Raw genomic sequence first — 144,179 nt, forward strand, 5'->3', positions numbered from 1 at the left:
TGGAATACACGTGTATGAGAAAATGCCATGTGTTCATTAAAAAAAAAAATCACAGGTTTTAGAGTTAAACATCTAACTGGTGTAAGAGAAGATACAGAATTGCCATGATTTCTTATCCCATGCTTAGAACAGCCTTTATGCAACTATCCAAACAGAGGATAAGGCTGACTTTTGCCATGTATTTGATTTAAAAATGAGGGGAAGTTCATTTTAGCAAAATAAAAAGGATGAAGTTTAGGTTTTAATGTTGTTTCTCTAAGAACTAAAAATGACCTAGTATCAGTCAAATGCAGCTGGAAGTTCACCGTCCTCCTCTTTGTGGAGACAGCGTGCCTATCCTCCCCTAGAGACCGCAGCAGGGAGGTCCACACAGAAACGTCAAGCAGGCCGGGCGCGGTGGCTCAAGCCTGTAATCCCAGCACTTTGGGAGGCCGAGACTGGCGGATCACGAGGTCACGAGATCGAGACCATCCGGGCTAACACGGTGAAACCCCGTCTCTACTAAAAAATATAAAAAACTAGCCGGGTGAGGTGGCGGCGCCTGTGGTCCCAGCTACTCGGGAGGCTGAGGCAGGAGAATGGCGGGAACCCGGGAGGCGGAGCTTGCAGTGAGCTGAGATCCGGCCACTGCACTCCAGCCTGGGCGACAGAGCGAGACTCCGTCTCAAAAAAAAAAAAGAAACGTCAAGCAGTACGTGGACCTGACATGCTCAGGGCAAATTTGTCTTTTTCTTTCTCACTTCAAAGTTTTTCTAACATTTACATTATTCAAAATCCAAAACAGAAGAAGCTGGACAGAGGGCGGGAGACGGAAGGAAAAGACGAGAGGTTGTGTTCAATCCTCACTTTCAAGGACAGTGAAAATCTGCTTCGGCGGCAGGCAGGATGCGTCTAACTGTGCTCAGCTTTTCTCATGGGGCATGTTGTCCCGGAGAAAACACACTGAAACGTGCTTCTCCAGATGTACCCTTCATCCGCAGAGACGTGACACTCTGAGAATGCCTCTGGCGGCCTGTGCATCTCTCTACTATGACTGTCCAATCAAGTCACTAGAATAAAGAACCGGCTTCATGATCTCCTCTGCCCTGCAGGTTTCTGAAATCAGGATGCATTCTTTCTACTAAGGAAATAATTCTTATCGTAATTGCCACGGGATAATTATGATCTAAAATTACTATTGTTGGTGACTGTCAATGATGCATAAAGAAGAATACAGCTTGATTTTCAAAGCCTAACCCTGAAGAAGCAAGACAATTAAAAGCTTGTTTTGACTAGTTAAAATGAACAAACTTGACACAAAAGTCACAAAGGAAAAATTCTAGAGGGAAAATATCATCAACTGGCCTGACTTGGCATTTCTCTAAAACAAGTTACAAGCTCCAAGTGCAGGGGAAAGACCTTTCAAGAACCAGAAGGTCAGGCCAAAATTCATGACTGCAGAGGAACTGTGGGAAGCAGGTGTGGTCTCCCAGACCATTCAAGGCCAGAAAGGAAGAAAGAGGTCATGACTCCCACTGTCTTCAGGGAACATGATGCAGCACGTTCTGCAATCTCATGTAATAGTAACTTCATACCACGTTAACATACAAATGATCCAAAAGAGAACAACGTTAACATCTGCAAAATGAACAGGTAAAATTCCCCACCTCTGGTTCTGTAGATTTCTGCCTTAGGTGGTTGAATTCCAAGGCAGGCAGCGAAGAGGCTCCCACTTCCCAGAGTGCACATGTGCCCCTCAGGCATCTGGGCCAGTATGATCCGACGCACTGTGTGACCTTCATGCTCATAAGGACAATTGAGTAGAGCTTTCAGTACCAAGAAATATAAACGACTTGCAAAAAAGATATTTAAACAGGCGCAAACAACTTGGATAACATTTAATTTATTTTATTTTAGGCCTTACAGAGACTCAATTTTGAAAATCAAAAATAAATGAAGGCCCTCATTTCAAAAAATGAACTTTGACCAACAGAAAAAATATGTTCACATTACCTAACAATCTGTATTTTCAGAAGGAACCCTTTAATTCAGAAATGCGTATCTCACAGAAACGTCTTCTCAACATATCATTTCAGAAAAAGCAGGAAAGATGACTTTTTTTGCCTCATTGGCTAAAAATCATCTTCTGTCCAATCCATTACAACTATCTTTTACAGTAGCCTGATTTACGTCTGAATTAGTTAAGAAATCCTGAATGACCCAAACCCAACACTAAGAACACAGAAAGAAGCTCCATGTGTCAAACATACAATTTCCTTCGTTTCTTCAAACACCTGTTCTGCTCATACCATTAAGATCTTTAAAATTCCTGGAATTATCTTCTAAGATCATTGAAACAAGAGAGCCACTATCTCCATTTCATCCTGAGCATAAAGCACTTGTAAATGAGTGTAGATTCTGTGACAAATAAACACGATTATATTTCAAAGGATAATTTATTATTTTCACTACTGGAGGTAGGTAATCTCAATGTAAGCATTCTTTTTCTCCTTTCTTGAAATCTGTAAACAGCACCCTGTGGTATGCACAAAAGGCTGTCTCAGTAAAATACATTTTTTCATGTGGTTGGTTTTGCTCTTATTCCTGAATAAACTAAGTCTCTCACTTAATCCATCTTTCACTTCAAATACCAATTTGCTTAGCAAACCCTTTTTGTGCATTTCACAGAGGCGAATCTCAGTCCTAGCTCCCTCCCCACCCGGTCAACATACCTTGCATAAACGCAGACATGCATTTAGCCAGCCATGGTGGTGTGCACCTGTAATCCTAGCTACTCAGCATGCTGAGGTGGCAGGATCACTTGAGCCAGGAGTTCAAGACTGCAAGTGAGCTATGATCATGCCACTGCACTGTAGCCTGGGTGACAGACTGAGACTCTGTCTCAAAAAAATAAATATAAATGTAGACATTCAACGAGACACGGGCCTGCTTCTGCTGAGCACTCGCAGTTCACAGAGGTTATAGGTGAATTAATCCCAACTGTAAGATGTACTGTAAATGAAATGAAATGAGGTCTATTATATATAGTGAACTATAATTTATTGTATATATTCTCAATTATTTAACGTGGCATATTGGTACTATATTCTGCTAGCCTGCTATTAATACTCCCAACTCAACATACTACAGGGGTCCCTGAAGCTTAAAGACTAGGTTAGCAATATGCTGGCAACAGCATCTTTGTAACATTCCTGGTGCCAAGTAATACAACAGAACTTCTCACATCTCCAGAGAATTTTTTACTAGAGAATTTCATATCACTCAAGCAGTACCTCATTGTCTATTAGATAAACACAACATGATTATGAAACTGGATGGCAACAAAACTCAAATGGACTGAACAAAAGATGACTATGCAGGAAAAGCAAATTTCAGTTTCAGGATTATTAGTAATAAGAACCTCCAATTTATCCCCACTGGAAAATATGCAACACGAAAAGCAAAAGGAAATTGTTTTAGAAGAATTTCATATAACACAAGATTTTAACATAGGCAGTCTCCAGTGGTTAAAAAGAAAAAAACTAGGAATGTGTTTAATATCTAAAAAATAGCATTTAAATATGCAAAAGTGTGAATTATTTGATAAATACTTAAAACATGTCAATCGTGTTTAGATTTGAAAACGTGGCGTCAGTGTGAAGCAGTGCATTCAGCCCTCTGTGTCAGGAGACAACAGAGCTGCCCGCCAAGACTGCAGACGGTCCCCGCACTCCCCCCGGCCCCCAGGAAGAAAGATTCCAATCACAGCGCATTCATTTAAAAAGCATTCTAATATAATAATCAGACTCATCAAATGCAAACTTTTTTTCCCCTTTAAACTACTCTTTAAATTTGGCCAAACTAAGTACTTGATACAAAAATGCTGGCAAAGAGCAGGGGTCCCTGCAAACTGTGTGGCAAACCCTGACATCCTCTTGCCTTAGCAGGTAAGTTAAAAAAAGGACAATCTAAAAGGAGGCCATTCCCTAATCCAATTAGCAATGGAAGGGTTAGAACTGAAATAATCACTGTTAGAGCATAGGAAACAGACACACACATACTCAAACACACCCTACCACCCCAGCAACGCTCACAGCTGACAATGGCTGAATTTCATTACAAGCAAATGATTTAATTATAGCTTTGTTATTTAAAAAAAAAAAAAAATCAGCTGGGCGCAGTGGCTCATGCCTGTAATCCCAGCACTTGGAGAGGCTGAGGTGGGCGAATCACGAGGTCAGGAGATCAAGACTATCCTGGCTAAGACGGTGAAACCTCGTCTCTACTAAAAATACAAAAAATGAGCCGGGCACAGTGGCGGGTGCCTGTGGTCCCAGCTACTTGGGAGGCTGAGGTCAGGAGTTGGAGACTAGCTTGGTCAATATGGTGAAACCACACCTCCACTAAAAATACAAAAATTAGCTGAGTGTGGTGGCACATGCTTGTACGCCCAGATACTTGGAAGGCTGAGGTGGGAGGATCACTTGAACCTGGGAGGCAGAGGATGCAGTGAGCCAAGATCACACCACTGCACTCCAGTCTGGGAGAGAGAGGGAGGCTCCGTCTCAAAAAAAATTAAAAAATAAAAAATAAAAAATCAAGTAGAATGCTCAAACAAGGATAATTTCCCTTCAATGCAAGATAAAAAGCAGCAGCCACAATTTAAAACTTTACTCCATAATGAAATCAGCATGAATTCTGAAACGAAGACACTGGGAAATTGCACTGGTTTGCAGAGGCAAGGCCTGTGCCTACCCCAAGGAGTTAGCAGTCTCCATGACAACCTGACTCCATTTTTAGTCTCCCAACCTTTGTCTGCTTGAGAACCATGAGCTTGAGTTACTGCTGAAAAACATTTGATTTTAACAATAAATTTAAGGTTTAATGATTGTTCACCTTTCCTCTGAAAGATTAGCTGAAAAGGACACAAATAATTCATGAGAGGTTTATGTTTGAGGCGATCACCACCAATACACACTTCGAAAAATACCATCACCATATATATATTTGCTTAAAAAAATTATGACAAGCTTCAGGTAAAAATAATTTTTAAAGGGTCCATTTTTCATTTACGTACAATCAATACATCGTATTTACATATATATGACTGAATCTTTATTCTATTTTCTTCATATAAGATATTTTAACTGGTAGGTAACTGCTCTATTCTGTTTTTATAGAAAGACTAAATACCTTCTTATTCACAGGCAGTTTTGATGATGCTAGTTTGTCTCCAAATTACGTACTGAATATAGTTAAAACCTTAATGAATAACATAAAAATTAAGATCCAGTATTAGCTTATTTTATGGGTCGCACTGGTTATTCCAGGAGTCAACTGCCTCTAGTGTGCATCAATTACAGCTGCAACAAAACAGAAATCAAGTGTGGTTCTGAAGACCTGGAAAAAGAAGTATGACTTCTACGACGTTCACCACTGCTTAATACTGCTACCGATGGGAAATTCTTACACTGGGTTCGTTTCTTTCCTTGTGATAACACTGATTTTTCTAGTGATATTTAATTTTAAAAAGGTATTTTACTTCTTTAACCCTCAGAGAACTTGTATATTTAGACAACTAACCAAAAAAATAATCAGACACATGTATCTTTGCCCACAGTTTCCAAAGGGTTAAAGTGCAGGAATTTTCCATACTGCTATACTTCTATACTGCTGTAAGGCACCTTATTCCACTTTTTTCTTAAAGGAAACTTTTTCTTTGGTTTCTTGTAACTTTTCAGTGAGTCTGTCTTTTGTTTCTTCCATCTTCTCTGTGATAAGCTCCTTTGTCTCCTCCATCCTGTCCTGTAGATACTCCTTGACGGGGGGTGGCGTGGACATGTAGCCATGACTGCGCAGATACTTCACAGTGAAGGACGTTCCTCCCAAAGTCACGGTATACCGAGCAGGTGTTGCAATCTTAAGCAAAAAGCAAAAAGAGACAAATCAAAACCTGGTTATTACCATCATCTTAAGCAAAAACAAGTTAAAATTAAAATTCTTGGTAGTAACCAATCAGAATAAATTGCCTCATTGTTTCACAAAGCTAATGTAGTAATATCCTATATGGTTTTCCCTCCTAACAAGAGACACTTCTTCTGTGAACTCATTTTATGAACGTTTGTCCTCCACACAATCCTGACCCAGATAACAGAATCATAGCACTGACATCCCTAATCGCATGCTAGTAAACTTGGGGAACAGCTCAACCTGGAAATCAGAAACAGGACTCAGTACCACTAAAAATAACAAAGGAACACATGTTTCTATTCCTTAAAACTCCTGCCATCCTGCCAAATGCTTTCTATCTGGAGCTAAACTAGAACTGAATGTCTTCAAATGGTGAGAGGCAGAGCATGAATCCACTCTCTGTTGGATTTAGGTTAGCTTCACTTCCAAATCCCTTTCCTTCTACCTTCTCATTACAATCTACCCTGAGTCTCAAATCCTAGCCAGTAATTTACATGAGGCCAAAAGTAGTAAAATGGCACACCTGCTGCAGATATGCACAGGTTTAACGTTAATCGTAACTTTTAGGACCAATGGTAAATAGCAGATGACTGGTCAAAGAGAAACATAAAAGTAAAAAGGCTGCATCATATATCTAAGTCAAAAATCAGGCCGGGTGCAGTGGCTCATGACTGTAATCCCAGCACTTTGGGAGGCTGAGGTGGGTGGATCACCTGAGTTCAGGAGTTCAAGACCAGCCTGGTCAAGATGGTGAAACCCAGTCTCTAATAAAAGTACAAAAATTAGCCGGGCATGGTGTCAGGCACCTGTAATCCCAGATATTCGAGAGGCTGAGGCAGGAGAATCGCTTGAACCCGGAGGCGGAGATTGCAGCGAACCGAGATCGCACCATTGCGCTCCAGCCTGGGCAACAAGAGTGAAGCTACCTCTCAAAAAAAAAAAAAAAATTCATAGGTGTTGGCAGGTACAATGGCTCACGCCTAAAATTCCAGCACTTTGGGAGGCTAAGACAGGAGGAGTGCTTGAGTTCAGAAGTTCAAAACTAGTCTAGGCAACATAATGAGACCGTGCCGTCTCTTAAAACAAAAAGAAAAAGAAAAAAGAAAAAGAAAAGAAAAATAATTAGCCGGGAGTAAGTGGCATGCACCTGTAGTTCCAGCTACTTGGGAGGCTGATGCAGGAGGACTGCTCAAGTTTAGGAGTTTGAGGCTGCAGGGAGCTGTGACTGCACCACTACACTCCAGTCTGGAAAACAGGGCAAGACCCTGTCTGAAACAAAACAAAACAAAACGCATAGGTGTGCCGTATAACAAAACTCTGAAAGAGCTGTCTGCTCTATCTCTAATTTCTCTTCTAAACACGTTAAAGCAAGCTTTCACCCATACCTCTTCACCAAAACTGCTTTCAAAGTCACAGTGACCTCTACAAAACTAAATCCAGTTGTCAATTTGGAACCAGCCCCTGAACCACTGGAACCATCCAAGACAGCTTTCACTTCTCTTCACTTGGCTCCAGGCCCTCAACTTGCTGGGCTTCCTTCTGGTTCATGGCGGCTTCTCATTTTTGCCAGTTCCTCCCTTTTCACCCACCTCTGAACATGGTGTGACAACAATCGATCCCTGGACCTCTTATTTTCTCTACCTATCTCACTGTCTGGTCTTTAGTGCCGTCTATACATGGATGATTGTTAACTTTAATCTCCAGACTGAACTTGTCCCCTGAATTCCAGTATGTACAACCACCTCCGGAGATTTGCATGTCTAATAAGATCTCAGACTTAATGCAGGTGAGTCACTTAATAGGGACACGTTCTGAGAAACGTGTCATTAGGTGATTTTGTTGTTGTGTGAAACATCACAGAGTGTACTTACACAAACCTAGATGGTACAGCCCTCTGCACATCAGGCCACAAGGTACAGCCTATTGCTCTCAGGCTGCAAACCTGGACAGCACAGCACTGCGCCGAATACAGCAGGCAATCTAAGAGCACAGTGAGTATCTGTATACCGAAACTATCTGAACATAGAAAAGGCAGAGTAAAAACATGACGTTCATAAAAACATGGGACCTGTGGGACCATCACTGCCTGCAGTCCACGGTTAACCGAAATGTTACTGGGTGGCACATGACTGCATGTTCAAAACTGACCTTCAGATCTTCAACTGTCCTACTTCACACCTGCTCCTCTCAAAGTCTTCCTCGTCTCAGAAAATGGCAATTCTATGCTTCCAGCTGCCCAGGCCAAAAACTTACAAGAAAGCTTCAACCCCTCTTTCTCTTCCGTAATTTATATCCAAATCATCAGAAAACCCCAGCAACCACGTCTTTAAAATACACTGAGAATCCAACTACTTCCTGCTACCACCTGGCTTCTGGCCACTTTTGCCTCTCGACTCAAGTACTGTAATCACCTCACCTCACACCAGGTCCCTTGGCTTTTCCCTTGGTCCTGCCATGGTCTGTTTAGAGGAGCCAAAGTGATTTTGATGGAACAGAGGCAAGATGCTTAAAATTGTCCAGAGGCTTTCCCTGTCCTCAGGGTAAAAAGCAAAGTCCCTGTAAGAGCCGACAAGGCTTTCCTGATCTGATGACGCGCCATTCTCTGCCCTGTTCACCAATTCCAGTCACACTGGCTTCCCTGCATCCCTTAAATACTCCCAGGATCCCGCAGCCTCAGAACTTGCCTTTCGAGTTTTCTCCGTTCGGAACGCTTCTCCCTCTTGGAGGAGCAACTATCTCACCTTCTCAGCAAGGTGTGCCGTCTCCCACTGAAAAACAAACTATCTCACCTTCTCAGCAAGGTGTGCCGTCTCCCACTGAAAAACAAACTATCTCACCTTCTCAGCAAGGTGTGCCGTCTCCCACTGAAAAACAAACACCACAAACACACCCCCATCCCTGGTTTCCTTTCTTAGCACTTACCGTCACCTATGTGCACATACTGTGTGCGTGCAGCACTTCTAACTTTATCTTGTCTCCCCAACCCACCATCACTCACTACACTATCTGCTCCACAAGGCAGGTATTTTGCACTGTCTTCTTTGATGCATTTACTCCCAGTACCTAGAACGGTATCTGGCACACAGAGGAGGCTAAAACTCTGGGTGTATTTCAAAGCAGTCAGTGAATACGTCCTGCAGCCAACGGCCGCCAGACCACACAAGCCACACTGCACTTGGGGGCTTTGTCTTGATGAAGCAAAAAATCTGTGTCTGTTGTTCTGTCTGAGAAACTACAGACAACACGCAGGAGAATTCCCTCCACACCTCCTGCCTCACAGAGGAAGAGCGAGGGAAGAACCACCACCGGCACTCATCTTCCTACCATGACGCCTACAGCTTCGTTTTCAGTCCCAACTCCACAAACACACGCTGAGCATTTTATTCACCTACAGAACACAATACCGGGGCAGTGAAAAAACAACAAGAAAGAAGACATGATTCTGAATTCCCGGGAGCTCCTAATCAAATAAAGAAAACAAACACTTAACACCTAGCACAGACTGTGCTATCAACTGTCATGCTATGGGAGTGGGATAAGGAGCAATTAAATTAGGGAAGGTTTACATCAGCATGATAGTTTGACTTACTCGGGTTAAAGTTATACCCACCATAACTAGAAACTTGGTAATTTTTAAATTTAATACACTTTAATGTAGAAAAACTCAACAATTAAATGTTAGCCCTCTCATCAAAATTGTAATAAAAGAGGAAATCTACCAAGATTTCAGAGGATGCTAATGAGGATGACAGAATGAAACAATGCTACTTTTCAGTAATGCTATAAAACCGTAATTCTTAGATATTCTTATACAACAGAAGTAAAATAAAACATCTAGCTTCTCAGTGTTTTCCACCTTCTTAGGTAGAAGTTTCACAGACTCTCAAAAATATTTGTCAATTTAGAAAATGAGATTAATATGGCTAAACTCCACAATTTACAGTGAGTCTTCCCTTCCAAAATAAAGACCCATAGGCATAGAAGCGATCAAGATGACGTTGTCAGGCCAGGTGCAGTGGCTCATGTCTGTAATCCTAGCACTTTGCGAGGCCAAGGGCCGGCAAATCACCTGAGGTCAGAAGTTCGAGAGCAGCCTGACCATCAGGTAGAAACCCCGTCTCTACTAAAAAAATTCGAAATTAGCCAGGCATGGTGGCACACGCCTGTAATCCCAGCTACTCGGGAGGCTAAAGCAAGAGAACTGCTTGAACCCGGGAGGCAGAGGTTGTGGTGAGCTGAGATCGCGCCATTGTACTCCAGCCTGGGCAACAGGAGCGAAACTCTGCCTCAAAAAAAAAAAGATGGGCCGGGTGCGGTGGCTCAAGCCTGTAATCCCAGCACTTTGGGAGGCCGAGACGGGCGGATCACGAGGTCAGGAGATCGAGACCATCCTGGCTAACACGGTGAAACCCCGTCTCTACTAAAAAATACAAAACACTAGCCGGGCGAGGTGGCGGGTGCCTGTAGTCCGAGCTACTCGGGAGGCTGAGGCAGGAGAATGGCATAAACCCGGGAGGCGGAGCTTGCAGTGAGCTGAGATCCGGCCACTGCACTCCAGCCTGGGCGACAGAGCGAGACTCCATCTAAAAAAAAAAAAAAAAAAAAAAAAACAACAACAACAAAAAAAGATGATGTCTGAATCCAGAGAATAGTTATAAAGATTATCAACTTTTAAAATGAAACATATGTTAGGTTAAAATCTAACAAAAAAGGGTTTATAAGACAATTTGGATTAAACCTATTTTACTTGCTAAGAAAAGATCAACTATTAAAAACAGTAAAATAGGGGACCTCCTCTTTCGGCTTTGGAGGCCCCTCCTTCTGTCTCTGTACAGGGGAGCTTCTTCCTTCTCCCTTCCTTCTTGCCCCTTCTTGCCTATTAAACTCTCTGCTCCCTAAAACCACACACAGAAAACAAAACAAAAAACAGTAAAATAAATGCTAAATTTTGCTAACAAGTCAGGTGGCATGCAGATCACTGAATAAGAAAAATAAATATAATTAATATCTTAAAATAACTGTCTCCATTTATCAACAGGAGCAAAAATGTCAAACAGACGGCTAGTGCCGTGGAAAATCACACAAGTCTAACAACTATCTGATCAAAGCAAGTTATGGATCATCTACCAATTTTTAAGGCATTTCTTCCTAAAACCACATTTTTACTTCTGCTTTATTTTGTTATCTTGTACTCCCAGCCACTCGGGAGGCGGAGGCAGAAGAATCACTTGAACCCGGGAGGCGGAGGTTGCAGTGAGCTGAGATGGCGTCACTGCACTCCAGCCTGGGCAACAAGAGTGAAACTCCATCTCCAAACAAAAAAAAACTGTTATCTTACATTATTCACCAGACATATCAGAGACGAAATACAGTGTTTCAAGTTACAAAATACAATCGGAAGCTAACACGGAGTCTCATGGGGAGATGAGCAGGCCCCTGGTGAGGTCTGAGGAGCAAGGGTTTGTCACGGTACCCACCTTAAACAAGGCATACGCCGTGAGCGCGTTTCCACTCTGCGAGTTCTTCAGGATGCTCACCACACCGTCAGGTAACCCAATGAGCTCCAGAAAAGGAACGACATTCACTCCTCTACAAAAAAAAAAAAAAAAAGGTAACTTTCATATGTACAAACTTTTAAGGATATTTTCAAAAATTATCTGAAAATACCAAAACCACACTATAATTTTACTAAATTTTGCTTAAAAGTTGATTCTACATTATCAAGCACTTTACCTTTACTCTAAGAGAACATCTTACTTGATGTACAAAATGCAACATACACACAAACATCACATCACGTGGTATCTTACCGCCTACAACTCCTATTTGCTTCATGTGGGCATCCTAATATGTTTAGAAAAAGAGGCAGTTATTAGAATAAAATTAACAGCTTTAAGTAAAGTATGAGAAAAGGATTAGAATCATTTGCCTGGTCTTAGTTTCCTCAACCAAACACCACTTCCTTGGAATGCTCCAACTCACATTTTAAGACCTAAAATTTTTACCTTTAAAATTACATGGGTTTTTTTGTTGGTTTTTTTTTTTAGACCGAGTCTTGCTCTGTCGCCAGGCTGGAGCGCAGTGGTGCAATCACAGCTCACTGCAACCTCTGACTCCCAGGTTCAAGCGATTCTCCTGCCTCAGCCTCCTGAGTAGCTGGGATTACAGGCGCGTACCAGCACACCCAGCTAATTTTTGTATTTTTAGTAGAGATGGGGTTTCATCACATAGGCCAGGATGGTCTCCACCTCCTGACCTCATGATCCGCCCGCCGCAGCCTCCCAAAGTGCTGGGATTATAGGCGTGAGCCACAGTGCCCAGCCAATTACATGTAATTTTATGTGTAACACTGCATCGTAAAAGCAAGAGACATTTTAACATCACGTTAGTGTGTTATCATGCAAAGAATAAATGATACTATGGGTTTGATGAAAACTTCACTTACTCTAAAAGGATGCTTCTTTTAACATTCTTAAGGCAGGTGAAGAAGCAATTAACATATATCACAACAAATTTCTGGAGGCAGGAGAGAAGGCAGAGAAAGTCTTCAACCTGAGCCGTGACTTCATTTCCAGTTTCCTGATTATTAACATTTCTGAGCCGTGACCCCTTCATTTCCAGTTTCCTGATTATTAACAGTCCTGAGCCCTGGCTGCTTCATTTCCAGTTTCCTGATTATTAACAGTCCTGAGCCCGACTTCTTCATTTCCAGTTTCCTGGTTATTAATATTCCTGAGCCTTGGCTTCTTTATTCTAGTTTCATGATTATTAACATTTTGCCACAATGGCTCTTGCTCTTGCTCTCCCTGGACACTGTGATCCTTCACCCCTAAATTAGAACGAAGACATTCACCTACACAAACATCACATTTATAACAGACACGACAGTCTACAGTTAATATATAATCTAGATGACAGTTTCCTAAATTGTCCCAGTATATCCCTTATGGCTATTTTTCCTGTCTCTCTAGTCTGCTTTTCTCTAGAAGTGCTTCTCAGCATTATACGGTGGAGGAGGGCAGGATGTCTCTCTTGACACTGAGATTTCTGAAGCATGCAGGCTGGCCGCTCTTCGAAGGACACCTCTCACCTTGGGTTTGTCCGATTGTTTCCTCAAGATGAGATTCACGTTAAGTACTTTCCACAGGAAAACAACAGAGTGGACACTGTCCACCTCAGCACATCACAACAAGGGACACACAAGTCAGTCTGTCCATCCTTAGTGTAGCAAGACGAGCCGCAGACAAAACTCCTCAGACACCGAGTTAAAGGAGGAAGGGCTTTATTCAGCCGGGAGCATCGGCAAGACTCACGTCTCAAGAGCCGAGCTCCGAGTGAGCAGTTCCTGTCCCTCTTAAGGGCTCACAACTCTAAGGGGGTCCGCGTGAGAGGGTCGTGATCGACTGAGCAAGCAGGGGGTACATGACTGGGGGCTGCATGTATCGGTAATTAGAACAGAACAGAAAAGGGCAGGGATTTTCACGGTGCTTTTCTAAACAATGTCTGTAATCTGTAGATCACATAACCGATTAGGTCAGGGGTCGATCTTTAACTACCAGGCCCAGGGTGTGACACCACGCTGTCTGCCTGTGGATTTCATTTCTGCCTTTTAGTTTTTACTTCTTTCTTTGAAGGCAGAAATTGGGCATAAGACAATATGAGGGGTGGTCTCCTTCCTTATTCCTCCCCTTTGAGAACTTCACTCAATAGTGGGAGTTCTCACTTTCGTTCTCACTACCCATGTCTTCTTGCAAGACAGATCGATAGTGATTCACATAGTGCACTTGTGCTGAAGCATTCTGGTGAACTAAGGTAGTGATGAAGCTTTTTATCATTTGAAGAAGTACAGGAGCAAACAAGGGAGCAGTAAGCAGGTTCCTATTACTATTACGACTCCTATTGTAAGAGTTTTAAATCCTCCTAGCGCTGGCAACCATTTTCTAAACACAGCCCCAGGATCAAATCCATGCCACACGTGCACGGGCACATGTGCCAGTTTTGTCATATCTCTAACTATGTCTTCAACTACTTGCCCTTGATCAACTATGTGTAGACCAGCAATTAGTAAGGTTAAATTTCCTACAGACCCCTCCTTTAGCTGCTAGCAAGTAGTCGAGAACCAATCTATTTGGATAGATAGCATTTCTCATCTGAGTTTCTTGCTGGGCCAGAAGAGTCAAGACTCTGCCAGTCTTATTAGTGATTATATCTAAGACAGCTTCTAACCATACGATTCAGCTGACCATGTAAATGGGGGTCTGGTATCCCCACGAGCCATCTTGTGCCCAAGTACCAGGCCCATAATATTGTGTGATTCTCTCAGGGGGCCATTCATCATCTTTCCAATCTCCTATAGCTATGCTTCTCTTCACAGGAAGCATAGACAGGGAAGCCCAGGAGTTCGCCTGCCTTTATGGGCAGTAGGAAGAAAGCTGGTTTAATGGTGCCAATACCACAACTACCTGCCCACTGGTCGGTAATTTGGTGTAAGCTCCATGCCCACACACCCAGTATGAGCCAGTGGGGGCTGTCCAGTCCCGGTGGGACTCCGGGTGGGTCCACACGGTTTGCAACTTTGGGCATTTACTAAATGGATTTTTCTTAGTGTGGTTTGAACTCCACCAGGGGGTTGTTTTTGTAGCACTATCACACAGTTTTTGCCTAAGGCAGCTGAGTCTTCCCACAGGAAGAGTGAAGTCCTTCCCCACTCTTGCTATACAGTATTGTCTAATGATTGAGGCTGTTAGGACCCAGAAGTTATCAGGCTGATTCTTTTGAGCTGAGAATTCATCAGGAACTGGGTCTATAGGTACTAATTCTTGGGCTTCCCACGGCCACTGATCTCCCATTACAGTTCCTCCACATACATAACATGAAGTGACAATAAGAGACTGGACTACATGCTCAGTTAATTGCAAAAACAAATTTCTTGTTTTTCCTGGAATTTCTGGTACTGGCACATTCAGTTCATCATAGAAGGTTTGAAATACTGGCTCAGGAGAGCGTTTGTAAACTTCTCCTCAAACCATGAGGATCCAGTCCAGCCCCATCCATTCCTAGGGTTACACGCTCCCCTTTTTTCCAGCGAGGATCAAGGGAGTTGGTTATTACTAGTTCTAAGGGGTTACACTGACCACTGGTACAGGAAGGGCCACTTTTCCCTTTCTGAAGGTGGACAGGATCCTCTTCATTTTTTATCCAAGTAGCCTAAATGACACAAGACCAGTATCCACATTCATTTCCACACAGTCCTAATTCTGACAAACGTACTTATTTTCTGCCATATGGCCTCTTTCCTAATTAAGAGAACCACATCCTATTCCTACCTTGTTACTATTAATATGACAGCACAGGCATCAAACTTCAAGATGACTTATTTGGACACCCCTTTTTCTTTTGTTTTGGCTAACACTTTACTCGTATCATTTATGAGGCCCCACCAGTCCTCAGCCCTTAATCTTATTTCAAAAACTGTGGTCATGGGAGGCTCAGATGGGTCATAACACACATCAGGTTGGTCATTTCCTGGGCTACACACCTTATATAGAATAGCATTATACAAACAAGTTCTTTCTAGAGTCCCAGTACACTTATAATAACCATAAAATAGGACTGTAGCAACTTTTTGTGCTACCTCAGTGACTTGATGAATACACTGGGAATAGTCCTCAGTCTGAGGAAGGTCATTTGAAGTCCTTACTGGACAAGCCCAAATTTTAAGGAAAATGAATCCTGCGATGAGTTTTCTCACGCTTCGGCCGTGTGTGGACCAGTCAGCTTCCGGGTGTGACTGGAGCAGGGCTTGTCATTTTCTTCAGAGTCCCTGTGCAGGGGCTGGCGAGGCTGCTCCCGCCCACATGCAGCTCCCAGTCTACTGATGTTCAAGGACGGTCTCCAAGGTTGGGCCCTCTACAATAAACTGAGTCTAACACCTTTACACAGTTATGTTCAACTGGGCTCTGTGATCCCGGGAGCAAGGTGGCAGAGTTTAGGGTGCTGCAACCTTCAATGGTTATGTGGGGATTTTCACAGAGCAAGCTTTGGTACTTGGTTAATCTAGCATTTGCCAGCCAATGACGGTCTTCGGTATTCATCAAAGTTACCACAGCATGGCGGACCTTTACATTCAGGTTTTGCCCAAGGGTTAGTTTACCTGCTTCTTGTGCTAACAGGGCCCTTGCTGCCAGGGCCCTCAGACACGGGGGCCAACCTTTAGAAACCCCGTCCAGTTGTTTTGAGAGAGAGGCCACTAGCCTTGGCCAGGGCTCCACAGTCTGGGTTAAAACTCTAACTGCCATTTTTTCTCTTTCTGACACATACAGTGTAAAGGGTTTTGTCCGGTCAGGTGGCCCCAGGGCTGGGGCCGACATGAGTTTTTCTTTTAATTCATGAAAAGCTCGTTGCTGTTGGTTGTCATAGATGCAGTTTATCCAATTTACATTTTTATTAACTGTCACCCACCAAAATATTGACTCAAATCCTACAGCTATTTGATTTCAAGCTTTAATTTCATCTGGTATTCCCCGTGGGACTCCAATTGTGTCTAAATAGACGTGAGAGTCAAAAGACCCATTAGGGGCTTCTCTCACTTTACAAGGTCTTATTTTTCCTCACTCTGGTTGATGAAATACCAGGGTGAAAGGGATTGCCAATTGGACTAAAGTACAAGTGCCACTCCAGTTATTCAGCAGAGTGCCCAGTAAAGGTCCACCACAACGCCACCACACATCCGCTGGGGGATGAACAAGGGCTGACTGATTGATAAGCCCTTCAAAATTCTGAACCTCACTGCATCCCTTCAGGTCTCCAAGGAACGCTAAGTTTCCTCCCTGTCATGAGAGAACCGAAGTGAACTTAGTGTTGGGAGACGGAGGCTGCATGGCCCTCGGGGGCTGACCCACAGGGTGCTGGACTTTGGGATATAGCAGAGAGAGCTTGGCATGACTTACCACTTCAGGCTGTAGAATCCTGGAAAAGAGCTACCATGCAGCCCATGCCTGGTCAACTGGAGGGCCACCTTAGTGGAAGGGGGACAATCTGGGCCTCTGGCCTACCATGTGCACATGCATAACAACTGCTTTTGTTTCACGTGCGGATGGAATATTTGATCCATTCCAATCAGGCATTTCCATCTTGGTGTCCTGTCTTAATTGCCAACATTTGTTTTAAGTCTTTAACTTCTATGATCCTCTAGTAAAATGAATGTATGATTTCAGGAAATTACAAAACCCAGTTGGGGCGGTCCATCCTTGCTCTTTAGTGGTCCACAGAATGTTGGACCAACTACGGCATAAAAGCTCTACACTGGGGAGCGAGACTCCCGGTTAACACTGGAGTCTTTATCGAAACTTCCCCGGATTAAATGGTCCTAATTTACTAATGCCCAGTCTGAGGACAGTCAGGAGGGACAGAGGTACTTTTCTGAAGCAGAGAGCTGTCTTTGACTTGGCCAGTTCCCACAGGGTATAACAAGGCAAGCATTAAATGCAATACTTTGAGGCGAAATTGATTTGGTTATGTTAATAACTAGATGGTCAGCAATAGAGCGAGGAAAGAAGAAAGAGTAATAGAATAGACGAAAGAGTTAAATTTTTCTTAGCTTTAGTTTGGTAGGGTTTTCCCCTGGGACTGTGGCCCATGATTCTGGAGGGGGTGGTACTTTCTTGACTCAGTTGTGATCAGTCCGTCCTTTTTTCACTGTATGAACAGCAGTCTTGGTGGGTAGCAGCACAAGGTAGGGTCCTTCCTAGGCTGGCTTGAGTTTCCTTTCTTTTCACCCTTTGATGAGAACGTGATCTTCAGGCTGGTGCTGGTTTACCGGAAACTCTAGGGGTGGTACCTGTGCTAACAGACTTTTACTTTGGAGAGAAGGGAAAGTGGAAGATAAACCAAGTATGTAATTTCTAAGAAATTGATCTTTTGTTTTAAATGTGGGGACATCAGCAGTGGACTTTATAGTCCTTGGTGCCTTTCTACGGAGAAATTTCCTTTAGCACCTGTTTTTATTAGTTTTTGGACCAAAGAAGCCAAACACCATTTTATATTTGACAATGCTTCCTGTATTATTTTTATACCAGATAAGCTAAATTTCACCTTTATATTAGTGTGTTATTAATGTTAAACTTAGTTTTAATAAACCTTTCTATACATATTTAGTCAATTGTTTAATGTCAGACCATAAGGTAAGATTTTTATAGACTCTTTTTAACCTTTTATAATTTTTGTTAAAGAGCAGGTTAGTGCTTTAAGAAAAACTCGTTGTGTTTTTACTTTAATGTCCAGTTCACAGAAAAACTGATAACACCCCTTTAACTTTAGCTAGTATGTTTACACACAGAATTTTCTTTACAATTAAAGTTTTAAAACTTGCTTAAACCTTAAAAACAATAATTTTTTAACCTTTTAATGTAGGTAAAAATATACATTTTTATACTTCCTTATAATCCTTTTATCAAAAGTATATTTTACTTTCCTTATACACCTTGCACATCAACTGGTTTGTTTTTTTTTCAATAGTTGTATATTAAGGAGGCCTAGTTACTTTTAAATTATACAACATTTCTTGCATAAATTCCTTTTTTAACATTTTTCTCTTTCACGACTTTCGCAGACAATTCTTTGAAATGCCTCAACTTTCTGACTTAATACAAACATTTTTTTGTTTAAACAACCAGTTAATTCATTTCAGGACAAGAATTTACTATATAATACTCTTTTTACATAAACTCTGCCCCCCTGCTTTTTTTTTTTTTGAAGATGATAACCATTCTTTTCCAAAGTGAACTCTTTATGTCGGTGGACTAGACTGTCTAAGGCCACAAGATCAAAAGTTACTATAATATATGCCACACTGTTAACTTTTAGCAAACTTCACTTTTGTTGAAAACCTTGTAAGTTAGGGATTTTAATTATCCTTTGCTATTAATAAGACCTTATTTTGTCCAAATTAACTCAGTAGTGATGGCTTTTTTTTTTTTTCTTCCTTCAATTACCCGGGAGGAACCATCGATCATCCTGTCCTGAAAGGAGTTCCTCCTAGGTCTGGTCGGACCTTTGCATGGTAATTAAGATTTAGATGCCCTGTTAGGAAAACTTCTGGGTTAAGGGAATTTTCAGTGGTTAATGTTAAATCATCCCTTTTTTATTTTTTTAACTACTTGTATATTTCTCTTTCTTTCTTTGACTTTCTGTCTTTTTTTTTTCTTTTCTTTTTTTTTTTTTTGGAGACAGAGTCTCGCTCTGTTGCCCAGGCTGGAGTGCAGTGGCCGGATCTCAGCTCACTGCAACCTCTGCCTCCTGGGTTCACGCCATTCTCCTGCCTCAGCCTCCCGAGTAGCTGGGACTACAGGCGCCCGCCACCTCGCCCGGCTAGTTTTTTGTTTTTTTTTTTTAGTAGAGACGGGGTTTCACCGTGTTAGCCAGGATGGTCTCGATCTCCTGACCTTGTGATCCGCCCGTCTCGGCCTCCCAAAGTGCTGGGATTACAAGCTTGAGCCACCGCGCCCGGCCCTTTCTCTCTCTTTTTGACTTTCCTTTTGCCTCTGTCTCTTCCTCTTTTTCTCCTTGACTCCCTCTTTGTCTGTCTCTTTCTCTCTCTCTCTTTGCCTCTTTTCCTCTCTGTCTCCTTCCTCTCTCTCTCTCTCTCTCTCTCTGCTGGTCTTTCCTTGCCTCTGCCAGCCACTTATGCTGCTGTTCTCTCAACCACTGTGGAGAGGGGGGGTGGGGGGCATCTAAAACCAGCTCTAACCAAGTGTCTATGTATGGGAACTGGTCTGGGTGCTCTGGCTTACAGGTTGCCTTGTGTCATACCTTTGAAACAAGGGACCTGTCCAGGCTTCCATCTGACGGCCAACCTACCTCTAATGCTGGCCAGTCTATTTCACACAAAGTTATAAGTTTTCCTGGTGTCACAGTAACACCATAATCTCCCTTAAATCCTTTCTTGAAATTTTTCAACATAGTTCCTAGCAGAGTGGGCTTACTTTGTGCCTGACCCATGCTTTCTCGAGACAACACACACACACCACAAAACAAAGAATGGGCAAAAAGGGTACACACACACTTCTATGGTTTACACCAAACCAGAATCAAAACCAAAATCAGAGTATCAAGAAATCCAAGCCAGCTCAAAACCAAAATCAAAGTATCGAGCAATCCAAGTCAAGTCAAAAACAAAAACCAAAGTGCCGGTACAGGCAAGCCGTGGGTGATCAGGCCACGCTTCCACTCAAATGGAGTGGGCAAGTTTCAAAGACCAGTCTTACCAACTTTCAGATGTCCAGACTCCAAGTGCCAGTTCCTTCCCGGTGTTCAGCCACTGCGTTGATCCTCCGCAGGGGCCTGCCATGTGCTGCTCTGGCGAGGCGGTCCACTGGGGCAACTGCCTTCCAGGGAGCACTCTCAGGATCTGCGGCGCTCAAGCTGGCCAGAGTTCCCCGCAGGGATGCTCCACAGGGCAGGCCTGAGCCGCCTAAGGGGGTTGCCTCAACCCTCCGTTAATCACCTCGCTTCCTGGTCAGGGAACCAAGAAATGTAGCAGGACGAGCCACAGACAAAATCCCTCAGACACCGAGTTAAAGAAGGAAGGGCTTTATTCAGCCACGGGCATCGGCAAGCCTCCTGTCTCAAAAACCAAGCTCCCCGAGTGAGCGATTCCTGTGCCTCTTAAGAGCTTAAAACTCTAAGGGGGTCCACAGGCACTGGTAATCACAACGGAACAGAAAAGGACAGGGATTTTCCCAGTGCTTTTCCATACAGTGTCTGTAATCTATAGATAACATAACCGATTAGGTCAGGAGTCGATCTTTAACTACGAGGCCCAGGGTGTGGGGCCGGGCTGTCTGCCTGTGGATTTCATTTCTGTCTTTTAGTCTTTACTTCTTTCTTTGGAGGCAGAAATTGGGCATAAGACAATATGAGGGGTGGTCTCCTCCCTTATTAGCATTACTGAGTTTGCCTCTTGGTGAAGGCAGGGCCCGTAGACCTCCACTGTAAAAGCAGCTTTCCCTGTGACATTAAGAAAGAGCATTGCCTAGATCTATTGTGATTACGGTAATGGTAAATTCTGAATATTTTTAATATTAACTAGGGAAAAGATGCCCCACTCTGTGACTTCATCATAATACTAAGCAGTTCAGGGAGCACCCTCAGCAGATACGGCTGATCATCCTCAAGAAAGGACTATTAAAATTACTTATCATCAGAAGTCAGAGGAAAACAGAACAATGTAAGGAAACTTTAAACAGATAAATTAAAAAATAAACTATGAGTCCAATCTCATTTCTTCTACCTTCATTCTTTCTTCTATCTTCAGTTTCAATTCTTTTTCAAACCTCTTTCTAGATAACAACTAAATCTCATTAACATAAGGTTTAGGGCAGGCGGTGTCAACACTGTCAACACTTGTCTCTATAAAAAAATTAAAAAATAAAAGATCATACAACAATGGACTGAGACTCCAGGAACAAGCTGCATCGTCACTGGCTTGTGTCCTCTGTCAGAAAAAGCAAGCATCAAGGTCCACTTTTTTTTTTTTTTTTTTTAAGATGGAGTTTTGCTCTGGGCTGGCCTGCAATAGCATGATCTCGGCTCACGGCAACCTCCACCTCCTGGGTTCAAGTGATTCTCCTGCCTCAGCCTCCTGAGTAGCTAAGATTACAGGCTCTGTAATCCTGTAGTGTAATGCACCACCATGCCCGGCTAATTTTTGTATTTTTAGTAGAGATGGGGTTTCTCCATGTTGGTCAGGCTGGTCTCGAACTCCCGACCTCAGGTGATCCACCCACCTCAGCCTCCCAAAGTGTTGGGATTACAGGCGAGAGCCACTGCGCCCGGCCCCACTTATTTCTGTTGATTTGACTTTTCTTAAAAATAACTTTCATTTCTCCTGGAAGTACTGAATGTGAAGTATTAATGAGGGTCTGATTCAAACAGAAACATCTATTGTTTGTCACTTTCTACTCTGAACTGCCCACAGCCAGCCAGGAATCTGTGCTTCACAAACTGCCAGCTTTACAACTGTTTCCACAGAGGAAGAAACACACAAGGACAAAAGCACATTCGCCGTCTGGATACAGTGCAGTAGAAGTAATCAGGGTTTTGCCTCAGAGTAGGTCTGTAACTTTAGGAACCTGAGGTCTCAAACACAAGGCATCTAAATGCAGGAACCACACCACCACTGCTGAGCCACATTTGACCAAACTAAAGCACTTCTGAACAGAAGACATCAGATCTCTGCAAGGCTTTGCCAGAGAGGAGTGGCAACAAAGCTCACTTTAAAATAAAATCTATTAGCATGCACAATTTAGAACTCCCTGAAATAAAGAATTTCAAAAGCCTGAGAACTTCATCACTCTGTTAACTAAATATAGAATGACATTTTGCTCTACAGTCCTAGAAAGGCAGTAACGCGACCTGTCAGAGTAACTAAGACAAACACTGGTCAGTAATGAGGCATGATGTCAAATGCCCGTCTTTCCAGCTACAAACTATTTTTCTCCCTTTCTTTTAATAGTAATAGGCAACAAGCAAATAACACAGAACTTTTTTCAGCTAAAACAAACAAACGAACAACACTAAAATATAACTAGCCTCTTGTCAGGTGAACTGACAATCTGTATTTAGTATAATCAACTTCAATTTTTACAATACAATCATCCCACAGTGAAAATATTCTAATTCCTTTTTCTTTCATCCATTAGTCTGATTTTTTTAAGCATTACTTGTGATTAAGATCTTCATTTAGAACAAATCGACTTTCACATTTTAAAGGAGCTAATAAAAACCTCAGGGACCTGTCCATTTTAAATTCTCTCCGTGATGCTATGACAGAATTGACACAGTGGTCGTGGCAGGCAGTAGTGGTGGTCTGGCAACCAGATTCCTATGCTAACAGCCCCAAAGCAAGGCGTAATGGGGAAGGGTATTATTTTAAAGTTGACAGTTGTACCACCATGTTTACGTATAAGCATTTTGCAAAAAAAGAGGGGGGAAAATAAAACTAACAAAGTTGCATTTTACAGGGGATGGCAGAGCATCACCCACAACTGCTTTAGGTGCCACACAACACTGAAGAAATCTTAAGCATTATTAAGATCACTAGATCATTCTGGGTCTACTTTTTCAGTTACAGAACTTTTGCCAAAAAGAATAAGGAAAAGTAAAAGGAACAAAAATATTATTCTTAACAACCTAAACGAGAATCTCATATTCAATTAATTAAATGCTTGAATTTCTCCCTCTCAGGCCACCCTGGAGGCTGAACGCCTTGCCTTACAAGTCAACCTGACGAGGGCAAAGAAAGAAGCACTTTTCATGTCATCGTTCACAGACTGAATCACAAAATCCTCCATGACTCAAAAAAGAAAAGTTAATACGTAGAAATCCATTCATTACACAACAGGGCTGAATGCCTACAATAACTTTTGATCAAAATGGTAACTTTATGTTCTGTGAAAAAACCAAGGGCAGTTTTGAAGACTTCTATAAATATAAACATGTCCAAAAATGTCATTAATAAACCAAGAAACACTTCCATACAATATACACCTAAAGAATCTTCTGCAAGTAAAGATACAATTCTTAAAGAAAATGATACGCAACAAAGAAGGATATAATTAAATAACAGGAACATAATGTAAAGATACAAAGTGAAACAGAACAGCATCAATTACACAAGGTGAAAAAAAATCCTTTTAGAAATTTTGTCAAGAAACTTATGTGATCCTGTGTTCCCAATAATAAGTAGTTTCTATTCCATCACCCTGGAAGAGCTACTTACAGCTTAGTCTGCAATAGGCTGCTTCTAAGGAGTGAGCTTTATGTACAACACTAACCATAATTTGTTAATGTCTTGATATCAAGCCGTTAAATATAATCAAGCACTGAAAACCACTCAACTCTGGAAAGTATAAAGTAATTCTCAACCCATTAGGAGAGTTTACTGAAGTGTCAAAGTCCTTCCTGCACACCAGGCCCAGACACAGAGGAACGGGCACTCGGTCGACTAGTGGCAGAAATGGGGAATCACTGGTCCTCCTGCACCTAAAGCAGTGGGAAGCAAATAACTTACTTACCTTATTAAGTAAGGGGAAGGCACAGTATTAACAAGACAGATGCACTTAAAATTGTATGTTTCAAAACACTGGGAGGTTAGACCTACCAGATTCACTTCTGATGAGAACGTAAGACCTTTCCTTGACACTTACTGGACTTGAGTAATGTCAATGCAAACAGATTAGCCGGGCTTTGGGAAAATCTTGCAAATTTCCCACCAAAACCACACATATGGCAAAACAGATATCTTTTCATATTTATGAACATTGTAAGAAATATATAATTACGGAGTCATGGTGCTGCCAAATTTCTGAAATTTTATTTTATGTCTGTGCTCTCCTGAATGCCAGGATGAGATCTGCATATAGGAGAGTGTATGCTTTGAGATCAGACACACCTAATTGGGTCTTTAGTCCAGGCACCACTTCTTAGCAGCTGAGTTATTTTGGGAAAAGCTGAACTATTTTTACTCTCCTTGCCTAATAATCTGTTTTTTCATTCATAAAATGGGTGTAATTGTGTAACTTGCTTTATATGGTTGCTGGGACGATTAAATAAGATGAAACAGTTAAAAATTACACCAGATGCTTGCTCCAAACAGGAAGCAAATATTAGCTATTATTATTAAAATGTGAAAAAAGCTATGAAAAACAGTTATCCTCTATGGATGAAACACATTAAAGCATTTAAAAATCTAAAGCTATCATTAGTACAATTAAAAAGATTCATATTCTAGTAAGACAGGGAAAGACATTTGACTAAGCAAAAACTTACTTCAAGGCCGCATAATAAAATGTTCCAAACCAAACAGCAGAAGTTATTAGATGCACTGGAATCAGAACTTTTCCATACTGTCTAAACGTCTTCTTGAATCGTTGATAAAGACTAATAGATTTGTCCTGCAAAGGATCAGGCTCTTCCTTTTTTTCTGGAGTTCCCTGAGCTGTGGCACTGGATGAAAAAACCCTCTTGAATGAAACACGTTGCTTCCCTTGCTTATGGCGAAGGACTCCTGGTTGGGGTGAATGAGCATCCAATGGCCTCCTTTCCTTTGCAACATACTGGGCAGCAGATAAATTCAACCATTGTTTTTGAGGGCCTTGTACCAAAACCACTTTGGATTCAGCATTGTACAAAAGTAAAGGTCCCTTTACATTTTGACAGCGTCCAAAAAGACCAGCGTTATGTGGCTCCAAGCATGTCCTGCGTGCCAGCCGAGATACAGTCCGTGGTACACTCCACTGCATTTTGAAGAGTGTTGATAGGTTTCAGTTTCTATAAAGACAATTGTTTTAAAAAATTAGGTAATACTGAGGCTTCCATTTTAAATCAATTCATTTGAAAATCAATCATTAACCATCAGGAAGTAAAAAGAGACACTGCTACATACTCCACAAAAACTGATGTTAGGGTATACAGTTTAAGCACAGTGTAATTTTTAAATCTCATAAAGGCCAGGTGCGGTTGCTCACGCCTGTAACCACAGCACTTTGGGAGGCCAAGGTGGGTGGATCACCTTAGATCATGAGTTCCGAGACCAGCCTGGCCAACAAGGCAAAATCCCATCTCCACTAAAAGTACAAAAATTAGCCAGGTGTGGTGGTGGGCACCTGTAATCCCAGCTACTCAGGAGGCCAAGGCAGAAGAATCACTTGAACCCAGGAAGCAGAGGGTGCAGTGATCTGAGATCGCACCACTGCCCTCCAACCTGGATGATAGAGCAAGACTCCATCTCAGAAAAATAAAATAAAATAAAATAAAATAAGCCAGGTGCGGTGGCTCACGCCTGTAATCCCAGCACTTTGGGAATCCGAGGCAGGCGGATTGCTTGAGGTCAGGAGTTCGAGATCAGCCTGGCCAACACGGCAAAACCCCGTCTCTACTAAAAATACAAAAATTAGCCGGGTACAGTGGCACGCGCCTGTAATCCCAGCTACTCAGGAGGCTGAGGCAGGAGAATTGCTTGAACCCAGGAGGTGGAGACTGCAGTGAGCTGAGATCATGACACTGTACTCCAGCCTGGGCAACAGAGTAAGACTCCGTTTCAAAAATAAAATAAAATAAAAATCTCATAAAACACATCATTTAAATATGATACGGTAAACTAGTCCAGCTGACACCATGGGGAATAATGTTTTGAGGCCTCTTATTCTATAGAAACAGTGTAGTACAGTGTGGGAAAAAATAAGATCTGGGTTCTGATGCTTTGGGGATACAATTCCACATAATTCCCTTTCAGACTCCAAGCCCAGGTCCACTACTAAAATGAAGATTACTTACAGGATTGTTACCAGGAACTACACAAAATTTCTGATGTAAAGACACTTTTGTAAACTAATGAGCATCATAAGTGTTATTTATGATTACAAATGTTGAGATCTGATGAACAGTTGATATAGCATTATTTACACTATAATGCCTTCAGACTGTTATCAAGTTATAAATCACTTATGCTATTGAATGGCAAGAAGAGACAGCCTGGTATTTATTTTCTTCCCCACCCCATATCAATGGGGGAAGAGAAAAAAGTGTACGGTGACGTCTCACTATTTGATCCAGCATCGGCACAGAACAAAGATTTACAAGACAAACAGACACAGTGGCTTGGGCTTGTGGTTCCAGCTACTCGGGAGGCTGAGATGGGAGGACACGTGAGTCCAGGTATTTGAGGCTATAGTGCATTGGTATTTGAGGCTATAGTGCATTTGCGAACAGCTACTTCACTCCAGCCTGGACAATACAGCAACACTGCAAGTCTTTTTAAAAAAAAAAAAAAGAATCATAGAGACTTCCAGATAATTACTTAGCCTCTTTAGACAAAGGTTTTCCCAGTGGCAAATGTAACTACAGTAGCCACTGCCATATAGTCAATCAGTCCCCTTCCTTCAACATCAGGTGGTGCCACACAAGCCTTCCCACTCCCAACGCCAGCTCTACCTTACTACTTCTAACATGTTCAGAACAGACAATTTAACTATATCCTAAATAACAGAGATCTGAATTAGCACCCCAATAAATTAGCACTCCAATAAATACAAATACTCCATCTTACATGAATATTCTTTATCTGGTGTACAAAGTTGACTGGCAAAATAAAAACTGTCATCGTATAAAAACATTCGTTAGTAATTATCCACCAATAAAAATTAATCCCCTGACTCATCCCTCCCTAATGAAAAATTAACATCAGCGCCTAACAGACTCTCACAGATAATCCGACAACAGTACAATTGAGTTGATAAGGGAAACTACAAGTCTTGCAAAATAAATAGGCCCCCAAGAAGTCTTTTAAAAAGCGATACTGGGCCAGGAGTGGTGGCTCATCCCTGTAATTTCAGTACTTTTTGGAATGCCGAGGTGGGCACATCACCTGGTGAGGAGTTCGAGACCAGTCTGGCCAATATGGTGAAAAATACAAAAAAAATTAGTCGGGCATGGCGGTGCATGCCTGTAATCCCAGCTACTTGGGAGGCTGAGGCAGGAGAATCACTTGAACCCCGGAGACAGAGGCTGCAGTGAGCCAAGATCGCACCACTGCACTCCGGCCTGGAGACAGAACTCCGGCATGGGCAACAGAGTAAGACTCGTCTCAAAAAAAAAGAAAAAAAAAAGTGATACTGGGGACTAATTTCAGACAAAGCAGACCGCAAACATTCTTTGATTATCAGAGTTAAAGAGGAGCACTGTATAATAACAATAATGAAAAGAAGACATAACAATCCTAAACATGCATATACCTAACAAGAGAGGACCAAAATAAATGAGGTGAAAACTGACAGAACAGAAAGGAAGAAAGAAATCCACTTAGAGACATCAATACTCCGGTCAACAACCTTGATAAACCCAGCAGGCAGAATGTCTGTAAGGATAGAGTTAAACTAAACAACAATGTTAATCAATTTTATCTAATTGACATTTACATAATACTACATTTAACAACAGCAGAATATACATTCCCCTCAAGTTCACATGGAACATTCAATAAGCAGACCCCATGCTGGGCCGTCAAATATACTGTAACAAATTCTAAAAAATGAAAATCATGCAAAGTTATGTTCTCAAACTGCAACAGAAGTATACTAGAAACCATTAACATAAAGATAGCTGGGAACTCGCCCCAACCCCAATTATGTGGAAAATTAAACAACATACTTCTAAAAAAAAATCTTCAAACTTCTAAAAAGAAATTTTAAAATACTTTGAAGTAATTGAAAACAAAAATACAACTTAACAAAATCTGTGGGATACAGCAAAGCAGAGCTTTGAAGACTAAACTTTGACCTTTTTCCTCTTGCCCAAATTCCTGTCTAACAGGTCTGGGGAGTCACACCCTGCAAACCATGAAATTTCATCAGAGGGGTTTTATTTAACCCTATATAAATGGCTGCTTTCCAACTGGACTCTGGCATAACTTCACATGACAGATAAAGAAGGAAATCAAAATATTTTACCCCAAAACATGCTTCTTTGCCCTATTTTGAAATGATCCTGCAAAGCCTTTTTTAAACTGTATTTGTAAAGACTCTATTAACATAATCAGAACCCCGCTTCCAGGTCTTCTCAATCCTGAAGTGGTTAACGGAGAGTCTAGCACCTTTTAAAGGTCTGAACCAGAAACATCTGCCATCTATTGTCTCTAAGGGCAGCCACCTTTGAGACTTCATCTAAGCATTAAGAACCTTGGTATCTACAACCCCTTATCTTAATTCAGACACTCTTTTCTATTGATTCCAGGTCTTTAGATAATAACTCTTCCAACCAATTGCCAATCAGAAACTCTTTTAATCCAGTTATGACCCATATGTCCCCACTCTGAACTATCCTGCTTTTCCACATGGAACCAATGTATATGTATACCCGACCTATACTGATTGATGTCTTATGCCTCCCTAAAACGTTTAAAGCCAAGTTGTAACCCAGTCACCTACGGCACGTGTTCTCAGAACTTCCTGAGACTGTCTCAGACCTTGTCACTCATAGTTGGTTCAAAATAAACCTCCTTAAACATTTCACAGAGTTTGACTCTTTCATCAACAGCTTACAGGAAGAATGCACATATTAGAAAAGAAGATCTACACTCAATAAGCTAAGTTACCTCCTTAAGAAACTAGAAAAGAGGAGCAAGCAGAAAGAAATAATAAAAATCAGAGCAGAAAGGCCGGGCGCGGTGGCTCAAGCCTGTAATCCCAGCACTTTGGGAGGCCGAGGCGGGTGGATCACGAGGTCAGGAGATCGAGACCATCCTGGCGAACACGGTGAAACCCCGTCTCTACTAAAAAAAATACAAAAAACTAGCCGGGCGAGTTGGCGGGCGCCTGTAATCCCAGTTAGTCGGGAGGCTGAGGCAGGAGAATGGCGTAAACCCGGGAGGCGGAGCTTGCAGTGAGCTGAGATCCGGCCACTGCACTCCAGCCTGGGCAACAGCGCGAGACTCCGTCTCAAAAAAAAAAAAAAAAAAAAAAAAAATCAGAGCAGAAAGCAACGAACATGAGGAAAAGAAAACAAAAAAATAATCAACAAAACCAAAACCTAGTTCTTTGGGGAAAAAATGAATAAAACTGATAAATCTCTAGCCAAGATAACTAAGAGAGAAAACAAATGACCAATATTAGAAATGAAAGGAGTCATAACTGATCCCACAGATACTGACAAAGTAATACAGGAATACTATGAATAACTTTAACTCGATGACTGTGAGAAAAGATCTTATCTGAGGAATGCAAGTATTTTTAACTACCAGGCCCAAAGAGACATTAAAATGAGACCGAAATCACGCCATACCTCCCCTCACCAACCCACCTCCTCTGAGTTGTGTATTCACCTCTTGAAACTGCTTGTTATTGCCGTAAGTAGCTACGAATTAACCTAATAATGCTATAATTCACAATCTATAGCTTCACAACATATAGCCAATAACTCAATGCTACCTCTGGAAACCAGTGAGAACTCCTGACAAGCAACTCTTTATTAGTTCATTCCTTGTCCCCCACAATTTGGCCTTTAAAAATCCACTTACTTATAACTGCTGCTAGGAAGTGTGTGTATTCAGGGCAACTTGAGTCTATGCTCCTGGGTTGCAATCCTCAGGCTCTGCCCAAATAAACTCTCTACTTAAAATAATTTTGCTTCAGCTTATTTCAGGTTGACACCCACAAATTTGATAACTTAGATGAAATAGACCAAGTCCTCAAAAAGACAAATTGCCAAAACCCACACAAGGAGAAACAAAAGACTTTAATAATCTTATATTCATTATTCATTAAAGAAATGGAATCAAAAATTAATAACCTTTCCAAAAGAAAAAAAAAACCCAGGCTCAGATTATTTGACTAGTGAATTCTACCAAACATTTAAGGAAAACATCATACAATTCAGAAAACACAGGCAGAGAAGACTAACTCATTCCATGAGGCCAAAAGTGCCCTAATACCAAAACCAGCTACATATAATCCAAGAAAGGAAAACTACAGACTAATACCTCTTATAAACATAGAAAGTAAAAATCCTCAACAAAGTATTAGCAAGTCAAATCCATCAATGTCTAAAAACAATCACACACCTTGATTTAATCCAGATATGCAAAGGTAGTTCAACATTTAAGAATCAACTGAGAATAATGGACCTCCTCTTGGCCAAGGGGACCCTGGCGAAACCTTGGAAGCTGAGTTCAGGTCACACACCTGTTACAGGTAGTTAGACAGGTATGTGGGGGCAGGAGAGAGCTCTCCCACCCACTAGAGATGTCTGGTGATGGTTCAGCAATTATCACACTACCTTTCTAAACGTGATCAATTGGCAGCAGGGGCCAGAGGGAGGACATTTCCTGATGGTCCACACCTGTTACACTCAAGCGTTAATTGAATGCAGGCACCAGGGAGAAGCAAAAATGGCTTCCAATAAAATCTCAGGTGTTGGATGAGTGAGCCGGGCACGCATTAAGAGACAAAATGACTGTGTATGACCTTCCAGGGGCACCCCACAGGAAAAGGGAAGAAAGCCTCAGATGGACGTGCAGACAACTTCCTAAACACACCGCTCGTGCTCACTTCCCAAGTGTAAGGAGGGCACTGTACATGCAGGTAGCCCACCCTAAGGAGAATCATGGGAAAAGTGTGCAAGACACTGGAAGTGGGTCAGCCTGTGAAGTCCTAGGATCACAGTTAAACACTGCATTTACCCTTCACATGCCCGCTTGGGTCTTTCCCAAGCATACTTTCTTTCCTGTTCTAAAGCCTTTTTGAAAAAACTTTCACTACTTCTCTGAAACTTGCCTCAGTCTCTTTTTCTTCCTTATGCCCATCAGTCAAATGCCTTCTTCTCAGGAGGCAAGAAACGAGATTGCTGCAGACCCGTACAAATTCGCCACTGCTAACCTTTGGATACCTTCCACCAGTAACACACCCTTCAATATACCCCTATCTCACTAACCTCCATTAGGCTTTCTTCCCCAGGAGATAAACAGAAACAGGCTCTCCAAAAGACTCCACACTGATAATGCCGATTACTAGCTTATCTTCCCAGGTACAGAATAAAGACAAGATGAGAGTAATTATTCTGATACAATGACAGGGGCAGGAGGCAGAGAAATTCTAGGCAGACAGGAGCAGGTCCCTGGCAAAACCCCACGTTCAAGCAGAAAAACCTGAAACGCACAGCCCAAAGTGAGAACTTCCAAACCTGTGTGCCCGCTCTCTCCTAACTGGTTCTTTCTGAACGTCTTGTTACCTACCAACGTCTTGTTGTCTTTTCCAAAACTACCTACAGCCCGGCCCCATCCTGTGCCTATGAAGACCCCAGACTCAGCTGACAGAGCGGAGAAGTGGCTGGGCGTCAGTGAAATCAGCTGGACTCGAGAGGCACCTTGACTTAGAGACGATGGCTGGATGAGGCAGAGGCAACTTAATTTCAGGGGAGAGCAACCCGCCCTTTTCAGCCCCTTCCCAGCTTCTCGCCCCGCTCAAAGAGGCTTTCATCACTCAATAAAATTCTCCATATTCACCATCCTTCAACCGTCGGCATGACCTCATCCCTCTTGAGCACTGGACACGAATTCAGGAGGTGCTAGTACGGGTCCCCACAAAGGCTGTCACTCTGGCTCTTTACCGTCACTGGCGGAGGGCAGCCACCCCACGCGACTAGCCAAAGGGTCCACTGAGCGGGTAACGCTGCTGTCTGCAGATGGCGGAGCTAAGGCAGCACTGCATCACGGCCTCTGGGGCCTTGGGGTCGCAGGCACCCCCGCCTGGATGCCGCCACAGGGCCTGCACGGAGTTTGCTCCAGCTCGCGTGAAAGCAGCCGGTTCCTGCACTCACTCGCGTGCGCGCTTTCTCCCATGATGGGTGGAGCACAGCGGACAGACTTTGCTCCTGCTGGCGGCAGCAAAGTGGCTGGCCGGTTCCCACGCTCATTTGCTCACATGCTCCCTCCCGTGAGGGGTTGAGTGGGGCAGGCCGAGTAAACAGGGAATCCCTGTCACAAGTCCTGTGAAGGGGTCAAGAAAATATCCTGCATCAGTTCCTTCATCCCTCCCTGAGGTATCTGCTTCCTCTGCTCCCTTTTCCTTCAAAGGTTCATCTTATCTTGTGTAAAATGTACATTTACCAGGCACTAAAACCTCACAAGTATACAAGTATTCCTGTCACTAAACCTCCTGAGAACCAAAAAACCAGCCACAGATGTGTCTGTAACTTGTGTTTTTTCTGGGCACGCCCTCAAGCTGGCCCAATAAGCCGCCACTGACTGGGACATCTGCCTCAGTCACTCACTTTGGTTATCACAATCAATGTAACCCACCATATCAACAGGCTAAAGAAATAATATGATCATATGAATTGATGGAGCAAAAGGCTGACAAAATCTAACACCTATTCCCAACACCTACTCATGATTAAAAACAAGCTTCTCAGCAAACTTGGAGGGGAACTTATTCAACCTGATAAAGAACATCTACAACAAACCTATTGCTAAACTCATGCGTACTTAATGGTGGGAGGCTGGACACTCGCCCATGGCTGGGAACAAGGCAAAGATGACAGACAACCTCTACCACCACCCTGATCCAACATCACACTGCAAGTCCTGGCTAGTGCAACAAGGCAAGAACAAAAATTTTAAAAGTACACCGATTGGAAAGGAAGATGAAAAACTTTTTATTGCATGTAGTAAGACTGTCTACGTAGAACATCCAAAAGAATCTATTAAAAGACTCCTAGAACTAATACGCAAGTACAGTGATTTTACAAGATCAAATATATAAGTTAACTGTCTATAGATACTAGCAATGATACATAAGAATTTGAAGTTAAAAAATACCATTTATATAATAATATACTCTCCAAAAATACTTAGGTAGTATAAACAAAATATGTATGAGACCTATATAAGGAATTCTGTTTTCTTTCAAACTCTGACAGAAATCAAAGGTCTAAATAAATGGAGAGACAGTCTACATTCACAGATAGAAAGACTCACTACTGTTAAGATACCAGTTTTTGTCAATATGATCTACAGATTCAACAATAATATCCGAATCAAAATCCTAGAAAACTGTTTCTTATATCAACAACCTGATTCCAAAGTTTATATGGAAAGCTAAAATACTCAGAACAGCCAACAAAATACTGGAGAAGAACAAGGACTGACATTTGTTAGTAGACTCACATTATTAGACTTCACCAAAAAGCAGCATCTGTGAAAGAAAAAATTGGTAAGGTGGACTTCACTAAACATAAAAAACATCTACTCTGCAACAGATACTGCTAGGAGAATGAAAAGACAAGTCACTAAGCAGAAAATATTTGTAAAACATGTATATGACAAAGGACTTGTATCCAATACAGTCACATATCGCATAGCTTCAGTTTCAGCCAGCAATGGACAGCATAAAAGATGGTGCCGTAAGATAACAGAGCGGAAAAACTCCAATTGCTTAGTGACATCGTATTCATGTGTTTGTGGTGATGACAGTGGAGGCAGAAGACAGTGATACTGATGATCCTGCCCCGGGTAGGCCCAGGTTAATGTGTGTTGTGCCTTCATTTTTAACAAAAACTTTAAAAAATAAAATAAAAGTAAAAATGTTAATAGGCAAAAGCTTATAAGGATAAAAATAAAGGTAAGCTAAGGTTTGTTAGTAAAGAAATTTTTAAAAATAAACTTAGTGTAGCCTAAGTGTACGGGGTTTATGAAGTCCACAGTAGCACACGGTGACGTCCTAGGCCTTCACACTCACTCACTCACTCACCCAGAGCAACGTCCAGTACTGCAAGCTCCAATTCACGGTGAGTGCCCTGGTGCAGGTGAACCATCTTTTATGCGGTACTTTTACTGTACCTTTCCCCATTTAGGTATGTTTAGACACAAAAATATTTACACTGTGTTACAACTGCTTCCAGTATGCAGTACTGTGCTGTACAGGCTTGTGGTCTAGGAGCAACAGGCTGCACCATCTCGGTTTGTGTAAGTACACCCTGTGATGTTCTCACGACGACAAAACTGCCCAACTATGCATTTCTCAGACCACATCTCTGTGAAGCAGCGTGTGACTGTATACAAAGAACTCTTAAAACTCAACAATAAGAAAACAACCCATTTACAAAATGGGAAAAAGATCTGAACAGAGACCTCATTAAGATCTACGGACGGCAAAAAACACAGAAAAAGATGTTCAATGCCACATCATTAGAAAATTGCAAATTAAAAACAGTAAGACACTACTACAAACTCATTACAATGCCTAAAATCCAAAAACATCAACACCACCAAATGCTGGTGAGAGTGTGAAGCAACAGGAACTCTCACTTATTGTTGGTGGGAATGCAAAACGGTGCAGCCACTTTGGAAGAGAGTTTAATAGGTTCTTAAAAAGATAAACATACTCTTACCATACAATCCAACAATTGGCCAGGCATGCTGGCACACACCTGTAATCCCAGTTACTGAGGAGGCTGAGGCACAAGAATCGCTTGAACCTGGGAGGTGGATGATGCAGCCTGGGAGACAGAGAGAGACTCTGTCTCAAAAAAAAAAAAAAAAAATCCAACAGTCAAGTTCTATTTACCCACGTGAACTGAAAACTTACGCACCAAAAATACCTGCACGTAAATGTTTAAAGCAGCTTTATTCATAATTGCCAAAACTTAGACGCAACCAAGATGTCCTTCAATAGGCGAATGGATAAACAAATTGTGGCACCTTCATACAAACAGAACATTATTCAGTAATAAAAAATGCACTATTAAGCCATGAAAAGACATAGAGGAACTTTAAATGCATATTGCTACGTCAAAGAAGCCAGCTTAAAAAGGTTATTCTGGGCCGGGCGCGGTGGCTCATGCCTGTAATCCCAGCACTTTGGGAGGCTGAGACGGGCGGATCACGAGGTCAGAAGATCGAGACCATCCTGGCTAACACGGTGAAACCCCATCTCTACTAAAAATACAAAAAACTAGCCGGGCGAGGTGGCGGGCACCTGTAGTCCCAGCTACTCGGGAGACTGAGGCAGGAGAATGGCGGGAACCCGGGAGGCGGAGCTTGCAGTGAGCTGAGATCCGGCCACTGTACTCCAGCCTGGGCGACAGAGCAAGACTCCGTCTCAAAAAAAAAAAAAAAAAAAAAAGGTTATTCTGGGAAATCACACTTTCCATACTCTCACACAAACACCAAAACAGTTTTTGGCCAGGTACAGTGGCCCACATCTGTAATTCCAGCTTAAGAATTAAGAACTGGCCGGGCGCAGTGGCTCACGCCTGTAATCCCAGCACTTTGGGAGGCCGAGGCGGGTGTATCATGAGGTCAGGAGTTCGAGACCAGCCTGACCAACATGGTGAAACCCCGTCTCTACTAAAAATACAAAAATTAGCTGGGTGTAGTGGCGGGCGCCACAATCCCAGCTACTCAGGAGGCTAAGGCGGAAGAATTGCTTGAACCCAGGGGGCGGAGGTTGCACTGAGCTGAGATCACGCCACTGCACTCCAACCTGGGCGACAGAGTGATATTCCGTCTCAAAAGAAGAAGGAAAAAAAAATTAAGAATTAACTCAGATTAAGAATATCTGAATATTCTAGGATCCTAAGAATATCTGAGGATCCTAAGATCCTAAGATTAAGATCCTAAAATCAGGATCTTAATCTTATTAATTCAGATTAATAATATCCAAATATCCTAGGATTCATTCCTTTCCACTTCTTACTTTTTATTTATTGCAGAGACAGGTGAGTCCAAACTGCTTTTGCAAGCCCCCCGCCATTTTGCAGACCTTGGTCAAAGTGAAACATCCCCAGGGGCTCAGACCATGAGAACACCCTGCCCAGCCACTTGACCACAAGGCACAGGAACATTTTTACCATACGCCGCCAGGCAGGGGCCCAGCTGAAGGAACATCCCTATCATATCTTGCTGGGCAAAGGGCCCAAGGAACACACTTGGCCAAACGGCCAGATGATAGAAACATCTTACCAATATCCTCCCGGGCAGCAAGCCGTACCGCCCAGACCCCCCGCCCCCCATACCTGTAAGCACTCCAGCCTACAAGCGGCAGTGGCTACTGGCATTAAACTGGTCCCCCACCTCTCAGGTTTATGCTGGACATAAATGCCCGCAGTTGCTGTAGAGCCACCCTCTTTCTGTGTGTGTCTTTCTTTAACCTTCGTCTTCCCTTCAAAACCTAACAACAGGGACTCGCTATGTTGCCCAGGCTGGTCTCAAACTCTGACCTCACGCTATCCCACTTTAGCCTCCCCAAGTGCTGGGATTACAGGCGTGAGCCACCATGCCTGGCCTCGATCTCTTTCTTAATCACACTTTGGCTGCTGTTTTACATCATATTCAGTTTGCTGCTTAGAGGAAGGAAAACGGTGTGCAAGTTTGTTGATAGTACTTTCTGGGTTCTTATTTTCCTACTCCCTAATGCACTGATGGCTCCAATTTAATTTCTACTATATAATCCATCTCCTTCAGCCTAATCTGCTTTGGGGGCTTTCTAACACCACATAAACACGCTGAATGAAGGATGGAGCCGCGGCTAAATTCTTAATTCTCAGAAAAGATTAAATTCTGCCCCCCTAGTGAATTCCTATGGAAGCTCATTAATAATTCACTCATTTCCAGAGCAGTCTTAAATGCCAAGTGTCCCACTTTAAAAAAAATCAATGATTTTCCAAAATCACTAGATAAATCTATTCATTTATAAAAAATATTTATATCGTTGTATCTTTTTAGAGGATCTGAGTCATAGTTACTATCTGTAATGGTGACATAAACGCAGAATCCAGTTCCCTTGCATCCTCTCCTTTTCACTTCTGACAGCCTGCAATAAAGAACGGAGGCTTTGCCATCAGAAAGACCTGAGCGCTAACATTTTCTTAGCCTTCTCCTTATCAGTAAAACTAAGTTATCCTCTTATCGCGTGGTATTTATGATGAGATAAATGAGATGGTTAAGTGTCTAGCACTTACTACGCTATACCAATAATTATTAGTTCTAGCTCCCTTCATCATCTTCTCATCTATGACCTGGTCAAACCAAGTTCATATTCTTCCTTCATCTAAACTTTTGCCATTATTTAATTTGGGTGACCATGCAAAATCCTACGCTAAGGGAAAAAAAACTCTTTTTCTTTCTCTACTGTCACACTCAATGTAGAATACTTCTACAACTGAATGTGAAGGCGTTTTCTCCACACATCGAGCAATTCTCCGGGGGACGCCAACTGGGTATCCTACAATTCAATTTAATTCTGATACTGTCGTATTTGAGTTAAGAGCCAGAATCTACAGATCAAGGGCTCAGTCCTACAAGACTACTCCTACTCCCCACTTCAGACGCACACACAAGCAGTAAGCTGTTACCCACGCCTCTCAACAGGCTACACATTCAGGTTCCCACACAGTAAGTTGTTACCCGCGCCTCTCAACAGGCTGTACGTTCAGCTTCACAAGCAGTAAGTTGTTACCCACGCCTCTCAACAGGCTGTACGTTCAGGTTCCCACGCAGTAAGTTGTTACCCACGCCTCTCAACAGGCTGTACGTTCAGGTTCCCACGCAGTAAGTTGTTACCCACGCCTCTCAACAGGCTGTACGTTCAGGTTCCCACGCAGTAAGTTGTTACCCACGCCTCTCAACAGGCTGTACGTTCAGGTTCCCACGCAGTAAGTTGTTACCCACGCCTCTCAACAGGCTGTACGTTCAGGTTCCCACGCAGTAAGTTGTTACCCACGCCTCTCAACAGGCTGTACGTTCAGGTTCCCACGCAGTAAGTTGTTACCCATGCCTCTCAACAGGCTGTACGTTCAGGTTCCCACGCAGTAAGTTGTTACCCACGCCTCTCAACAGGCTGTACGTTCAGGTTCCCACGCAGTAAGCTGTTACCCGCGCCTCTCAACAGGCTACACGTTCAGGTTCCCACACAGTAAGTTGTTACCCGCGCCTCTCAACAGGCTGTACGTTCAGCTTCACAAGCAGTAAGTTGTTACCCGCGCCTCTCAACAGGCTGTACGTTCAGGTTCCCACGCAGTAAGTTGTTACCCACGCCTCTCAACAGGCTGTACGTTCAGGTTCCCAAGCAGTAAGTTGTTACCCGCGCCTCTCAACAGGCTGTACGTTCAGGTTCCCACGCAGTAAGTTGTTACCCGCGCCTCTCAACAGGCTGTACGTTCAGGTTCCCACGCAGTAAGTTGTTACCCACGCCTCTCAACAGGCTGTACGTTCAGGTTCCCACGCAGTAAGTTGTTACCCGCGCCTCTCAACAGGCTGTACGTTCAGGTTCCCACGCAGTAAGTTGTTACCCGCGCCTCTCAACAGGCTGTACGTTCAGGTTCACAAGCAGTAAGTTGTTACCCACGCCTCTCAACAGGCTGTACGTTCAGGTTCCCACGCAGTAAGCTGTTACCCACGCCTCTCAACAGGCTGTACGTTCAGGTTCCCACGCAGTAAGCTGTTACCCACGCCTCTCAACAGGCTGTACGTTCAGGTTCCCACGCAGTAAGCTGTTACCCACGCCTCTCAACAGGCTGTACGTTCAGGTTCCCACGCAGTAAGCTGTTACCCACGCCTCTCAACAGGCTGTACGTTCAGGTTCCCACGCAGTAAGCTGTTACCCACGCCTCTCAACAGGCTGTACGTTCAGGTTCCCACGCAGTAAGCTGTTACCCACGCCTCTCAACAGGCTGTACGTTCAGGTTCCCACGCAGTAAGCTGTTACCCACGCCTCTCAACAGGCTGTACGTTCAGGTTCCCACGCAGTAAGCTGTTACCCACGCCTCTCAACAGGCTGTACGTTCAGGTTCCCACGCAGTAAGCTGTTACCCACGCCTCTCAACAGGCTGTACGTTCAGGTTCCCACGCAGTAAGCTGTTACCCACGCCTCTCAACAGGCTGTACGTTCAGGTTCCCACGCAGTAAGCTGTTACCCACGCCTCTCAACAGGCTGTACGTTCAGGTTCCCACGCAGTAAGCTGTTACCCACGCCTCTCAACAGGCTGTACGTTCAGGTTCCCACGCAGTAAGCTGTTACCCACGCCTCTCAACAGGCTGTACGTTCAGGTTCCCACGCAGTAAGCTGTTACCCACGCCTCTCAACAGGCTGTACGTTCAGGTTCCCACGCAGTAAGCTGTTACCCACGCCTCTCAACAGGCTGTACGTTCAGGTTCCCACGCAGTAAGCTGTTACCCACGCCTCTCAACAGGCTGTACGTTCAGGTTCCCACGCAGTAAGCTGTTACCCACGCCTCTCAACAGGCTGTACGTTCAGGTTCCCACGCAGTAAGCTGTTACCCACGCCTCTCAACAGGCTGTACGTTCAGGTTCCCACGCAGTAAGCTGTTACCCACGCCTCTCAACAGGCTGTACGTTCAGGTTCCCACGCAGTAAGCTGTTACCCACGCCTCTCAACAGGCTGTACGTTCAGGTTCCCACGCAGTAAGCTGTTACCCACGCCTCTCAACAGGCTGTACGTTCAGGTTCCCACGCAGTAAGTTGTTACCCACGCCTCTCAACAGGCTGTACGTTCAGGTTCCCACGCAGTAAGTTGTTACCCACGCCTCTCAACAGGCTGTACGTTCAGGTTCCCACGCAGTAAGTTGTTACCCACGCCTCTCAACAGGCTATACGTTCAGGTTCACAAGCAGTAAGTTGTTACCCACACTTCTCAACAGGCTATACATTCAGGTTCACAAGCAGTAAGTTGTTACCCACGCCTCTCAACAGGCTATACGTTCAGGTTCCACGCAGTAAGTTGTTACCCACGCCTCTCAACAGGCTATACGTTCAGGTTCCCACGCAGTAAGTTGTTACCCACGCCTCTCAACAGGCTGTACGTTCAGGTTCCCACGCAGTAAGTTGTTACCCACGCCTCTCAACAGGCTGTACGTTCAGGTTCCCACGCAGTAAGTTGTTACCCACGCCTCTCAACAGGCTATACTTTCAGGTTCACAAGCAGTAAGTTGTTACCCACGCCTCTCAACAGGCTATACATTCAGGTTCCACGCAGTAAGTTGTTACCCACGCCTCTCAACAGGCTATACGTTCAGGTTCCCACGCAGTAAGTTGTTACCCACGCCTCTCAACAGGCTATACGTTCAGGTTCCCACGCAGTAAGTTGTTACCCACGCCTCTCAACAGGCTACACGTTCAGGTTCCCACGCAGTAAGTTGTTACCCACGCCTCTCAACAGGCTATACGTTCAGGTTCCCACGCAGTAAGTTGTTACCCACGCTTCTCAACAGGCTATACGTTCAGGTTCCCACCTTGGGTTCAATTAATTTGATGAACTTTCCGTTGGAGAAACTAGCAAGACTTACAAGCCAGGTTTTAGGCAGAATTACAGTTAGGCCCTGGCCAGGATGCATGCGCTGGTGCACTCTGGCCCACTTCCCTGTAGCTGCTGAGAGTCACACAGCGTGCTGAACCACCTGCTCCCCACTGTTCCTATAAACGGAATCTCTGACGCTGGATCTTTTAACCTAAGAATTGGTTAAAATGTTTTCCAGATCCGATCCTGAATTCCAGCAAAACAGCTCACACCAAACTGTCTGAAGACTCCAAACTGTCTGAAGACTCCCACCAAGGAACGAACTCAGCAAAGGAATGTGGTTTCTTCATCTCCCTGTCACCAGACTTCACCTCTCACTTCTCGATTAATCAGCAATCCCCACACTTTAGCCCATCACTTGTCCAGAATCCTTAAAATCTCCATCTCCAAACCTCTCGAGGAGGCAGATTTGAAGTTCTTAAAGCAAACTAAATATGGCTTAAGAATGACTCCATACTTCTACGTTTGAGTCCTTGTGGACGAACTATAACCTAGCTTAATAGGCAGACAAGATTGAAAACCCAACTTAAGAGTATGCACCTGTACAACAGCCGAGTCTTGACCAATTCCAGCGGCCAGCCATACTTCAACCACTCACAGACTGCTAAGTGTTCACATAAGGCAAATGCCAACCTGTAGCCCATCCAGCTGTTTCTATACCTTGCTTCTGATTTCCGTATATCACTTCCCGTTTTTTGTCTATAAATCTTCCACCACGTGGCTGCATGGGAGTCTCTCTGAATCTGCTTTGAGTCTGGGGGCTGCCTGATTTGCAAATCGTTCACTGCTCAATTAAACTCCTTTAAATGTCATCCAGCCTAGGTTTTTAACAGATTGTGTCAGAAGTGGGATCCGAAGTAGAGCTTCTAATGACCCCCAGGAGCGCTGAATGAACAAGCAGCGTACCTGCTGGACCCACTTGTGTCCTTCTATCTCTCAAATGACCCCCAGGAGCGCTGAATGAACAAGCAGCGTACCTGCTGGACCCACTTGTGTCCTTCTATCTCTCAGAGCAGCTGGGGATCGTGGTAAGTTCTCTCTCAGATTTCGGAGTTCTACACATTTGCGTTTTGAGCTCTCGAGTTTCTCTGAGCAAATTTCTGATCCAACTGGGTTTAGAAATCACAACAGAAATTGAACTGGGTTCAGGATCAGATTGGACCCGGTAATTAACTGGTTTGGATCCAGTTAGGGGCCTCTTACATCTGACTGGGTCAGAAAGAAACTGGTGGTAAATGGTAATATTGCAGGGGGTGTAAAATTTGGTTTTTAAAAATTTGGAACGATTTTTGTGTTCTACCCCCCTTTGTTTCATTTTTCTTGTGTGTTTAGGTAGGAAAAAAAAAATCATTGGCTAAGTTAATCAAGGGAACCTGAGGGTAAAGCCAACATTTTAGGCAAAAATAGGATCCTTAATTTCTGGAAATCAAGGTTCCTTCCAGCTTATACATCAGGCCCAGAGAGCAGCAAACTCTTACAGAATGGCCAAATATTACTAAAGCTAACCTACAGTGGAACGGTGGGAATAAACAAAATTCACTGAAGTGCATTTAAAAATGAAGGCTCTCAGAAATTAAATCTACTAACCTTTTAGCTTAGTTATTATCCAGATCCAAAGGAAATAGACTGCAGTATCAATTGGCTGACTTTGGCTAAGTACATTTTACCTGAGTAAAGGATGGAACTGGGTTAGAGGCCCTCCCCTCAGTAAAGTCTCTCTTGGACAAAAAATGGGTTACAGGTGACAGGGCCCAATCAGGAGAAAATTGGAACCTTGCCGGTTAGATATTCGGCGCCCCCACGCAGCCGGTTGGGCAGCAACTTGCAAAATCAAGAGACTTTTACCTGTGGTTCCACAAAACAGAAAAAGATGATTTTGCTTTGTGTTGCGGCTTGGCCCCCAGGGCTGTGGTGCCGCCAGCCAGGTCACAGGGCTGCTCAGAGGAAGGGACTCAGAAGCCTGGCATGTCAGCCAAAGGGTAAGAATTTCTTGCCAGTCAGCCTTCTACCTCTTTCCCTGTGCAAACTGGCTGAATCAATGGTAAAAATCAGTTTATCTCCTGTAAAGTTTTGAGCAATGGGAAAAAGAATTTATGAGGCCAGTCTTAAAGCTGTAGCCAATCTGGTATGCTTGCTTTATGTGTCTTCCTGTATCATTCTGTCATAAAGACAGCCAACTTAAAACAGAGCACGGGCTTGAAACCCCGTAAGCCCACTGCTCAAGACGTCCCAGCAAGCGGGTCAGTAACAGACTTTGCTGTGGGTCCCTCACGCACACAAAAAACCTGTATGAGGTCTCCATTTTGTTTTACGTCCTTGGGAGCCTGATGTTGTGACCACGTGGCTACACTTTCTCTTGCTCTCTGCCTTCCAGGGAACAGGAATTTTAAGGTTCATGTCATAGGTAGCTCTAAAAATCATCCTGAGTAGTTAAAAGCCTTTGCAAGCTCAAAATTAATTACTCTAGACTCCTCCTGGAAAGCGCAGTGGAGGCTGCCCAGTGCTGCAGCTCAGCAGCTAAGGTTGTCTCCTTTCATGGTGGTGATCTGAGTCCAATTCCTGGCTTAGGGAATGAGTTCGTTCTTGTTTGATATCTGCATAACCGTTACCATTTGCTGATTCTCTTCCCCTCCAGGAACCGTCTAATTCTCCTTTCTCAGAGCACCTGTGAGGCTGCTTTTAATAAAGTTTAAATGCCAACAATATCAGCCATTTAGCCTGGCTAAAAATGGGTAACAGGAAATTTAAAAGGACTTTAAAAAAAAAAGAGGGCTGTGGTTAAAAGTCAGCTTAATTACATGCCGATATTCAAGCTCTAACAGCATGGGACCCCTTGGGAAAAACAGGAGGCACCAGAGACCCCATTTTGGGAAAAACTTCTATTTTCCTCATGAAACCTCAGGAATTGGAAGTGGATAGATTCCTTTCAAAATCTAAGGCTCTGTACTGTTTTGCATTGTAGTATCTAACATTTTTTACTTTTGGGGATATCAGCAATTGCTTCACATTATGAAAGAGGTTTGGTATGTAATAATTAGGTAGGAAATATACTTTTAGGGATGTCTGGTGCCAGCTATGGGGAAATACTGAGCTCTGCACGTTTGGATCAGAGAAGCATGCTCTTGGCAACCTAGGAAGTATGGAGATGTCCCCAACCCCACTGAAAAATAAGACTCCTGTAGGGGATGGGCTAACTACAAATAGGCTTATTGGTTTTGGGTTGCCCTACAATTAAATGCACAGTAAAAGCATTGCACTGTCTTTTCCAATAGGATCTCCCTCTTTTGGGGGACCCATAAAAATGGGACCCTTAATTTTGGTGATCTCTTTTTGCCTTCCAGCTGTGCCTGCTTATTAGGCACTAGAAACTGCATGTTTCCCTAGCCAGTTCTTCCAAAGACTCCACCCTAAAGCCAGTAATCCAATTAAGAAACTTAGAAACTAGGAAATAAAAAAACCTTACAACTACTTAATTTTCTTCCATCTGTGTAGTTATATATGTGTTGTGTATATAGTGTTTATGTAAAAAAGCTCTAATTAATTGCCTTAAAGAAAAACAAGCACTTCAACATTTTGAAAGAAAAATAAAAACTGTAGTATCTTTTAGTTCACATAACTTTAGTGATCTTTGGGAAATAAAAACAGCTTGGAAGGTTATTTGTAAAATAAAAACATTTGGTCTAAATTGTGCAGGTCAGATATTAGGTTTGCTAAATGCTTTAAGGTCATAAACTACTTGCCTTTTAAAAAAAAGAGATTTTATGTAAGAAACAATTTTGGACGGCAAATTCTTTTCCCAAAGTAAAATAACTAGTTGTTTAAAAAGAGGGATGTTTAGGACAAGTCAAAGTCCAAGCATGCCATAGATGGTCTAAGTCATGAAAGAAATTTATGCACCAAAAATAAAAGATGCTAAGAGTTACCATAATAACGTGTAATTAAAACTCCTAAAAAAAAAAGTTTTACATGCAAGGCATGTGAGTAAAGTGAATTGTGTTTTTGATAAAAGATTGTAAGGCATGGGAGTATAACTTTTTGCCTAGAGGGTGAAGAGGTTTTTTAATTAGATAACACAAAATTAAAGGTTTAAGTTGTGTAAGGTTTATAAAAACTAATCTTGTAAAAAGAAATTGTTTGTGAACATATTGACTAAACTTAAAGGGGTGTGATTCAGCATTCCATAAATTAAACCTTGAAATAAAAGCACAATAGGGTTTTCTTAAAGCGCTGATCTACTCTTTCACAAAAATTGCAAAGGGTTATATAAGGTTTACAAAAATCTCACCTCATGGTCAAACTGGTTAAGTATAATACAAAGTGTTTTAACCTTTAACGTATTTGATAGGCTTCTGAAAATCAACTTTCAGCTTCAGAAATTGTCTTTTCTAACTTTGGGATACTACATAGGGCCCCTGAAGCATCCGAGAGAGGTAAGCACAGGATTATTTGGCATGTTAAGTTACATGTGAAGAATTGTCAAATAAAAAATTATGTTTAACCTTCTTCAAGTTATATTTTAGTGAATGTTAATATATGTTCCAAAATTGTGTAAGATTTCTAAAATTAACATGTCTGTGTATATGCTATCCATAATTACAGTTATTATGTTGTTTTAGACCATGGAAATAACCACATTTCCTTGTCAACTGTGTCTTCATAACTATTTAAAGTCATTTCCACAGTTAATTGCTTAATGCTAATGCAGTTTCTAAAAACTTCATAAGCACATAAAAGCCTAGAATATGGTATCTTTTAAAAGACTCATGAAAGGATGGAAACGACCTAAAAAGCACTCTTGAATACAGGTTTTCTAGTAACCTTAGAATCATATCATTTAAACCGGGTAAGAATTCCTGGAACTTTAATAAAAAGACTGACTAAAAGACTGACTGGTTCATAAAACTGCTAACCCAAGTAGACAGAAATTAATTGAATACCAAGAAAATCCTTTGCCAGATTTTCACGTTAAATCAGCTGGTACTGAAATTGTTTAAAAACACAATTTAAATGAACTCCATAGTCTAAGTCAAACTGCCTATGATAACCCATCAGTTATCAGTGCTATGCACCTAATTTGGAAAAACAACTGGCATTCAAGAGGACTTAAGTCTAAAGTTAATCAAGCACGGACACATGGAGAACCAGGATGGCCACCTTGTCCTTCCTGAGTCCTTACAGCTTTTGTTACTAAAAGTTATGCTTCCCATGACTCATCATGGAAAAGATAAAATATAATTTGAATATATTGGTGTGGTAACTTATACATTACTAATTTTTTTTTTCTTTTTAAGACAGAGTCTCACTCTGTCGCCCAGGCTGGAGTGCAGTAGCACGATCTTGGCTCACTGCAACCTCTGCCTTCTGGGATCAAGCGATTCTCCTGCCTCAGCCTCCCGAGTGGCTGGGACCACAGGTGTGTGCCAGCACACCTGGCTAATTTTTGTATTTTTAGTAGAGACAGGGTTTCACCATGTTAGCCAGGATGGTCTTGAACTCCTGACCTCAGGTGATCCTCCCACCTCAGCTTCTCAAAGTGCTGGGATTACAGGCGTGAGCCACTGTGCCCGGCCTGCTAAAATAGTTTCATAACCAATGTTTAGTTTGTCAAACCCACATGCCTGAGAAGACAATCAAAGCTTCAGGTATATTTGGCTACCTGATGGGTCATTTAAACATTTGTAGAGGGATTTCATTCAATTGTCATTTTCAATGCATGTTTTCTGGTTGTACAAAAGTTTTCCCATGCAAGAGGACTGACGTTATAACACTAAGTTATTATGCCACACTGTAATTTTATGGTTCACTGAAGAAAATCAATCCCTTCATGATCTAGAACCCGAAGACTGAATATTCTGAGAACATCACAGAAAGATTGTCCTTGCTATCCACACTGCAGCAAAACTTCAGGACTTGTATTTTGGCTTCATCATCTCACAATAGAGAAGGGTCCCTCCACGATGTTGTTGGAAACCTCAAGGTAAAGCTAACCAGGGAAATTTCTCCCCAGAAAAAGATGGCATCCTTGATGTAAACAGCTTTTCCCAAGATCACAGAGCAAGAGTTCTACTACCATGAGACTTTTACCTTTAAATACCTTTCCCCTCCTTATGCCTCTATGAACAACAGACGTGAAAACACGGGGGTCTGTTGCGTGCACTTATGGGGTATACTTTTATTTGAAAATGATTTTGCAGCCAGCAAAATGGATAACCTTATGCCTTCACAGATAAAACATGAAGGCCCAATGGAGGTAAGAAACTTTAATGGTACATATGTTGCCTCATAATCAGTCAGAAACAGAACATTGATTCACTCCTCTTAACCCACACAGGTTAAAGAGAACATTGCCAGGAGGCCTTCACTCTTCTAGAAGGGCATTGTGTGTTAGGTCCTTTTTCCACAGTTTGGAATAAAAGAGGGAATGATTTAAAATGTATCCCTCATGATAGGCTTTATAGCAGTTTCTACTGTAAAGGCTACCGTTGCACAACAGACTTTAAATTATCTTGTGAAAGTTATGTGTTGGCTAAACAGGAAAGTATCTGTGCAGCTGCTGGCACTTGTGGCCTATGAAGAAATACATCAAATGTAGATTATAAAAATTCAGTTGTAGGCGATTAACGGAAAAAACCACTTAGTTAAGTGAGTAGTCTCTTCATTTAGCTTATTCTTTGATCTATTTGATTTTAGGTGGCTTGGTTTACTGGGACCCTGGGTAAGAAGCATACTCCCAACTCTTGGTGTTATCCTCCCAATAGTCATGAAAACAGTCTCCCTGGTGTGCTGTATTCTCTCAAAGGTTTTAAATGTTTGCATGCAGCCATCTCTAAAATGTCACATGGTCTCTCTTCAACTGGGATGACAAAGCTGAAAGAAATGTGCAGCCATGAGGACACCATAACCTATAAATGACATGCTGAAACTGAAAACCCAAAACAATGGGAACTGAGAGTGGCACTAAGGCCCTCAGTTTTGGTCACACTCTCACCTAAGTGAGAACCAGAACAGAAGGGGGAATTTTTTAAATTATGGGAGGCCATTGTTTTGGACTAAGATCATGCACTAGGCCCCAACAGACTAAATCAAACCAAAGTGGGGCCGCTCCTGTTAACAACTTACAGCTACTTAATTTTCATAGTTGATGTAAGAAAATTAAGTAGTTTAGTTTGACATAATCAAACTAAAACTTTAAGGAAACACCTAGATCCTAGACCAGAACAGAGCAGGTTTTGTTTTTCTCTTATACACGGGACATTCTAGTATAAGGAGGTGCCTCTGCTCAGTCCTTATTCCTGCCTTTGCAAAACTCACTGTTCTACTGTTTCCCAGTCGTTTTCAAAACCAAATACGTATACTTATGATGGTAATAGTGACATCAAGGACTAACGTTTTGGTCAATCTCTCAAAATTGAAAAAATGACCAACAGAGGGGAACTGTTAAAGCAAAGTAAACATGGCCTGAGAAAGAGTCTGTACTTCCACATCTGAGTCCTTGCAGACAAACTGGAACCTAGTTTAAAAGGCAGACAAGACTGAAAACCTAACACAGGAGTATACAGCTGAGTCTTGGCCAATCCCAGTGGCCACACTTCAACCACTCATAGACTGCTAAGTGCTCAAACTGTGTTCAAATAAGGCAAACGCCAACCTGTAACCAATCCAGCTGTTTCTATGTCTCACTTCCGATTTCTGTACATCATTTCCCCTTTTTTTTGGTCTATAAATCTTGTTCCACCACGTGGCTGCACAGGAGTCTCTCTGAATCTGCTGGGATTCTGGGGGCTGCCCAATTTGCAAATAGTTCATTGCTCAAACTCCTTTACATTTAATTCAGCTGAAATTTTTCTTTTTTTTTTTTTTTTTTTTGAGCGGAGTCTCGCTCTGTCACCCGGGCTGGAGTGCAGTGGCCGGATCTCAGCTCACTGCAAGCTCCGCCTCCCGGGTTCACGCCATTCTCCTGCCTCAGCCTCCCGAGTAGCTGGGACTACAGGCGCCCGCCACCTCGCCCGGCTAGCTTTTTGTATTTTTTAGTAGAGACGGGGTTTCACCGTGTTAGCCAGGATGGTCTCGATCTCCTGACCTTGTGATCCGCCCGTCTCAGCCTCCCAAAGTGCTGGGATTACAGGCTTGAGCCACCGTGCCCGGCTGAAGTTTTTCTTTTAACAAGGTTTTCTTTTATCTTCTCATTTGGCTGCCCTACAATTATTAAGTCTTTCTCTGCTGCTGTTCCCACTGTTTCTGAATATTGGTTGTTGCCTTGCAATGGGCAATAGAACCTGGTGGTCCTTTAACACTGGGTTTGATTAATTTGCTAAGAAGGATTTACTGGATTATAAAAAATATTGCTGTAGGATACAGATGAACAGCCAGATGCAGATGCAGAGGGTAAGGTATTAGGGAGGTGTCTGGATGTCCACGCCCTCTCTGGGTGTGCCACCCTTTCGGCAACTCCATGTGCTTAGCAACATAGAAGTTTATCAAGTCTGTTGTTCAAGAGTTTTTGTAGAGATTAATCTCCAGCCCTAGCCTTTCCTGGAGGATGGTGGGTGAGTCTCAAAGTTCCACCACTCTAATCCTCTGTATTTCTAGGGAGTCGCCCCATTCTGAAGCTACAGAGGCCCTACTCTAAGTTAGCTCATTAGCATAGCCTAAAGGGATCATTATTAATACAAGGTACTCCTATCAGGAAATTTCCAAGGGTTTTAGGAGCTCTGAGGCAAGTATGGGGGAAAAAGACCAAATATATTTCATATTATACTATACCTAGCTTCTTCAGCAATTCATTTCACTGGTCATGCCCTTGGCCTTGAAATCATCTGATACTGCTCCACAACTGAAATTCTGAACACTACACTATCTCACGCTCAGCTTCCAGCCTCCATTCCCTTTTCTCCAGAGCCTAGTATCAGCGCCTTGCCCAACCCTGTCCTTTCCCTAGCTCAAATCTAACAGCTTCTCCTGGTTTCATGCTGAAATCTTTAATCAGCCTGGATTCTACAGCACATTACTTGAATTACTACCTTGCCCTTCAACAAAATCCAACCTTCAGCCAGTCCTATTATCTGTGTCTTCCACAATCACATCTCACTAATCACTGCTAACAAAAACAACAGAGTAAAATAATGCCAGCATACATTGATAGTACATCATCATATCTCAGACAGGCTCTATCTGCTCTGTGACAGTCCATGACAATTTCTGATCAGATTCCTCTCACATTCCTCTCAGAAACTATTCCATACCTTTCCAGATCTCTTCAAGCCTCGAATGTAAGCTGACCATATATACGGCATCTAAGTCAGATCATGACTCTCCTCTTTTTAAAAGTTTCCCATTTTTCTTTGATTAAGAGCCAAAGTCCTTAAACTGTCAGACCAGGTCCTAAGTAATCCGTACCCTCTCCACACGCCCCTATCCATGATCGCATCGCTCTCAGTGTTCTTGCTCGTTCTGCTCCAGCCACCCTGGGCTTGCAGCTCTGCCCACAGGCTGAAAAGTGCTGCTTTAAGACGTTTTGCAGTTCCCTGTCCTTGGAACAAGTCGTTCTCCAGATACCTACATGGCCAACTCCTTCACCTCCTACAAGTCTTTGTTCAATTGCCACCTGCTCTGTAAAGCCTACCTTGACCATCTTATTTAAAACTATAGCACCACTCCTTTCTGGCCCCAGTATCCCAATCTTCCTTACCTTGCTCTCTTGGTTTCATTTTTCCTACACCACTTATCTTCTAACTTCTTATGTCATTTACTTATTTATTATGTTTGTTACTTATGGTCACCCAAGAGTAGAGTTTTTTCCCTGCATCCCAGGTGCCTAAAACTAAGGCTTGCTGGCACACAGGAGGCACTCAATAAATGTTTGTTGAGGGAATAATTAGATGAAACTATTCCCTCCTCCCCTTGAAAGTGAACCCAAGTTATTGACCCCATTTTCCTTGTATTTTTCTACTGCTATTCTCTTTCCTGTCCCTTCAACTGCTCACTCCATCAGAAGTGCCTGTGCAAAGATTCTGTCAGTGAGAAATCTAGCATGGCTGACTCCATCGTGCTGCCAGCCTCACTTGCTGGCTGTCTTCGCTTGTTCCTGGGTACAGAGCAAGCTAACCAGGGGAGGAATTTAGTTGACAGTTTAACTTTGAAGCCAAGATAATATCCCTCCCTAAAACCGATGCCCTCCTCGTTTGGGGACTGAAATTGCCTTTGTAAAACTAATGAAACGCCACAAGATTAGGATTATGGGAGGGGCCTAAATTCTGATTAAATGTAGGCATAGTTTCCTTTTTCCTTTTTTTTTTGAGACAAGGTCTCACTCTGTTGCCCAGGCTGGCGCACAATGGTGCGATCTTAGCTCACTGCAACCTCCACCTCCCAGGTTCAAGCAACTCTCCTGCCTCCGCCTCTCGAGTAGCTGGGACTACAGGTGTGCGCCACCGTGCCCAGTTAATTTTTGTATTTTTTGTAGAGACAGGGTTTCACCATGTTGCCCAGGCTGGTCTTGAACTCCTGAGCTCAGATGATCTACTCACCTCAGCCTCCCAGAGTGCTGGGATCACAGGCGTGAGCCACCACGCCCGGCATAAATGTGGGCATAATTTCCATAATCCCTTATTGTTCAGGAGTCATGGGGCCAAAGGTCACCAGATGTGTGACTTCCCTAATGGTTTCTGTGGATAGCATCACTATTGTAAAACTTAAGATTGGTCTTCTTAAATATTTTTTTATACTCACCCCACCTGGACTTGTGACTCATGACTCAACCAGTCCTACTGCCCCCATCCAGAGACACGCTGGGCACCCAAAGACCGTTCTCCACATCCTACGATTTCATCCTCAACGCAATCAGCAGCATCCATCCCCTAGTCCTCTGCCCACCAAACAATCCTTGAAAAACCCTAACCTCTGAGCCTTCAGGGAGACTGATTTGAGTAATAACTGTCTCCTGTATGGCCAGCTTCACATTAATAAAATTCTTTGTGTACTCCAATAGCAAAGTCTCAGGGAACTGGTTTTGTCTGTGCAGCGGGCAGAAAGAACTCATTGGACAATTACACCACTGGCCTCTTTCCTTCACTGCTGTATAGACACGCCATCAAGAAAGCAGGTCTGTATGTGATGTGTGCCCAATTTCTCTTCTTCCTGTTACCAGCAAAGTGTCTTAAAACAACAGCCTTGGCCTGGCATGGAGGCTCACACCTGCAATCCCAACACTTTGGGAGGCCAAGGTGGGCAGATCACCTGAGGCCAGGAGTTCGAGACCAGTCTGCCAACATGGTGAAACCCTGTCTCTAGTAAAAATACAAAAATTAGCCAGGCATGGTGGTGGGTGCCTGTAACCCCAGCTTCTTGGGAGGCTGAGGCAGGAGAATCCCTTGAACCCAGGAGGTGGAGGTTGCAGTGAGCCAGGATTGTGCCACTGCACTCCAGCCTAGACAACAGAGAGGCTCTGTCTCAAAACAAACAAACAAAACAAAAACAAAAACCACCACAAAACCCAAAAACCAAAGAAAAAAACAAAACAAAAAAACCAGCCTCCTTTTTTCACTACCTCCCATACCAAAATGCTATTAAAACCAGCAATGAGCCTCTATTGATACCTTTCAGGCCTTTCGTTCTGTTACACATAATTAACCCTCACTACGTGCGTCCTACCTGTTCAAAGTTTTTCAGACTTCCCTTTCTATAGCTCCAGCTCCTTTCTTCTGGTTTTCTTATCATGGAGCTGCCTTCCTGGTCGTGGGAATAGGCTCCTTTTTCTCTTAACTCTGAAAGCAGGCTCTATACATTTTATCTGGGCAATAACTTTTATATCCATTAGGTGATGAACCCCCAATTTATGCTTCCTGTCCAGATCTTTTTCTGACTCTCAGCATCCACCTTAAAACTGGAATAGGACTTAGCCACCTGGATTGCTCAATATCTTTTGTATCTGGGTAACAAAAGATCCTACTGGTACTCAATGACTACCTCTTCCTCCCACTCCCCAAATATGTGCCTCCTTTGGAGCCCAAGTTGTCCAAGACAAAAAGCTATATCAAAGTCAGCCGAGGATCTTCCTATTCCCTTGTACTCAGCAATTTATCAAGTCTCCTAAAATCGGTACTGTGGAGAATACTGAGCAAACTAGAGAAGCAGTGTAAGAATACAGAGAAATGGCCAAGAAGATGAAAATGACAAAGAAAAGTCCACAGATACACAGATTCAAAAGAGATCTTAGGTTCCTAAAACTGTTATTAGAAAAATAATGGTGAAAAGACCCGAGACTGCAAAATCAACAGGTTCAACATGTTTAAGGCAAATTAAATTCCTTACATGAACTTAAATTATAAGAAAAAACATATTATTAGGACACAGGAAAAACACCTTGTCTTCACAGACCTATCATGCTGGCCTTGGACTTTTCAACTTTATTACGAACCAGAAAACAGCAGAGCAATTAATTGCAGAATTTAAAGAGACAAGCTTGTAACCTAAAAATTGTAAGAAATTTTAATTTAGCAGTCATGTTAAAGACATTTTCAAATATTTAAAAGCTGCCAAATCCTACACACACTATATGATCTGAATATTTGTGTCCCTCCACATTGGAAGTCCTAACCTCCAAGTTTTATGGCATTGGGAGGTAGGGCTTTCGGGGCAGGTAATTAGGTCATGAGGGCAGAGCGCTCCTGAATGAGAATAGCGGCCTTATAAAAGAGACTCAAGAGAGCTCATGGACCCTCCATCACCTCCAGGTTACGGTGAAAAGAGGGCTGTCTGTGAGCCAGCAAGTGGGCCCGCACCAAACCCCTTTATCTGCCAGTACCTTGCTCTTAGACTTTCCTGCCTCCAAAACCATGAAAAATAAATTTCCACTGTTTTTGAGCCACTCAGTTTACAGTATTTTGCTACAGCAGCCTGAACGGACTCAGACACCACATATCCTTCCAGAGAAAATTATTTCCATCGATAGAAGGACTCAAAACTAAGTACTTCAAAACACGGAAGCTGCTATATACAAAGGCTGATAGCGGTGCGCGAACCTGAGAAAGGACTGATAGTGCTTGTGGACCTGGAACAGGCACGTCACCTACTGGGGTAGCTCATTTGCCGCCCGGCTTTCCTCCAGCCCAGCTCTATCTTCCGTTGCTACAAACCCCAGAGATGTTAACAGCTAAGATGCTCAGCTCCTGAAGGGATGACTTCGTGATACTCTTGTCTTTACTTACAAGTTTGAACCATATACCTGTAAGAAAGCCTCTTTCCTTACAGCACAACTTTTTTTTACCAATAAAAATTTAACTTTTTTGATGTTAAAACCATTACCTTGTCCCTAAAGCATAAATTAACTTTTGCTGTTCTTGCCTGATATGAGTCTAGAATGTATGTTTGTATGTTGATACATAAATTCAACATAACTTAACATAACTTACAAAGTCCATACCTGAGATGTTATGTTCTGCCACTATCATCCTTTATGGCCTTTTGTCCAAGTTAGCATGATGTATTCCTTCCATTCTTAGTCCCCGTCTTCCTTACTACTGACTGAAACCCTCTCAACCTCCGGAGTACTTCTTAAACTAGTAAAACTCACAACAACACTTAAATCGCCCCATGTGTACATACATACAAGTAATCCTCAATAAATGTAAACATGTTAATTAACAAAAATCTATTTGCCGTTTCTGAAGGTAACGCCTGGTGAGTGAGCACAGACCATTAAACCATGTCTGAGGACAGAGGATGCAGTTCCACCTCTTTCCTGTCATCACAGGGAAATGACAAGGATTTCTCCTCCTGCCTCTGCCTCTCAGGTAGCATACCCCAGCACTGGGCCTGAAATATTTACTAAGCATCTCCCAGTTGTTCAACATTACTCCAGGAAATTTAACTCTTAGTTTTCTCAACTAAATTATAACTCCTCTAGGGGTACAAACCAGGGGATTTTCTTCTATATCTTCAGAGTACCTAAAATCTACCAACATAAAACAGTTACAAAAGAACTTAACGGTGCAGCTCTTCACTGACCCCTACCAAAGGGTGGACAATACACAGAACTGTAACCCTTTAAGCACCTAGAACAAATTAGTATAATATATGTTTTCACTGTCTTTAAGTAGTTTACAATCTAGTTGGAAAACGGTAATTAAATATTCCAAGATAGGAGACATGTCAGACATGAGTTACAAGTTTATAAAACATTCTATGTATTAGGGGGAAAAAGAAAAGGCTAACTGAACTGCAGTGGTCAGCTGAAGGCTGCAGGATACCTTTGAAAGCCCAACTTCAGAGCATTGGAAAAGAAGATGGAAAGTCACTCTAGGTAAAGTGGAAATGGTACTCGGAAAGGCACGTAGTGTCAATATGTAAACACGGGCCTTTTCAGGGTAATGAGAAATGAGGCTGGAATTCTAGAGGATTTTTTAATTCCTAAGGAGTAACTGATGTTTTGAGCAAGAGAGTGATATGATAAAAGCAGGTTAATATACAGCAAGAAGGATAAAGTGAACTCAGTTGCTTCTGAAACTATATTTTACTTTGTAGAGAAATCTGCTCAAAACAATTATCTGGCTGTTCAGTCTTCTTTGACCTTGGATTTTGTTCACAGGAGCCAGCTGAGAACTAAACTGCATGAACTTATTTTAGATCCTAGATTACTGCTTTCTGTATTACATGTAATTTTGCATTCTTTACCATTACCTTATGCATACACCATTACAGAGTCACCAAAAATATGAGTCTGAACAGCTGGATAAGAAATAATTCATTATCTTGGGGGATATAACATCCCATTATTGATTTGGTCATTCTCTTACTCTTAGAAGCTTTGATTGTCCCCAGTTTTAATGCACTATAAATAGGATCCTCATACATAACATTTTTGTCCATATTTTAAGTTCTTCAAGAAATTCCTATGAGTAGTATTACTAGGTTACTGAAGATATAATATATTGGTTACTGGAGATAGATAGATATATACATACACACACACACACACGTACACATCTCCAATAACCTAGTCATATAATGTATAGATATAATCTCATATATAAATATTTATTTACTGTTTTAGAGACAGGGTCTTGCTACTTTGCCCAAGCTGGAGTACAGTGGCTATTCACAGGGATCCCCACTACTGATGAGATGAAAGTTTTGACCTGCTCAGTTTCTAGACTGGGCTAGTTCACCTCTCTTTAGGCACTCTGCTGGTCCTCTGCTCCAGGGAGGTCACCGTATTGATACCGAACTTCGTGCAGACACCTGCTATCAGCACTGCACACTACAGCCCAGAACTCCTGGGCTCAAGTGATCCTCCCGCGTCCCCACTAGCTGAGACTACAGGGGGACATAACTATTTTTGAGGTACTTAATATAACAATTCTTTAGCCCTGATTCTAGTTTGATAGATACAGCCTCAGAATAGTGGAGACAGGATTATATCAAACGTATCTGTGATTGCACTAATACATATTCAACTATATTCCCTGGAAAGTTTAGCATACTCTACTAGAATGACAAACTGAGCAGTCACTTTCACTCTACTGTGAGAATCATTATCATGGGTATGTGACCACCACGTAAAGTTGTTCACATTACAACATTTTCCATATTCTGAACTTCGAGGTATCATCAAAGTTGCACAGAGTTATTACATAACAAAAAATAATTTGTACTTTCTTAATGGAAAAAAGAATATTTTTAAAAACTTAAAAAAAGATATTTTTAAGTCCTAAGTAGTATCAAACGTTATATTCAATCACCTCAATATGAATGAATTCCTATTTCCCATTTTGGCTAAATTTTAGATCCTATAATCCCCAACATAAGATGAAAACCTAGTAAAGTAGGCACTATCCTTGTTTCCACTGCGGTTCAACGCTTACACAAAAACTTTACCTGAAACAATTTAGAGCAGCTCTGTTCAACAGATCTTTCTGAAATGATGAAAATGTTCTGTATCTGTGCTGTTCAGTAAGGTAGCCACCACACACAGGTGCCTACCCAACACCTGAAATATAACTAGAGTCACTTAAGTACTAATTTTTCTATTTTAATTACTTTAAGGTACAATAGTAACAAGTGGCTGACGGCTACTGTATTAGAAAACATGGCTTCATAGTATACAGAAAGACTTCCACTTTAAGATGTTCTATAGTTACAAAAAAGAACAATAGATAAAACAGTGTTAACTAAATTACTGGTTAGATGAGATAATGGAAAGTGTTGGCTGCCTACTAAGCATCTACTCCCCTCTTCCCTCTTCAGAGGCCCTGTTCTGCTCAGGTGGCTGTCTACCTGCGCCCCCAGCTCCAATGATGGATCCCGATCAAAAGGATAGGGCTCAGAGCGTTGTGTGGCTGGCTGACTCTTACTGGTCCAGGGGTGGGCATGTGACTTAGGAGAATCTAAGGATTTTGAGAACTTATATTCCATGGTTTGGGGACCTAATTCTCTCTCCCAAACTGACGGACAAAGAAACATATGGATTCTGGGGGTTCTGGCAGCCACTCTGTAACCTTAAAGAAACTGACATGGTTTGGCTCTGTGTCCCCACTCAAATCTCATCTCAAATTGTAATCCCCACGTGCTGAGCGACAGACCCGGTGGCAGTGATTGGATCGGGGGCGCGATTTCCCCCTTGCTGATCTCAGGATAGGGAGTTCTGAGATCTGATGGTTTTAAAAATGGTACTCTCCCCGGTGCCCTCTCCCTGCCTCCTGCTGCCTTGTAAAGAAGGTTCCTGCTTCCCCTTTGCCTTCCACCATGATTGTAAGTTTCCTGAGGCCTCTCCAGCCATGCCCAGCTGTGAGTCAATTACACCTCTTTTGTTTATAAATTACCCAGCCTCAGGTAGTATTTTTATGGCAGTGTGAGAATGGACTAACACAGGGAGTCAGCCTAAGGACAAAGCGGACATGGACAAAGCAGAGCCGAAGCTCTGAACTAAGGCACTGGAGTGCTCTGCTTGTGGACTTCCTGTTACTACGTCCCTCTTTATTGTGAACGCCAGTTTCTGTTACTTGAGGCGGGGGTGGACAGACAGCATCCAACACTCTAAGGCTCTCCAGAACGCAGGAAATACCATCTGCCCTTTCTCACATTATGTTAATCCCCCCAAGCAATGCTTACGGCATGGAGTCTTTCAGACTTGAACTGATAAAGGATCCTTTTGAAGTAGAGATTAGTGCCACCTGTTACCTACATTCAGGTCTAAGTTTTGTTTGTTTGTTTTTTAGAGACAGAGTGTCACTCTGTTGCCCAGGCTAGTCTCAAACTCCTGGGCTCAAGTGATCCTCCCACCCCAGCCTCCCAAAGTGCTGGGATTACAGGTGTGACCCACTGCACCCAGCCCAAGTCTAAGTTTTGAACCTCACCACTGCACTGCTAACTGTAAAGCAGGGTTTGTAGATTTATTTGAATTCTAAAGCACTTTGGACTTATGTTGGTCAGCTGCGTGACACTGTGAAAAGAAAGGAAAAACTGAATGTTTAGAAATCTACTATCAAAAGTCTGCCAAAAAAATAAAGCACAGAGAGGTGAAGAAGAAGAAGATACATTTTGAATTATGGATTGGAGAGCAAAAAGCATACTCCAGTGAGTCCTTTGGTAACATGAAAGTTACTAATCAGCATGAAAACTGCAAGGGCCCAATGCACCGGAATGTCAGGTTTAAAAAGTTGTCTCATAGGCTCAAGAAAAGACTTGTGGTACAGCAGACCACATGGTAGAAAAGACGGAAAGGACCCCATCTTCGCAGACTGGAGAGACAGTCTTCTGCTGGCCTCAAGGAAACAAAGTGCCATATGCTGAACTGGCTATGGACAGGGTCGCATACAGGGAACAGCCCTAGTCCCTGAGGGAGGACACCAGTCAACAGGAAGAAGATAGCACCCTCACTCATGCAGGGAGAAGACAGCACCCTCACTCATGCAGGGAGAAGACAGCACCCTCACTCATGCAGGCACAAATGATGAACTGTGCATACAACCTGAATGAGTTTGCAAACAGGTTCTTCCACAGTTGAACCTCCAGATGAGAATGCAGCCTGCTTGACACTTTGAGATGCTCAGCAGCAAACCAGCTAAGATGTGCCCATACTCCTGACCCAGAGAAACTGCGAGACAATAAACCTGTGTTGTTTTAAGCTGCCAAATTTGGGGGTAATTTGTTACACAGCAATAGAAAACACAAGCCTTCTCTCCTAAACCTTCCCAACCATTGCATGAGTAAGGATTATTTTCATCTTCTCAAAGTCTTCGTTAGGGGGACTACAAAAATGGCAGGCCATACAGACCCTGAGTACAACTGTATAAAAGCAGCAACCTTAGGTTTAGTCACAGTTGTCTACATTAGAACTACAGGAAGACTTGGAAGGAAACTAAGAGGCCCCCTAGTACCATTCTTTATGTTTACAGATAAGGAATGCAAGGACATGTAATAGTTCATAACTTGTTCCAGATCACATAGCTGATTAAAGGCAAAAAAAAAAAAAAAAAGAAAAAGAAAATAGAACTGCTAATCTAGTGAATTTCCCACATCTTCACAAATTGCTCATATGTATAAATTGTGTCTTTTCCCTGAAAATAAAGGATTGAGAGCCAAACTATAAATTTCATTTCTATCTCCTACATGAAAATCAATTGTAACACAAATTTATTGTTACTAATTAACTAAAACATGCTTAGCAATAGGAATTCACTTGATAAATAAGCTCTATGCTTGCTAAACCAAAAAAAGACATATGAGAAATTATACATATATTTTACACGAAGTAAGCTGCAATAAAACCTGTTTCAGCTTGGCTTTGGTGAAAAATACCAGCATCCTTCTCTGTGGGGTTAACTAGTTTTGTCAGTGTTTACTGTATCAAGCATATTTCAGAAAATGTGATTTGATCATCAGAGTACCAGAAGCCATGTTGCAATAAAGAGCTCTTGTATTCTGGGTCCAACTTTAAAATATGTGTTTTTAAAAACCTGCATTTACAGTGATGAAGATGGCAAGAAAAGTGAAGTAAAAACTTGCATTTAGAACTTGACATAAGTCTGCTTTATTTTGTAACGTGTGCCACACAAATAAAATTTTTCTGAACATTATATACAACATTCATTTGGCAAACACTACATTGCAGGCCCATCACTGTTTATCTAATTCCTCTAATTTTAAGAAATGACTCAAATTACAATGCAGCTTACTAAGCAGCCCAAACTGTAACAGGAATTGCAGTATTTCAAATAGCACGGAAGAGTTACTCTAATCCATGCTTACGTTAAAAATCAAGGACTCCAAATAAAACACCATGTTTAATTCAATTTATCAAGTCCAAGAAGTCACCAAGGCAATGTAAAAGAAGTAACAATGGGGAAGCCCTAATTTTTAAGTCTGCCTTGAAAACAAATCAGTGAGACTTTCTAATAGAACTCATCTTGCCATCGGCATCCACAAAATCTGAACCACCTACCTCCCACTTCTCCACGAGGATCCCTTCCTAAGGTCTGATGCCTCTTCCCTCACCTCCATTCTTTGCCCACTGCTGCACATGCTTAAAGCCCAGCTACCCTTTCACCCACAGAAGTTGGAGACCACTGCTACCCTGGTTAATTCTCAGAAGTAATAAACTCAGAACCTGAAAGCACATAATGCCTACATAATTCACTATTTCAAACTTCTGCTCTGCTTTACATGAATCCAAAAAAAAAAAAAAAATCACTCTATGTTTTTCTGCTGTACCAAGGCAAAGAAATTCTACAATCACATTTAAAGACATGGACTAATGACTTCAAGACATCGCAGTAGCAGTTTCAGCTGTGTTAAGAGAAGCTAAAAATTAACAGGTTCTGTGCTAAGCACAATGTATCATCTCATTTCTTCTGTAAAATCGCTCCATGAGGACATTAAAACACAATGTTTGGTCACTTACTCAAGGACGACATACTTAGCAAATATAACACAACCAGGATTTGAACACATGCCATCTGCTTGTGCTCTTAACTGCTGAAACATTCTAGTCATTTTTCTAGCCAGGTTGCATAACTTGGTGGCCCATGGTTAAGCGTGAAGTTTCTACGAAGCCCAGTAACAAGCCCAAAAGCTGTTTCTTAAAAGAGCGGTTACCTGCAAAGGATGGAAAGGCTTTGCTCCAAAATCCCAGGATCTACACTGTAATTATCTCCTACAGGGCCTGCCAAAGGTTCCAAACAGCATTTCAGTCTGCCACTGACATTTCAAGCACCGTAAGATCTGCTGGGTCATATGGCCTGAGAGGCAGAGCAGTTTGCACAGCAGCCTGTAGCTGTGGCAGAGGCGCCTTTTGTTCCGGGATCCACTCAAAACTAGCAGCATTTTGGGTCACTCAGTGAACAACCTGAAGTAGCACACCCAAATGAGGAATATGTCACCTCCAAAATCCAAAGAGGCCCACCAGACCTTGCTTCTCTCTTTTTGTTATAGGTGGGAACACGCCCTACACCACACCAGTGGACCCCTAGAAATTTCACTCAAGGCCGGGCGCGGTGGCTCAAGCCTGTAATCTCAGCACTTTGGGAGGCCGAGGCGGGCGGATCACGAGGTCAGGAGATCGAGACCATCTTGGCTAACACGGTGAAACCCCATCTCTACTAAAAATAGAAAATTAGCCGGGTGTGCTGGCGGGCGCCTGTAGTCCCAGCTACTCGGGAGGCTGAGGCAGGAGAATGGCGTGAACCTGGGGGGCGGAGCTTGCAGTGAGCCGAGATCGCACCACTGCACTCCAGCCTGGGGCACAGAGGAAGACTCCGTCTCAAAAAAAAAAAAAAAAAATTTCACTCAAGTAGAAGGACCCTGAACGTTTGTTGGATTTATTTCCCGCCCTCTGACATGCAAATGTCTTACCAGTAAGTCAACAGTAGTTGTTCCTTCTTGCCCACCAGGTCCAATCAGCACAACACCATCAATGTGATGGGCCAGGATGATGTCTTGTGGAAAGGAAGGGCAATCAGGGTCTCTGTCTGTTTGCTACAGCTGCTGTAATAGAGAACCACAAACTGAGGAGCTTACACAACAGAAATGTATGTCTCCGTCTATGGGGTTAGAAGTCCAAGATTAAGGTGTCAAAAGCATTGGTTCCTTCAAAGGGAGTGAGGAAGCATCTGCTTCATGCCTCCCCCCTTGCTCCTGATGGTTTGCTGAAAATGTGTGACATTTCTTGGTGTTCCTCTACTTCAGTTTCACATGGCACTCTCCCCGTGTGAATGTCTGTGTTCAAATTCCTCCTGTTTACAAGGACACCAGTTGTGTTGGATTAGGGGCCCAGCCTACTTCAGTATGACCTCATCTTATCTAATCACATTTTTAACTACCCTATTCCCAAATAAGGTCATACCCTGAAGTAATGAGGGCTAGGAATCCAATATACAAATTTTTAGAAGACACAATTCAACTCGTAACAAGATCTCTGTGGTCTAAGTTATGATACAGTGTTGGAAAGTTGATATTTCCGAGGGAGGACAGTGAAGGTGTATTTCTGGCTTTGTCAGTTGAAAGAAAACTGCTTTTAGTGATCTTTACTAACAGACAGTAAGACAAAGCATGCAGCAGATCAGTAACTGCATGCCAGCTACTGGGGGACAGGTTCTCAAGTAAAGAAATGAAACATGGAACAGCGGCTGCAATTAGTCACCACTCAGTTAAGTTCATGATAATCCACTGTCATTTTCCAAGATCAATCTGTTTTCTGCACAGGCCAAATAGGAGGGCTGAATGCGAATATGTCAGGAATCATCACCTGTATCCTTAAGTGCCCCAATCTCTGCAGTTCCTCCGGGAATGAGGTATTGCTTTCGGCTTCCTACCCCTCCAGGAAGAGGCAGCTCTAGTGGCTTTTATTTGGCCTTTCTTACCACAATAGCCCTCATTCCACAGGTCTGGGAACCAGTGTGGGGATTCTGCCAGTTGCTGAGTATTTCTATACCAGTTACGCATCCTGAAACGAATATGCGGACTCACTGTGAGGAGGACCTGGATTAAACCTCTACTGACCACCTAACCTCAACAAGCCCCTAGTCTGAACGGTGGGCCAAAACGACACTTTGAGAGTCCTGGAATTAGTGTCAGTTCAGAGTTAAGTGTTCACTAATCCATGAGAAGTCTATTTCCTCTTCTCCAATGCACACTTACCCTGATAAGCCATAGGCCCCTTCGGGAAACGCTGAGAAAAAAATTAATGGTATAAATTCTTGGCAGCACAATGGGGTCCGTCCTCAAAAGGATCCAGCCTCCCCTCATTCAAGGGGTTCTTGGTCTGTAAAATGACTCAAATCTGGGAACTGATTGAGGGACCATGACTCTTTCTTTGGTAATTAAAGTAAGGCTTCCATTCACTTGACCTAGAACTCTTCTGCTTACCCAGATTAAGTCAGAATTCAGTAGACTGCCCATCGAGTTCTCTTCTAGGGACACCATGACCACCTACCCAACGCCACAGGACTCCCAAGTCAGGCTGTTCAGATTGCTGCTTTGACTCCGCTGTCCCCCATGATGGCAACACACCCACTTAGTCTTTGGTGATCACATGGCCCCACCACCCGGGATCCAACCATCCCTGCTGCCGTTAAGGACCTGCAGTCAGTGGCAGCAGCTTTCACTGCAATCTCTGACCGGCAGAGAAGAGCAACCCCAGAGCTCTTCACAGGTGCCTCAGGAGAACCAGCAACGTCTTACAAGGTAACTACCTCAAGGGACATCATTACAGGTTCTTCAGGCAAAGCAGAGTTAATATCCTCAAACAGAGGTGGAAGAATTGCTTCTATTGGCAAAAAAGAGTAAAATTTAGAAGTTTAACATCCCCAACTTCATCAGGATTTTCCCATATGGCCCTATTCCAAGTGTGAGGATCCCATTCCTTCCCAATCGATGCCTCATTTTAACAGCAGACCAAGGTGAAGAGGGGACTCAGTCAGACACTCACACGGGGAGACGCCGTGTGAACTGAATAAGAGCAGACCAAGGTGAAGAGGGGACTCAGTCAGACACTCACACGGGGAGACGCCGTGTGAACTGAATAAGAGCAGACCAAGGTGAAGAGGGGACTCAGTCAGACACTCACACGGGGAGACGCCGTGTGAACTGAATAACAGCAGACCAAGGTGAAGAGGGGACTCAGTCAGACACTCACACGGGGAGATGCCGTGTGAACTGAATTCAGCAGACCAAGGTGAAGAGGGGACTCAGTCAGACACTCACACGGGGAGACGCCGTGTGAACTGAGTTCAGCCACCTACAGGGTGAGCCTCGGACTTGGTCTCCACCAACCGCAGCTCTGCAGCTACAGGAGACACGGGTTCTTCAGGGCAGACCCAGAAGCTTTTCGGGTCACTCATGTGGAGCTTCAATCGGGAATTTGAAGCCTTCAGCTTTTGCCCTTTTTTTTTCTTTTTCTTTTTCTTTTTTTTTAAGACAGTCTCACTCTGTTACTCAGGTTGGAGTGCAGTGGTGTGATCTCGGCTCACTGCAACCTCCGCCTCCTGGGTTCAAGCGATTCTCCTGCCTCAGCCTCCCCAGTAGCTGGGATAGTCCTTTTCTTTTCTCACTTTACCCAGCAAAGTTAAAAGCAACCAGCCTATCTTATTATACTCATTAATTTGATTAAAATGTTCTAAGGTATCAAACACCTGATCATTCTGAATCTTGTCTATAAGCACGAGTGGGAGCATTCAAGCGTGATCTTGTGCGTATCTCTTGCCACATCACACCATGGACTACCAGCACCGTCTTTTCCACTGGGAACACTCATTATTGCCTTTAAATCTGATCAGTCAAGAAGACCAGTTCCGGAAACACTATCATCAATTCAGAAAACTCATCCTTAAGATTCTGCTCACTAGAAGCACTCTCAGCACCCAAATTTGAATCAGTCAGGGCTCTCCAGAGATACAGAACTGATAGGAAAAAATACATAGATGTAGATAAAAACATAAATATCTTCATCTATATATAGACAAATATAGAGATACTGGTATTTTAAGGAACTGGCTCACACAATTGTAGGGGCTAGAAACTTCAAAATGTGTAGGGTCATCTACAGACAGGAAACTCAGGCAGGAATTGATGCTGTAGTCTTGAGGAAAATACTGTCCTCTTCAGGACACCTGTTTTGGCTTTTTTGGCCTTCAGTTGATTGCATGAGGTCCACCCACATTATTTAAGGTAATATCCTTTAGTTTAGGTCAGCTGATTATAGATGTTAACCACGTCTTCAGAATACCATCATAGCATGAACCAAGTTAGTATCTGATTAAATAACTAGGTATTATAGCCTAGCTAAGCTGACATAATAAAACTAATCACACACAGTATTACTCAACAAAATCTTATTTCCAACTGAAGGAAAAACCTTTTAAACAATAATATTTTATTTGCTCCAGAAAGGCCACGAAATTTTAGTAAGAACACTTTTCTGAGTGGACAGAGGAAAAGTCCTTCATTCAAAACCATTTGGAGGAACAAAGCTGCCATGAACCACCTCTCTTCACAGAACACTATCTTAGGAAACTGTAACATTGTATCTACATTTTTAAAACAATCTCTATGTTTCAAAAATATGATCTCCAACTCTACAACAGAAATCACACTTTAAAATTATACCTCTGACAGAAGTGCTCTCACTTTCTTACAAATGGGTTGAAATAAATCCTACACGTCCTTTCCTTGTCTTGGTGGAGCTCACATTCCAGCAAGATAACATCCTTATCTAACTATGTTCTCTCTGGACATAATAACCCAGGCATTAAGAAGTATCAAAACACTTTCTGAAAATCTATTTGCTAGGCAACTTCCAGTTCTGAGTATGACCTTCTAGCCAGCACTGTTTCATTATTAGCAGAATCTGGTCAATCAGCCAGACTGCCTGGGTCCAAATCGTGATCCCACTACTTACAAGCTGCATGATCTTGGCCAAGTTACTTAACCCTCATCTGTAAAACACTCATAATTATACCACTGGGTTCAGTTAGAATTAAACGAGGGCAAATGAATAAAGCACTAAGCTCAAGTATTAGCTATTATTATTTTAATGTCTGGAAAACCAGAGATTACTCAGGTACTCAAGTATTCGCTGTTATTATTTTTTTATTACTAAAAAAATTTACTAAATTTTTTTACAATTTAAAATTTTAAAAGGTACTCAAGTATTAGCTATTATTATTTTAATGTCCAGAAAACCAGCGATTACTCAGGTAATAAGAGAAAAATGACACTAATGGTAATTTTAAAATCATTTTTATCTGGCTCATTTACTTCTTACATTAACTGCTTTCAAGAATCCTTCCTCTCTCTTCTCAAATGAATTTACATAACTTCTAGTTTTATAAAAACTACAAAATGTAATCTCTATATATCCCACTATCGTGGAGTTTTCATAAACACATAGTTAAGGGGCTTTTGATCAAATAAAATTTTTTTGTTTTGATTTTTGAGACAGACAGTCTCGCTCTGTCGCCCAGGCTGGAGTGCAATGGTGCAATCTCAGCTCACTGCAACCTTCGCCTCCCAGGTTTAAGTGATTCTCCTGCCTCAGCCTCCTGAGTAGCTGAGATTACAGGCACGTGCCATCGCGCCCCGCTAATTTTTGTATTTTTAGTAGAGACGGGGTTTCACCATGTTGGCCAGGCTGGTCTTGAACGTGATCCGCCCACCTCGGTCTCCCAAAGAGATGGGATTACAGGAGTAAACCGCCGTGCCTGGTGTTTAAAAACATTAAAACATGCTTTTAAAAGTCTAAATTACATTCATTTTCTGTAAAATTACAACAGCAATTATCTCAAGAAACTTAAGCATCAGGACCAGGGAATGTAATTGCCTGGTTCTAATGCTTGGATACTGTCAGGCCTCTGAGCCCAAGCCAAGCCATCGCATCCCCTGTGACTTGCACGTATATATAGGCCCAGATGGCCTCAAGTAACTGAAGAATCACAAAAGAAGTGCAAATGCCCTGCCTCGCCTTAACCGATGACATTCCACCACAAAAGAAGTGAAAACGGCCGGTCCTTGCCTTAAGTGATGATATTAACTTGTGAAATTCCTTTTCCTGGCTCATCCTGGCTCAAAAAGCTCCCCCACTGAGCGCCTTGTGACCCCCACTCCCGCCCGCCAGAGAACAACCCCCCTTTGACTGTAATTTTCCTTTACTTACCCAAATCCTATAAAACGGCCCCACCCTTATCTCCCTTCGCTTTTCGGACTCAGCCGGCCTGCCTGCACCCAGGTGATTAAAAAGCTTTATTGCTCACACAAAGCCTGTCTGGTGGTCTCTTCACACGGACGCGCACGACAGATATGCCTATAATGTATTCGATCTTTAAGACCTTCACCTTTGCAATTGTCAATATTCATGAAATGAAATTCTCAACTTAGCTCATTTCATATAATAATACAAGCAGTCATCTGAAATTGATGGTTCATCCCTATTTGTGAAAAACAGGCCTCATTCTCGGTTCAAAGTTTGTAAGGGGTCAACAACCTCAGATGCCCACAATTTACAAGTGATTAGATTGGAAACTACAACGCTGCAAATGCTGCCTTCCCCAAAGCCAGGTCCATTCATTAATATATCTGTGCCTACTGACAAGAAGGCAGGCTGGTAAAGCACATTTTCAAAGCTGTTTTAAAGGGATCAATTTTGGTAAAGAGTAATTCAAGACGGATTGTAAAGCTGCTCACCCTTGGAAGGTGGGGACTTGACGCACGATGTTAACATGTACACGCATCAATAATCCACAGGTAGTTTTGACCCTGATCTCAGGTTGAAAGTCCTCAACTATGGAGCTTTCGAGTTTCAGCACAGTAGGCGCTTTCACTCCCCAGTAGAAATCTGGGGTGATGGCCAAAAAAAGTGTGTTGTCTCCCCCAAACCACACCATGCCAAGTTCAGCCAACGCAGAGTAATGCACCCTTACGTATTCGTCAAGAAGAGGTACAGTCGGTCCCTTTTCTCAAAACCTAACAGGTGAGAATGGCCTCTTGTGGCTTCCCAAATACGGCGGGAAGGACCAATCTGCCAGCTCCTAACAAGAAATTGCTAATTTTTAAAACCACTCTGACCGCGGGCGCTTCCAGACCCCTCCTCAACCGGCTTCCGAGGAAGAGAAGAGAAGACGGTGAAGGGTTACAGCAGAGCAGGCAGAAAAACAGTCCCAAAGCAAGATTTGCCAGGACACTGGCTCAACCCGGAAGGGCGGGGGAGCCTCTCTGGGCCGGGGGCGGTGGGGTCTGCGGCTGTGGACGACCCCAGTCTGGCGGTCATACACTGCCGCAGTCCGAAGAGCGGCGCCCGCAGAGCAGTTGCCGGGTTCGCGCCGCGAGTCAGCTCCCGGACACACGCCCAGGGTTGAAGGTGCCCTCTAGACCCCTCCCGCTGCCCCCAGAGGCCTGGGGCCCAGGCTACCTCTTAGGACGCTCGGGCCGCCGCTTCCCGCCGCGCGGGCTGGACCACAGCTCCTCGAACGCCACGGCAGAGTTACTCAGCAGAGGACCCCGACCGAGTGCGGGTCCGGGTGCCAGAACCCGCGGGACTCAGCCGGACGCCAGCCCCCTACCGCCTCCGGCCCGCCAGCCGCGCCCACTAGCAACGTGCTCGCGACCGCCCGTGCCCTCTCAGCGAAGCCTCCGCATGCCGCGCGCGGCACGTCGGGACTCGTAGTTCCGGCGCGGAGGACTTGCGTCGCGGCACGCTCGCCTGAGCGGCGCCACGTGACCCCGCACCTCCGGAAGTGACGTGACCAGACACGCGTGGCGCGGGCCGCCGTTTCCGCAAACAGAATCGCGTTTGGGTGTGCTGGTGAGTGTGACGGCTGGAACTCCGGCCCTTCGTTTCTTTGTGTTTATTCCCCGGCTGCCGTGGAGCGGTGGAAATGGCGCTCCCGCTCCTGACATGGGCTCACTTCGATTAGCCCTGTGCTTCACTGGCCGCGGCGTGCGTCTGTCGCCTTGTGTCCGCAGTCCCAAGCAAAATGGGAACTGCTTGGGGTGGGCGGGCGCTGTTGCTCCTCCAGACTGAGCGAGCCCGGGTGGGAGAAGAAGCCCGAGAGCTGTTCCAGCTCGCGCCCCAGGGCCCTGCTGGGGAGGGGCGCGGGGTCCTCAGGTCTGTCTTGAGCGGCGCCTCGGAAACCTGAACCGGAGCTTGAGTAACAGGCCGCGCCAATGACGGAGGGGAGAACTTGGCTGGAAGAGTCCGTCTCGCCTCGCTGCGTCCTCTCGGGCCCGTAGTAGAGGGTCAGGCGGCTGGCTTGGGGCTTAAGAGCTTATCCCGCGTGGGCTTTATCCCCGCGGCCCTGGCGGCCCGTTCGGTCCTACCCCGAGGAACTGAAGTGACGCAGAGACTTAGCCTGCTCCGGAGGTGTGGCTGGAAAGCCAGGTCGAAACGTCCGGGTGGTTATTTATCGCGTATCCATCTCGATGTCAGTCGACCACCTCTGGAAGGTTTCTCCCGAGGATTCTGAGGGACAGCTCTCTTTCCTTTGGAGTGTTTTCATTATTCCACTTTGAGTTCGGTTTGTTCCCCCCCATTTGTTAAATTGGTACATAGAAGTTGCACATATTTGGAGGTGCAGGTGATATTTTGATACATGCATACAACGTGTAACGACCAAATCAGGGCAATTGGGGTATTTGTCATCTCAAACATTTGTTTTCTTTATGTTGGGAGCATTCCAATTTTTCTTTTAGCTATTTTGAACTACACAATAAGTTACTGTTAACTGTGTCCACCCCACCGTACTATCAGGCACTAGATTTTATTTCTTCTGGGGTTTTTTTGTACCCATTAACCAGTTTCTCTTCTTCATCCCCGTCTTCCTGCTACCCTTCCCAGTCTGTGGTAACCACCATTTCACTCTTTACCTCCACAGTTTTAGCTCCCACTTGAGTGACAACATGATATTGTCTTCATGTGCCTGACTTATTTCACTTAACATGATGACATCCGGGTTGATCCATGTTGTTGCAAATGACAGGATTTCATTCTTTTTAATGACTCATATTCCATTGTGTATATGTGCTACATTATCTTTATTCATCTGTTGATGGACACTTAGGTTGATTCCATATCTTGACTATTGTGAATAAACTTGAGACTGCAGATATTTCTTGGATATACTGATTTCCCTTCTTTTGGATCTATTCCCAAATTTGCAAAACTATTCATCGGACGGGGATTAACCAGAATATAGAAGAAACTCATCTCAATAGCGCCAGTTCTATTTTTTGGTTTTTTTTTTTTTAAGAACCTCCATACTTTTCCCAGTATGTAAATTAGTGGCTTGCTAATTTACATTCCCCCTAACGGTGTACAAGTGTTCCCTCTTTTCTGCATCCTCATCGACATTTTTTTTTTTTTTTTTTTTTTTTTTTTTTTTGACGGAGCCTTGCTCTGTCGCCCAGGCCGGAGTGCAGTGGCTTGATCTTAGCTCGCTGCAACCTTTACCTCTGGGTTCCAGCGATTCTCATGCCTCAGCCTCCAGAGTAGCTGGGATTACAGGCGCACATCACCACGTCCGGCTACTTTTTGTATTTTTGGTAGAGATGGGGTTTCAGTATGTTGGCAGGCTGGTCTCGAACTCCTGACCTCAAGTGATCTGCCCACCTTCACCTCCCAAAGTGCTGGGATTACAGGTGTGAGCCACCGCGACGGCCTTAGTATCCATTTTTTAAAAGTCTTTCTGATAAAAGCCATTTTAGCCGAGATGAGATGGTATCTCATTGTGGTTTCGACTTGCATTTCCCTGGTATTACTGATATTGAGCATTTTTTACATATATACCTGTTGGCCATTTGTGTGTCTTTTAGGAAATGTCTATTCAGATCTTTTGCCCATTTGTAGTAGGATTGCTTCTTTTTTTTGCTATTGAGTTGAGTTTCTTCTATATTCCGGTTGTGAATCCCCTGTCAGATGAATAGTTTCGCAGATACTTTCTCGCTTTCTGTAGGTTATCTCTTCATTCTTGTTTCCTTTGCTGTGCAGAAGTTTTTAGCTTGATATAATCCCATTTGTCTGTTTTTGCTTTTGTTGCCTGTACTTTTGAGGTCTTACCACAGAAATCTTTGCCCAGACCAGTGTCTTGAAGCATTTCCACAATGTTTTCTTCAAGTAATTTCATACTTGCGGGTTTTAAATTTAAGTTTTCAGTCCATTTTGATTTGATTTTTGCATATGGTGAGAGAGAGTGGTCTAGATTTCCCAGCACCATTTTTTGAGGACACTGTTCACTGTGTACGTTCTTGGCACATTTGTTGAAAACAAGTTGGCTGTAAACATGGTGCTTGGTTTTAAACATTCTTACTCATTTTTGTGGTCATCTGGAATGCTGTGTCATTTCTTCTGACCTAATTGATTATGTTTTTATGATGTCACATCTGTGATACCATAAAAGTAAGTGACATAAGTAAAATTCATGCTTAAATCTCGATACTAATTTTAGGTAATAATTATAGCTAAAGATAAGTCACATTGCTTTATTTGAATTTAAAGCCAATTTCCATTAAGAAATCAATGGCAGAGGAGGAGAACTAGGAATTTAATAAGTTGGTAGCCAATTTTTCTCGATAATCATTTTAAGTATTTGTTCTGAAAATTACTTTTTTGATTTTTTGTTGTTGTTGTTCTCTCATTCAGTTCTATTTGGTACCTCTTGGTATTTTGTTACCTCAAATGGTGGATCATGAAAGCTAATAACCCTTGAAATCCTTACCCATTCGTAGTGACTTGTTACCCATTCCTTTAAGCAACTTAATTTTTTATTCTTTTTCGTTATCCAAAAGGCTTATTTATTTATCTATCTATTTTTAGCACAACACAAACACTTCCTTCATGAAAAAGCTTTTTTTTTTTTTTAAGGGGGGTCTCACTTTGTTACCTAGGCTGTAGTGCAGTGGCGCAATCACAGCTCACTGCAGCATGGACCTCCTAGGCTCAGGTCATTCTCCTACTTCAGCCTGCTGAGTAACTGGAACTAAGGCATGTGCTACCATGCCAGGTATTTTTTGTAGAGACGGGATTTTGCCATGTTGCCCAAGCTGGTCTCTAACTCCAGAGCTCAAGCAGTCTGCCCACCTCGGTCCCCCAAAGTGGTGGGATTACAGGTGTGAGCCACTGTGCCGAACAAAAGCTTAACATTTTAATAGTGGTATGTAAGCTATAAACATCTTGAAAACATAATTTACCTTGAGCTTCTCTGTAGTAGGAGGTCACTAAGTTTGTTGAATGACTTGATAAATCAACCACCGTAATTCTTAACCAATAGATAGTTCAGTTATTTCTCTCTCTTTCCCATCTTAATGTAGGTCTAAGAACATATTTGAAGGAGACTTAATGGTCATCAAACTGCAGGCTGAGTCTTGAAACTTGTCTAAAGTCATTTCTACTCTCTCCACTTTCTACCTAATTGTGAAATATGATTTCATTATGAAACCATTATGAAATATGATTTCAGAAGTTCTTGCTGTAGAATCCCAAACTTTTTCTGTTCTTGATGCCCTTAGTGTCCATAGGCCAAAAGAAATGCAACAGTTCCATTTATTAAGTAGTTTACCCCAAAGAATTTGAAAGTATTTGTGGTCTAACAACTTTATGTCTGTTTAAAAAAATTAATACACATAAATTGGGGGGAAAGGTAATGTTTGTGTTTTATTCTTAATTAATCACAATCCCTTGCTAACATGATGTGTGAACCTGTTGGGTACTGTACAACTTCAAGCCTCGAAATCAGATAGGCACCGCCAACCTCATTTCCTGTTTCACCTTGATTTTCTGTGATACCAAAATCTCAGCTTCACAAAGTCATTGAAAGGTATGTAGTGCAGTCTATTCAGTTGGAACTGTGCTGCACTTAAAGCTGGTAGTTTCTGTGATATCTTCCACGTTACGTCCTGTGGTGCTGTTTGTTATGGTGCCAACCATGCAGTTTGGGAACCAGAGTTATGGAGTAAGGGTCAGAACTGAAATGGAGCTAGTGCATGTGTATCCCCACTTCATTCATCAGCTTTAATGCCAACAGTGACTTTTATGAATAAGATTATAGAATTACGGGGGGATTATACTTAGTATTACCATATTCAGAAATTCGTACATAATATCGATTAACATTTTTTAGTATTCTCTCTACAATGAGATTTTTTAAAACTCTTAGTTGATCAAATTTTTTTTTTTTTTTTATCAAATTCTAGTTAAAATTATTTTAGGCCGGGTGCGGTGGCTTACGCCTGTAATCCCAGCATTTTGGAAGGCCGAGGCAGGCGGATCACCTGGGGTCAGGAGTTAGAGACCAGCCTGCCCAACATGGCGAAACCGCGACTCTACTAAACATAGAAAAAATTAGCCGGGCCTGTTGGCAGACGCCTGTAATCCCAGCTACTCGGGAGGCTGTGGCAGGAGAATCGCTTGAACCCTGGAGGCAGAGCTTGCAGTGAGCCGAAATCACGCCATTGCTCTCCAGCCTGGGTGACAAAAGTGAAACTGTCTCCAAAAAAAAAAAATTGTTTTAAAGTCTTAGTGTTTACAAGTAATACCAATTTTTTGTCATTCTAGTGTTGGTTCATGAAGTTTTACCATCAAGTCAAGCAATCATAAATGGCAAATTCTCCAAAAGCAGAGGAATATGAAGAGATGTCTCTTGAACAGGCAAAAGCGTCCGTGAATTCTGAAGCAGAGTCTTCGTTCAGTGTTAATGAAAACACAACAGCTTCTGGGACTGGGCTTTCTGGAAAGACTTCTGTCTGTAGACAAGTAGACACAGCAGGAAAGAGAAAAGAGTTTGAAGATGATCTTGTAAAGGAAAGTTCTAGTTGTGGGGAAGGCACTCCATCCAAGAAGAGAAAACTTGATCCCGAAATTGTCCCAGAGGAAAAAGATTGTGGTGATGATGAAGGCAATTCAAAGAAAAGAAAAAGAGAAACTGAGGATGTTCCAAAAGATGAATATTCTACTGGAGATGGCACTCAAAATAAGAGAAAAATAGCACTTGAGGATGTTCCTGAAAAGCAGAAAGTATGTTCAGTGTATTTTCTTTTACTCGGAATATGTAAGTCTGTAATGTGGAACACCTGTGCAATCATACTGATCTTTTTACATAATCTTAATAGCGTAAGAATGTTCTGTTTTTAATAGATGTGGTCTTAAGACAAAGGAGGCTTTTGACTTTTATGATTTCTGTTAAGGCGAAACGTCTCCTGCTAATGAGATAGATTTTTTAGTTTTTGTTTGGTTTTATTTTCTAATGAGATAATCTTTATCTTATTTTAGAATCTTCTTTATTAGAAACTTTTGTTTTTCCGAGACAGAGTCTTGCACCGTCGCCCAGGCTGGAGTGTGATGGTGTGATCGAAGCTCACTGCAGTCACAACCTCCTGGGCATTAGCAGGCCTCACCCGTAACTAGAAACTTGAAAGCTACTTTGCTGTCTGTTGGTGTTTTTAAAAAGACTAGAGTATGAGATCCAAGTGATTTACCTATTTTCTTTTTTTATTAGGTGTTCGGCTCCAGTTTTTTTGTCAGAAGTTATCACTTAAAAAGGGATAACTTTTAAAATTATACCTAGCTTTACATCCCTTTATTAATGTAATTCCTTAAACTGTTTTCAACTTATTAACATATTTTACATACTGTTTTAGTTAAGTGAATACAAATGCCTAATATGTAGTAAAGATACTACAGAGCAAGTTGCTTTCATCTGGAAGTACCACATTAGAAAGGAATTTGAGGCAGAATTTGGAGTTAGAGGAAAAAAGTACTTTAATGAGTAAATGAAATTCTGCCATTGGCCCTTATGAGGAAAGTGACTGATAGTGAGGCTTTTGTCATTAATGGAATGTGAATTCTTTTAACAGAGGGGAGTTGTTTGTTTGTTTTTGAGACAGAGTCTCCCTAGAGTGCAATGGTGCAAACTCAGCTCACTGCAACCTCCACCTCCTGAGTTCAAGTGATTCTCCTGCCTCAGCCTCCCGAGTAGCTGGGACTATAGGCGCCCACCACCATGCCCGGCTAATTTTGTATTTTTAGTGGAGATGGGATTTCACCATATTGGCCAGGCTGGTCTTGAACTCCTTGTCATGCACGTCCGTGTGAAGAGACCACCAAACAGGCTTTGTGTGAGCAATAAAGCTTTTTATTGTAAAGCAGTAAAGCCTGGGTGCAGGCCGGCTGAGTCCGAAAAGATAGCAAAGGGAGATAAGTGTGGGGCCGTTTTATAGGATTTGGGTAAGTAAAGGAAAATTATAGTCAAAGGGGGGTTGTTCTCTGGCGTGTAGGAGTGAGAGTCACAAGGTGCTCAGTGGGGGAGCTTTTTGAGCCAGGATGAGCCAGGAAAAGGAATTTCACAAGATAGTATCATCGCTTAAGGCAAGGACCGGCCGTTTTCACTTCTTTTGTGGTGGAATGTCATCAGTTAAGGCGAGGCAGGGCATTTGCACTTCTTTTGTGATTCTTCAGTTGCTTCAGGCCATCTGGGCGCAAGTCACAGGGGATGCGATGGCTTGGCTTGGGCTCAGAGGCCTGACACTCCTGACCTCGTGATCTGCCTGCCTCAGCCTCCCGAAGTGCTGGGATTATAAGCGTGAGATGATGCACCTGGCTGGGAGCTTGTATTTTAAACATAGTTTTCAAACTTTTACTAGCCCCAGAACCCCTTTTTCAAATGAAAATCTTACACTTAAACCTGTTATGTAAAATAGGTCAAGGATTTGCTGAAAGGCCGTTCAGCACATCAGTGAGATTCAGCACTTTGGCTGAAAAGGGACGTAGGAGGATTTGAAGCCCTTTACAAACTATCATGGCATTTTTACAGGATTTCTAGGGACTCAGGAAGCACAAATTGAAAACTGTTGGGTTACATATAACATATATGATAGCATTATTATAATAGAAATCACTAACACTGCACATTGCCTACTGAATTCTAACCTCTTTTTTTTCTTTTTTTTTTTTTTTTTTTTTTTTTTTTTTTTTTTTTTTTGAGACAGTCTCGCTCTGTTGCCCACGCTGGAGTGCAGTGACCCGATCTTGGCTCACCGCAATCTCCACCTCCTGGGTTCAAGCGATTCTCCTGCCTCAGCCTCCCGGGTAGCTGGAATTACAGGTGTGCACCACCACACCCAGCTAATTTTTGTATTTTTAGTAGAGATGGGGTTTCACCATGTTGGCCAGGCTGGTCTCAAACTCCTGACTTCAAGTCCTCCCACCTGGGCCTCCCAAAGTGCTAGGATTACAGGCGTGAGCCACTTCTCCCAGCCCTAATCTCTTTATATACATTATCTTATTTAATTTTCACAAGTTTTATAAAAATAATGTAATTATAGCTTATTCCTAATTTATTCTCTTATAGAAACACCAAACATTGACTGTCATTTATCAAACTGAATAATCAGAATTCTGGAAGAGTACTGGGTTTATTAAGACACTGACACTAAAATTATACAGATGAAATATCACAATGAAAATTTTAAACCTAGAGATGTTTTTCAAAATAGGGTGATATGTTTGGGTGTGTCCTCCCCGGGATCTCATCTTGAATTGTAGCTCTCATAATTCCCACATGTGTGGGAGGGACCTGGTGTGAGATCATTGAATCACTGCGGTTCCCCCACACTGTTCTCATGGTAATGAAGAAGTCTCACGAGATCTGGTGGTTTGATAAGGGGTTTCCGCTTTCACTTGGCTCTCGTTCTCTCTCGCCTGCTGCCATGTAAGACCTGCCTTTCGCCTTCCACCCTGATTGTGAGGCCTCCCCAGTCACGTGGAACTGTGAGTCCGTTAAGCCTCTTTTTCTTTATAAATTACCAGCCTCGGGTGTGTCTTTATCAGCAGCATGAAAACGGACTGATACCCAAGGACTCAGAAAACAAATCTTAGGTCTAATGATAATTAGTGAGACTTCTGTGGTTAATTGCCATTGTTTAGTGAAGTTTACGAATTCTAATAGTATTTTATCCATTCCCAGGTGAAATGTTCTGAGGCTTATTTTTACCATGTTCTGATCCTTGATGTTTTTCTCTTCTGTTTTATTTTCAGAATCTGGAAGAAGGACACAGCTCAGCAGTGGCTGCCCATTACAATGAACTTCAGGAAGTTGGTTTGGAGAAGCGTAGTCAAAGTCGTATTTTTTACCTAAGAAACTTTAATAATTGGATGAAAAGTGTTCTCATTGGTAGGGTGGTTTTTTGCTGTTAGCTTGCCGTTTTTCATTTTGGCTTATGTTTCCTTTTTTCTCCCCACTGGTGTAACCAGCGCCAAGCGACTGAGTCTTTAATTCCTGCTCATTCAATTATCAAACCTTGACTTTATAAAGCTAGAGCCAAGACTAGGTCTTGAAGACAGATTCTTCTAATACTTGTGGTTGACGGTAAGATGTTAACGGGTGTTTAGTTGATACGTTGACGACGGCAAGATGTTAACGGGTGTTTAGTTGATACGTTGACGGTAAGATGTTAACGGGTGTTTAGTTGATACGTTGACGATGGTAAGATGTTAACGGGTGTTTAGTTGATACGTTGACGACGGTAAGATGTTAACGAGTGTTTAGTTGATACGTTGACGACGGCAAGATGTTAACGGGTGTTTAGTTGATACGTTGACGGTAAGATGTTAACGGGTGTTTAGTTGATACGTTGACGATGGTAAGATGTTAACGGGTGTTTAGTTGATACGTTGACGGTAAGATGCTAACGGGTGTTTAGTTGATACGTTGACGACGGTAAGATGTTAACGGGTGTTTAGTTGATACGTTGACGACGATAAGATGTTAACGGGTGTTTAGTTGATACGTTGACGACGGTAAGATGTTAACGGGTGTTTAGTTGATAGGTTGACGACGGTAAGATGTTAACGGGTGTTTAGTTGATAGGTTGACGACGGTAAGATGTTAACGGGTGTTTAGTTGATAGGTTGACGACGGTAAGATGTTAACGGGTGTTTAGTTGATACATTGACGACGGTAAGATGTTAACGGGTGTTTAGTTGATATGTTGACGACGGTAAGATGTTAAGGGGTGTTTAGTTGATATGTTGACCAGGCTTTCAGAAGGCAATATGTTTCTTTAATGCACAGAATTAAGGTTACCCAGCACTATTAAGTAATAATTCTGTTTTACCCTCATAGTTTTGGAGCAACTGCATATTGTTGGTTAAACATTTAGGTTTCATTAAGTCAAGAAATAGGCAGTGTCTTGATTTGTGTAGGCCTTCAATTAGTTGATAAAGATCATGTGTATTACATTGAGGATAGATAAAGACGTTCAACTTTTTTGAGCCAACATTTTATCTGTGGAATGAAAGTGAGCAGAGAAAATATGATTCAGAATACAATTCTTGTCAGCACCATAAGATAGGGTAAAAAAGGAATATAATTATTGCTCTGTATATTTAGTGCATTGAGTAGTCAGACTCTTAAATTTAGAGAACTTTAAAAAGTGGTTTAAAATTTTTCGTAATATTTTTTTCAAGCCAGTCGAAGAAGAAATGAGGATGCTTTCTTAATAATGTTAGAAAGAATAAAGTGCGAATTATGGGTACTTCTTACTAGTTTTGATGGTAATTTACTAATTTTGAAAGATAAATTAATTACCTATTCTGAGAAGTATTAGCAGGAACTAATTAGGCTTATTTTGAACACATTTTAATATTTTGTGTATCACTTGTTTTTAACATTCATGTTTTGTTACAAAAATATTTATTTGACTCTACCATGTGTCAGCTTAGGCTCAATGAGTGTTCACTTTTTTTTTTTTTCCCCTCAAGATTAATGTAATGGCATTTTCAGTCTCTACTCATAAGGTTCTCTCTCTACCCCAGTCCTAATTTCTTTTCAACCTTTCTCTTCCTTCATTATCCTCAATGATGCAGATAACTTACTGGATTTTTTATGAATTCTTATTTATTCATTTATTTTTTACTGAATAACTTTTTCGAGTCCATATTTTCCACATTGTAACATGTATTATTTGTATAATCAGAAAAGAGGTATTTTTTTTAAAGGACTGAAGTCAGAGTTGGCAAAATTGTCTCTCAGCAAATACAGGGTATTCTTTCCTTCTTCAACTGTTCTAGCAACTCTCTTGATGTGTGCTTTGCACCTGTCTTTAATGTCCTAATGCAATCAGTGTGATTTGTTCCAAGCTTTCTCTCTGACTTCTTCCTTTCTCAACACTCATTCTTTGTCACTCATTTTCTCTTTCTTCTTGGTGCTTATGCTTGGTAAGTAAACAGTTGAGTACAGTTCTGGAATGTGATAAAGGCTTTTTTGAAATTGTTTCTTGATGATTTCCTGTCTCGTTAGTCTTACTGTAGATAAATGCAAGATTTTATAATTGTTTTTCACTCTTTCAGTATTTTTATGCTATTAAGATTCATGGTAGAAAGTTAAATTTTATGGAACACTTGTGCTTCTGTTGAAGTTACTTTAAGTTCCTGGAGAAGGTGAAAGTACTTGTACAGGATATTTTAGCCATCAAAATAATACACGCTTGAGCTCGAAAGTGTTCAACTCAGTGATAAAGACAAGGAGAATGTGTCTAGGATTCAGTGTTATATCAGGTTTTAGAACTGTTGAATACTTAACTTGCCTGCGAGTATTAATATGCCTTTAATTGATGTTTGAACAATTTGCCTATTGATGTTTGGAGGCCTACTGATTTTATCTGTTGGCTGTTAATGTCATTTAGTAGACTGGGGTCTACCAAATTCTGATGATGCTAAAACTAAAAGACATAGTGCGTTTTTTTTTTGTTTTTCTAGTTTTTATATTTCTCTTGGTGGTAAGCCTGACATCTTTCGTAATCAAGCTCTTTTATCATTCCATAACAACTTTGGTTTACTTATGTGTCTGCTGTTAAACACCTAGAGAAAGCTACAAAACAAATTATGAATAATTAGTTTTTCTCATCCTTAGTTAGCTTTTTCTCTTATCCTCAACAAGTGTTGTGTTGTCTTAATTAGAATTTTACATATCTGCTATTTAAAATTCATTTTTGAAAGTAACATTCAAAATGCTGCCTTAATTTTCCAAAACACCAGACACATACTCTTTAATGACAGAGGATCAGATCAATCAACTCTTAGTCATATTTTTAGTTACTTATCAAAAGTTACAAATTACATAAATGGATGTGTAATCGTTTATGTTACATATTGGGCAAAAGATAGTAGGTTATTAGAGGTAACAGTTTATACTTCAGTAAAATTGAAGAAGAGGTAGTTTATTGTGACTGATTTCTGTCTCTTAGGAGAATTTTTGGAAAAGGTACGACAGAAGAAAAAACGTGATATCACTGTTTTGGACCTGGGATGTGGTAAAGGTGGAGATTTGCTCAAATGGAAAAAAGGAAGAATTAACAAGCTAGTTTGTACTGGTAAGATAAATAATGATATGAGAAAGAATAATTTGTAGTCAGGTAAATGGAAAATAAGAAGGATTATCTCTGATTACAAGATATCTGGGACTATGCATGAGATGAGGTTTTTTTTTTTTTTTTTTTTTTTAATTAGTTACGGCCTGACGCAGTAGCTAACGCCTGTAATCCCAACACTTTGGAAGGCAGAGGTGGGTGAATCACTTGAGGTCAGGAGTTTGAGACCAGCCTGGCCAACATTGTGAAACCCTGTCTCTACCAAAAATACAAAAAATTAGCTGGGCATGGTGGTGCACACCTGTAATCCCAGCTACTCAGGAAGCTGAGGCAGGAGAATCGCTTGTACCCAGGAGGTGAAGGTTACAGTAAGACGAGATTGCGCCACTGCACACCAGCCTGAGTGACAGAGTAAGACTCCATCTCTAAACAACAACAACAACAAAAAATTAGTTACAAGACTTTCCTGATAGTTTTATTTTATAGTAAGATTACATAAGCCTGGGATAACGTTTCCTTCCCAAAAGAACGGAAGCTATCAAAGATGGTTGGAGTCATGTCTAAAGGGCAGACTTGAAAAGGTTTCCATTGGCAAAAATAGGACAATTTTAACATTAAAAAAAAATAGCAGTTGGACACATCAAATCAGAAAAAAAACATTGTTCACCCTTGGAGGTTGCTAAGAAACTTACTATTCTGAAACTTATAAATTAAGGAGAGGGAATCAAACATTTGTAATCAGATGGTTGAAAAGGGCAATTCTTTTTTTTTTTTAATCAGATAAATCGAAGAGGAATGATAGAATTAGAAAATTATTTTTTCATTCTTTATGAAATAATAGATCTAGGCAATAATTTTTTTTTACTACCGAAGCCATTAAGGGAAAAGTCGATAGTAATGCAATGAATCAATCAATCAGTCACCTTAGCCCAGTTAGTCTAAACACTGAAGTGGGACGAGCAGACGTCAGCATCTTTCTGATGTGGTGAGTTAAAAGAGATACATACCACCACTACAGAAGTACTGCCCAAATTAGCAGTTCTCAAATTTTTGGTTTTATGAGCCCTGTACACTTAAAAATTATTGAGGACCCCAGAAAGCTTTTTTGTATGTAATTATGGTAAGTAGCTATTGATATTTACTATATTAGAAATTAAAGCTGAGAAATTTGAAAATATTTTTTAGTTCATTAAAATAAAAGTAAGAAGGCTGGCTTTTACATTTTTGCAAATCCCTTTAGAGTTTGGAATTACAGGAGACAGCTGGATTCTCACACCTGTTTCTGCGTCCAATATGTTGTGATTTTATTTTGGTTGATATGTAGTTGTAAAATAAAGGAGTAGTTTAATAGCCTTTTTTGATAATTGTAGATATTCATCTTTGTTACTACATCAAAACTCAGTAAGTGGTAGTTTCTTAAAGAGTAGTTACAATATGGAATCTGAAACCTTACTGATGAACTTTTTATACTGTGTAACATTAAAATCCATTGGTCTGTCTTGCACTTCCTGCATAATTTTATAGTATTTGGAAAATATTGTTCACTAAAGTTATGCAGATCTAATTGTTGAGAATCAAAAAATCATGTGTTTAGTATCACTGCCAATCAGAAAAGTATTGGGAAGAAGTCCAGCCCACAGTGATCAATACAAGTTTTTCAGGATTGTAATTCTTATTTGAAAGTCAGTTTTATTTTTGGCAACAAATACGCTGTCCATTGTTTCCCTTTAAATCAGTGGTCCCTAACCTTTTTGGCACCAGGGGCCAGTTTCATGGAAGTCGGTTTTTCCCCACAAGCGGGGGATGGAATTCTACCTCAGATCATCAGGTGTTAGATTCTTGTAAGGAGTGTGCAGCCTGGCTCGCCTGCCACTCACCTCCTGCTGTGCGGCCTGGTTCCCAGCAGGCCACGGACCTGTACTGGTTTGCAGCCCAGGGGTGGGGGAACTTTAAGTGACAGGTTCACTTTGTTCATTTTCAGGAAAATGTGTGCCAGTTACGCAAGTCTGCATAACCATGGTTTGTCAGTGATTCAAGTCAAAATGACTTTCTCAGAAAAAAAGTGGCCAGTACAGCTCAAAACTCAGAACAGTCATATCGGTAATGTTCTTGAAGATGACCATCAAACCTTGTTAGGTAGCGGAAATGTTTTCTTACTTCCCATTTCATCACACAACATTTTTAAAAGTGTGTATTCAAAAGCCCAGGTTTAATAAAATTAATTTTCAGTATTTTTTCAAGGGCGTTCTTAAATGAAACTGTTTTTTCCCCCTTTGTATTGTATAGTGGTGAAGAATACACGAAGTGCTGCCGGTACTACCTAGTGTTGCTACTTTGTATCTGTGATAAGATCCCAGTGTTTTACCTACCATTGCCTTTGCATCATCAGTGTGAATCTTTAAACAGGGAAAAGGGCAGGCCAGGCACAGTAGCTCATGCCTATAATCCCCAGCACTTTGGGCAAGCGAGGGTGGATCACTTGAGGCCAGAAGTTAAAGGCTAGCCTGGCCAACGTGGTGAAACCCCATCTTCTACCAAAAATACAAAAAAATTAGTTGAGCATGGTGGCACACACCTGTAATCTAGCGAGTTGGGAGGCTGAGGTATGAGAATCACAGAACCCTGGAGGCGGAGGTTGCAGTGAGTGAAGATCGCACCACTGCACTCCAGCCTAGGCAGTACAGCAAGACTCTGTCTCAAAAAGGAAGAAAAGGGCAGATAACATTTTATTATAAAAATATACCCTTGGTATTTCCAAAACTGGGCTTATTGATAGTGTTAGGTTTTATAATTCAGATTGGAATAAAACTTTCTCCTTTTTACTTTGAATAAGCATTTAAAAATCATGATAGAACTTTTCTAGCATCCATACCTATTGAGACGCTTTGAGTTCCTCTTGAAAACTGATAGGGTATTTGCGTCAGAATATAGCCCTTTTTTTAATTTTATTTTAAAAGAAATAAAACCTTTTCACTGGTACTAAAGCTGACTTTTATGCCAGAGTTTTATCAGTCGAGATCAGTGTCTCAATTTCTGGCATTCTGTCTTGATGCTTACTAATACCCTTCCATCTTTCCAGATATTGCTGATGTTTCTATCAAACAGTGTCAGCAGCGGTATGAGGACATGAAAAATCGTCGCGATAGTGAATATATTTTCAGTGCAGAATTTATAACTGCTGACTGCTCAAAGGTACAGTGTCTTTCATTTTCAGTTTGGGTAAATAATTTGTTTTAAAAATCAACTCAATTTTTACTTTTTAAAAAAATTTTATTCTCTTTTTTTGAGACAGGGTCTCACTCTGTCGCCCAGGCTGGAGCGCAGTGGCGCAATCTCAGCTCACTGAAACCTCCACCTCCCAGGCTCAAACAATTCTCCTGCCACCTGAGTAGCTGGGACTACAGGCACATGCCACCACACCCAGCTAATTTTTGTGTATTTTATAGAGATGGAGTTTCGCCATATTGCCCAGGCTGGCCTCAAACTCCTGAACTCAGGTGATCCCCCCACCTCCCATGGTGCTGTGATTACAGACCTGAGCCATGGTGCCTGGCCACTCATTTTTTAAAATATGTTTTGAAACTTTAAAAACCTTGGGACAGACATTTTCACTTTCGACTGGAAATTCTGTTATGATAAATTCCCTTAAATGACTCACTGAACACTTGTAATTTTTTGCTTTTAACAATTCGAGTTAAAATTAGCTGTTGCTTTTCTGTGTGGACATCATTTATTTCCCAGTACTTTGAAATAGAACTGAACTTATACTATGTCTTGTTCACCTTATAATTTATTAGTTTCCCAACATATCAGAGCCTGTTTGGTTTTTTCCTACCTTCCACCTGTTTCTGAATTTCTTATAAAGAACTGCTTCAGGGGTGAAGGTCTCACCATGAACTTTTTGTTCTTCATTGACTTATTAGCTCGTTGAACGTTGTAGATACCTTTAATCATACACATTTTGTTTGAAATTTGAAAGTGGGCCGGGCGCGGTGGCTCAAGCCTGTAATCCCAGCACTTTGGGAGGCCGAGATGGGCGGATCACGAGGTCAGGAGATCGAGACCACCCTGGCTAACACGGTGAAACCCTGTCTCTACTAAAAAATACAAAAAAACTAGCCGGGCAAGGTGGCGGGCACCTATGGTCCCAGCTACTCGGGAGACTGAGACAGGAGAATGGCGTAAACCTGGGAGGTGGAGCTTGCAGTGAGCTGAGATCCGGCCTCTGCACTCCAGCCTGGGCGACAGAGCGAGACTCCATCTCAAACAAACAAAAAAAAAACAAAAAAACAAAAAAAAGAAATTTGAAAGTGAAAAAGATAAGTGGGAGTGTACTGCCGGAAAGTTGTAATACCTTCAAAACATTTTTGCATTTTTTTTAAAATGCCAAACACCAGATGTTGTTTTTTAACCCAAGTTATTGTTGAATGTCATTTTATTTTAGCTGTCAAGTAAAGTGATGAAAGAATCAACTTCAAATGTCGTAATTGACTAATATATTTTAAACATGATTTCAGAATTCCTCAGTTTTTAAATACTGTGAAAATGGGAATCAGATTATTCTGTTAAACTAGAATACGTGCATGATTTCTGTGTGTCCTTTATTGTACAAGGGAAAGCATAGGTTGAAGATTGTGAGGGAAAGGAAGAACCTTACATTCTAGAAGTTAATTTACTAAAAGGTTTTTAACCTGTGTTGTAGTTACCTCAAAATCTTAACTCATTTTAATTTGTTTCAGGAACTTCTGATTGAAAAATTTCGTGACCCACAAATGTGCTTTGACATCTGCAGTTGTCAGTTTGTCTGTCATTACTCATTTGAGTCCTATGAACAGGCTGACATGATGCTGAGAAATGCGTGTGAGAGACTTAGCCCTGGGGGCTATTTTATTGGTACTACTCCCAATAGCTTTGAATTGATGTAAGTACTTTTAAATATATTGTGGTTTATAAAATATTCAGTATTAAGTAGCAAATGTTTACCAGAGGTCGATTTTATTAAAGTATGCTATTTTAATCTTATAAGTATTGAACACACTCATAAGATATTTGAGTAGGCATTCAGAATTTAAATTCAATAGACAAATTTACAGATGAACTTTTAAAAGTTCATCTTTATGTGTAGGTTAGAGACTGAAGTTATAGTGATAGACAAACTGCAGGTCAGACAGACAGTCACGGAGACTGAACCAATCTTCATGTGTGAGTTAGAGACTGAAGTTATAGTGATAGACAAACTGCAGGTCCGACAGACAGTTACGGAGACTTAACCAGCGCTCATGAGAGTGATTCCTATTTCCAGCTTAATTTTATTGGTGTGACTGTTGATGATCTTTTAGTATATTGCTTCTTAAAAGTAACTGAGATCAGGAGGGTGCAGTGGCTCATGTCTATAATCCTAGCACTTTGGGAGGCCAAGGCAGGAGGATTGCTTGAGGCCAGGAGTTTGAGACCAGCCTGGTCAACAAAGTGAGACCTTGTCTTTACGAAAAATTTACAAATTAGCCAACGTGGTGGCACACCCCTGTAGTCCTTACTCAGGAGGCTGAGGCAGGAGGATCACTTGAGCCCAGGAGCTGGTGGCTGTAGTGAGCTATCATCACACCACCGCACTCCAGCCTGAGTGACAGATTAAGACCTTGTCACTTTAAAAAAAAAAAAAAAGCCCATATCTAATTAAAAAGCTAATCAAGTGTGCATCATGTAGTTCTTCACATGCAAAATCTGATCAAAATAAGTCTACATTAATCACAATTTTATTCTTTTTATTTTGGTTGGGGGATAACCTTGACAGAAGACGCCTTGAAGCTTCAGAAACAGAATCATTTGGAAATGAAATATATACTGTGAAATTTCAGAAGAAAGGAGATTATCCTTTATTTGGCTGCAAATATGACTTCAACCTGGAAGGTGTTGTGGATGTTCCTGAATTCTTGGTCTATTTTCCATTGCTAAATGAGTAAGAAGATTAATCTGTTCACTCTTTTCTTTTTGTCTTAAGGGAAAGAAAAGGGGGAAAAAGCAGTATTTCTTTTACTCTTTATTTTAAATGGGGGCCAAAGAAAAAGTATAGTCTTGTTTTTTTGTTTTGTTTTGTTTTGGTTTGGTTTTTGTTTTGTTTTGTTTTGTTTTTAAAAAAAAAAAAAAAGACTAGCCTCAAATCTGGGGGATTATTGCCATAGGTCTCATATAGCCTAACTTAGTTTTTTCTCATTCCTGGAATTTTTTAATCCTGTGGGTGAAAAGGGGAACCAGTTGCCTTCAGCTTGTGGCACAAAACGCCTGACACTGCAAATAGCGAAAGTTTTTTTTTTAGTGACTGTTGGTCGCTTTGATGATAAACAATGAGTCTTCATAAATCAAAGGTCTTCCTGTTGACAGAGATGAGCATTAAAAGTTGTTTGCGTTTCACTACAGCTTTGAAATTGCCTATGTCTCACAGGCAGTGTCGATGTTAAAATCCTGATTCAGGAATGTATTCTCCCATGTGCCTGAATTCCTAGGAGTCCTGGCAAACTGTAGACACAGGAAAAGCTGGGGGTAACTGGGCCTTACCAGGTAAGGCTTCAAGGCCTTGTGATACCCCTTGGTTTCCAGAGTTTCCCTGGTGGGGAGAGTATAAAAGTCAGCTTAAATGTAGGCCATGTCATGATTGATTGAACTTGATTTTCTACTTTTTCGAAACAAAAATCTTTTGTTTTGAATATTAACTGAGAAAAAGAAGAGGTATATTGTCTGTTTACTTTTGCTTGGTGATGATTTTAATTGTAACTCAGTCTAAAATTAGGGTTACAGTATTTTCAGGAGTTCTGTAATAGCTTATTCAATAGTATAAGAAAGCCAAGTAGCATTGTGACTGAACATGAGGAAAATACTATGCATAATTTTATAAATATAAACCATTACAAAATTTAAAAATATCAATTGCATTTTGCTTTTTAGTTTTTAAAACTAATAAACTTGGGGGAAATGTTACTGCTCTTCAACTTTATTTAAAAAAGAACTTGTTTGTGGCATGTTGTTGAGAATGTTTAATATGTTAGCTTGAGGTTTTAGTTAACAGTGTAAAACAAAAGATTCGTTTTAAATGCTGAGCAAGACCTAGAGGTCTTTGTGTTTTTTTTTTTTAACTTGAATTTTGCCTAATGATGGTAAACCTAAGTCATCACTTTAATATCTAATTTTTTAAAAGATTATTTATTGAAACAGTATTGGATGAAATAGAATCTGAAAATGTGTAGGGGTTTTGAGATGCCTTTTTGCCATTTCATTAAGAAACTGAACAGAAGCTTTTTGTGTGGCAAAACTTACTCAAATTGGGCCTCAGTTCTTGGAATCATGAGATTTTTTAGGTGTGAAACTTGGTTTCATTTCTAAAGGTTTATTTTAGAGATTTACAAAGAGAATGGGCTGGAATAAAAGATTTAATTTTGCTCATGTTGCCTTTCCAAGGAGGATGCATTGAAGTAACAGAATCCTGCCTTACGTGAACCTCTTACATAGAAACCTCGGTGGCCCTCTGTTTGCCTTACGTGAACCTCTTACATAGAAACCTCGGTGGCCCTCTGTTTGCCTTACGTGAACCTCTTACATAGAAACCTCGGTGGCCCCTGGTGTCTGCCTTACGTGACCCTCTTACATAGAAACCTCGGTGGCCCCTGTTTGCCCTACGTGTACCTCTTACATAGAAACCTCGGTGGCCTCTGTTTGCCCTACGTGTACCTCTTACGTAGAAACCTCGGTGGCCCCTGTTTGCCCTATGTGAACCTCTTACATAGAAACCTCGGTGGCCTCTGTTTGCCCTTGCCCTGTCCCCTCAAATGCCACCCTGTACACGAGCTCTCCAACCTAACTTTCAGGGTTTCCCCACTTCCTTCCACTCTTCCTTTACCTGCTGCCTGAAGTCATCTCCAGGCTCCCTCTTGTTGTCTACAGATATATAATTATAAACTTGGTAAATGCAGTGAGGAAAAAAAACACCTGAGAGTCTAATGGAGGGACCTAATATAATAGAAGATTTAAGGAGGATACCTGTAAAGAAGCAATGTTTGAGTCAGGATCTAAAGGATGGAAAAGTAGGTGGGCAGCTGAGGACTGGAGGGAAGAATGCTCCTGACACGAGGACAGCGTGTGTGAGGGCCCTGCAGTGGGAAGGCTAGGCTAGTCCAGGATGTTGAAAGAAGGCCCATCGTGACCGATAGTGGGGGTGTCCCAAAACGAGGCAGCATTCCTTTACAGATGCATGTCTTAGAGACCATGTTCTGTGTCCTGCGTGCACTGGAGCCCCGTGGAGGGTGTTAAGGAGGGTAGAGACATGACTCAGGTCCACATTTCTGAAGCTTAATCTGGCTGCGATTGGAAAATTCATTGAGGGAGAGTAAGAATGGAAGCAGGGGACAAGCAAAGTGAGTTTATGGACTGGTACCACTGAGTGGTGATGGCAACTGAAGCAGCAGGATGGTGCCAAATGCAGGAGGTAAGAAGTTGACCTATTTGAAATTGATGTTTTCTAGGTAAAATAGAAAGGACTTAGTGATGTATATTGAGCACAGCGGGCAAAAGGGGGAGATGGCATGGATCACTAGATGGATTTACTGAAGTGGCAAAGATTGGCAGAAAAAGAGTAGTGATGTTCAGCCTTAGATATGGGAAGTTAGAGAGTGCCAGTGACACATGCAGGTGAAGATTTCTAATAAGCGGTAGAATCCATGAGTGATGAGAGAGAGCTGAACTACCGATAGCTGTGGGGTGGAAGTGAGTGGGACTGTGGACTGTACTCTTCAGAACCTTGAAGTTTAGAAGTTGGGTAAAAAACAAACCTGCAAGTAAAAAGGAAAAAAAAAAACCTGTGAAGAAGCAGTCCACGATGTAGGGGAAAAATTAATAGTGTATCTTGCCAGAGAAGTCAAGAGATGAAAGTGAATCTTTAAGAAGGAAGTCGGCGGCTGTGTTCAGTGCAGCTGTGAGAGATCAAGTAAAGTAGAATGGAATCAGTAGAAAAGAGTTTCCTACACTACTTCTTCCCCATCTCACAGCTCCACAGCTTCCTTCCACAGCTGACCATTTGCTTCCTGACCTATGTGTCATACCAGTAGAGCTCTCTGAAACCCCCTGAGATTTCGAATGCACGTTTCTTTTAGGTGTGACATGTTACTCTTGCTTCATTTTGTATGACTGTATTGTGAATTTATCGAGGAAATGGTAGCTGCTTTAGTTAAGTCCAGAAGATGTCACTGCTGGGAATTACAAACATGCAGAAGCTTTTTCATTAAGTATCTTTTTTTGGACAGAATGGCAAAGAAATACAATATGAAACTAGTCTACAAAAAAACATTTCTGGAATTCTACGAAGAAAAGATTAAGAACAATGAAAATAAAATGCTGTTAAAACGAATGCAGGCCTTGGAGGTGAGTATTTAGAGAAGATGTAAAAATTCCAGTCATGGTGAACTTGTTCGGCTGTTGTTGACATCCTCGCAAGGCCATCTGATCATGAAGTAGTTACATGTATTACGCTCTTCAGCACTTAGGACAGAGCTTGATACAGAAACTGCATGGTGAATGCTCAGTAAATGCTTGATGAAAGAACGAATACTGCTGTTACCAAATTCTGTTTTCTAGATAGTACTGCTTTAAAATAGGATTTCTCAACCTCAGGACTGTTGACATTTTCTTCTGGATATTTCCTTGCTGTGGGATGCTGTGCATTGTAGGATATTCAGTAGCATTCTTGGCTTCTGCCCACTAGATGCCTTCCAGTAACACTCTTGTCCCCAGTTATGATCACCAGAAAACTCTCCAGACATGGCCAAATGTCCCCTCGTGGGCAGAATTGCCCCAGGTTGAGAACCTGTTCTTTACAACAGTGCCTTTTGGTTACGACAGTAATTTAGAACCTTCCTGGCCAGTGTCCAGAGGAGCTCACACTGTACGTAATTTTGTTGTGTGGTAATTCTTTAGCAGGCTCCAGTCTTTTAGACTGTGTTGTTGCTGAGACCTCTCCTGACCTAATGCAGCAATGAAGGTACCTGTATAAGCTTCAAGCACATAGCCATTGATTGTTTTTCCTTTTTCTCCTTATCAGACAATTTCTGGTTGGACAGACCTAAAATATTTAGTGAGCATTTTTATTATTGATCAGTAGAATTATATTCATCAAGTGGACATTAAACTTCTTTAGAGAGTTGATTCAGTTTAGGTACTTTAAGCGTGCTCTAATGACCTCCATGAAGTAGGCAGAACAGTAACTTTTCCTTTATTTTTCCTATTCTTTTTTTTTTTTTTTTTTTAATGACAGGATCTCACACCGTTGCCCAGGCTGGCGTGCAGTGATGCAATCACAGCTCACTGAGGCCTTCACCCTCTGGAAGGTGACCCTCCCACCTCAGCCTCCTGAGTAACTGACTACAAGCTTGTGTCACCACACCTGGCTCAGTTTTAAACTTTTGTACTGAGGTTTTGCCGTGTTGCCCAGGCTGGTCTCAAACTCCTGACTTCATCAAGCAATCTTCCCACCTCGGCCTCCCAAAGTACTGGGATTACAGGTGTGAACCACTGCACCTGGCCAGTTTTCACTATTTTTTAGTAGGCAGCCTGAGGCTCAGAGGATCAATGACTTGCTCAAGGCCATGCTAACCTTTTGATGTTCTTCAGTTTTTAGATGATACTCAAACAAAAGTCTCCTGTTGAAGTTGCACCTGCACCCAGCCACTCCCACAATGTTGAGTGGGAAAACTTTCTATAAATTCTAAATTGTCTTTAAAGAGACATAATCAGTAAAATGTTATATTCCTCATTAGTTGTATTTCCTATACTTTAGGTCTAAGAATGTTTTTACTGGCTTTATATTAGGAAGGGAGGCTTGTTTTGTTTGTCTTGAGGAAGAGGAGAAAACTAGCAAACCATGTGTGGATAAGTCCCCCTGTCCCACATACACAGCATACCTTTAGCATATCGCCTTTATTTGATGGTGCTTTGCGTGACAGTGGTCAATTATTTAGCTTTTCTCTTAGCATATGGGTGATGAATTCACTTGTGTAATTTATGTCAAAATGTACTTAGGTATAGTAGGGTATGGGATAATAAGAATTTTATGGCATGTTGTTTCTGTGAATTATGCAGTCCGTGATGGGAACTGGACTGAAGTATTGAAGAAGCATTCCAAGTGCAGTGAGGGCCTTTTGGGAAGGAAGAAGACTGGTAGAGGACAGGCAGAGAAACCTGAGTGCACAGGGGATGTTTGAGGAACTAGTACTAATGGCTTTCACAGTTCTTCAGCAGTCTTCCATCTCTCCCAGTACTGCACTTGGGGATATGACCTGTTACCATGACTGTCTACGGACAGAAGCAGTAATAGCATGTAGTTTGAAATGTCCTTTGGTTTTCCTACTTCTTGACCAGGTCACTCTGGTGGGCATGTAAAGGACTGGGAGCAGGAAAGGACATGCCCAGATAAGAGTTAGGACGCTACTTGGGTGGCATAATGGGGGACGGTTTGGAGGGACTTTGAGATCAGACCAGTGGTGGAAAGAGCAGTCAGATGCCACTGCTTTTGACCAGGTCAGAGGTTTAAATGGATCTGTGTCTTGATATTTGCCACAAAAAGTCTTTTCCTGAAGCATCCAGCTTTCGTCTGGGTTCAGCACTAGAAGCAGTACAACTTTTCTGCTTTCCTGGAGCATTGGAACAGAGAGAAGAAAGAATGAAAAGATGTAGGCCATGCAACTCTAGGTCCTGACACCTGTTTTCTTTTTTTTCCACCAGCAAAATATTCTAGGGACACTTGTGGAAAAGTAACTGCTTTTAGAGGAGACACTAAGATATATATGTTTTAATAAGTTTTGGGCCCAGCGTGGCGGCTCACGCCTGTGACCCCAGCACTTTGGGAGGCCGAGGCGGGCAGATCACCCGAGGTCAGGAGTTGTAGAGCAGCCTGGCCAACATGGTAAAACTCCATCTCTACTAAAAATACAAAATTAGCCAGATGTGGTGGTGCACGCCTGTAATCCCAGCTACTCGGGAGGCTGAGGCAGGAGAATCACTTGAACCTGGGAGGTGGAGGTTGCAGTAAGCGAAGATCATGTCACTGCACTCCAGCCTGGGTGACAAAACTGAAACTCCGTCTCAAAAAATAAATTTTAAAATCGGTAGAGAAGAGAAACTGGGTGTCCAGTGATAAGCAGATAATCACATGGAGGATAAGTTAAAGAACAAGTGTACAACAAAATAGTTTGGCAGGCATTTAGAAATGAAGTTCTGAGGCTTTGTGATATGGTAAAACTACAACACGTAGAATTAAAGTTCCAAAAACCTGATTGATAGTCTGTGTTCTTTCTTATAGCCCTGTGCTGGGATGTGATACAAAGTAAAGTGGCTTATGCTAATGATACAGCAGTCCTAAATAGCCGAATACTTTTAATACAGCAAATAAATGGGTTAATTTCTAATGCCTGAACTTGCCACAGGATGTTTATTAAAAAAAGAGACAAAGAAGACTGCACAGCAGATATTCATAGATCCTTTCTTAAAAGTTTATTAGGGAGTTGTAAGTTTACAGTGCTTCCTTTCTAGCTGGTTTGTTGCTGTAAGACAAAGAATTATAAATGAATTATTAAAAAATACAAACTTTGTAGAGTAGATGGTTCTATTAAATGTTTTATGTAATTTATTGTGTTTTGATTTACATGTATCTGGTTTGTTTTTTGGTAGGGGAGTGGGGGAGACAGAGTCTCGCTCTGTCATCCAAGCTGGAGTGCACTGGCACCATCTTGGCACACTGTAACCCCTCCCCACAACCACCACCACCCCACCCACCCCCCCGCCCGCCTCCACCAACCCCGGCCTCAGTGATACTCAGAAGGCAACCTCAGCCTTCTGAGTAGCTGGGACTACAGGCATGTGCCACCACACCTGGCTACTTTTTGTATTTTATGTAGAGACAGGATGTTGACATGTTGGCTCAAGCTAGTCTCGAACCCCTCAGCTCAAGTGATCTGCCTGCCTCGGCCTCCCAAAGTGCTGGAGTTACAGCATGAGCCACCCAGCCAGGCCTGATTTACATCTATTAAAAGCCAAAATTCAGATACTATAAAGGGATATCACTTAAAACGGATTAAAAATAGCACTTGAAGTAATTTGGATAAACAGTTGGCCAGCATACCCTTAAAAACACAGCATGTTTTTCTGACCCTTTTCCATAGTCTTATGTAAATGTGGGAAATGTCTGTAATTTGGAGGCTAGATTATTAAACAGGGTTCTCTGTTGACTTGACTTTTTTATTTGTATTATTTGTAATTGCTATTTATGCTTTTCATGGCTATTAAATCGCCATCATTTTAATATTTAGCTCTTTTTATGACATCTTTAAGCTCTGTATTTATATATACAAAGCCTTTGGCTAACAATAGAGAAGTTGCAAGTGTTTGCTGCTAAATGGTTCTTGATGGTGATTAAATTATGTAGCTTCTTCCAGCTGTGAATATCCTAAGATTGTGATAAAAGTTGACCGTAAGACTGGATGTGGTGGTTCACACCTGTGATCTCAGCACTTCGGGAGACTGAGGTAGGAGAATTCTTTGAGACCAGGAATTTAACAGAAGCCTGGGCAACATACTGAGACCTTGTCCCTACAAAAAATTTTTTTAAAATTAGCCAGCATGGTGGCTTGTGCGTGTAGTCCCAGCTACCCAGGAGGCTGAGGTAGAGGATCACTTGAGCTCGGGAGGCCAAGGTTACAGTGAGTGGAGATCCTGCCACTGCAATACAGCCTAGGGGAGAGAGCAAGACTCTGTCTCAAAAAAAAAAAAAAAAAAAAAAAATTGCTGGTTTACATCTGATCTTCTTTGATAAACCTGATAAAAACAAGCAATGGGGAAAGGATTCCCTATTTAATAAATGGTGTGGGAAGACTGGCTAGCCATATGTAGAAAGCTGAAACTGGATCCCTTCTTTACACCTTATACAAAAATTAACTCAAGGCCGGGCGCGGTGGCTCAAGCCTGTAATCCCAGCACTTTGGGAGGCCGAGGCGGGCGGATCACGAGGTCAGGAGATTGAGACCATCCTGGCTGACACGGTGAAACCCCGTCTCTACTAAAAAATACAAAAAACTAGCCGGGCGAGGTGGCGGGCGCCTGTAGTCCCAGCTACTGGGGAGGCTGAGGCAGGAGAATGGCGTGAACCCGGGAGGCAGAGCTTGCAGTGAGTCGAGATCCGGCCACTGCACTCCAGCCTGGGCAACAGAGCGAGACTCCGTCTCAAAAAAAAAAAAAAAAAAAAAAAAAATTAACTCAAGATGGATTAAAGATTTACATGTAAGACCTAAAACCATATCAACCCTAGAAAAAATCCTAGGCAATACCATTCAGGACATAGGCATGGGCAAAGACTTCATGACTAAAACAGCAAAAGCAGGCTGGGTGCAGTGGCTCACGCCTGTAATCCCAGCACTTTGGGAGGCCGAGGCAAGCGGATCATGAGGTCAAGAGATTGAGACCATCCTGGCTAACATGGTGAAACTCCGTCTCTACTAAAAAATACAAAAAAAATTAGCCAGGCATGATCGTGGGCGCCTGCAGTCCCAGCTACTCGGGAGGCTGAGGTAGGAGAATGGCGTGAACCCGGGAGGTGGAGCTTGCAGCCAGCTGAGTTCACTCCACTGCACTCCAGCCTGGGCAACAGAAGCCAAAAGACAAATGGGGTCTAATTAAACTAAATTAGATGTGCTTCTGCACAGCAAAAGAAACTATCATCAAAGTGAAGAGGCACCCTACAGAATGGGAGAATATTTTTGCCATCTACCCATCTGACAAAGGGCTAAATATCCAGAATCTACAAAGAACTTAAACAAATTTACAAGAAAAAAAAAAATCAAAAAGTGGACAAAGGATATGAACAGACACTTCTCAAAGGAAGACATTTATGCAGCCAACGGACACATGAAGAAATGCTCATCTTCACTGGTCATCAGAGAAATGCAAATCAAAACCACAATGAGATACCATTTCACGCCAGTTAGAATGGTGATCGTTAAAAATTCAGGAAGCAACAGGTGCTGGAGAGGATGTGGAGAAATAGGAATGCTTTTACACTGTTGATGGGAGTGTAAACTAGTTCAACCATTGTGGAAGACAGTGTGGCAGTTCCTCAAGGATCTAGAACTAGAAATACCATTTGACCCAGTGATCCCATTACTGGGTATATGCCCAGAAGATTATAAATCATACTACTATAAAGACACATGCACACGTATGTTTATTGTGGCACTATTCATAATAGCAGAGACATGGAACCAACCCAGATGTCCATCAGTGATAGACTGGATTAAGAAAATGTGGCACATACACACCGTGGAACACTATGCAGCCATAAAAAAGGATGAGTTCATGTCCTTTGCAGGGACGTGGATGAAGCTGGAAACCATCATTCTCAGCAAACTAACACAAGGACAGAAAACCAAACACATGTTCTCACTTATAGGTAGGAGTCAAACACTGAGATCACATGGGCACAGGGCAGGGAACATCACACACTGGGGCCTGTCATGGGGTGGGGGCCTAGGGGAGGGATAGCGTTAGGAGAAATACCTAATATAAATGATGAGTTGATGGGTGCAGCAAACCAACATGGCGAATCTATACCTATGTAACAAACCTGCGCGTTTTACACATGTAACCTAGAACTTAAAGTATAATTTTTTTTAAAAAATTGGTTTGAGAGGATTCTTCCTTTATTTTTTTCATATTTCAAAAGTATCTGTAGTTTGTATTCCTGCAGTAGTACTTATGAATTATTCTAATTATGTTATTTCAGTGATTTAGCATGTTTAATTCTGAATTTTAAATTTCAGTGTGTTATTGTAACTAGGACTTTCATTTGTTTCCCCAGCCATATCCTGCAAATGAGAGTTCTAAACTTGTCTCTGAGAGGGTGGATGACTATGAACATGCAGCCAAGTACATGAAGAACAGTCAAGTAAAGTTGCCTTTGGTAAGTTTTAATTTTTGAAAGTATTTTATAGAGAATGAGAAAAAGAACATGTCTTATATGGAGACATAGGAAATTATTTCACTTGCTTACAATACTTGGGCTCATTGACTTACAAATCAGTTGTTTCCCCTAAGTGATGTTGACTTGTTATAACCACAGAATATGGAATAAAATTCAATTCAATGGACTGAGATGGAGTGCTATATCTAAGGCAGTGAAGATAGTGAAAACATTACAGGCTTGGTGTGCAAGTTCCCTGCTAATGTAGGCACCAATGAATCACAGCATTTCATAGACAGAATTCAGGGGTCCAGGAATTTAAATGGGAAAAAATTACATCTTAACTTACACTAATTTCTGTGTAAAAGTTTTTAAAAATAATTACTACAATAGTACCACAGTGATAATTAGCTGCTACTATGGCTTTGTCATCAGTGGAAATTACAGATATTTTCATAGCACATTTTTGCCAATATCTTAGAATATTGTTTTCATTTATCATGTCTGGAAAAATGACATCACTAGATCTTGTTATTATAGTTAATGGTGTGTGCAAAGCAACACATATCTTTAATATTTTGATAGCTACATAAATGTAATTTATTTCCTTTGTGTAATATATACTTTATTTTGTTATTCCTTTGAAAAAACACAAAAATTTTATTTTTTCCACCAGTGCTGTTTATTGTTTCGAGATAGGCCTTTTTTGTTTTTTCATTTTCCAGATTAAGAATATTAGATAGATGCATTTTCCAGTTACACCCACACACACACTCACACACTATTCCCTCTTCACATACATTCAGTCTTTGAGAATTTGCAAGTTAGAGAATTTGGCAGGAGGGTAAAAGTGTGAGAAGATGGCTTTCAAAGTTAATCTCACTGATTTCTTTTATATGCTCAAATCACATTATAGGAGTGAATTGAATGTGTATTTACAATGAAGTTAGGGTCTTTTGGACATCTGTGCTGGTTATTTAGAAATAAGCATATGTTTACTTCCATATTGAATCTAAAATTTTCTTTTTCTATTTTGTAATTTTAGGGAACCTTAAGTAAATCAGAATGGGAAGCTACAAGTGAGTATATCATCAGCATAGATTAACTGATAATGTCAAAGTTCCTGTTTCAAAGTGATCATTAAAACCTGCAGAAAGGCCGGGCGTGGTGGCTCACACCAGAAGTCAGTATTTTGGGATGCCGAGACAGCCAGATTCCTCGAGCCCAGGAGTTGAGACCAGTCTGGGCAACATGGCGAATGCTTGTCTCTACCAAAAATACAAAAAAATTAGCCCGGTGTAGTGGCCTGTGCCTGTGGTCCAGCTACTCAGGAGGCTGAGGTAGGAGGACTGCTTGATCCTCAAGGCTGCAGTGAGCTGTGATCACACCACTGCACTCCAGTCTGGGCGACACAGTGAGACTGTCTCAAAATAAAATCTGAAAACTTTGAGTTTTTCTGACACATTTTAGGTTGTGTTTGTGTTTACACACACACACAAATACCTGTGTCTCTATATATGTCTACTCTTGGTTTCTTGCACAGCTGTGTCGTGCCGAGAGAAGACACACTGTACATGGGGTCTTCTCAGCGTAAACTTGTGAGCACGTGTAGACAATCTCATTGCCTATTTGTTACTAAGTAGCCATCTCTTTTTGAAGTGTTTACCTCAGATTTCTAGTGGAATTTTTGGCTTATAGAATACTTGCATGCCTTTTTCTTTTTATTTGGCCACTCTGATGTGACCGTGAAGCATAATAATACTAGAACGTTCAGTGAAACATCCGTGAGCAGGACGCGTTACAGGTGTGCACGATAGGGGCAGACGTGGTGCGAGATACTCTGAAGGGAAGTTCCTGTGTTCAGAAGAGAAGCCAGAGCACAGCACATCTGTGAAGACCGGTGGTGCTTCAGCGGTGGGTGTGAGGAAGTCGGGCCGCAGAGCCTCGCTGTTACCGCAGGAATCCCCCTTACATCGTGGGTGATAATGTTGAGGCACAAGTGGTCATTAAGGACAATGCATTTGATAAACATTATTGATTTACATGAAGTTTTGTGAAAGGTAAAGTAAAATAAAGATGTTAAATCTCTACCTTGTAGAAATCTACACTGTAATGGAAGGAACAGACACAAATAAATATACTACTAGGCCGACTTTTAAGTGCTAATGTTACTATAGTGGGGAACAAAGGTGAAGGAGAGCTTAATGAAAACTAATGAAATCTGGGAGGTAGTAATAATATTGATATTACTGAGTGTTGAACACGTGCAGGTGTGTGTAACTTTAATCCTTATAATAACATGTTGTAACTCATTTAATCCTCACAATGACTTTATGAGTATTATATCTCCTTTCACAGATGAGAAAACTAAACTGCTAAGATCACAGAGCTCACCTGTGATTAGCTTACCTAAGTGATCTGTCATCTTAACCGTGGTTTTGTGGAAGCCTGGCAGAAGGAAAATTTAGTAAGACTTCCTGAGTTGGATAGAGAAGAAAAGCAAAGGAGTAAACAAGACCAGTATTTTGAGGCTATGTGTCTCTGAACATTGGTACTATGACTAGAACTGGGACTGGAGGGTGTTATACACATGCGATAGTGTTGGACACACTAGTGAGTGTGTGCATAAACTATGGATTTTATTACTTTTTCCCTCAGTGGAGACTGGTTACCTGTCTTAGATATCCTGCTAGTCCCAAAGTAGGGTGTAAATTTTGATCAAGAGTCATCATGATGGTGGTACTGGCTGTGGCTTAGAACTGTATTTTTATATTGCCTATTTGTCTGAACTTCAGTCATCATGTACAAATGAAAAATTAGATGGCCCCAGACAATTGGAAGAGATGGGCTGGACGTGTGAAGAGAGCAATGGCCAAATTGCACCTAGAGTGTAGCACCCCAGGATTGTTTGGCTCTTTGATGAACTGCACTGTTCTAAGCTAGAGGGCTTCGTGGGTTGAGCGTATCTTGCATGCCATCACGAGTCTACAAGGCCCAAGCGATATTTTAGACTTCTGCTGGTCTGATCATTAAGCTATCATCAGAGCTGCTGCTCCTCTAGAAGATGGCTTTAAATGAGAAAGGCGAGAATTGCTATTGATTTGTTTCTGGAAGTGGAAGTGGTTCACGATTTGATTTTTTAAATCCCAATTGAAATGCCTGCATAGAAGGCATTTTATACAGTAAGTGGAACTTTTTAGGAGTTTCAAGTTAGAAAGTTACAATGTATTGAAAATCAGACTCTAGCATGTTAGTGGTTTCAGATGACCCTAAATGAGGAGAGGACAGGACTGAGGGGTTGTTTGCAATTGGTACGGGCCTGTGGGAGGTGGGATTTGGCAAAGCTGGACTGCACGAAGGCCACCCAGAACAGGGGACAGCATGAGTGATAGTAGCCAGCTGTGAGTGCTGACGTGCTGTGCACACTGATGTGCTACAAGTGCTGGGGACTGCGTTCCTCCTTACCTTCTGGCAGGAGCAGCAGACTTGATGAACACCTGCCTGCTTTCTGTCCTGTCACTGTGCTGCTAGCCACGTTTCATTTCAACTAAAGGAAATTGGAAACCGGTAAATAAGGAGCAGATAGTAGCAGGACCAAAGTAGTATTTTGGAAAAACTGCCATGGTATTCCTGTACAAGTTGGGTTGGAAGAGCAAGAAGCTGGAGTCTTGGGAGGCCATCAGGCAGTTAGCTGTGTTCATCTACCCTCCCTTCAGAAGTCATCTCAAGGAGTGAGGCCTCCAGCTTAGATGGACTTGATCTTGACTCACGGTTGAGTATCCTAGCACGTGCCCCGAACATCCTTGTGATGTTTTCAGGATTTGTCACCTTTTCAGGTATTTTCTTGCCCTAAAATCTATTGGTATTTTATTAGAAGATATACAGGCATACCTTGGGGATACTGCAAGTTTAGTTCTAGACCACCACAGTAAAGCAAGTCACTCAGATTTTTTGATCTCCCAGTGCATATAAAAGTTACGTTTACACTGTACTGTGGTCTGTTAAGTGTGCAGTAGTGTTTGAAAACAGTATACATACCTTAATTTAAAAATGCTTCATTGGTAAAAAATACTAAAGGTCATCTGAACCTTCAGTGAATCCAAATCTTTTCTGCTGGTGAAGGGAGGGTCTTCCCTCGATGACAGAAATACTCTCAGTGGATGGTGGTTGCTGAAGATTGGTGTGGCTGTGGCAGTTAAGACAATGAAGTTTGCCTCATTGATTGACCGTTCTTTCACAGAAGATTTCTCAGTAGCATGCAATGCTGCTTCATAGCATTTTACCCACTGTAGAACTTATTTCTAAATTGGAGTCACTCCTCTGAAACCTCTCCTGGTGCTTTATCAACTAAGATTTTGTAATGTTAATATTCTAAATCCTCTGTTGTCATTTCAACAATGTTCCCAGGGTGTTTACCGGAAGCAGATTCTATCTCAAGCTCATCCATAAGCAACTCCTCATTTGTTCAAGTTTGATCATAAGATTGGAGCAATTCAGTCACATCTGCAGGCTCCATTTATAATTCTAGTTCTCTTGCTGTTGCCATCCCATCTACAGCTACTTCCTCCACTGATGTGTTGAACCCCTTGAAGTCATGCATGAGGATTGGAATCCAGTTCTTCTAAACTTCTGTTCATGTTGTTATTTTGACCTCATCCCATGAGGCATGAACATTCTAATTGATATCTAGAATGGCCGGGCGCGGTGGCTCAAGTCTGTAACCCCAGCACTTTGGGAGGCCGAGACGGGCGGATCACGAGGTCAGGAGATCGAGACCATCCTGGCTAACACGGTGAAACCCCGTCTCTACTAAAAAATACAAAAAACTAGCCAGGCGAGGTGGCGGCGCCTGTAGTCCCAGCTACTCGGGAGGCTGAGGCAGGAGAATGGCATAAACCCAGGAGGCAGAGCTTGCAGTGAGCTGAGATCCGGCCACTGCACCCCAGCCTGGGTGACAGAGCAAGACTCTGTCTCCAAAAAAAAAAAAAAAAAATGGTGAATCCTTTCCATCAGGTTTTAAATTTACTTCATCCAGATCCATCAGAGGAATCGCTATCTATGGCAGCTATAGCCTTACAAAATGTATTTCTTAAATAAGAAGACTTAAAAATGAAAATCACCCCTTGATCATGGGCTGCAGAATGGATGTTGTATCAGCAGGCATGAAAATAACATTAATCTCCTTGTACATCTTCATCAGACCTCCTGGGTGACCAGGTACATTGCCAATGAGTAGTAATATTTTTTAAAGAATTTTCTTTTTCTGAGCGGTAGGTCTCAACAGTGGGCTTAAAATACTCAGTAAACCGTGAACAGATATGCTGTCATCCAGGCTTTGTTCCATTTATAGAGCATGAGCAGAGCAGATTCTACATAATTCTGAAGGGCCTCAGGATTTTTGGAAGGATAAATGAGCATTGGCTTCACCTTAAAGTCGCCAGCAGCATTAGCCTCTGACAGGAGAGTCACCCTGTCTTTTGAAGCTTTGAAACCCGGTGTTGACCTCTCTAGCTATGAAAGTCCTCAATGGCATCTTCTAATAGAAGCTGCCTCGTCTCCATTGAAGATCTTGCTTAGTCAATGTAGCCACCTTCATCAGTGATCTTAGCTGGATCTGCAGAACTTGCTGCAGCTTCTACATCAGCACTTGCTGCATCATCTTGTACTTTTACATTATGAAGGTGGCTGCTTTCCTTAAACCTCCTGAACCAACTTCTAGTTTCAGGCTTTTCTTGTGCAGTTTCCTCACCTCTCTCATCCTTCATAGAATTGAAGCGAGTTAGGGCCTCTGAATTAGGCTTTGGATAAAGGGAATGTTGTGACTGGTTGACCTTCTTTGCAGACCACTCAGACTTTTTCTGAAAATCAGCTGTCAGGCTGTTTGCTTTGTTATTCCAGTGTGTTTATTGGAGTAGACTTTTATTTTAAGAACTTTTCCTTTGCATTCATAACACCTGATTTCAAGCCTAGCTTTTTGCCTATTTTAGCTTTTGACATGCCTTCTTCACTAAGCTTAAGCTTAATCATTTCTAGCTTCTGATTTAAAGTGAGAGATGTGCAAGTGTTCGTTTCACTTGAACATGTAGAGACCATTGTAGGGTTATTAACTGGCCTTGTTTCAATATTGTTGGATCTCCAGAAACAGAGAGGCCGAGGAGAGGGAGGGTGAGAGATGGGGGAACAGCTAATTAGTGGAGCATCAGAGCACTCATGACATTTAGGAGTTCTCCATCTTACAAAGGCACTTCTGTAAAGTTTGTGGCACACCAAAACAGTTATAACAACAACAGCAAAGATCGCTGATTACAGATCGTCATGACAGATAATTATGGAAAAGCTTGAAATAATGCAAGAATTACCATAACGTGATATAAAAACCTGAAGCAAGCATGTGCTGTTGGAAAAATGGTGCCAGTAGACTTGCTTGACGTGGTATTGCCACAGAGCTACAATTTGTAAAAAAAAAAAAAAAAAAAAAAAAAAAACAGTCTGTGAGGCTAAATAAAGTTAGCTATGCCTTTAATAGGTTTCAACTTGATTCAGAACAAGGAATCGTAAATTCATTTAGCTGTCTTTTGAGTCGAAGCAGGAAACCTTATTTCAGGGAGAGAGCTCTTGGGGCCAGTACATGCAGAAATAGAAATAGTGTCTGTAAGTATTAATTGTCATAGAGCTTTAGGCGCACTTTCTTCACAAGGCCCTGCAACACAGTCATTGGGTGAATTGTTAACATGTATGTTCCTTTAATTCTTCTTTTATAAAATAGCTTTAATACTGTAATTCTAGTTTTCTTTGTTACACTTTTAATTTAAAATTTAATTTATAATTTTAATTTGTTATACTTTTAGTTTAGTTATACTTTGATTTTTCTTACCTTAAACTGATTTTTAGGCCGGGCGCGGTGGCTCAAGCCTGTAATCCCAGCACTTTGGGAGGCCGAGACGGGCGGATCACGAGGTCAGGAGATCGAGACCATCCTGGCTAACACGGTGAAACCCCGTCTCTACTAAAAAAAATACAAAAAACTAGCCGGGCGAGGTGGCAGGCGCCTGTAGTCCCAGCTACTCGGAAGGCTGAGGCAGGAGAATGGCGTGAACCCGGGAGACGGAGCTTGCAGTGAGCTGAGATCCGGCCACTGCACTCCAGCCTGGGCGACAGAGCGAGACTCCGTCTCCAGAAAAAAAAAAAAAAAAAAAAAAAACTGATTTTTAGAGCTGTTGAACTGGTTTTCCCATGGGCTGCTATATCACTGAGTATTATAGTAAGTAGATAATTGTTTTAAAGTAAACAAATACCATCCCATGTCTGCCTAAAAATGATTCAGATAATAGAGGAACTCTTAGAATTTACGGGGATTTTCCTCTTCAGAAGCTGCTTGAGAGCCTAAGAATTTTCCCCAAATTATGAACAAGACAGATTGTTTTATTTATTGTAATCATATGAGAAACTAAACTCTTATTTATTTCCTTTTTAGGTATTTACTTGGTGTTTGCCTTTGAGAAACAGCAGTGAGCACAGGCAGTAGTCCCAGAGGGGCCATGTTCTGCCCTGCACGGATGTGAACAACTCATCTCGATATATTTGACATTTCTCTGTCTGTTGATTTTAATTCTAAATGTGCAGGATGCTGCCAGAAACTGCAGTGCAGAAATTCAGCATTTGCTGTCTGTGACAGATGAACTTTTGCATGTGTATATAAGAATGAATTGGGACCTCTGTCTTTAAAAATCTATTTTTAGGTAATGTTCTAAGAATTCCATTTGCCTCTATGATCTTAGCTCATACAAATATAATATGACTTGTTAAAGCAACTAAACTCTTTCCTCAGTGCTCAGATTTGTCCTGTGTGCGTCTACAGTATTCAATTTATTGCAGTTGTAGAATTGGTCAGAGAGCATTTTCATAGTATGTTCATTTCTATGGTTTTGTTATATAGCATTTTTCAAGATTTAATGGTCTGTACAGTTGAATGTAAGTGTTCAATATTTATTGTTCAAGTTAAAAGTTTAGAACTCAATTTCAGATGTTCATGAAAGTTGCTTAGCTGAAATTTTAGCAATGTATTGCATTTTGAAATAATCATTAACATGCCACAATTCAGGAGCTGGTTAGAACATTTTAAGTGGCAGCATAGAATTTTGGAATTTGGGGGCTTTCTTTTGAGAATTTACTACCACAGCAATTAATGTTTCCAGTTACCAAGATTGTGATTAGACACATTTACCTTTCTTCATTGAACAAATGGTGCCATAGTTATTTTTCTCAAAATTTAGTGAAAATCCCTCCCATGTAAACATGTTGCACATTTTTTCCAAATTTATAGATAGAACTGCATTAGGAATATTCTCACCAACTGATGCTGTGTACCCATTTCAGCCCAGAAATAAGCAATACCTGTTCTTCTGTTACAGCCTCAGCACTTTGCACCATACGAGCCATTGTTAAAATTGTCACTTGTATAATTGACTGCTTTTCCAAAACTGGTACCTATGTGAACTGTTGTCCTTACTTTACACCACCATTTGGAAAACTTGCCAGTTTTTAGATGTAGATGTAGTGAAAAACTTCAAGAATGAAGCAGAGCAATTGAGTATTGTTTTTTAAATTATTAAGCCATGGTTTACAAAAACATCACTTTCTGTAGTAATTCACAATACTTGTTTTAAAAACATAGTGTCTTTATTAGTTTATGTCTATTAACCGTTCATGGTGTTAGAGTTGCAAGCTTTTTAGCAAGAAAATAGGGTTTCCTCATTTCAGTTCCTTCTGCAACCTGTGAATCTCCAAAGTGTTACCAGTTTACAAAAGTAAGTCTTTTTGCCTTAAGTCGTTTGGGAAGTAAGTAATACTGCATCTGACTCTGGTGGCTGTCATTAGCTAGGAGAAGTTTGCGGATGGTGTTGGTGAGGTGGGGAAAGGAAGTCTTCCTGTCACACACACGGTTCGTTTTCATTCTAGCGCAGTGCCGGGAAGTGTATTGATAGCTTGTAGGTACAGGAAAAGCATCATCATCATTTCCTCAGTTCGCATTTACTGGTCTTAACAGGTAATAATAATACATGTACTTTTAGCCTCTTTCAGCCTCTTCCACGCCATGGGTAATTTGGGGCAGAGGAGAATCCTGCAAAGGATGGAGTAACCAGTGGTAATACAAAGCAGGGAGAACAGAAAGGTAGAGTTCCTCAGGCCTTCAGTGAACAGAAAGGAGCAGAGAGTGAGATTAGATCTGAGAAGACGCTCTGGGGACTGAACCCACTGTTGCTGGTGTGGGGGAGGCTCGCTGGAGCCACGTCTGCAGGTACTGCGTTCAGGCAGCCGCCTTCCTCCTTGAGCTTTGCCTGTCGCTTGCCTTATCAGTTCTTTCTCCACCATCCCCCACCCGCCCCCAGCCCGTGTCTCCTTGCTACAATTAAGTTTCTGGACATTGACTTAAGAACTGTTAGGAAAAGGAAAAGGACCCCTGCCTATCCTCTCCAACCACCAAGGTGGAGGGACCTAGTAGGATGCCCTCGACCCACCTTGCAGTGGAAATGTTCGGTTTTCTACTCAGGACTTAGGTGACTGTTGTGAGGGGGCGTGGCTTTTCACCATCAGGCCAGGAAGAGCACCTGTTGCCATAAGCTCGGTGAAGTGGGGCCCTCCCAGACCTGCCGTGCAGTTTATCCTCCGAGAATGGAATTAGAAATGAAGACCCAGCCAGCTATTGGTGGGATGACGGAACTGGGGATTGCGCTGATTGATCTGGGACCATGGCTGGATTGTGATGGAACGAAGACTGCTGATGTTCAATGCTTTGGGCCCAGGATATACTTGAGAAAAAGCACTAGTGGCTTGTGTTCAGGGAGAGGAGCTGGCAGTTTTTAACCACTTCTGAGGAAGCCGTGTTCTAACCTGCGGAGAGTATTGCGATTCTGTGAGAGGGCCTTTCTGCAGAGCCACTGCAGCGTCCGGCTTGGCCCTCCTGTGCCTTCAGCACCCAGCCAGGCTCTCTGGGTCCAGGGTGACTCGCAAAGAAACTGGCCTTCAGCCGGAGAAAACACGGGGTGGAGACTCTCACTTACGTTAACGCCTTCTCGTAATGACTGAAAGGCAGGTTGCCAGCACAGTGTTTCCCAGCCTGCTCCCCCACCCACACTTGGAAATCGAGGGAGCACGATCGCTGTCTGACTTCACATGTTACTAGAGAATCAGAGCAGAGCTGAGAGTATATTGGTCAGCATCATAGAAAAGCAAAGGTTGCTGAGCCATGAGAGGGCCAGGTATCCAGTTTTGTTAACTCGGGAATTTCTTCTTAACCTGTTTTTTAGCTTAGTGCCATTATTATGTCATTTTGATTTGTATTCAAGTACTCTTCAAGTATCTTTGTGATGAAGGTTTGGTTACTTGTAGAGATCTGCCTGCACGGTGAAAATGCCAGTGTGAATGTTCTAGCTACCGAACATTGTTTTTTGTTGAAAAACTGACTTTCTGTTGTCTACCTCAGGCCTTGTGCGTTTGGGTTATCTCGAGCCAGTCACCACAGAGGGTCTCTAGGGTCTGCAAAATAGAGGCCAAATCCAGGGACCAGGCCCCAGTAATGGAAGTTGTACCAAAATGCCTGTGGTACTTGACGGCCTGTTGGTCAAATAGGAAGTGTGAGTGTGTGATGTTAGAACCTCCCTAGTTGCTGCTGTATCAAACACTACACACTTGACAAGCGTTTTCATTCCCCGCCCTCGGACAGAACAACATTCCTAATTGTTTGAAGGCAACCAGTGCAAAGGCTGCTACACTTCTGTCATGATCTTTAGCAGATATGGACGGGACTGGATCCCGGGGCACTGTCAGCACTTCTCTCCCTCTTGTGCTTCCCAGTTTGTCCTCTGCTCCCACGTAGGCCTAAAAGCCACCCCACTCCGTAGTGCCTGCGCCTCACCACGATATTGAGGACGCTGAGGACACCCAAGGGTGCTCTGCACAGTTTGGCTGTGGAGACTTGAGCAAGCCCAAGTCCCCTGCGCCCTGGACTTCTCCTGGGTTGTACTTTTCTGGGGACAGCGTACCTTGGACAAAGCCGAGCTGACAACTCACGTTTATTAGTCTCCTACCTGAGTCAGTCACTTCGCCAAATTCTTCACCTGTGGTAACTCATTTTGATTGTTACAACATCTCAGCACCATTATTCCCATTTTAATGATGAGGAAACTGAGTCATAGAGGATACAGACTTGCCCAAAGGAGAGCTAGGATTTCCACACCCCCTCCCCAAGTCGGGCCTGCCCTCCAAGTGCTTGTTATATACCTCCATGGGTGTCAGCCCAGATGACTCCACCCATCCACCACCTGCAGCTTGAGATGTTCACTATTAGAGCTCCATCCTTTTGGTTCAAAACGTTGGTACCTACGTAGATGTTCCCTGGGAGGAGTGTTTCTTTCTGAGTAAGGGGCTTTGTTGAAAGGGGGGGTTAGAGAGAGCAAGACGGCCCTCGAGTGCACTGGCAGGAAGCAAAGATAAGACTTGAATTTAAGTTTGATGGGCCTCCTCCTCTAGCAGCCCAACCTGTAGCAAATCTAGTTTAGCCTGCATGACAGGGAGACGGGTTCTCTTCCCACCCTCACCGTTTGCAAGTGGCCGGAGCTGGGAATGGCAGTACAAGAGTGTAGCCAAAGGGAGAGGCTGAGAAAAGGAGGCCTTTTTTTCAGTTTTGAGTTGAGTATCCAGACAGAGGCAAATCATTTTAACTTTTTATTAAAGTGTAACTATAGAAACACATCAGTGATTTTTCACAAATGGAACACGTGCATACAATCAGCACCCCAGAAGCCCCCCATCAGATTCCCTTCCAGTTAACTACCTCTCCAAGGGAAACCACTATCCTGAGTTCTAAGAGCATAGATTAGTTCTGTCTGGTTTGGGATGATACATAAATGGAATTATGCATTCTTTGTATCTGGTTTCTTTTCACCCATATTATGTTTGTGAGATTTTTGTTGCATGTATTTGTACATGGTTTTTCATTCTCATGGTTGTATAATATTCCATTGTGTGAATAAACCACATACTATTTATCTGACGGCTGTTTGGTTCATTTACCATTTGGAAGCTAGTACTGATCCAGATACTCTAGTACATGAATTTTGGTGTACCCAGGTACGTACTTCTGCCTAGGAATGTGCTACAATTTGAATGTTTATCCTTCCAAATCTTATGTTGAAATTTGATCCCCAGTGTTGCAGATGGGACCTAGTGGGAGGTGTTTGGGTCATGGGGGTGGGTCCCTGATGAATAGATTAATGCCTCACGGTGGTGGGAGTGTGAGTTCTTGCTCATTTCCCAGGGACAAGTTAATTTTTTTCCGATTAACAACAATGACACCTGGTGGTTTAAAAGAGCTTGGCACCTCCCCCATCTTTTGCTTTCTCTCGCCATGTGATCTCTACACACCAGCTCTCCTTTGCCTTCCACCATGAGTGGAAGCAGCCTGAGGCCCTCATCAGAAGCAAATATTGCAGGATCTCTCCGGGCCTTTGTCTTCTGTGCCTACGTGTCCGCGGCTCAGTTACCCTCTACTGCTCCTTTGCCTTTGCCCTGTCACCCTGTTACCTGCAAGGGTAGGGAAGATACCAGTACACTCGAGAACCAGGAAGTGGAAACAGGAATACCAGAGCCTTAAAGATCAGTACAATGATGTTTGGAGAAATCTAAAAGAGTTGGGGAGGGAGCTAAGCTGGCTGACTAGATGCGGCCAGGAAGAGCATCTCTCACCAAGAGACCAGACCATCAAGAAAACTGACACACTCTGAGCAGATCTTTGGAAGGAAGGTGTTGAGAGTGGACAGTGGGAAAATACAGACGCTGGGCTCAAGGGGAAGGAAGCGGGGAACCCTGCCCAGGACCGGTGAGCACTAGGATTTGTTCCTGGTCCTCAGTGGCTCCTGGGGAAGGGGTGAGTTAAACAGACGAGTGACCCACTCTTACCATGGACCTCCGGAATCCTGGCTGCAGGAAACCCCACAACCCCATGGACATTTAAACTGACAGGGAGGGTTGTTTGGAGCGGTGGCAGGGAAGGGACTCCAGCCTTTGCATAACCCAGAGGGTTTGGCACTGGAATGGCTACAGTGGAGTACAACCAAGGACACCCATCCCCTAGGACTCACCACACTCCTCTGGGTGACTTTGGCTTTGTCAACTGTCAGACCTGGAAAGAGCAGGGTGGTCTTGCCCTTGGGACAAGGACAGTCTACCTGAGTGCCCCTGCTCCCTTAATCTGGCCTTTCTGGGGGTCCCTGCCTGGCCGTGGCCGTTTGCAGCACAGCCACAGATGCCCAACTAGGGTGCCCTCCAGTGGCAGCCAAAATAGCTCATTTACAGGCAGACCATACCTAACTGCCACAGAGCTCCAGCAGACTGGCCCCTACCGGTGAACACCCACCCACCCACAGCCTCTTCCCACTGCAATCTCCCATGCACCACTTTGCTGGCACCCACCGGCAGTCTCACCATCCTGCTCCCACCAGTACCCTAACTCTGCTGACACACGCACACCCCACTGCACTGCCGCTTACACCACAGTTAAACCCTCAATGGCATCAAAGAAGATAAAAGCAGGCTGGGCACGGTGGCTTACACCTATAATCCCGGCACTTTGCGAGGCTGAGGTGGGCAGATCACGAGATCAGGAGTTCAAGACCAGCCTGACCAACATGGTGAAACCCCATCTCTACTAAAAATACAAAATTAGCTGGGCATGGTGGCGCACACCTGTAACTGCAGCATTAACTGAAAAGTCCAAAGTTCAATGTCTCATCTGGGACAAAGCAAGTTCCTTCCAACAGTAAGCCTGTAAAATAAAAAACAAGCTATTTACTTCCAAGATACAATGGTGGGTATAGGCACTGGATAAACACTCCTGTTCTAAAAGGGAAGATCTGGCCAAAAGAAACGGGGCTACAAGCCCCACACAAGTCTGAAGCCAAGCAGGGCAGTCATTAAATCACAAAGCTCCAAAGCAATCTCCTCTGACTGCGTATCCTACATCCAGGGCACAGTGGTGCGAGAGGCGGGCTCCTGTATGAGTCCGATTCTTACACTGCTATAAATATACTACCTAAGACTGGGTAATTTATAAACAAAAGAGGTTTAATTGACTCACAGTTCTGCATGGCTGGAGAGGCCTCAGGAAACTTACAATAATGGCAGAAAGTGAAGGGGAAGCAAGGTATATCTTACTTAGTGGCAGGAGGGACAGCGTAAGTGGGAACTGCCAAACACTTTTAAGCCATGGGCTCTTGTGAGAACTCACTCACTATCATCAGAACAGCAGGGGGGAAACTGCTTCCATGATCCAATCACCTCCCACCAGGTCCCTCCCTCGAGGTGTTGGGATTACAATTCAAGATGCTGCTCTCGCAGGCAGGAGTTGAGTGCCTGTGACTTTTCCAGGCACAGAGTGCAAATTGCTGGTGGATCTGTGATTCTTGGGTCTGGAGGATGGTGGCCCCCTTCTGACAGCTCCATTAGACAGTGCCCAGTGGAATCTCAGTGTGGGGACTCTAATCCCACATTTTCCCTCGTCACTGCCCTAGTAGAGGTTCTCTGTGAGAGTTCTGCCCTTGCAGCAGGCTTCTGCCCGGACACCGAGGCTGTTTGATACATCCTCTGAAATCAAGGTGGAGGCTGCCAAGCCTCAATCACTCTCACATTCTGTGCACCTGCAGGCTTAACACCACACGAAAGCCATAAAGGTTTACGGCTTGCATTCTCCAAAGTGGCAGCCTGAACTCCTGGCCCCTTTACGCCCTTGCTGGAGCTGCAGTCACCTGGATGCAGGTAGCAGTGTCCTGAGATTTCACAGTACGGCAATGACCTGACCCTGGCCTATGAAACCATTCAGCCCTGCTAGGCCTCAGGGTTTGTGATGATGGGGGGCTGCTGCCAAGGTCTCTGAAATGCCTTAAGGCCTTTTCCTTATTTTCTCGGATATTAGCACTTTACTCCCTTTTAGTAATGCAAATTTCTCCAGCAAGTGGTTGCTCCACAATCTGCTTGAATTCCTCTTTCAGAAATTCCTCTCTGTCTTAGAAATTCCTTCCACCGGATATCCTAAATCTTTTCCACAGATCCTTAAGGGCATGAATGCAATGCAGGCAGGTTCTTTGCTAAGGCCTAATATGCATGACCTTTTCTCCAGTTCCCGATAAATTTCCTATTTCCATATGAGACGTTGTCAGCCTGGAGTTCACTGTTCGTCTCACTGTCAGCATTTTGGTCACAACCATTTTGCCAGTACCCAAGAAGTTGAAAACTTTCGCTCACCTTCCTGAGCCCTCGAAACTCTTCCACCTTCTGCCCTGTAGCTAGTTCCGGAATCACTTCCATTTTAAGGTATCTTATAGCAATGTCCCACTCCTTGATACCAATTTTTTATGTTAGGCCTTTCTTGAATTGCAATAAATACCTGAGACGGGGCAATTTATTTTAAAAGAGGTTTAACTGGCTCACAGAGAGATCATGGCAATGGTATCTGCTCAGCTTCTGGGGACCTCAGGGAGCTTTCAATAATGGCAGAAGGCAAAGTGAGAGCTGGCACATCGTATGGCAAAAGCAGGAGCAAGAGAGAGAGAGTGGTGGGTGGGGAGGCGTCCCACACTTTTTAAACTACCAGATCTTTTTTTTTTTTTTTTTTTTTTGAGTTGGAGTTTTGCTCTTGTTGCCCAGGCTGGAGTGCAATGGTGCGATCTCGGCTCACTGCATTCTCCGCCTCCTGGGTTCAAGCGATTCTCCTGCCTCAGCCTCCTGAGTAGCTGGGATTACAGGCACACGCCACCATGCCTGGCTAATTTTTGTATTTTTAGTAGAGACGGAGTTTCACCATGTTGGTCAGGTTGCTCTCAAACTCCTGACCTCAGGTGATCCACCCGCCTCAGCCTCCCAAAGTGCTGGGATTACAGGCGTGAGCCACCAAGCTTGGCTTAAACTACCAGATCTTATGTGAACTTAGGACGAGAGCTCACTTATCACCAAAGGGATGGCCCAAGCCATTCATAAGGGATCTGCTCTTATGATTCAATCACCACTTATCAGGCCCCATCTCCACCACTGGGGATTACAATTCAATGTGAGATTTGGGTGGGGCAAATATCCGAACTATATCACTTTCCCTCATCAACCATGGCTTCTCAAATATAAAAGCAGATTTCCAACCACCCTTATTGAAGGGATGGCCTGCCCCTCCACACCTGTGGGTGTTTCTCGTTCGGTGGAACGAGAGACTTGAGAAAAGAAATGAGACACAGAGACAAAGTATAGAGAAAGAAAAGGTGGGCCCAGGGGACCGGCGCTCAGCATACAGAGGACCCGCGCCGGCACCGGTCTCTGAGTTCCCTCAGTATTTATTGATAATTATCTTTACCATCTTAGAAAAAGGGAAGTGGCAGGATAATAGGATCATTGTAGGGAGAAGGTCAGCAGTAAGATATATGAATAAAGATCTCTGTGACGTAAGTTTAAGGAAAAGTGCTGTGCCTTGATATGCATATACAGGCATCTTCATAAACCTTTTTAGTGCATAAAGAGCAGCATTGCGCTAGCAAGTCCCACCTTTCGCCCTAACGCGGTTTTCTCCTTTCTCAGTAAACAGAACATACAATCAGGTTTTACTCCAAGATGCTCCATTGGCCAGGGGTGGGCAGGAGACAGATGCTTTTCTCTATCTCAACTGCCCAGAGGCCCTCTTTCCTCTTACACTAGTCCTCCTCAGCACAGACCCTTCACGGGTGTCAGGCTGGGGGATGATCAGGTCTTTCCCTTCCCACGAGGCCATATTTCAGACTATCACATGGGGAGAAACCTTGGACAATACCTAGCTTTCCTAGGCAGAGGTCCCTGGGAACTTTGGCAGTGTATGCGTCCCTGGGTACTTGAGATTAAGAGAATGGTGATGACTTTTAACCAGCAAGCTGCCTTCAGGCACTTGTTTAACAAAGCACACCCTGCACAGCCCAAAATCCATTAAACCTTGAGCCACCACAGCACATGTCTCTTGCAAGGACAAGGTTGGGGGTAGGGTCAGAGATTAACAGCATCTCAAATACAGAACAAAATGGAGTCTCTTATGTCTACTTCTTTCTATACGGACACAGTAACAGTCTGATCTCTCTTTCTTTTCCCCACACCTTATCAGTGGGATACAACTTACTTTGTAAAAGCAAACACTCGGGGAGTAGTCAGCAAAGAGCAATTGGCCACTTACATGAAGGTTAGGTGTCAGAAGGTAATAAGCCTGCAGAAATAAGTGTAAGGCAGAAATGTCACAGTGTGGCTTGTAACTCTTTTTTTTTCTTTGAGACGGAGTCTCACTCTGTCACCAGGCTGGAGTGCCGTGGCGTGATCTCAGCTCACTGCAACCTCCGCCTCCTGGGTTCAAGCGATTCTCCTGCCTCAGCCTCCTGAGTAGCTGGGATTACAGGCGCTCATCACCATGCCTGGCTAATTTTTTGTATTTTTAGTAGAGACGGGGTTTCACCATGGCCAGGGTGGTCTTGAAATAATGACCTCTGGTGATCCGCCCGCCTCAGCCTCTCAAAGTGCTGGGATTACAGGCGTGAGCCACCAAGCCCTGCAGCTTTTCTCCAGACAGCTTTTCATATAATTTATAACTATTAATTTTTCTAGCAATGGCAATCCAATCATACCAGTAAATTGAATGGAATTCTTAACAGCTTCTTCCTAACATTTCTTTCTTTCTTTCTTTTTGGCATGTGTCACTTCTCCTAAACTGGTAATAAAATGAAGTTACCTCTATATGCAAATCCATTGCTCTTCTCACAAAAGTGAATATATCACTGTTGATCACATGGTAAATCTTTTCACTATTCTTTTTCTTTTTTTTTTTTTAAGAGATAAGGTCTTGCCGGGCGCGGTGGCTCACGCCTGTAATCCCAGCACTTTGGGAGGCTGAGACGGGCGGATCACAAGGTCAGGAGATCGAGACCACGGTGAAACCCCGTCTCTACTAAAAATACAAAAAATTAGCCGGGCGCGGTTGTGGGCGCCTGTAGTCCCAGCTACTCGGGAGGCTGAGGCAGGAGAATGGCGTGAACCCGGGAGGCGGAGCTTGCAGTGAGCCGAGATCGCGCCACTGCACTCCAGCCTGGGCGACAGAGCGAGACTCCGTCTCAAAAAAAAAAAAAAAAAAAAAAAAAAAAAAAAGAGATAAGGTCTTGCTCTGTCACCTAGGCTGGAGCACAGTGGTACAATCATAGATCACTGCAGCCTTGAACTTCTCAGCTCAAGCAATCCTCTTGCCTCAGCCTCCCAAGTAGCCAGGACTACAGGCACATGCCATCACACCTAGCTAATTCAAAAACTTTTTTGTATAGACAGGGATCTTGCTGTTATCCAGGCATGTTGCAAACTTCTGGCCTCAAGCTATGCTCCCACCTCAGCAGTTGAAAGCACTGGGATTACAGCCATAAGCCACTGTGTTAGGCCTTTTGCATTATGTGATGATAATAGTGATAGCTAATATTTTAAAGCAGTTACCATTAACTACATTATCTTTCCAGCATTAATACAAAATAACTACTGTATTATTATTATTTTCTTTTTTTGTTTTGTTTTGTTTTCTTTTTGAGACGGAGTCTCGCTCTGTCCCCCAGGCTGGAGTGCAGTGGCGTGATCTCTGCTCACTGCAAGCTCCGCCTCTTGGGTTCACGCCATTCTCCTGCCTCAGCCTCCCGAGTAGCTGGGACTACAGGCGCCTGCCACCATGTATGGCTAATTTTTTTTTTTAGTAGAGATGGGGTTTCACCGTGTTACCCAGGATAGTCTCAATCTCCTGACCTCCTGATCCGCCCACCTCGGCCTCCCAAAGTGCTGGGATTACAGGCGTGAGCCACCATGCCTGGCCTATTATTATTTTCTTTTTTTTTTTTTTTTTTTTTTGAGACGGAGTCTCGCTGTATCGCCCAGGCTGGAGTGCAGTGGCCGGATCTTAGCTCACTGCAAGCTCTGCCTCCCGGGTTTACGCCATTCTCCTGCCTCAGCCTCCCGAGTAGCCGGGACTACAGGCACCCGCCACCTCGCCCGGCTAGTTTTTTTGTATTTTTAGTAGAGACGGGGTTTCACCGTGTTAGCCAGGATGGTCTCGAACTCCTGACCTCGTGATCCGCCCGTCTCGGCCTCCCAAAGTGCTGGGATTACAGGCTTGAGCCACCGCGCCCGGCCTTTATTATTATTTTCTTAATCATGATGATGAAAAAAGCAAAGTTGAATGTTTCTAAAAAACACACAGGTGGCCGGGCGCAGTGGGTCACTCCTGTACTCCTAGCGTTTTGGGAGGCCAAGGAGAGTGGATCATGAGGTCAGGAGTTCAAGACTAGCCTGGCCAAGATGGTGAAACCCTGTCTTTACTAAAAATACAAAAATTAGCCAGGCATGGTGGCAGGTGATTGTAATCCTAGATACTTGGGAGGCTGAGGTAGGAGAATCGCTTGAACCTGGGGGGCAGAGGTTGCAGTGAGCCGAGATTGCACCACTGCGCTCCAGCCTGGATGACAGAGTGAGACTCCGTCTCAAAAAACCAAAACCAAAAACTAACAAACAAAAAACCCACATAGGCTAACAAGAAGAGTAAATAAAAATTACCCATAGCTCACACATACAGCTTAACTAGGAGACAGAATACTATAAACTACAATTTCCATTGAAGTAGTTGGGGGTTGGTTTAGGGTAAATAGAAATAGCTCTAGAGTCTACACCAGAGCAGTTTCAGAAGGAGGCAGCACATAAAATAGAGAGGGCAGTAATAAAATTACCATCGGAAATTGAGAGTGCCACCCTGAGTGGACAAATGATGAAAACAATAAATTTTTCCTGTGGACTCATGAAAACAGCTATTATCTGGCAAGCCCAGCAGGTGGTCCAAGGCACAGAATGACCACTGGTAAATTTAGATAGTGGCAACGTACAAAGAAAGTCGTCAGAATGATTTAATAAAAAGACTTAGTGGAGGTGGAGTAGAAAGCAGGTTTGAGGCAGGGCATGGTGGCTCACGCCTATAATCCCAGCACTTGGGGAGGCTGAGGTGGGCAGATGACAAGGTCAGGAGTTCAGGACCAGCCTGGCCAACATGGTGAAACCCTGTCGCTACTAAAAATACAAAAATTAGCTGGACATGGTGGCGTGCAGCTGTAATCCCAGGTACTCAGGAGGCTGAGACAGGAGAATTGCTTGAACCAGGGAGGTGGAGGTTGCAGTGAGCCGAGATCGCACCATTGCACCCAGCTCTGGGTGACAGAGAGACTCCGTCTCAGAGGTGGGGGTGGGGGGAGGGGGGAAGAAAGAAAAAAAAAAGAAAATAGGTTTGATTGTTGGAGAAGATTTCAAGAGGTAACATTTGAGCTCAGACCCAAATAATCACATAAGGCAAGAACGCCCCAGTCTAGGAGAATAGCATATGCAAAAGCTTAAGTCAAGAATAAGACTTCAATTTCAGAAAATGAAAGTAACTTATTTGAGTTAATTGAGTAAAGTGATGTGTTATATAACGGACGCATAGAGATAGGCAGAGACCAGGTAACATAAGACCCTGTAGGTGGAGGAGAAAATCTGGATATTTTTCTAAAGTCAATGGAAAACCACAAGGGGTTTATGATATATGAATGTAATCATCCATTCTAAGTTTTTGGTAACCAAAGCAGCAGGATATTTGTATAAAAATAGATACATTGACCAACGGATCAGAATGGAGAACTGAGAAACAAAGCCACGTGTTTACAGTCAACTGATCTTCAACAAAGCCGGCAAGAACCTACACTGGGGAAAGGACACCCTCTTCAATGTGGTGCTGAGGAAATCGGAGAGCCAGTTGCAGAAGAATGACACTGGACCCTTCTCTCTCATCACATACAAACATCAACTCAAGATGGATTAAAAACTTAAATGTAAGAACTGGAACTATAAAAATACTAAAACCTAGGAAAAACTCTTTTGGACATTGGTCTAGGCAAAGAATTCATGACTAAGACCTCAAAAGCACAGACAACAAAAACAAAGATAGACAAATGGGACTTAATTATCTGCACACAAAAAGAAATAACAGAGTAAGAGAGAATGTGTTGAATGGGAGAAAATATTTGCAAACTATTCATTCAACAGGGTACTAATATCCAGAATATACAACAAGAAACTCAACAGGAATCCCATTAAAAAGTGGGCAAAGGAGGGCCGGGCGCGGTGGCTCAAGCCTGTAATCCCAGCACTTTGGGAGGCCGAGGCGGGCGGATCACAAGGTCAGGAGATCGAGACCACAGTGAAACCCCGTCTCTACTAAAAATACAAAAAATTAGCCGGGCGCGGTGGCGGGCGCCTGTAGTCCCAGCTACTCAGGAGGCTGAGGCAGGAGAATGGCGGGAACCCGGGAGGCGGAGCTTGCAGTGAGCTGAGGTCCGGCCACTGCACTCCAGCCTGGGCAACAGCGTGAGACTCCGTCTCAAAAAAAAAAAAAAAAAAAAAAAAAAAAAAAAAAAAAAAGTGGGCAAAGGGGTCCGGGAGTGGTGGCTCACGCCTATAATCCCAGCGCTTTGGGAGGCCGAGGCAGGTGAATCACGAGGTCAGGAGGTCGAGACCATTCTGGCTAAAACGGTGAAGCCTCATCTCTACTAAAAATACAAAAAATTAGCTGGGCTGGTGGCGGCACCTGTGGCTCCAGCTACCCGGGAGGCTGAGCAGGAGAATTGCTTGAACCCGTGAGGCGGAGCTTGCAGTGAGCTTAGATCACGTCACTGCACTCCAGCCTGGGCAACAGAGCAAGACTTTGTCTCAAAAAAAAAAAAAAAAAAAAAAGAAGACATACAACTGACCAACAGGTATGTGAACAAATGCTCAACATCACTGTCAAAGAAATGCAAATGTCAATAAATTTTAAAGTATTAAAATCATGTACAATATTTTTTCTACCACAATAGAAATTTATAAAAGAAGCACATTTGGGAAATCCACAAATATTTGGAAATTAATACACTTTTATTTTCATGGACCAAGAAAGAAATCACAAAATATATTAAGTGGGATGAAAAAAACACATCAAGACATATGGGATGCATACTTAGAGGGAAATTTATAGCTACAAAGACATATTAGAAAATAAAGATGTCACATCAATAAATGAAGCTTTCACTCAGTAACTGGGAAAAAAAACTAAACTCAAGACAAGAAGAAAGAAGCAAATAATGAAGATTAGAATGAAAAATCAATGAAATAGATAACAGAGAAGCAATAGAGAAAGTGGGTGAAATTAAAAATTAGTTTTTTAAAAAATTCAACAAAACTGACAAATCTTTAGCTAGACTGATCAAGAAAAAAAAAGACAAATTAGTAAAATGAGAAAGGAGACGACTTCACTATCAAATTTATAAAAATTAAGGGACTATAGTAGAAAAACATGAACATATTTAGGTCAACAAATTGGACAACTTAGACTGAACAGACTAATTTCTTCAAAGACAAAAATAACCACAAAATACTAAAAATGACTCAAGAAGAACGAGAAATTCTGACTAGTAAAAAAATGTAATTAATGCCTTAAAATCCCACAAAAAAAGCCCAGGTCCAGGTGGTTTCACTGGTGATTTCTCTCAAACATTTAGAGAAATAATACTAACCCTTTATAAACTCTTCCAGAATATAAAGGAGAAGGGAACAATTCCCAGCTTGTTCTATGAGGATAGTATTTGCATGTCAGAGGCAAAAAAGGGCATTATTTTTTTAAAACCTACGGACAAACATTTATTACAAACATAGATGCACAGATCCTCAACAAGTCACTAACAAGCAGAATACAGCAGCATATACAAAGATTTGTATACTATGATCAAGTGGGACTTATTCCATAGTGCAAAGGTGACTTCGCACTGAAAAGTAATATATTGCACTGTACTAATAGAATGAAGGACAAAACCACGCAATCATCTCAATAGATGAAGCATTTTTACAAAATCCAACATCCCTTCATGATGACGCTCAATAAAACTGGAATGCAAGGGAGCCTCTTTAATCTGATCAAAGCATCTACAAAACCTACAGCTAACATCATAACTAAAGATGAAAGAAAAGAAGAAACAAGGCAAGGATGTTCAATCTCACACTCCTATTTAACATTGTACTGCAGGTTTTAGCCAGTGTAATCAAGCAAGAAAATGAGATATGTATAGACAATCCTTGGAAATTCACAAAATTATGAGTTCAGCAAAGTTATGTGATACAAAATCAATATGTAAAAGTAGTTGTATTTCTATGTCTTAGCAATGAACAAATTAAAGATGAAACAGAGAAAACATTTAATTGACAACAATAATAATGCAGGAATTAATGTAGCAAACAAAGTGTAAGGCTTGTACACTGACACTATAGAAAGTACTGCTGAGGGAATTAAAGATCTAAGTAAGTGGAGGGATCTTTCATGGTCATGGATTGGAATGCTCAGTGTTAAGATGTCGGTTCTCCTCCAAGTAATCTGTGGATTTGACACAATCCCCATAGAAACTTCAGCAATTTTTTTTTTTTTGCAGAAATTAACAACCTGATCTTAAAATTTATAAACTGATGCGAAGGACTCAGCATAGTCAAAACAATTCATAAAAGGAACAAAGTGGAAGAACTCATACTTCTTGATTTTAAAAAATTACTATAATTCCACAATAAGACAATGAGTGTGGTATTGGAATAAAGACAGACATACAGATCAATAGAATGAAATGTAAAATAAACCCTTATACTTACGTCCATTGATTCTCAAGAGAGGTGCCAATACATGTAGGGAAATAATAGTCTTTTTGACAAATAATGATCAAACAGCTTTAAACCTTACCTCACACTATATGCAAAAATTATTCCAAATGGATTTAAAACCTAGTTTAGGAACTGAAACCATAGGATCATTAGAAGAAAACACAGAAAAATCTTCATGACCTTGGGTTAATGAAAGGTGTTTTGGATATGACACTAAAAGAATACACTAGAAAAAAAAATTGACAAATTGGACTTTGTCAAAATTTAAAACTTTGTGCATCAGAAAAGGTCATTAAGAAAATAAATAGACAATCTGCATAACGGTAAAAAAATGTGCAAATAATAGTTATGACAAAAGTCTTCTATTCAGAATATACAAAGAACTTTTACAAGTCAATAATAAGGCAAACGATCTTGTTTACAAATAGCCAAAATATTTAAATAGACATTTCACAAAAGGTGTGAATATCTAAAAGGCACAGTCAACATCATTAGTCATTCAGAGATTCAAATTCAAACACAACACAATATCACCTTTCACCCATTAAAATGGCATAATCAAAATAAACAGACAATAATAAGTATTGGAGAATATATAGAGAAAAAGGAGCCCTCGGCTGAGTGCAGTGGTCAAGCCTGTAATCCCTGCACTTTGGGAGGCTGAGGCTGGCGGATCATGAGGTCAGGAGGTCGAGACCAGCCTGGCCAACATGGTGAAACCCCATCTTTACTAAAAATACAAAAAATAGCTGGGCACGGTGGCGGGCGTCTGTAATCCCAGCTACTCAGGAAGCTGAGGCAGGAGAATCGTTTGAACCCAGGAGGCAGAGGTTGCAGTGAGCCCAGATCGCGCCATTGCACTCCAGCCCAGGTGACAGGGCAAGACTTCATCTCAAAAAAAAAAAAAAAAGAAGAAGAAAAAGAAAAAGGAGCTCTCATACCCTGCTGGTGGGAATGTAGAACGGCACAGCCACCACTTTGGAAAGCAGTTTAACATTTTCTTAAAATGTTAAGCATAAATTTACCATATGACCCAGCAATTCCACTGCTAGATATCTACCCAAAGAAAATGAGAACGTATGTCCACACAAAGACTTGTTTAGGAATCGTAACAGCTAAAAGCATTATTCACGACAGCTAAATGCACATGTCCATCAAGTGGTGAATGGATAAACAAAATATGATATATCCTTAGAATGGAATATCATTAAATAATAAAAAGGAACTAACTTGTTATCCATGCTATAGCATGGGTGAACCTCGAAAACATGCTAAATGAAAAAAGTCAGATTTAGAACATTACATATAGTATGATTTCTATGTACAGGAAACGTCCGGAAAAGACAAGTCTACGGAGTAGATATCAACAAACATTTGCCATAAAGGGCAATATAGTCAATATTTTAGGTTCTGTTGGCCATAAAACAAAGCTCTGTTACAACTATTCAACTCTGCATTTTTCAGGAGAAAGCAGCCACAACGTATATATAAACGAATGGGCAGAACTGTGTCCCCATAAAACTACAGTTGATCCTTGAACAACACAGTTTGAACTGTATGGGTCCACTTATATAGGAATTTTCTTTCACCTCTGCTACTCCTAAGGCAGCAAGATCAACCCCTCCGCTTCCTTCTCTTCCTCAGTCTGCTCTATATGGAGATGACAAGGATAAAGACTTTTATGATAATTCATTTCCACTTCTTTATGATAGTACATACTATTATGAATAGTAAATATATTTTCTCTTCTTAATGATTTTCTTTATAATGTTTTCTCTAGCTTACTTTAAGAATGTAATAGATAATACATATAACATGCAAAGTATATGTTAATCAACTATTTATTTTATTAGTAAGACTTCCAGTCAACAGTAGGTTATTCGTAGTTATGTTTGTGGGGAGTCAAGTTATATATGGATTTTTGACTGTGCATGGGGTTGATGTCCCTAACCCCGGTGTTGTTCAAGGGTCAAGTGTGTTTATAAACACAGGCCACAGGCTGGATTTGGTCCATGACAGTAGTTTGCAGACCCCTGCTATAGAAGAAAAAGTACATTAATGGTTGCCTGGAGCTGGGTGGGGGTGAGGAGGGTGACAACTGCAAGTAACTGAAAAAGGTGAAGGGGAATATTTTGCAGATAACAGGAGTCTGCAAACTACTATTAAAGAAGAGGAAGAGGAGAAAAGTCAAAGAAGAATATGCAACAGAGAGGATTCTGTGAAGACAATGGAGTAGGGAGCACCAGGAGTAATCTCACATGCCCAGGGAAAGGCACGGGCTCAGAAAAGACCTAAGAAATCTTTAGGTTTACACCTCAAGCTAATCCTTGGCACAGAGACAACCTACAATAATAAGAATCAATACACAGGCCGGGCGCGGTGGCTCACGCCTGTAATCCCAGCACTTTGGGAGGCCGAGACGGGCGGATCACGAGGTCAGGAGATCGAGACCATCCTGGCGAACATGGTGAAACCCCGTCTCTACTAAAAATACAAAAAATTAGCCGGGCGAGGTGGCGGGCGCCTGTAGTCCCAGCTACTCGGGAGGCTGAGGCAGGAGAATGGCGGGAACCCGGGACGCGGAGCTTGCAGTGAGCTGAGATCCGGCCACTGCACTCCAGCCTGGGCGACAGAGCGAGACTCTGTCTCCAAAAAAAAAAAAAAAAAAAAAAAAAAAAAAAAATTTGATTCAATGTGTACTGGGAAAAAAAAAAAAAAAGGATCAATGCGTATTGGGAAAAAAACAAAAACCATAGCCTGCACTATCTTTTCAGCCTTTGCTTGAAAATACTGGGCTGCAAAGGGGCTCGCTCAGAGAAGCTCCGATCGTAAGTTCTTTGACAGGATGGAGGAAAAGGAAAGCTGCTGCCGGAAGCTCCGCCGCTGGGGATCTGTGCGGACCGGGACGGGCGCAGGTGCAGCTCCTCTCCGCAGGGGCCTCGCGTTGCAGCCACGCCGGGAGATTCCGGACGTCGGAGCAGAAATCTGGCTTCCTAATGAGCACGGCCTCCCGACACCTGCAGCGGGGACGGTGAGGCGGCGCCTGAAAGCCTGGGCGGGTCTGGCTTCCTCTGTTGCACCTGCGGGGTGTGGCTCTGCTCTTCCCACGGCTTCCCCGCGGCCCCGCGCTGATTCCAAGTGGAGCCGCTTTGTGGGAACTTGGCTCCTTCGCGCACGTCTTGCGCTGTCTGGACACGGAAATCACGTTCGTTCTGAAGCACGTCGGGGCATCAGCAGCTTGGGGAAAGGACTGTACCGCTTAGGATGAACCCCACAGCAGCACAGGGGACCGGACTCAGACAAGCCTAAGAGGAGGAATTAATTCTCCCCTAAGCCGCGGGTGGGCAGGAGGGAGAAGGCCCCTCCGAGCTGGCTGGTTCAGAAGTGAGTCAGGTTCCCAGGTGGCGTCCAGCCGTCTGCGCTGCTCCATGCCACCATGGCCCATGTGCACGCGGCAAGAGGACGGCTTCGTAGTCCCTGGAGTTCTGCCACGCTTGGTGCCTCCCAGAGGAAGAAGAGGACAGTCATCCTGTAGCTCTGAGAAGGAACCATCCCCAGAACCCCTCAGCAGGCTCCCTTAATTGATCAGAATCAGCAAAACCTTGTGGGTGCCTGGCTTTCTCGGCGGTGGGCGGTGGTGGGGGAAATGGATCCCTGAACACAGCCTAGAAGCTGGAAGGAAAATGCGGGGAACCCATAACCCCCCCAAAAGAGCAGACTGAGACGCTGCTGTGGAAGGTTCCTGTCCTGAAGCTAATAGGATCAGTGCACTTGATTTCCATCTCGTTCTCACGGCCTTTTATGCACATCACTGGGCAAGACGAAGCCTGTGAAGAAGGAAGATCTCCATGGCTGCCCTCAGTGTGGAATGCGTTCCTCACACCCTTACAAACAGCTTTCAAGTAGTCAGCCTGTGGAGGTGGGGCAGGTACGGTTAGATCTGAGCAGATCTGTTTTGGGGGCATGTGCACTTACGTTGTTCTGCCGACCCTGAATGCAAGAACACCTGCTCTGATGTGTGCATCGTTTGTCGCAGGCGTTGTCCTTTAATATCTGAGACGTGTGGCAAAGCATCATCTCATGTCAGGATGTGCCCTTAGGTCCTTATGAATGGCTACGCTTGGTTCAGCCAAGAGGTGTATTTGGAAAGTGTCAACATGAGCTTTGTTTTTGGCAATTTGTTGGCTGGCCTTTCAAAATTCTCACATTCCTGTGCAAAGGTAGACACTGCAGTATCTGATCCATCTGTGAAATTTAAGCCTAAGAACAATCACGAGCTGCTGAAAATTGCAACATCAGTAATCCCAAAAGTTCCAAATATACCAGTCTTATCTGAAGCTGTGATGAGTAATAATTTTGTTATGGCTAATGAGACCCACGAGTTGACAGAGATGCAGCAGATATGAATTCTACGGCTGCGCTCCTGAATTACCAGAGCCTGATGTTGTCAGGTTTCCTCTGAACATCGGACGTTGGTAGCACAGACCTCCATGGGGCAGCTGAGGTAGTGCCACCTACGATCAGGAGAGGGCAGCAAAGAGCCGCATGAGTCTCAATTCTGTGGGCTGGGTCTGCCCAGGAATCAACTAAGGCAACGTAAGAACCCAGGGGAAATGATACCAGCTAGCACTGAGGAAGGTAAGAGTTGGAGCAGAGGCAAATGCGTGTTTATTGCAACAAAGCTGGAGTTACCTGGTGCTACATTCTAGAGGGACTGACTGTGTCAGCAGGGGCTCGAATTTCTGGAGGAGAACCCAGTGAGCAAAGCAAAAGCTAGCAGAGTTGAGCAGGATGGGAGTCAGGCCCACTGGGGTGGGCCAGAGAGTTCTGCAAAGTTATCCCCTAAATAATGCTTATACTTTGTCATTACAAATATAAAATATATTTATTGTAGAAGATCGGAAACTAGAGAAAAGTATGCAGAAGAAAATAACATTCATCAATAATTGTACCAACAAGAGGTAACAATTTTGGTTATCTGTGGTCTGTTTGCTTTGATTCTGAAAGTCCTATCTATTGTTTTCCATCAATCATCTATCTACCTAAACAAAATTGCGATCACACATTTAGCCATAGGCATATATATATATGTATATATGTAAAAATTTAAAAAACCATCTGTACCATTTTCCATCAGATGGGTGCACCACTAAGCATTCCGTATGCCTTGTCCTGTCTTACAGGGACTGGGGTCACCTTGGAACTTTGCACTGACTGATGTCAAACTTCATTATGCTCCAGGTCAGGCATCATAAAATTAATAAACTCAAAGTGTGGGAAAACAATCTTTGAGCCCAATGCCCTAATCCATTTTCATTTTTATTTCCCACAGGCCTTTGTCCAAATGCATAAATATTCTAACATGATTATAATCGTAATGTACATTTGCATCTTATTATATTGTAAACATTTTAAACCTGACTAGTGATTTTCTTTTTTTTAATTCTTTTTCTGAGACAGAGTCTTGCTCTGTTGCCCAGGCTGGAGTGCAATAGTGCGATCTCGGCTCACTGCAATCTCCGCCTCCTGGGTTCAAGTGATTCTTGATTCTTGTGCCTCAGCCTGCCAAGTAGCTGGGATTACAAGTGCGCACCACCATGCCAGGCTAATTTTTGTATTTTCAGTAGAGACGAGGTTTCACCATGTTGCCCACGCTGGTCTTGAACTCCTGACCTCAGGTAATCCACCCGCCTCGGCCTCCCAAAATGCTGGGATTACAGGCGTGAGCCACTGTGTCTGGCCTTGAGTGTCATAATTTTTAATGACTGGGTAATAGTCCTCTCAGTAGACATAATTATTTAATTTATCATTATCCTATTGTTACTTTTTTTTGAAATTATGAATGATTCTGCAATGAATATCTTCATCATGATAGCTTTATCCTTCATTTGAACTGTTTCTTTAAAGTCTCACCGGGGGTAACAGGGTCTGCCTAAACTCTAGCAGTAATGTGAATATCAATTGCTTGCCTTAGTTTCTGGGAGTGGATTTACATTCGGTATGTTATTGAGCACGTTTAAAAAAAACCTTTTTTTTTTTTTTTTTTTTTCAGAGACAGGGTCTAGCTGTGTCACTCAGGCTGGAGTGCAGTGTGTGACCATAGCTCACAGCTCCCTCAAGCTCCTGGGCTCATGCAATCCTCCCGCCTCAGCCTCCTGAATAGCTGGGGCTACAGGTGCATGCCACCTCACCAGGCTAATTATTTTATTTTTATTTATTTTTTTTTTTTAGAGATGGGGTCTTGCTTTGGTGCCCAGGCTGGTCTTGAACTCCTGGCTTCAAGGGATCCTCCTGTTTCAGCCTCCCAAAGTGCTGGAATTACAGGCATAAGCCACCATACCCAGCCTGTTATTGAGTATTTTTTAAATTGAACTTCACTCTTATTAATAGAAAACATGTTGACTTTGATAGTAGCATAATTTAGACAAGAATTAAGCAGATTTTAAATGAGACACTGCTTGATTTGTGTAGAGGTATTTTTGAGTAAATGCTTCTTTTTTCCCTCTAACTCATCCACATGCAACTAGAAACTTGTGAGGACGAAGAAGCATTCATGGAAAACTAACAACGTTAGTCTTTAAGGCAAGCAATTGATATTTACATTACTGCTAGAGTTTAGGCAGACCCTGTTACCCCCTGGTGAGAGTTTATCTAAGGAAATAGTCCAAATGAAGGATAAAGCTATCATCCTAAAGATGTTCATTGCAAAAAACAATTAATTATGATGATTAGCAACGTACCTGGCAGTGCCTCTTCACATTTGTGGATTTCAGTGGCTTCACATTGTGGATTTCAGTGGCTATGCGAGTTTTGAAAGATCAGTATCGTTTTGTTTTTTTTTTTTTGAGATGGAGTCTCACTCTGTCTCCTAGGCTGGAGGACAGTGGCACTATCTTGACTCACTGCAACCTCTGCCTACCAGGTTCAAGTGATTCTCCTGCGTCAGCCTCCCAAGTAGCTGAGACTACAGGTGTGCACCACCACACGCAGCTACTTTTGGTATTTTTAGTAGAGACAGGGTTTCATCATGTTGGCCAGGCTGGACTTGAAATACTGATCTTAGGTGATCCACCCAACTTAGCCTCCCAAAGTGCTGGGATTACAGGCATGAGCCACCACACCAGGCCAAGACCAATATCTATTTTATGTGTGTCTTTGATATGTGTGGAAATGAGGAAATTCAAGAAGTAAATGGAAGGACCATGAAAATTCTTCCTTAGTTTCTACTTAAATTTAGATTCAGCATGGTATTTAGTAAATGGTGCATGATGGCAGGAGTCTACCTACATGAGCTCAGAAGGTGTGGTCCACAGAATGGACCTGGAATGCTTTGGGCTACTGCCCTCAGTTGCATTCTCTCTTACGAAAGAGCTCATGGCTCAAGCTTTCCAAATGAATAAATACAGTTTCTAAAAATACGAAATAAATAAGAGAATATCGCAACAGTAAAACCTTAATATCAATGATCTGCTGTGGAGACTGAAGAAATATATTCTCCATCACTGACACATATCTCACTTTTATAGGCAGACAGTGAGTAAACACTCATTGTGATGGAGTAAACACTCAATGTCGTTACATTGCAGACTTTTACTACCCACTGTGGATACTTTTGAAAAACATTTCTTGATTGACTGATATTTCTTTCTCTCATTATTTACCTCCTCTCCATGCCTAAAGAAGCTATCCGGGGAAGAAAGAAAACTGCATGTGAAATTCTATGTAATTTGTTTTATATTTGTTTCTCAAATCACTGGTTTCTTTGAAATAAAACACATTTTTAAACATTACAGGTTTTAAAATTGTTCTCTTAACTCTCTTCTTGAAATAAATGGGTTATGCCAAAGTCATACATACCCTTGTCACATGCGCTGGGATTTCAGTGTGTGGCCTTCAAAGGTCAAAACTCTTCTCTCTTGTCCAGACGCCAGGGTGAAAAGTGAGGAAGGAGCTTTCCGGTGGTGGCCTCATGCCTGTCGCCCTTTCTGCGTGCGGCATGCTCCTCCGTCCTGGAGGAAGAAAGAAGAAGTGGGTCCCTGGACTGAGCGTGGAACTATGTGAACACCGGACCTGGCCAAGATGATTGGCCTATGCCTGATCAGTGACTCAGGAGCTGGGCCAATCAGATGAGCTATTGAGCATTTGGTCACAGAGACCAGCTGTGATGGTCTGGATTATTGCTTGGGAAGTATTTATTCCATGTCTCCCTCCCTAGTCCGGGTGGAGTGCTTCACTGCCCATCGAGGTTGGGCTTGGCCATGCAACCTGCTTTTGTAGGTGAAATGGTCCCAATCATAGGCCTCAAGTATGGTGCCTAGCTCTCATGGTCTGGCAGGAGGATATGCCCCAGGCCGCCACTGTCCCCTCATCTTTGAGCCCCAGTGAGGTAGACTGCACCTCCTAGCCACTGGGCCAAGGCCTGAGCAGACTTCAAACCACCTTCAATCTGGGTCTAAAAGCCTAAGGTCTGGCATAGCCTTGCTGCGTTGCAGTTGAATTGAGCATGAGACTAGGTCATTTTCATTTTAAGCCCCTATACTTTAGGGTTGTTTATTATGCAGCATTGCTGAGGCCACGGCTGACCCCTACACTAGCAATGGTTTGGTTGTGGTTCTTGGCAGACAGCAGGTCATGCAGGCTGGGCTTGGGGTGGCTGCTTTGGGGCCCTGGAAGCTAGGGACTAAGTAGAGGAGGCTGCAGACACCTCTTGCTCATTTCCCTGCTGCAGTGTCTTCCTTGTGTCCTGAGGACTGATTTCTAAGTGGTCTGGAAGAGAGAATGGTGCTCAGTCATACATGCCGCAAGTATTTCTCCCAGTGTCTTCCGACGTTATTTTTTGCAGCCTGGAATTTTGTAACAAGGAAGACTGATAATCCTGAGTAGAATGTGTTGATCAATCTAGGGAAGGGCTGTGTAATGACAGAAAGAAAAGTGGATCTGAATGTTCATAACCAACTCAAATGGGCATTCATAACACACAGTCACACTGTACAGTGAGAAGGAGGCGAGAGCTGTTTAACTTGAAAGCTGTTAAGGTTGTTAGGTGCTCAGAGAAGATGGTCAATGATGCAGAGAGCATCTCTGATGCAGGCACAGAAACGGACTTTCTGGATGTTCGTGAATATGGATGTGCATCCGCACTGACCGGTGGCCCTGCTGGTTTGGCTGAAAGCACAGTAATGAGCCAGAGTATTGTTCTACTGTGAGCCACTGTGCATTTATAATTTTTATGAAATGTTAAGATGGTGACGACTGGATGTAAGAATCTGATGCTCTGCTAGGCTGTGATATGATAGAATAATCCAGAGAGAAGTTAAGTGTGCAGTGGGATTTGAGGACTAGGATTTTCTTGGTGGCAAGAATAAGAAAACCAAATCCAACTTGTTTAAACGATAAAGGGAATGTATTAACTCAGGGAACTGAAGAGTCCAGAAAAACTCAGGCTTGTGAAGGTCTGGACCGGTGGGGTCAGCAGCACCAGGTCCTGCTTCTGCTCACACCTCGAGGCTGGTCCTGCACGATGCTGGCACAACCCGAGGCTTGGCTGTCCCCGGGTGGAAAGCAGGTGGACAGCAACAACCAGGGCTCTGTTAGGCTTTAAATCACTCATAGTCGGGGAGACGGTGCACCTCTGTGGTAGCTGCCACTGAAGAAGGAGAACATTCCTTCCCAGAAGTTCCTAGAAGTCTGCTTTAATCTCTTTTGCCTGGATTGGGTCACGGGCCGACCCTCAAATGAATCCTTGTAGCTAAAGGGCTGTGCAGGCCACACTGGGCCCACGTGGCTGGAAGGGGTCCGCCCAGCGCTGGGTGGTCACTGGGGCCACCACTGGGAGTCCTCTGTGCAGCAGGACTCACAGTGCCCCGGGGCAGGAGTTGAGACAGGCAGACAATTACCCTGCGCTGAGATGGGAGCTGGGGTGGGGAAGTGAAGAGGGCCGCCCCTCAGGCAGGTGTAGGGGTGTCCACAGAACAGTCCCAGCAGGAGGTGCGGGCCTGGGCCTAAAGGATGAACGGGAGCTTAGAGGACAAAGGAGAGGAGAGATGGAAACAATTTTGGGTAGGAGGAGTATCAAGAAGTTTTTCAGAAGCCTGAAGTAACAATTAGTATTGAAGAGTCTTCTTAGCAAAAATTGGCTAAGTAACTACAAGAACTGCAAGATTGAAATACTGGAAACGAGACTTCCTCTCCAGACCTAAGTTCCCAGTGATTGCCTGGGTGCTGGACTAAGGCATCTCTGAGCATCTCCCCAGTGAGCGATTCCACGCCCATCCGCAGGAGCCCAGTGAGTTCAGTTGCTTATCAGGAGCTATGTGCTTCTGGAAGGAAAGGACTCTGTCTATTCGGTCTTTGGTCTGACATCCTCAGCTTTGAACTAAGTGCAAAGGATGCTTACTGGGTCCTGTTCAAAAATGAGAGGTGTGTGCAATTTCACACACAGCCCTCCCCAGGGACTTTGAGAATCTTGACCTCCATGGCGTTGCAGAGATTACATCTTTCTAGCGGTCAAAACAAAACAAACATTAAATAGAAACGAAAAACCAAAACGGAAATTTGAAAATCCCCCCAAATCCCACACCAAACCCCACACTTCAAGTCCTTCTTTTCTGGCTTGAGGAGGGAATATTGAGGGTGGGGTGGGAGGGTCCCGCTGTGCCAACAGTGTGTGAAGCTTGTTCAGGGCCAGTTTTCGTTGTCAGCGTTGACACCCCAGAGTCAGGGAGGAAAAGTCACTTGGTAATTTTGCTGCAGCTGCAAAGAGCTGAGCCTGAGCATGAATTGGCAGCATCCCCAGGCAGGGGGTGGAGAAAGGGATTCAGCCCAGGGGCCTGTTCACCTCGTTGTGAAGTTCTGCCACTGATGCGCCACCGTCTTCCCACCTGAGCTCCTCCAGTGCCATCTCCTCGCTGTGGCCGGGCTGCTCTAACACCGCAGATCTGAAACTGTTGTGCTGCTGCTTAAGCCTTGGCAAGGCTTCCCCTTGCTCTTAGCCTCAGAACCTTTGTAGAACCTGCAAAGCCTTGCGTGCCCTGACAAGCTCCTTCCCCAGTCACTGGCACTCTCCCTCCCCCTCCCGCCTTAGCGCCCTAGCTGGATGCTCCCCAGCCTCCTCCCGCCTGGTGACGGCATTTCACCCTTCAGCCCCGGCTCCCACCAACGTGCTTTGGCTCACCCTGTACCCCTCACGGGCCTCTCTGCCTGTCCAACTCTCTTCCCTTCGCTTCATGCCTTCCCCCGGTTCCTCTCTGCCTGCCTTTGGGATCCCAGGCATAGGGCTTGCGTCCTTAGACTGTGATTAAGCGCAGACACCACCTGGGAGTCTGGATTCAGATCCTGATCCTGCTTTCATCACCAACCGAGAAGTCACACGACTCCTCGGAGCTTCGGCTTCCCCAGCTGTGAGGTGGTGGGAAGAATGTCGACTTTATACGACTACTGGGAGAATTCACTGAGAATTCGGACATGCAGACCACAGTATTGATTGGACACTGCAGGCTCCCAGCAAATGTTCCTTCCCTTTTCTCTTTCTACGTAAGGTGGAAAACTCGTGCATATCTAGGATTGCATAGCCCAATGTTCATGTGTGACGTGGCAAGTGCATCTACATAAACATGGGCTTGGGATTGAGAAGATTTGGATCAACAGCTGGTGGCACCACTGACCAGCCAAATAGTGTCAGAAACTGTGAACTTCAGAGTCTGTGTATATGAATCTGGTAATAATGTTCATACCTCCCAGGGTTGTTTTAAGGATTACAGAAGTTAATATATGAAAGTATTTTGTAATCCTTGGAGTTTAAAAATGGTCATAACCCAGCATTTGTGATTGTCTTGCTTTCTCAGCACTCACTTGGGTGAGCTTTGCCTTGCAGCAGGTCTCCCAGTGCCCTCGTCCAGACCCTTGGTGGCATTGAGCACAGAGATGACATTTGTTGGTGCCATGAGAGCGACAGACACAGAGCTGTGCCAGACGCCTCTGGGAGGACCCACTGCCCAACTGTAGGGGTGGTCTGCTGCCTCCTCCAGCTGTCAGCCCCTCCGGGTTGGCCTCACACCTTCCCGGAAGCAGCTTGCTTCTGGTGACTGAGCTGGGTGGGGCCTGAGGGCTGAGGTTGTTGGGGCTGCCTGGCAGCTCTCTTCTCCCTCCGCAGTCCTGCCCCCAGGAGGCTTCCCCACAGCATCGTGCACAGTGAACTCCTCAGAGCCCATGACTCAGAGAACCCAGGCTGAAACATCCAGTGTCCAGCTAGATTTCACCCTTGCAAGCCTTCACAGATAGGACTCCACAGGTTGTCTCTGTGCATTCAAATTGAGAATCATCTCTGTTGTCATTGCTCAAGAAATAAAGCACCAGGGTTGTTGCAGGTTACGCTGGTCTTTGACAGGGAAAGGAGCGTTCCTTCCTGGGTGGCTCCTAGAGTGCCATGTCATTGTGTGTGTCCAGCATCGTCACTAGGCTGCTGTTGGGGAGAAAGTTTCCAATGACAGGAACAGCTGAAGAGCTTAGTCTATACTCTCTTAACTCTATTGACCTTGATTCCATTATTTTCCTGCAAGAAACCGAGAATTCCTATACCACCTAAGGTGTTTCAGAATAGGAAAATAATAAAACCTCTCCCCAGTTTGTTTAGCAAAGTTAGGGTAACTTACATGCCAACATCTGATAAAGACAGTATGAAGCCAGGATCACTGCGCATCAAATCCAGCAGCTTTTAAAAGAATAATGCCCGGTGGCACCAGGGCTCTCAGAGAGGCTGAGTCCTGCAGGGAGAAGTGCTTGGGCTCTGAGTCGGTCAGGGCTCAGCTAAACCTCTCCAAGCGCCGGTTCCCTCCATTGTGAGATGAGAAACCCACTTCTAGGGTTTTGTAAAGATTGAGAAAGGTAATTCCTGTGCAGCACTCAGGGTCTCCCCTGCACATAGGGCCCCGGGCCAGCTGCCCTGACCAGTGTGGGAGGCTGCGTGCTGCGGTCCAGCTGCTCACTTTGCACAGAGGATTCAATTTTGAGCACTTTCCTGGGATGCCAGGACCTTCTGCAGAGCCCTCTCTGATCTTGGATGTGAGGACTATATGCGGGAGTACTTGACTCTGCCGATGTTTTCAACACACAGAAACGAGTTCCCTCCCTCACACCACATTCCCAATGTGTATTCTCAACATTCAGAACCTCCTCCTAGAATTCCACCCCGCGGCTCCCAGCACGGCTCGGGACTCCAGTGGCGTTTGAGACCAGCCAGACTGTGGTCCCCACACTCGAACTGCTGGAAGGCTGTGATCATCTGCGAAGCCCAGGGAAAGCGCTGGTAGTGATATGGCCCTGTGCATCCTGCCCTGGCTTGCAGGGGCAGTGGTGCTTCTGCCGATCGTGAGTATAATGATTCTTTTGGGGGTTGAAGGTCAGTTTCAGGTGTCAGAGAAAGGAGTGGTCCAGAAACTATTATGAAAGGCCAGGATATTTGACAAGAGGACATCCTTTGTTCTCTTTTTTGCTGGAGTAAGGAAAGCTTGTGTGGTTGATAAAGCCTGGCATGGTACGTGCAGTCCTGGAGGAGGGGTGAGAGCCTCAGGCAAAGAGGGGCGTTGTAGGGCCACAGATGAGGGCTCCCAGGCACTGGGCCTCCTTCCCAAAGAACAATCATCAGGAGATCCCAGAGACCGCCATCCGGGAGAAACGGGGTGACAGAGCCCTCTTTGAGCTGGGGAGCATTTTAATCAGTGGGTAAGAGGAAGAGAAAAGAAGCAAAAAGTGCAACCAGCCAGAAAAATAACCAAGCAGCCACCCACCCAACCACCCCTCCAACCGGCCACCCACCCACCCACCTACCCAACCAACCAACCCCACCCACCCACCCAACCAACCAAACACTCACCCAACCACCCACCCACTGACCCAACCAACCAACCGCCCACCTACCCAACCAACCAACCCCCACCCACCCAACCAACCAACCAACCACCCACCCACACAACCACCCATCCACCCAACCATCCATCCATCCACTCACCAACCAGCCACCCACCCACCCAATCAACCAACCACCCACCTACCCAACCATCCACCCGCCCACTCAACCAACCAATGAACCAAGCAACCAACCACCTACCCAACCAACTAACCCCCACCCACCCAACCAAGCAACCAAGCAACCATCCACTCACCCAACCAGCCACCCACCCACCCAACCAACCAATCAATGAACCAAGCAACCAACCACCTACCCAACCAACTAACCCCACCCAACCAACCAGCCAAGCAACAAGTAACTATCCACTCAACCAACCAATGAATCAAGCAACCACTCACCTACCCTACTAACTACCCCCAACCACCCACCCAACCAAGCAAGCAACCAAACAGCCACCCGCTCACCCACCCAACCAACCACCAACCAACCAAACAAGCAACCACTCACCCACTCAACCAACTAACTACCCAACCAAGCAATCACTCAACCAACCAATCAACCAACCAACCAACCCACCCACCCACCAACCAATCAACCAAACAACCACTCACCCACTCAACCAACTAACTACCCAACCGACCAACCAACCCACCCACCCGCCAACCCACCCACCAACCAACCATTCAAGAACGCGTTGGGGGAGGATTTTCGCTTGGGCTGGCGCGGTTCTCTGGCCGCAGTGCCGCGCTGGGCCACCAGGTGGCAGCGGAGGCCGCCCGGAGCGACAGCCGGCGGCGGAGGCGGGCCCAGCGCGGGCGGGCAGGAAGCTTAAAGCCCGGCAGAGCCGCCACGGCCGCGCTGGGGAAGAGGCCCGTCCGGGGCTGGCCCTGAGCGCCGCGCGGCCGTCAGATCCCGGGGACGCCGGGGGCCCGGGCTGAGCGCCGCAGCCCGCGAGGAGGAGCACCGGTAAATAGCCACAGCTTTCTATCTCCTTGCGATCCAGAAAGTAAATGCAAAATTGCGCGTCCGCTGCATGTGGAAGTGAGCGGGGCGGCAGCCGGCTTGCCCCTGAGTTTTTAACACAGCTCGATATGATGTTTAGTGTAATTCCATCATTTACCGGTATCTCTGAGCTGCAGCTGGACATAAGCATGTAACCAGTGATTGCAGTTCAATAAATGCTTATGATTACCAATTTTTTCCTGTTTTATTTTTATAGATTTAGGGGGTACAGGTGCTGTTTTGTTAGATGGATATATCGCCTAGTAGTGGAGCCCGGGCTGCTGGTGTAGCCAGCACCCCTATAGTGCACATTGTACCTGTTAAGTAATCTGTTGTCCCTCACCCCCTCCCTCTCTCCCGGAATGATCGCCAATATTAATGATGAGAGCGATGACAGAAATTCTCTCCAGATGTGATCTGAGTTTGGAGGCAAAGGGATTTTTGAAAATGAATCATAAGAGAGACGTTTTGCAACAAAGGAGTGTGGTACATGTAAACTGCTGTTTTTTTATACTGTGCTCATGCGGACCTAATAAACTATCAGTCAGACCTCATGGAATTCCACATAATGCAGAAGGAGGGAAAAATAGGTATTGAGGAAAAGCAGCACTGTTTTCCTCAAGTTTAACATGTATGTGCAGCCTACACTTCCAAACTTAAGACAGTAGCTTTTAACATGTGACTTTGCTCAGGGTCACAGACCACTCTGGCTATAACCTCACTTACAGCTGTGGAGGCTGAATCCCAGTGGGTCTGAGAGGTGTCAGGACAAATGTTGGGGATGCACCTGTCTGTCTCTCTTAAGGGAATACGGGTCTGTGCAGTCTTAAATCGGAGCTCCCTGGAGGAGAATGTCGTGCAGTAGCCTTAGGAATGTGAACTTCAGGAGACTGGCTGGGATTTTGTAGGTTATGAGTTGGGGACATTTTCGATGGTGAACTTGAGCCCAGGAGAGCAGCCATAAAAAGCGAAACTGTCCTGGGCACATGGAGGTGAGTGTCTCTCTAGTAAGATGCGTGTGAAAGGCTGGGAGCTGAAAGCTAGGAGAGCAGAAGAGGCTGGGGAAGATTCTAATCCACGCATCCAGGGGCACTCTTCCAGGTCTCAGGAACGCAGGTCAGAAGGTGCAAGCCAGCGGCTGGGCACTTGGCTCACCCCTGGAGTACCAGCATTTTGGGAGGCTGAGACAGAAGGATTGCTTGTGGCCAGGAGTTTGAGACCAGACTGGGCAACACAGGGAGGCCTTGTCTCTTAAAAAAAAAAAGGATTGAGCAAGCCAAGCTCAGTCCTCTGATGCAGTGCACTCATTCATCCCCTTTCTTAGGCTGTGTTGTTTCTAGGCAAGCTGCTGTCTTTCTTTTGGTAGGCTGCTAACCTCTCTGGATTGTGAATTTAAAACATGTTTTACAGTAAATTTGCTGCCAAGACAAGAGGTGTATTTCTCCAGCAATGAATTCCTCGTTTCACCTGCATTTCTTGGATCTCAACCTGAATGCCACAGAGGGCAACCTTTCAGGACCCAATGTCAGAAACAAGTCTTCGCCCTGTGAAAACATGGGCATCGCTGTGGAGGTGTTTCTCACTCTGGGTGCCATCAGCCTCGTGGAGAACATCTTGGTTATAGGGGCCATAGTGAAGAACAAAAACCTGCACTGCCCCATGTACTTCTTCGTATGCAGCCTGGCAGTGGCCGACATGCTGGTGAGCATGTCCAACGCCTGGGAGACCATCACCATCTACCTGCTCAACAACAAGCACCTAGTGATAGCAGACGCCTTTGTGCGCCACATTGACAACGTGTTTGACTCCATGATCTGCATTTCCGTGGTGGCGTCCATGTGCAGCTTGCTGGCCATTGCGGTGGATAGGTACGTCACCATCTTCTATGCCCTGCGCTACCACCACATCATGACGGCGAGGCGCTCGGGGGCCATCATCGCCAGCATCTGGGCTTTCTGCACCGGCTGCGGCATCGTCTTCATCCTGTACTCCGAGTCCACCTACGTCATCCTGTGCCTCATCTCCATGTTCTTCACGATGCTCTTCCTCCTGGTGTCTCTGTACATACACATGTTCCTCCTGGCGCGGACTCACGTCAAGCGGATGGCGGCTCTGCCCGGGGCCAGCTCTGCACGGCAGAGGACCAGCATGCAGGGCGCGGTCACCCTCACCATGCTGCTGGGCGTGTTCATCGTGTGCTGGGCCCCGTTCTTCCTGCATCTCATTTTAATGCTTTCTTGCCCTCAGAACCTCTACTGTTCTTGCTTCATGTCTCACTTCAATATGTACCTCATCCTCATCATGTGTAACTCCGTGGTGGACCCTCTCATATATGCCTTCCGCAGCCGGGAGATGCGCAAGACGTTTAAGGAGATTATTTGCTGCCGAGGCTTCCGAATCGCCTGCAGCTGTCCCGGAAGGGATTAAGTACAAAGTGCTCCTCTCTGTGGCTCTGTTCTCCTTTGTTTGCTCGCCTGTGACAAGGCGACAGCCAAGGGTAGGCGGGAGTGCTAGCATCCCCTTTCTCTCGTTACCAGCTCAGACATGGGCCTAAGAGGCTCTGTCTGTTCAGTTCCTGGTGATTGTGTCCAACATGCAAGGGTTGTTTATCCACTCTGGGAACAGTCATGACACTTTCTTACTGTCCTTTGTGTCCTCTGGTTTCCACTGCTCCCACCCATTTCTGGGGGCCCCACCCACCCTCCACCTAGCAGGCATGTGCTCAGGGAACGCACAGCACTCTGAGTGCAATCCAGGCATGATGAAAACGGATTGTGACGGGAAGAAAAGTTCTGATATCCACGTCAGGCGGAATTGCTGCTGCTCCCCAGAAGCAGGTCCACAGTCTGCTGGCTGCACTCTGAGCTATGCATGCTTTTCAGGGAAGAGCAGAGCGGCCAGATTCTTTCCATCGGAAGCAGTCTGTTCATTTGTTCTGAAATGTCTTCTTTGCCTGCCTTGCCTGAACTTTTGATTCATGGCTTGTGTTCATAATTGTCCGAATAATTGTACTTCTGTCAATCATGGTGTTGCACTTACCCAGACATAAAACCTTATGCTACACACCTTGCCTCACGTGCTGTGGAAGACTCTGTGACTTTCTTACCATCTTATTTGGGCTCAATCTGGGGTTTCCAAATGGGTGTTTGGGGCATTCCAGGGGCTCAAGGGGTTCAAGGTGCCCAGTGCTGCGTGTAGCACACGTCCACAGCCAGGCTTGCTTTGAGTGGCTCACACCAGATCTGTGTTGGAGTCTGAACTCTCGCCTGTATACTTGGCAGCACGTCAATCTCATTTCAGTAGCCAACAAAGGTCAGGGCCCAACCTATTGCCCGGGGAGCCCCATCTTCTCCCAACCTAGACTGGAGCGGAGAAGCCCGAGTTCGGGTCCTAACTCTGCCATTCACTGCTGTGTGGTCTGAATCATCTCATTTCAGGTTCCACATCTGTGCTGGCTGTACATGATGGCCATGAGAAGTGCAAAATTGTGAGAGCTTCTTGTAAATTTGTAAAGCACTATAGGGTTTGCTTTTTATTTTAAAGAAATGCTGGGATTAGAGGCATGAGCCGGAGGTCGCAGTGAGCTGAGATTGCACCATTGCACTCCAGCCTGGGCGACTGTTCAAGACTCAAAAAAAAAAAGAGAGAAAAGAAAAGAAAAAGAAATGACTAGATGGGGTAAATACTAAGGAAGGACACAGGGGCCAGTGGTCAGAGCAGTGGCCTGGACACCAGGAGGTCTGTGTGGTCTCTGAAGCGAAGGGCTGGAGTCCTTGCAGCTCTCACAGTCCACTCTCGTAATAACTTTTGGTATGATTCCTGTTTTCCGCTTTGTTTTGGACATTCACATCTAGACTGCACCCAATGAAAACAATGTAAATAAAGCAGAGGACCACTGGGTCACACAACAGCGAGCCACTGGTGCAGAAGAGGGACCCCTCCTGTTGGGGTCTGCCAGGACAGGGGCTTCCTGGGTGTAGCCGTATCAATAACGTATGCACTGGACCCCTGCCCCTGCAGAGAAACGGTGCTGGCATGAACAGGAGTATGCATAAGACGTCCACATCATTTGGAAACTGGCAAATTAGCAGGCTGTTGGCAACTGAGTTCTGAAGAGGCAGCTGTGTTTTCAAATGTTTCCTCTTCCTTGTTGCTGAAAAGTCACGTGTGTATCCATGGATGGGCAGTAAGTGGTCCTGTGTAACCACCATGGGGAGCCACAGTGCATTGTTTCTGCGGGATGTATTTCAGGAGCCAGGCTTCTGTGAAGGCTGCACTCTCTTCTGCCCCGCCCAACGTGGTGGCCCCATGTCCCACAGCAGCTTCGGGCATGGAGAAGGTGCACCAGGAATGCTTGTTATTGTTGAAAAACAAATGTGCATCGACTCTTCTGCCTGCTAGACCTGAGTACTAAGTGAGTTCCAATCCTACGGGCAGAAACTTCAACCCTGTGCTTGACACTGGCCCCAGCTGGGAACCCAATTCTCTTTAGGCTAATTTTCTGCTCTGGTGCTTCGTGAGTTGCTACAAGATCTGACCTTTCATATAAAGGTCTTTAGGGAGGTGCTCAAATGCCTTTTAATCTTTATAAGTAGTGCAGAAATAACCCAAGTATTTAGATGTGTCTTCATTTGGAAGGAATACACGTATGCCGTGACTTGGTAAATATCTGTGCGTAAATGAGGCACCCCCTAGCACCCAACACAAAGTGTCTCCCCCAAAAACAATACATATAACTGTGGAATATTGTGTGATAGGGTATGTTAAATATCTGCTTCTGTAGGAAATTTGTTTGGTGTAAATATATGCGTTCAAGGAAATGGTTAATAAAATGGAAGGAGCAGACCACCTGTTTGAACTGGTCAATCTGATGTGTAATATCCAGAATGGTTTTGGTCTTTCTGCCAATTTATTAGCAGCTACTGCAAAATGAGAAGGTACATTTGTTGGTGACTTGTGGTGAAGTCTCCTTGATGATATTTATTGCCTGTAGGATGGCCATGTCTCAGATCAAAATGATATAACACCTACAAATAAAATAAAATTGCATACTTGCCCTTACATACTGTGCAAAAGTCTGTGTCTTAGTAAGCAAAAGCATTTTGGGAATATCACCCAGCAGTGCTCAGGGTGGGGCTAGAAGCAGTTGGCCATTACAGAATCTCTGCCACCAGTGAGTTTAGAGGACATTAGTTATTTCAAGACATGACAGATTTCCAGATCCTACACATCAATAAAATTAGATGATTCTGAGCATGTCTTGTGCTTTTCTGCTTCCAGATTTTGTTGAAGCTGCACGGTCTTCAGGCCATATCCTGTATACCCACATGAGCCTTAAAGTTCATCCCAGATGCCTTTCTTCTAGGAGGCCCTTTTGACTTCCATAATTATACCTCATAATGGCACACATTCTGCTGGGTACTCCAGAGAATGGATTGTTTTTATGTCCTTTGCCAGAACACAAGCATCTTTGTGAGAAGGGATTTGTGTCAGTTAGGGCAGTGCTGTCCAACAGAACTTTCCACGATGATGGAAATGTTTTGTCTCTACTTTGTCCACTATAGTAGCCACTAGCTACATGTGGCAATTAAGCTTTTAAAATGTGGCCAGTGTGACTGAGGACCTGAGTTTTAATTTAATTTAATTTTAGTTAATTTATATTTAAATAACTGCATGTGGCCGATGACTACCATATTGGACAGCACAGAGTTAGAAGCCAGTTTATTACACGGAACAGAAAACCTGCAGAAATCCAGTGGCCTGGCCAGGATGAAAGTTTATTTCTCTTTTCAGAGAAGAAGTTGGGAGGTAAGGATTTCAAGACTAGAATGGAGCTCAAAGGCACAATAAAGAATCCAGACTTCTATCTTTTTTTAAAAAAGAGATGGGGTCTTGCCTGTTGCCCAGGCTAGTCTCGAACTCACGTGATCTTCTTGCCTCAGCCTCCTGAGTAGCTGGGACTATAGGTGTGTACCACCATGTCTGGCTTCTATCATTGCTAAGGTCAATTCATGGCCCAAAAAGGCTGCTGGAGCTCCAGCCATACTAGCTGCATTACAGGATAGAATGGGAGGGTGGCCAGGAACCGAAACTTTTCATCACAGGTGTTCTTCTTCATCCTGGGAAATCATCTCCTCTTATTTCTTTGATTAATGTTTTTTTCTTTTTCCATTTCTCTTTGTCTCTTTTCATGACTCCTATTAGTCAAGCGTGGGTCCATTGGCATCCATCTTCCATGTCTCTGCATCTTTCTCCTACTACCTTCTTCCTCTTGTCTTTTTGTTATGCGTTCTGAAAGACTGCTTCAACTTTGTCTTCCCCCCACTTCTTCTATTGAATTTTAATTCGGTAACTATATTTTTAATTTCTGTGACTTTCTATCCTTTCCTTGCCTTCTTTTTATAGCAAGCTGTTTCCGAATTCATAGACCCATATCTTGTCTATTTTTTCTGAAGACTGTCATTAGGTTTTTTTTTTTTTTTTTTTTTTTTTTTGAGTCGGAGTCTGGCTCCGTGGCCCGGGCTGGAGTGCGGTGGCCGGATCTCAGCTCACTGCAAGCTCCGCCTCCCGGGTTCCCGCCATTCTCCTGCCTCAGCCTCCCGAGGAGCTGGGACTACAGGCGCCCGTCACCTCGCCCGGCTAATTTTTTCTATTTTTAGTAACATGGGATTTCACCGTGTTAGCCAGGATGGTCTCGATCTCCTGACCTCGTGATCCACCCGCCTCGGCCTCCCAAAGTGCTGGGATTACAGGCTTGAGCCACCGCGCCCGGCCTCATTTCTGTCTTTTCTACACTTCCTGCTTGCTGATTACCTTTCCCAAACCACCAATCTCCCCAAGAGAAAGACTCACGCCATCTCACAGCCTTTCCCAGGGCCTTGCCAGGTGATCTGCCCACTAATTTGCCCATCAAACCCATTCCAAACGATAATGGAGGAAGGGCTGAGTGGGTGATCCCTCTTAGGTAACATAGATTACACATTTGCAAAGCAACATGAAATACCAAAATCCAAAGAAGAACAAATAGGAACATTTGTAAGGATACTTCACCAATCTCAGAAATCTTGGGACTGTGCAGTAGTTTCAGTAACTACTCAGACTGAAGGCCAGTCAAGAGCTAATTCTCAAGAAGTAATCACTGTCAGCCTCTTAATGTGATACACTCCTGAGTCTTCAAAAACCTTCTCCTGGCTGGGCACGGTGGCTCAGGCCTGTAATCCCAGCACTTTGGGAGGCCAAGGTGGGCACATCACTTGAGGTCAGGAGTTCAAGATCAACCAGGCCAGCACAGTGAAATCCCATCCCTACTAAAAATACAAAAATTAGCTGGGCGTGGTGCCATGCACCTGTAATGCCAGCTACTCTGGAGCCTGAGGCAGGAGAATTGCTTGAACCTGAGAGGCAGAGGTTGCAGTGAGACAAGATTGTACTACTGCACTCCAGCCCGGGCGACAGAGCAAGACTCCGTCTGAAACAAAACAAAACAAAACAAAACAACACCTTCTCCTCAGGTCTATTGTATCTTTATTTTCCTGTGTATTAATTACATCTCCAAATCAGGGTGATTATCAACGGGAAATCATGGAGGAGGTTCATATTCAAGAAGTGCATGCAAATTGTGTGCGTGCACATATTTTGGGGGAAGGGTAGATAGGTATCTTCAGATTCTGAAATTGGATCAGTGACTCACAAAAGGCTGAGCAATCCTGTGATTGCTCTGTATGAAGTGGTAAAGTATTTGAAGAGATATTGTGAAAGTTAAGATGCAATGCATACTACAAACCTTAGGATAAACACAGGAAAGAATTTAAAAGGTAAAATTAATGACAATATTTACAAAAAATGAAATAAAAATACTTATTTGAAACAAAGCAGAAAGGGAAGGGGAGAAGAATAGATGGAACAAATAGAAAATAACTAGCAATATAGTAGATTCTAATTCAACCGTATTAACATTTACTTGTTATGTAAATATTTAAATGTAAGTAATCTAAATAATCCAATGTCTAGAGAAGCAAGCCTCAAATATATGATTTAAATATCAAGACATAGATAGGCTAAAACTAAAGTGATGAAAAAGATACTCTATGAGACACTAATCAGTAATTGGAGTGGCTATATTAATGTTAGAAAGTAGACATCAAAACAAGGAATAGTACCAAGGATAAAGAGGGACATTACACAACGATGAAAGGGTCAAGTCATCAGGAAGACACAGTAATTCTAAGTGTGTACACACCTAACAACAGACTTTCAAAAGCCAGAAGCGAAATCTGACAGGGCTGGAAGGATAGATAGAAAAGATGCAAAATTAATTGTTGGTGGGAATGTAAATTAGGACAGACACTATGGAAACCAGTATGGAGGCTCCTCAAAAACTAAAAATAGTTGCACCATATGATCCAGCAATCCCACTGCTGGGTATAGATCCAAAAGAAGGGAAATCAGTATATCCGAGAGATACCTGCAGTCTCATGTTTACTGCAGGACTATTCACAATAGCCAAGATGGAATCAGCCTAAGCGTCCATGGGTAGATGAATGGGTGAATAAAATGTGGTACATATACACGATGGAATATTATTCAGCCACAAAAAAAGAACGAATTCCTGTCCTTTGCAGCAACATGGATAGAACTGGCACAGAAAGACAAATATTGCATGTTCTCACTCATATGTGGGAGCTTAAAAAAATTGAACTCATGGAGACAGAGAGTAGGATGATGGTTATCAGAGGCTGAGAAGGGTAGTGGAGAGCATAAAGTGGAGATGGTTAATACGTACAAAAGTAGAGTTGGAAAGAACAAGATCTAGTATTCAGTAGCTCAGTAGGGAAACTATAGTTAATAATTTCTTGTATATTTTAAAATTACTAAAGGAGTGGAATTGGAATGCTCTTTGTGTTAGGAGCCTAACACAAAGTAATGATCAATGCTTGAGGTGATGGATATCCTAATTACCCTGATTTGATCATTACACAATGATCAAAACATCACATGCACCCTATAGATATATACAACTATTATTTACCCACAATCATTAAAAATAAGAAAAACTTTAAGAAGGAAAACAAACGTGCAGAATAATACTTGGAGACATAAACATTCCTCTGAGCAATTGACAGGATTAAAGCTGAGGACTTCTGTAAAATCTCAGACTTTGTTGAAAAAAAAATCTGCATTTCCCTCAGGAAATGAAGCCAGTAATCGAACTGGGTGGAATACTTATTCACTGGTACTTCTGAGAGTCACCTAATCTCTGTGGTGTTTACAGTTTTCAGTAGAGGTGAAACCAGTAAGACACCCTTGGCTACAACTCCTGAGCATTGGGGATCAGGCTTCCTTTTTGCCATTATAGTGGTGA

At 43.1% G+C, this 144,179-nt stretch overlaps 3 protein-coding genes and 1 long non-coding RNA gene across 10 annotated transcripts; 2 read left to right on the top strand and 2 right to left on the bottom strand.

Moving 5' to 3' along the window:
• Nucleotides 1-4,966: 4,966 nt before the first annotated feature.
• LOC105478943 (family with sequence similarity 210 member A) lies at nucleotides 4,967-68,376 on the bottom strand. 4 transcript variants are annotated; one of them, XM_071085769.1, is made up of 5 exons: nucleotides 68,206-68,358; nucleotides 61,659-61,787; nucleotides 24,778-25,278; nucleotides 11,427-11,538; nucleotides 4,967-5,898 (listed from the first exon to the last, which is right to left on the bottom strand). In XM_071085769.1, exons 3-5 carry the CDS (start codon nucleotides 25,248-25,250, stop codon nucleotides 5,665-5,667), a joined length of 819 nt encoding a protein of 272 aa, XP_070941870.1. In that variant the 5' UTR covers nucleotides 25,251-25,278; nucleotides 61,659-61,787; nucleotides 68,206-68,358; the 3' UTR covers nucleotides 4,967-5,664. The 4 variants fall into 4 exon arrangements, with proteins under 4 accessions (XP_070941870.1, XP_011735001.2, XP_011734999.2 ...); XM_011736699.2 differs by having other exon boundaries at nucleotides 61,659-61,790; XM_011736697.2 differs by lacking the exon at nucleotides 61,659-61,787 and having other exon boundaries at nucleotides 68,206-68,376.
• A 108-nt stretch (nucleotides 68,377-68,484) lies between these two features.
• On the top strand, nucleotides 68,485-108,190 carry LOC105478945 (RNA guanine-7 methyltransferase). Of its 4 annotated transcripts, none has more exons than XM_071085739.1 (11): nucleotides 68,485-68,598; nucleotides 73,342-73,800; nucleotides 76,819-76,954; nucleotides 80,028-80,153; nucleotides 83,230-83,342; nucleotides 84,890-85,071; nucleotides 85,945-86,109; nucleotides 89,441-89,558; nucleotides 96,037-96,138; nucleotides 97,184-97,217; nucleotides 103,613-108,190. In XM_071085739.1, exons 2-11 carry the CDS (start codon nucleotides 73,384-73,386, stop codon nucleotides 103,648-103,650), a joined length of 1,431 nt encoding a protein of 476 aa, XP_070941840.1. In that variant the 5' UTR covers nucleotides 68,485-68,598; nucleotides 73,342-73,383; the 3' UTR covers nucleotides 103,651-108,190. The 4 variants fall into 4 exon arrangements, 3 of the variants coding, with proteins under 3 accessions (XP_070941840.1, XP_070941841.1, XP_070941842.1); XM_071085740.1 differs by lacking the exon at nucleotides 68,485-68,598 and adding an exon at nucleotides 68,665-68,733; XM_071085741.1 differs by lacking the exon at nucleotides 68,485-68,598 and adding an exon at nucleotides 72,384-72,604.
• LOC139360088 (uncharacterized) lies at nucleotides 97,972-102,591 on the bottom strand. The gene is made up of 4 exons (XR_011617186.1): nucleotides 102,498-102,591; nucleotides 99,604-99,685; nucleotides 98,548-98,586; nucleotides 97,972-98,105 (listed from the first exon to the last, which is right to left on the bottom strand). It is a non-coding gene; the product is annotated as an uncharacterized lncRNA (long non-coding RNA).
• A 26,466-nt stretch (nucleotides 108,191-134,656) lies between the features above and the next one.
• LOC105478946 (melanocortin 5 receptor) lies at nucleotides 134,657-139,857 on the top strand. The gene is made up of 2 exons (XM_011736702.3): nucleotides 134,657-134,782; nucleotides 136,229-139,857. Exon 2 carries the CDS (start codon nucleotides 136,268-136,270, stop codon nucleotides 137,243-137,245), a length of 978 nt encoding a protein of 325 aa, XP_011735004.2. The 5' UTR covers nucleotides 134,657-134,782; nucleotides 136,229-136,267; the 3' UTR covers nucleotides 137,246-139,857.
• The last annotated feature ends 4,322 nt before the right edge of the window (nucleotides 139,858-144,179 follow it).

This window comes from Macaca nemestrina, chromosome 19, assembly GCF_043159975.1.
Source record: "Macaca nemestrina isolate mMacNem1 chromosome 19, mMacNem.hap1, whole genome shotgun sequence".
In the NCBI taxonomy this organism is placed as follows: domain Eukaryota; kingdom Metazoa; phylum Chordata; class Mammalia; order Primates; family Cercopithecidae; genus Macaca; species Macaca nemestrina.

Excerpts from the sequence above, each read along its gene's own strand:
- LOC105478943 (XM_011736697.2), bottom strand. The coding sequence starts at position 25,250 with ATGCAGTGGAGTGTACCACGGACTGTATCTCGGCTGGCACGCAGGACA. Across the intron at positions 11,539-24,777 it reads TTTTATTATGCGGCCTTGAA|AGGAGTGAATGTCGTTCCTT; the intron begins GTAAGTTTTTGC and ends TTTTTTTTGTAG. Across the intron at positions 5,899-11,426 it reads CGGCGTATGCCTTGTTTAAG|ATTGCAACACCTGCTCGGTA; the intron begins GTGGGTACCGTG and ends TTTTTGCTTAAG.
- LOC105478945 (XM_071085739.1), top strand. The coding sequence starts at position 73,384 with ATGGCAAATTCTCCAAAAGCAGAGGAATATGAAGAGATGTCTCTTGAA. Across the intron at positions 76,955-80,027 it reads GATGAAAAGTGTTCTCATTG|GAGAATTTTTGGAAAAGGTA; the intron begins GTAGGGTGGTTT and ends TCTGTCTCTTAG. Across the intron at positions 83,343-84,889 it reads TAACTGCTGACTGCTCAAAG|GAACTTCTGATTGAAAAATT; the intron begins GTACAGTGTCTT and ends AATTTGTTTCAG.
- LOC105478946 (XM_011736702.3), top strand. The coding sequence starts at position 136,268 with ATGAATTCCTCGTTTCACCTGCATTTCTTGGATCTCAACCTGAATGCC.